Source organism: Pseudophryne corroboree (genome assembly GCF_028390025.1).
Source record: "Pseudophryne corroboree isolate aPseCor3 chromosome 3 unlocalized genomic scaffold, aPseCor3.hap2 SUPER_3_unloc_18, whole genome shotgun sequence".
Taxonomy (NCBI): Eukaryota; Metazoa; Chordata; class Amphibia; order Anura; family Myobatrachidae; genus Pseudophryne; species Pseudophryne corroboree.
The window spans coordinates 960,827-1,086,123 of record NW_026967506.1 but is presented as its reverse complement, the minus strand read 5'-3'; the positions used below and the strand labels follow the sequence as shown (position 1 = coordinate 1,086,123).

At 47.5% G+C, this 125,297-nt stretch overlaps 1 protein-coding gene across 1 annotated transcript; it reads right to left on the bottom strand.

The window, feature by feature from the left end:
• Positions 1–37,701: 37,701 nt before the first annotated feature.
• LOC134983551 (zinc finger protein 345-like) lies at positions 37,702–118,773 on the bottom strand. The gene is made up of 5 exons (XM_063949199.1): positions 118,720–118,773; positions 86,218–86,314; positions 51,408–51,589; positions 44,670–44,748; positions 37,702–40,098 (listed from the first exon to the last, which is right to left on the bottom strand). Exons 1-5 carry the CDS (start codon positions 118,771–118,773, stop codon positions 38,012–38,014), a joined length of 2,499 nt encoding a protein of 832 aa, XP_063805269.1. The 3' UTR covers positions 37,702–38,011.
• Positions 118,774–125,297: the final 6,524 nt, after the last annotated feature.

The following is a 125,297-nucleotide window of genomic DNA, read 5'->3' as shown; positions in this document are numbered from 1 at the left end:
TAGAAAATTAAAACTTCTAGGAAAATGCTTTTGTTTTGTCAGAACCTTTTCAGTTTGCTGGAAAAGCTGGATAAGGGCTCTGAGAGAGAGATAGGCGAATTCCAGACATTGGGCCCAGTTCGGGTTTTTGGCCTCACGGAGGGCTAATCAGAGCTTTCAGCTGTGCAAGAGTCTTATAGGGCTTCTAGCCTGATTATGTGAGCAGACTGCAGGATTTGTGAGAGAGAAACACGCTTCCTGATACAAGTGAGCTACACAGTATTTACTGGAGAACTCTGTGGTTTTGTTTAGTGATAGTTAGGAATATCTTGTGTTTAGTTAGTGCCGGACAGGCAAGGTATTTTCTTTTGGTGTTTGTTTTATTTTCTGTAAATAAAACTGGCTGGGGCCAGTTGTACCAGAAACTGGACTTGTGTTGTTCCTCAGCTGCTGTGTGCTGCCATATACCCCAGGAAACGGCACCTTGCACCCCTACAGTGTTACAACGGTGGAGAATGCGAGCAACTCCGTTCTGCGCATAAGCGAAATCCGCAGCTTTGTGAGGCCTGCAGAAAACGGTGGTTTATGCAGATACAGCCCAGTGTGAAGTTACTGAGACTTGCCCTGAGGATTTGATATATGTCCTGGGTGAAAGCAGCTATAAAGCCGCCTGAAAAATCTGTCGACATGGAGGAACTGCTCAAAGCCTTGCTGCAAGCTACAGCGGCTCAGCAGGAGACCAACAGACAGCAGCAGGTGGCAATGGAGGAAAATTGGAGACTACAGCGAGAGGCCTTAACAGAAGTGATGCAGAGCCTTGCAGCCCGGATTGGAGATATGGCCGTCAGTGCTCCGACCAGCTCTTGTTCTATACGGGCCAGTCACTTCCTGCAGAAAATGACAGAGGCTGATGATGTGGAGGCCTACTTGACCACGTTTGAAAGGACTGCCGAGCATGAGAACTGGCCGAAAGCACAGTGGGCCAGTCTGCTGGCACCTTTTCTGTCAGGTGAGCCCCAAAAAGCGTACTTTGATTTAAGCCCTGCTGAGGCTCGGGACTATGATAAACTAAAGACTGAGATCCTGACCCGCCTGGGAGTCACGCTGTCAGTACGAGCACAACGGGTACACCGTTGGGTGTACGCCATGGAGAAGCCTCCTCGCTCCCAGATGCATGACCTTATTCAGCTAACAAAAAAATGGTTACAGCCAGAGACATTAACTGGTCCCCAGATGATTGAAAGAGTTGTCATGGACCGCTACTTGAGATCTTTGCCCATGGTCCTGCGCAAGTAGGTGAGCCATTGAAACCCGGGTACTGCTGACCAATTAGTGGACATGGTAGAGAGGTATTTGGCAGCAGAGGAACTACTGATGACCACCCAGCAACCCATAGATCCTCGACAGCGCCCTTCAGTAAAGACTGGTAAGACTGTTCCTTGGGAAAATGTTGCTGGGCGGATAAGAGAACGCAAGGCTGGAGAGACTGTAAACACTGGCCCTGGAGACAGGCCAATGGGGCTAGAACAGTCTATGCTGCCCAAACGGGTTGATAATCGTGTGGTTAAATGTTTTAGGTGTGGTGTGCCAGGTCATGTTATTGCCAATTGCCCAGTCACGCAAGAACCCATGCAATGTGATGTTGCCTTTGAATGTCGCAGAATGTCTTTCTTTGCTAGGTTAGCCTGTACTGTGGTACCTTCACCTGAGTTGGAAAAACAAATGTGTGATGTGTTCTTAGAGGGTAACCGGGTAGAGGCCTTGCTAGATTCAGGAAGTTTAGTTACCCTCGTGAAAGCTGGGTTAGTGAACCCCTTAAAGGTCCAGCGAATACCTATTGGGGTAACTTGCATACATGGGGATACCCAACATTATGTCACTGCTGAAGTGAATATAGAAACTTGTTGTGGGTCAGCAATTGTTAAAGTAGGACTGGTCCCCACCTTGGTGCATGAGGCCATAATAGGGAGGGATTTTCCTCATTTTTGGAAACTGGGGGAATCACGGTTATCAACAGATATGAGAAGTAAAGAGCCAGTTGATAATACCGCTGATGTTATGGATGTACGTGTGTCTTCGGAACTTTCTGACCCTTTGCCTTTTGCTAGTTTGGCTGGGGAAGTGACAGATGGGGAGTCCAGTGAGGACCCTCTTGCTGGGAACAGGGACATAGTAGTTAGAACTGAAAGCGTGCCTGACCTGGAGGTAAAGAAGGATCTGTTTGTGTCTGAACAGTTAAAGGATCCTACCTTAATAAAGGCTAGAGAGAATGTTAAGGTTGTTAACGGGGAACCTGTGGTACCAGGTGACAGGGTTACGTATCCCCACATGGCCATCTGTAATGAGCTTTTGTACCACATTGTCAAAAGGGGTGAGGATGTGGTGGAACAGCTGGTAGTTCCCCAGCCTTATCGGAGAACGGTACTAGATTTAGCTCATAGTCATGTTACAGCAGGACATTTAGGGGCAGAAAAAAACACTGAAAGGGTTTTACAAAGGTTCTTTTGGCCAGGGGTTTATAAAGAAGTGGCTGAATATTGTTCTTCCTGTCCTGAATGCCAGTATCATGCCCCTAGACCCCATTTCAAGAGCCCACTAGTTCCCATGCCTATTATAGAGGTCCCGTTTGACAGAATAGCCAGGGATCTCGTGGGGCCCTTGTTAAAGTCTGCTCGGGGCCATCAGTATATCCTGGTAATTATGGACTATGCCACTCGATATCCTGAGGCTGTCCCTTTACGCACTATCACAACCAAAGCGATAGCTAGGGAGCTGGTGCAGGTTTTTAGTTGAGTGGGAATACCAAAAGAAATTTTGACTGACCATAGTGCTCATCCCGAAGCCCGACGGTAGCATACGCTTCTGTAATGACTTTCGTAAGCTAAATGAGGTGTCCAAGTTTGACGCATACCCCATGCCCCGTGTGGATGAGCTGATAGAAAGGCTGGGAACAGCCAGGTTCCTCACCACGTTGGACCTGACCAAAGGTTACTGGCAAATACCTTTATCTGATAGCGCTAAAGAAAAAACAGCCTTTTCGGTTCCGGAGGGGCTGTACCAGTATAAGATGTTACCCTTTGGGTTGCATGGGGCACCAGCAACCTTTCAACGGGCGATGGATAAAATTTTGAGGCCCCATAGAAAATATGCAGCTGCCTATTTGGATAATGTAGTAATTCACAGTACAGACTGGGGGTCCCATTTGGTTAAAGTACAAGCAGTACTGGACTCAATCAGAGAGGCAGGGTTAACTGCTAACCCAAAGAAGTGCTGCCTCGCAATGGAGGAGGTCAAATACTTGGGCTTCACCATAGGCAGAGGTCTGATTAGGCCCCAATTGAATAAAATTGATGCTATTCAAAACTGGCCTCGTCCAGTGAATAAAAAACAGGTAAGGGCTTTTTTGGGAATAACTGGGTACTATAGACGGTTTATTCCCAATTTTGCGACCACAGCGGTGCCGTTGTCAGACCTTACCAAAGGGAAGCAGTCAAATATGGTGAAGTGGAACCCTGATGCAGAAAAAGCGTTCCAAGCGTTAAAAGTGGCTTTGTGTTCACAACCGGTATTGATAACACCAGATTTTTCAAAAGAATTTGTGGTACAGACAGATGCCTCAGAGGTAGGGATAGGCGCTGTGCTGTCCCAAACCAGAGATGGGGACGAACACCCTATCATTTATTTGAGTAGGAAACTCAATGAGCATGAAAAAAGGTATGCCATTGTGGAAAAGGAGGCTTTGGCCATTAAGTGGGCACTAGATACCTTGAGATATTACCTCTTGGGTAGACAATTCAGACTAGTGACAGATCATGCCCCTTTAAAATGGATGTATGTAAATAGAGGCAAGAATGCTCGTGTAACCAGATGGTTTTTAGCATTGTAGGATTTTAAGTTTACTGTCGAACATAGACCGGGTACACAATTGGCCAACGCAGATGCATTGTCCCGCATCTTCTGTTTGGGGGCTACAAGTGTTCCGGCCCCTAGGTCGAAACAGGGGAGAGGGATATGTGACAAGAACACTGGGATAGTGTTTGAGGGCAGGTATGTTTGTCCCAGGTTCTTGTCTTACATGTTTTAGAAAATGAAAACTTCTAGGAAAATGCTTTTGTTTTGTCAGAACCTTTTCAGTTTGCTGGAAAAGCTGGGTAAGGGCTCTGAGAGAGAGAGAGATAAGGCGAGTTCCAGACATTGGGCCCAGTTCGGGTTTTTGGCCTCACAGAGGGCTAATCAGAGCTTTCAGCTGTGCAAGAGTCTTATAGGGCTTCTAGCCTGATTATGTGAGCAGACTGCAGGATTTGTGTGAGAGAAACACGCTTCCTGATACAAGTGAGCTACACAGTATTTACTGGAGAACTCTGTGTTTTTGTTTAGTGACAGTCAGGAATATCTTGTGTTTAGTTAGTGCCGGACAGGCAAGGTATTTTCTTTTGGTGTTTGTTTTATTTTCTGTAAATAAAACTGGCTGTGGCCAGTTGTACCAGAAACTGGACTTGTGTGGTTCCTCAGCTGCTGTGTGCTGCCATATACCCCAGGAAACGGCACCTTGCACCCCTACAGTGTTACAATAGTCATATGTGAGGAAGTTGCTTGGTGTACAAGATTTATACCACTGACATTAACATTTACATGAGAGTTTTTGTAGGTGTCTTGTAAGCGATTCTTTGGCAGAGTGATTTATGTGAAACCTGCGTGCACCCTTCCATTGAATGTATTACAATGTATTACAAATAAAATAAAGTGAATGTCAGAGGGAAAAAGATAGATTGGCATTTTGGGAATCGAACCCGGGGCTCTCAAGGCGGGAGCCTTCACCGTTTGCCCACCCACGTCGTTGCATGGAAGATACACAAGTTCATGTGTAAAAGTAATTCAACCAGCGATTCCTTTCCACTGGTTTGTTTATGCTATTTACTAAGATTTGTGTTTCAGCTGATGTGGTGGGCGGACGTATTTTTCTGCAACTTTTTTTTAATCATTAACTGGAATTTACTAAGCTTCCGAGTTTTTGTTTTTCGTATGTTCCGATGTCGATGCTATTCGTATTGTCGGGCAGTGTTTTACGGTAGTGATGAGAAAAACACTGCCAGACATTACACAATGAAGCCCGACCGGATCAGTGATATCCGTGCAGGGCTTCATTGTGTACAGTATAGAAAGTGTTAAAACAGTTAAAAGTGTGAAAAAAATTGCATGGGGTCCCTTCCTCCTAAGCAGAGCCGGCCCTGGTTGTTTAAATATCGAAGGGAAATTGGAAAGGGGTTCCCCGTATTTAGCCAGCCAGCACTGGGCTCTGCGTCCGGTCCTGGTTTCAAAAATATTGGGGACAAAAGATGTAGGGGTCCCCCGTAATTTTAAAACCAGCACCGTGCTTCACTAGCCAGAGAGATAATGCCACAGCCGGGGGACACTTATATCGGTCCCTGCAGCTGTGGCATTACCCCCCCCCCTCTCCCCCCCCCCCCAACTAGTCACCCCTGGCTGGGGTTCCCTGGAGGAGTGGGGATCCCTTAAATAAAGGGGTCCCCCCTCTAGGCACCCGAAGACCAGTGGTGAAGCCTGAGGCTGTCCCCCCCCCCCCATCTTCCTTGGAAGCTTTCCCCTTGCGTGACTGCTCCCCAACCTCGGAGACTTGCATCCGTGGTCACTAGGATCCAGGCTTGAATCCCGAACCTGCGTCCCTCTAGGAGGTGAGAACTGCATAGCCACCACAGGAGCGAGAGTCTGCCTTTGTTGACAGGAGTATCCTCTGGTGCATGTGTAGATGCGATCCGGACCACTTGTAAAGTAGATCCCACTGGAACACCCTGGCATGGAATCGGCTGAATCGTCACACATGCTGGTTTCAAAATTTGTTTGACCATCTTCTGGATTTTCAGAGCCTTTTCCACCGGTATAAATACTTTGTGTATTGCTTCCATTATATTTCTTCTGTCTTGAACAGAAACTGGTAAGGCTAATTTGAAAAATCAGCATGGGGGAGATCTTGAAACTCTAACTTGTAACCTTGGGATACTATTTGTAGTATCCAAGGATCCAGATCTGATTGTACCCAGATCTGACTGAAGAGTTTTAGATGCGCCCCCACCTGAGCGGACTCCCGCGGGGGAGCCCCAGCGTCATGCTGTGGTTTTAGCAGAGGTAGCGGCTGACTTCTGCTCCTGTGATCCAGATGGTGTTGTAGGTTTCCTACCTCTTCCCTGCCCTCTTCCTGCGATGAAGGGAGTACCTTTGGCTTTTTTGTGTTTGCTGGGCCGAAAGGACTGCATCGTATGTGAATGATATGCTTTCTTAGCGGGTGCCGCTGCAGAGGGGAGAAATGCTGATTTACCTGAGGTAGTTGAAATCATGGCATCCAGCTGGTCTCCAAATAGTGCCTCACCCTTGTAGGGGAGCGCTTCAAGATTCCTTTTTGATTCTGCATCTGTATTCCATTGAGGAATCCACAGTGCTCTGCGAGCGGAAATCGCCATAGCTGAGGATTTTGATCCTAATAAACCAATATCCTTCATGGCTTCCACCAAGTATCCTGCAGAATACTTTATGTGACCGAGAGTTAAGACCATTTCATCCTTATCAACTGTGTCTATATTTGCTAGCAAGTTGTCTGACCATTTTTCAATAGCGTTACCTACCCATGCACAAGCAATGGTGGGCCTGAGTAATGTAAACAGGCAGAGGCCCCAATGACCGCATAATTTAATATGAAATACAGGCACCAGCACCTCCTCTCTCCATCTGCTGTGCCCCCCCCCCTCCTCCCCCCTCCTCCCCCCCCGGACCCTGCACTCATGCTGGTGCCGATTACCGAATAATCTATTATTATTAAACAATCCAAACTCCAAGCAAAAAAAGCGCTAAGCTTCAATGTGTGTCAGCTGTCCCAACTCAAATTGCTAAAATGCTTTATTAGTTCATTAATACTCCTCTCCTTATTAAGGACTGCCGCTCTCACGTTATTGGGTTGTTGGTTCCCAATATATTTATTGTGACAAGAAAGAACAAGATTGAAAGCGCTGTCCACAATAAAGGATAGATAAAATTGTATTTTTTGTATTGATAACTGTTAATATAAACACTTAAAAAGCTAAAACATAATATGTATATCTACAAAGCCTATTTCTTCAGTGATCCTTATCACAGGTACCTTGTGATTGCACTGGTAATGAATACTAGATTGCTGATTAGAACAATGTAGCATGCAATAGGTGCTCTAATTAGCTCCACAGTGAACAATTCTTAGTAGCAAATTATATTATTCAGCCTCCTAAATACTTAAGTACACTTATATGGACACTTATTTTCACAGCCCAAACATATCTAGAGGAAATGCATACAGTTGATAAATGCTTTTTCACCTTCCGCTGGGACAGCGTAGTGATACAATGTGTCCAAAGTGTCTCTGCCTTAGAATCAGGCTGAATATGTAACAAAGAATCAAGTCTCCTATGGAAGCTTTCCAGCTAATTAGCTTCTGACAGGCGTCCCCGTCTAAGCATAAAATAATTATGGATGAGATTCTTATGAAATAAACTGATTGCACAGTAACTTGAATGTCCACTGCAGGTGAAGTGTAGAGATAGATTATCTCACCGGTGTGTGCAGCTACCACATCTACCGCCGGACTCCGTCTCTGCCGCACATTGCGCTCAGCGGCTCTATCACTGACGTCAGCGCTGTATTCCTCCCGTTGGTGTGGGTTGGATGCAAGCGTGCAAACAGCTTGGAGCGCAGAGATCCTCCGGCCAGTGGTTCAGAACTGCATCGGCTGTTATGTGCTTGGCCCGCAATGGCAGGGCGGCACAAGTTCTCAACGGCACCGGCGTTAGGAGAAGTGATGTCGGCTTTGTAGAAGCTCAAGTCCATATACAGGGGTAAAAACTTAACATGTTTCTCAGCCTGTTACCCGTGGCTGTTTCCTCAGAAGTGAATTTCCCCTTGTCCTCATCCACTGCTTTTATCCTCACAAAGTGTAATCATCATTTCCACCTGTGCATTGTAAAAGTCAAAAAATATCGCTATTCACTAATGCCTTATACTAACCCCAATGCACGTGCCCGCTGCTCGTACACCGACTCCCCCGTGCGTACGCATCCCCTCAGGTTGCGTAAGGGACGCTCCGACGTCGCCTTCGCACGGAGATGTGTATCTACGGCGGTGTTTGTGAGCGACTAGCGAGCGACTCGATCGCAGCATATTTAACCTTTATAGCGTGATTTATAGGTAATAGTCCCCTTAATAATGTCTGCGAGTATGTTTAGTGTAAATGGTTCAGGGACTTGGGAATTCCTCTTTTCATGATACAAAGGGTCTGACAAAGGTTGAACAGTGGTGTCTGGTACCTAACTGAAGAGTATTTTATTAGAAACAATCCGGTGTTGGTCAGGAAGAGATAAATCGCTCCTGCGTATAGTTATGTTTGAAAGAAGTTTATGGACATTTACAGTATTTGCAGTTTAATTACACATGCGGCGGGAATCCAGAGGATACCTCCCACCTGAGCAGTTGGAGAGACACATCCCCCCGTACGAACCCACCTATGACCTTTTGTTATAGTGCAGAGAGACATTCCTGTGTCCAATAAACCATGAGATTGTAGGGCCCTTTGTAGTGTACAGTATGTTGTGTATATAAAGACCCCCACAGCCAGACCAGCACTCACTTCTCTCCAAAAAGGTTTTCCCTGTGATGACTGAGAGCTGGTTTCCAGATTGCACCTGCGAGTCATTCCCACGTGTGTAAGTTCTCTGTGGCCATTTCGTTACTCTGTATGTATGCAATTGTTCTCTTTTAGCTAACCTATAAGTGTTTGCCATTTATTCCCTTTCTGTTTATTTGTATTTGCAATCGTTCGCTATTGTGTATATTCCTGTATAGTTATTCTGTTTAGTTATTAATGTTAGGACTGTAGTGTATAAGCTGTTAACTGTACTTTTCCCTTTTACTTACTAAAATCATCTAGTAAAGGTGTTGGAACCTTAGCAAGGAGTGTGTGTTTTATTAGTTATTATATAGGGTTTCTGAGCGTCTTAATCGCTCTAACAGCTTTCATATGATAAGGGTTAATCAGCGTTACATTGTGGTAATATTACAGTAATAAGGTTTACAGCATAAGCATACCCTTACAGTGTGTTGATAACAAGGTTTTCTGTGTGTAATTCAGTGAGCGTCAGCGCCGCTCGTATCCCGCTCTCGCGGTACAGCGTCCACTACGCCAATAGCGTAGCATTACGGTACTCGAGCCGCCTATAGCGTGCTCGATACTAAGCGTAAGCTGTGAGCAAACGTGCCGCTCGTGCGTCTCGACCACGGCCTAGCGTCTGCTACGCTAAGTGCGTACCATTACGGCACCTCGTGCGCCTATTGCGTACATTGTCTTTTAATAAGTATATAGCTTAGGTTCAAGATAAATAATTAGCTTTATCAGCATTAACCCTTTCCCCATCAGGGGTTGTAATTAGCAGTATACATACTCAATTATAGATTATATATAAAAAATTGTGTTAATAAATAAATTATAACATACATTATCATTACTAGCATAGATTCTTATCGTTGGGCTATTTCTTCAAGAGCTGACCGGGGCATTACGATTAAACAAGCTGACAAGGGGGGTGGACTTGTGATCCAGAATACACAGGATTATTTAGAAGAAGCTTGGAGACAGCTTAATAACGAAAAAATTTATAGGAAAATCTCCACTAACCCTACGGTTGAGTTCCAAAAGGAACTAAAAGCTATGTTGGATAGAACATTAGAACAGGATGTCATTTCAAAAGCTTTCTATTCAATCGTTACCCAGTGACACCAATTTACTATCACTTCTTGGGAAATTGGGAAACTCCTCCGCCTGTAGATTCTCATGTGGTATTCATGGTAGTTTCCTCAGCTCTGCCAGTAACTACTGTCAACTCTCTGAAGGAACCGACGGATAGACGTTTGGAGGGTTGTTTGAAAGCGATTTACACCCTAATGGGGGCTGTGCATAGACCAACCATTGCGGCAACATGGGCTGCTGAAGCTGGTGAGGGATGGGCTCAGGAGCTGGAGGCAGAGCTGCCTTCCAGCACTTCTGAGCATGCTCGACAATGTCTCATATATTGCCACGGCTTCTCTGTACCTTAAGGAGGCGGCTTCCGATGCCAAGGCTGCCACTACGTCTATCTTGGCTCGATGTATCCTTTGGTTGAGATCCTGGTTGGTGGATATGGATTCTAAGAAATCCCTGGAGGTGCTTCCTTTCAAGGGAGACATTCTTTTTGGTGAAGACCTAAATAAGATTGTGGCTGTTCTGGCTACTGCTAAAACAGCTTGCCTACCTAGTATGGCTCCTTCCACACAGAAGGCTAAAAGTACTTTCCCTCGGCCCTTTCGTCCCCCAGGTAAAGCAAAAGGTCAGCAAACTCGTGCTTCCAAACCTACCAAGCCCAGACCGAAGCGAGCCTGGGCTGTCCGTCAGCCTGCTTACAAAACTGACAAGCCTGCCACATGACGGGGCGGGCCTCCCTCTGGGGGATCCCAGGGTGGGAGGACGGCTTCTAGGTTTTGCCCAGGAATGGTTAATGACCACTTCCGAGGCCTGGGTAAGGGAAGTCATCACTCGAGATTACGCCGTACCCTTCAAGAACCGGCCCCCTCATTGATTTTGCCTGACAGACGTCCCTTTGGACCTGGTGAAGGCAAGCACTCTTCGGTGGTACATTCCCTCCTGACCACAGGGGTGGTAGTACAGGTGCCTCTGGCTCAGAGAGGCAAGGGGTACTATTCACCGCTGTTTCTAGTCCCGAAACCGAACAGGTCCTCGCGGCCCATTCTCAATCTCAAGTCCTTGAACAAGTATGTGAGGGTCTCCAAGTTTCGTATGGAAACTCTGCGCTCTATTGTTTTGGCCTTGGAGCCTGGGGACTATATGGTCTACCTGGACATACAGGATGCCTACCTGCATATTCCTATTGCAGGATCTCATCAGCAGTACCTGAGGTTTGCAGTGGGCAACCTTCATTACCAATATCGGGCGTTATCTTTTGGTTTGACAATGGCTCCGTGAGTTTTCACCAAAGTCATGGCATTAATGACGGCTGTACTGCGCCGTCAAGGGGTCAGAATCCTACCGTACTTGGACGATTTGTTGATCCTGGCAAATTCCCCAGAACTTCTCCTGTGTCATCTAGATCTGACTGTCCAGTTCATGAAAGCCCATGGGTGGCTAATCAACTGGAAGAAATCTTCCCTGGTCCCTGCTCGGAGCATGGTGCACCTGGGAGCGTTATTGGACACCCACAACCAGTGGTGGTTCTTGATTCAGGAGAAAGTCTTGAAGCTTCAGGACAGGATTTGATGCTTCCTATCTCGTCCGCAAGTGTCGATACATTCGGCACTGCAAGTGCTAGGTCTCATGGTGTCTGCTTTCGACATGGTGGCGTATGCTCAATTCCATTCTCGCCCTCTGCAGAAGTTAATTATGGCCAAGTGGGACGGCCTGCCTCACCGGATCAGATCTCACATGATCTCCTTGTCTCCGGAGGTCCACCTGTCACTGAGCTGGTGACTTCAGGACCATCGATTGAGCAGGAGCCGTCTCTTCTGGATATCCAACTGGGTCCTGCTGACGACGGATGCCAGTCTGAGAGGTTGGGGCGCTGTGTTGGAACACCACTCCCTTCAGGGTCGGTAGACCGAGGAGGAGTCTCTACTCCCGATAAACATTCTGGAAGTGTGGGCAGTGTTCAGTGCACTAACCCTGATTCAAGTACAATCGGACAACACCACCATGGTGTGGTGTACAGCAATCATCAAGGCGGCACTCGGAACCGCATGGCAATGTGGGAAGTATCACGGATTCTTCAATGGGCAGAACGCCATCTGCCGGCCATATCCGCAGTGTTCATTCCGGGGGTCCTAAACTGGGAAGCGGACTTTCTCAGTCGTCAGGAAGTACATGCCGGAGAGTGGAGCCTCCATCCAGAGGTATTTCAACTTCTCGCGGACACGTGGGGCCTTCCAAATGTGGACCTGATGGCGTCTCGAGACAGTCACAAGGTTCCGGTCTTCGTAGCAAGGACAAGGGATCCTCAGGCAGTGTTCGTGAACGCTCTGCTATTCCATGGAATTTTCGGCTGCCGTACATGTTCCCTCCGGTGGCACTCCTGCCAGAGTAATACGGAAGTTCAAGCAAGGAGAAAACCTACTTCTGATCGCTCCAGCATGGCCCAGATGGCACTGGTTCTCCGATCTACAGGGCCTCTCGCTAGATCATCCCCTTCTGCTTCCACAATGACCAGACCTCCTCGTTCTGGGTACTTGTGTTTACCAGGACGTGGCCCATATGACTTTGTCTGCGTGGCTCTTGAAGCTTCCGTATTCAGGGCCAAGGGTTTTTCTGAGGCGGTCGTTTGAACTATGTTGAAGGCCTGTAAGCCGGCTTCTGCGCGGATTTACCATACGGTCTAAAATGCTTACTTTACTTGGTGTGCATCTCACAATCAAACTGTTGGCCTTCCTACAACAGGGCCTGGACTTAGGCCTTCGTCTGGCCTCCCTCAAGGTTCACATTTCTGCCTTGTCGGTTTGGTTTCAGAGAAAGATTGCTGCCCTACCTGATGTTCATACTTTCACTCAGGGTGTGTTGCGGATTCAGCCTCCTTATGTGCTATCTGTGGCCCCTTGGGATCTATCTGTAGTTCTGGAGGCCTTGCAAGAGTCTCAGTTTGAACCTCTTGCATCTGCAGACCTTAATTAGCTTTCCCTTAAGGTTTTGTTTTTGCTGGCTATTGCTTCAGCTAGAAGGGTCTCGGACTTAGGTGCCTTATCCTGTTAGTCCCCCTATCTGATTTTTCACCGTGACCGGGCGGTTCTTAGAACGCATCCGGGTTATTTACCTAAGGTGGTATCTTCCTTCCACCTTAATCAGGAGATTGTGTTTCCGGCCTTTACTTCTCCTGAGGTGTCATCTAAAGAGTGGTCTTTGGATGTGGTACGGGCTCTCCATATATATGTGAAGAGAACCTCCTCCATTTGGAAATCTGATTCTCTCTTTGTACTGTTTGGTTTTCACAAGCAGGGCTGGCCTGCTAACAAGCAGACCTTGGCCAGATGGATTAGAATGGTGATTGCACATGCTTATGTACAGGCTGGTCTTCCAGCTCCTGCTACCATTAAAGCCCATTCTACCTGGTCTGTTGGACCTTCTTGGGCGGCCTGCCATGGTGCAACCCTTGAACAATTGTGCAAGGCGGCTACGTGGTCCTCAGTGAACACGTTCATAAGGTTCTATGCCTTTGATACTTCGCCTCCCAGGATGCTTCCTTTGGACGCCGGTTTCTTGTGCCCGCTACAGTGCATCCCCTCCCATAAGGAACTGTTTTAGGACATCCCCGATGTTAATCCTTGTGGAGGCCAGTGTACCCTGTGAGGAGACCAGGGAAAGGGATGTCTAGGACTTGCTTTCATGTTAAAAAGGAAAGAGTTAATCCTATGGCCCAAGTTCTGAGTTCTTAAATTGAAGCCCTCAGTCTGCAGAAGTCACACACAGGAAGTATCCCAGAAGCATACAGCAGGGGAGTGTTCCTTTTAGAAAAGCCCTACTCCTTCCCCTCTGGAAAGACTGACAGCATGATCCACCAATCAGAAAGGAGGAGAGAGAAGGAACCAGCAAGGGGGAATTGTGGGGGGAGGAAGTGGCTGGGAGAAGGAGACTGTGTGTGTGTGGAGGTGATGGTGCACAGCTAGACTCACTGGAGGTTGGGGTGTTGTCCCCTCTCAGTGTCATCAGTGACCAGCCACTCTGTGTGCCCTGCTACAGCTGTCATTACTGCCCAGGCCTGGAGGAGATATACAGCAGCTGGTAAGGACTTTGCTGAACTCTTGAGTGGACATTATTAGTATAACCCTGCTTGCTGTTCACTGGATTTCTGGGTCTCCCTGAATAAAGATCACCTTGATTTTCATTATAACCGGCTCCACAGTGTGATCCCTGAACCCCAGGATACCCAGGTCACCCGGTATCCTCACATACCCCACAGCAGAAAACGAGATTTATGGTAAGAACTTACCGTTGTTAAAACCACTTAACTGATGATTTTTCCCTTCAATAGCGTTAACAACATTGTTTTTTAAAAGTTATTTTATTTAATAAAGTTGAAAAAGTATTTTTTCAAATATTTAAACATTGTATTATGCACATCTGCAGAACGGATCTCCTTGTCAAAAACGGGGGCGGACAGGGTGGGATGGCGCAGTTGCATGAAATCTGACCATGCCAGTTAAGTCGTTATATCTCTTTCTGCGAGGTACACTGGGCTCCACAAGGCACCCACCATGACGCACTTGGCTTCTTTGGGTTGTATGGCATTAGGCGCTGGTACCCTCTCCTGTGGTGAGTGTGTGATGTATTTGGCTATAAGCGATTGTCGTCTTTAGTACCTGCTACTGCATTGGACTGGTTAACGAAACTGAGCTCCTGTGCACTGAGGTGGGGTTATAGAGGAGGCGGCGCTGTGCATCTTGGGAACAGTCAAAGCTTTGAGCCTGTTGGTGCCTCGGATCAAGATCCTACTCTACACCCTGATGTTAATCCTTGTGGAGCCAAGTGTACCTCGCAGAAAGAGATTTAACAACGGTAAGTTCTTACCATAAATCTTGTTTTTCTTTCTTCGTCCACTAGGGGGAACAGGAGTGCTAAAGCTGTCCCCATTTGGGTGGTATCACTCCTGGACTGCGCCAATGACCCTTCACCCGAAGGCCGCATCGTCCGACACAACGGTGTCAAACGCATAGAATTTGATGAATGTCTGGGCAGAAGACCACGTAGCCGATTTACAAAGCTGCTCTGCCATGGCACCACGATAGGCTGCCCAGGAAGCTCCCACAGCCCATGTGAAATGAACCTTCACCCCGAAGGGATCTGAAGATTTGCCGCCACATAGGCGTGGTGAATTGTGAACCAAAGCCATCTAGCTAAGGTTTGTTTGGACGCTGTCAGGACCCACTGATTTTGTGAATCCGCTAACCTTGGACCAACCAAAGGTGTGGGTGCTGGGGTATGATGAAAACAGGGAGTACAAAGAAAGTTACGTTTCATATATTTATTGAAGGACAACAATTCCAATAAGGAGTTAAATGACAATTATTAGTCATCATATATAAACTGGCATATTGTAATGAATGGCATAATAATAAGCAGGATCTGTATTAAAGATGCATTGAATAAATGTTCATATGAATAAGATAAAACGTGCCAGAAGATCAATGAAGAATTGTCCTAATGAAGCAATGATTGGTGCCAAACTGTAAGAAGTGATAACTGGATATTGCAGACATAGATGAATAGCTGTGAAGGCGTGTTACTGAAGCTTAAAGGCTGAACTGAAGAGCTGTGAAGAATTGTCTTTAAATGATGCAAAACTGTAGATACAATACTGACAGGAGTACTTGCAGGTTGTGAAGATTATACTTGAAACACTGAAGAGCTGCAGCAGACGACAACAGTTAACTGAGAGATGAGTAAACGAGGACCAGGATTAAGTAGAAACTTCCACAGACTGTGTGATTATAGCAGGCAGTCACAGAACAAACAGGGTAACCTCTCACGGGACTCCGGGAATCCAGTTGTTGCCACTTGGAGAGCAGCACAAGCATGGGATTGCCTGACAGTTACCCACAGATGCTCACAGGTGCTGCATTTGGTCTCCAACATGGCCCCCTCCTATACTGCAGACACAAAAGCGCCTCTGGCCATTCGGTCCCCGCACTCCCAACTCCCAGAACCTGCATCACCTCTGCTGACCACGCCACATCCCCACACGGCCGCACAGCACCGCAAGCAACTGCGCCGGCAATGGACGTAACCCAGCGGTGAGTGATCGGTGAGTGACAGTACCCACCCTTTAAGGGTGGACTCCGGACACCTTTGAACTTTGTCAGGATTCTTGGAGTAGAATTTTTGAACCAGTCTTGGAGCATGAACATCTTCAGCACAAACCCAGGACCTCTCCTCCAGACCATAACCTTTCCAATCAACAAGAACTGCAGACATCCATATCGACAACGTGAGTCCACAATCTCCTTAACCTGAAATTCCTCATCCTGTAAAGAGTGAATTTTAGGAGGTTTGGACAGGGCAGCACGAAACTAATTGAGGATCAAAGGTTTCAACAACAATGGATGAACGGCGTTAGGAATTTTAAAAGAAGGTGGCAACTTGACTTTGTATGCTACAGGATTGAGTACCTTTCTATGGGAAATGGACCAATAAACTTGGGAGCAAACTTCTTAGAAGGAACTTTGAATTTAAGGTTGCGAGTAGAAATCCAAACTTGGTCTCCTACCTTGTAGTTAGGTACAGCCTTACGTTTTCTATCTGCAAAAGATTTATAACGAGCAGAAGATTTAATCAACGATTTGCGCACACAACTCCAGATTTTAGATAAACTTTGAAGCACTTGATCTGCTGCTTGACCTCCTGAGCTGGCAACGGACGGAACTCTGGCACACGAGGATGATAACCAAAGTTAGTATAAAATGGCGTAGATTCTGAAGATGAATGAAAGAGATTATTATGAGCGAATTCTGCCAATGGAAGGTAGTCAACCCAATCATCCTGTGAGGACGATATGTATAGCCGGAGAAAGGTTTCAAGATCTTGATTTACTCTCTCAGTTTGTCCATCTGTCTGGGGATAATATGCAGAAGAAAAATTCAGCTTAATGTTTAATGAAGAACAGAGCGACCTCCATAACTTGGCTACAAACTGTGTTCCACAGTCAGAAACGATCTCTTGAGGAAGACCATGCATTTTAAAGATCTCAGAAATTAATAATCTGTCTAGTGAAGGGGCTGATGGTAATCCAGTTAATGGAATGAAATGCGCCATTTTCAAAAATCGATCCACTACCACCCAAATGGTATTCCACCCTTTTGATGGAGGTAAATCGGTCATGAAATCCATTGAGATATGAGTCCACGGTTGTTTGGGTATAGATAACTGATGTAACAAACCCTTTGGACTCTTAGGTTGGGCGCATTTAGGACATGCTGCTATAAACTCTTGAATGTCGGCTTTATGACCTGGACACCAGTAGGACTGTTGAATACATTTTAAGAGTCTTTAGGACCCCAGGATGACCCATTAAAGATGAAGAGTGAGCCCAAGTAAGCAGTCGTTTTCAAAGATTAGAGGCGACAAAAGTTTTGCCAGGTGCAGGGACCGGTAAAGTTAGAGTAGTTAACAAAGATGTAGGACTCACAATGGCTTGATTCATGGTAGCATTGTCTGACTCGGTAGAACTAAAGAACCAAGAAAGGGCATCCGCTTTTTTATTTTGAGACCCTGGACGATAGGTGAGCTTAAAATTAAAATCGGGTGAAGAAAAGAGCCTGTTGAGCTTGTCGTGGATTCAAACACTGAGCAGACTGCAGATAAAGAAGATTCTTATGATCAGTATATACTGCGATGGGATGTTGTGCTCCCCCTAGAAGGTATCTCCACTCCTCAAACGCCAATTTGATAGCAAGTAATTCCTGCTCCCCAATAGCATAATTACGTTCAGCTGGTAGAAACTTACGGCAATCACGATCCCGGTAGCAGATTGCCCTATCTGCCTTCCTGATGATAGAATCCCCTACCACCACCATCTACCTGGGTGCCTCTCTAGCTTTCATCCCATCTGAGCCAGAGGAACCACTCCTCCAGTTGCTAGAGGGAACAGTCTCCTCCAGCTCAGTCATTTCCTCACTATCATCCACCGAATCTTCATCCAATCGGGCAAATGTGTTCGGGTTTGATAGTTCGGAGATGTCAAGCCTCCCCCTCTTTTTCTTCCTTCTAACAGGGACCTAGCTGGCTACCTGATATACCTCATCTACCAGTGACCCTTGCTGCAACTCCTCCACCGTTCTATCTTAACTTCGCTCGAGATTATGAATATCCCTCAGTCGCGTAACGGTCTGCTCTAGATCAGTTACCTGGGCCTCCAGGGCAACCGTTCGCTCACATCTCGCACATATGTATTCGCACTGGGACAGCTGCTCCAGGTGCGCATACATCTTCCACGACACGCACTGAGTGAGATTCTCAATCACGGACCCTCCCATTGTTTGAGAGATCAACTCCCTATTATCTTCCGAAGAGCAATGCATAACAATACAATCTATGCAATATGATATTGACTATGACCTAGCTGTGAAGAGAATCAATATTCACAACACAGCAGAAACAGTCAATTCAATCACATACACAAAGTAAATAATCAATACTTATCCGAGTGGGTCCTCTCCTGCGTCACCGATACTCCTCCGTACAGATGCTCCAGCTCTCCGCACCTCCTTCTCGCTGCCAATCATCATATAGCATAAGGTGGCCTCAAGTGTCAGAGGCACGTTACATACCTCACATCATTGATCATACGAGTACTGTGTCGATAATGCATATATTGGTAATAAATACATGGTATTCAATATAACACAGATACCTACATAATATAACATTGTATTAAGATACATCGCCGCCCCTCGCCACTTACCGCAGCGATGTTGATTGCATATGTACTAACATGTGCGATCAATATCGCAATGCGGTGATGGAGGCCCCCACGATACCTGTGACGTGGTCTGCGGGGGGTCTCCGTCACCTCCCAGGGGTCTCCACACTGCCTGCAGGCTGCCCCCGGCGCCTCCTCCTCCCCCCTGCACCCGGAAGGACCTCCGGCTGCGTTGCTAGGGGGAGGAGGAGACTACCTTCCGGGTCCAGGGATGCCTGAAGGAAGGTAAGCCGGGGGGGGAGGGGGGTTGGCGGAGGCGGTGGGTTGCGGTGGTCGCCGATAAGAAGCCCATAGGCTTCTATAGGGTATCGCCATCACCCTGGATGGTGAAAACGTGGCGGTAGGGTCTTAGTAAATGTGAAAATGCAGTAAAATCCCCATTTTCAGGGGTTTTACCACATTTTTCCATTAGTACATCCCGCCCTCAAGGGGACATCAGTTATAGCATGTATAGTTAAAGATCATATGGTGCCCTATACCTGATGTAATGTGCCATGGATATATACTGATTCTCATTGCGTATATTAACCTTATTAAGATTTATTTCAGTGAGCATCAGTCATGGATGTACGAGAGGGGGTGGTATTCAGTATGCCGGCTGTTGGGATCCTGGCACCGGAATCTCAACACCCGGCATACCTACAACTATTCTCCCTCCTGGAAGGAGAATAAATAGCGTGTAGCACGCCACCGTGCCCGCAGCGAGCCCGCAAGGAGCTCATTTGCACTCGCCCAGCTGTTGGTATGCCAGTATGGTATGGCATACCATACTATACCCGTACAAGGGTTAGGGTTGCAGTATATAATAAAGCATTCACCACATATTGAGCACCCTGCACAGAAAATCGATGAAACATCGGTCATTATGAACGGTACTTTACCAAAGCATTATATGGTCATATGTTGTTAAAGGGCCCCCGATAGTGGTGCATCACACATGTTACGTGTAGCGGTATATGCTAAAGCATTAATCACAAATTAAACCCCACATATAAAAAAATTGATGAAACATCGGTCAGTATGAATGGTACTTTACCAGAGCACTATGTGATCATTCATTGCTCAATGGCGCCCAACAGTGGTGCATTACACATTACATGCAACAATATCTGATACAGAATAAATCACCTATAAATTGGGACCGATCAAACATCGATCATTATGACTGGTACTATAATAAAGCGCTATATGGTCATATGTTATTAAATGCCGCTCAATGGTGGTGAAACGGTATCAAATGTAGCATTAATCACATTTTGAACACCATATAGCAAACATCGATGAATATGGTTTATACTTTACTAGAGCACTACTGTATATGATCATATGTTGTTTGATGGTGGTGCATTACACACGTTTGGAGCAATTTCTAGCAATCAGATGATTAGAAATACACAGCATCTAGATATGTCAAATATTATCATGTGCGTATATCAGTGGTTCTCAAACTTTTTGAATCACGGCACCCTAAAGTGTCAGGATTTTTGTCACGGCACTCCTAGGCCAAAAGTTTCTTTTCGAGAAATTGAGAAATAGATATTCATTTAAGTAAATTGTGTTTATATGTCATCCTTAGGGTCAGTTGTGTCATGGGGGGCAAGATTTCTTCTGTTTGTCCATATATTTTATGATTAGCAGCCACCAGCAGTGATTTTGCCTATTGCAATGACCATAAATAATTTGAATTGGTCCTGGACCACCAATCCAAGGCTCCCTCCTGCAAGTATCCTGAGGGACCCTAGGGTGCCACGGCACACAGTTTGAGAACCACTGTACTAGAAGGAACTCAGACCAAACAGTAGGTTATGGAGATACATAACGATCGGAATATAAACCATACTTGCCTACTCTCCCGGAATGGCTGGGAGGCTCCCGAAAATCTGGTGACTCTCCTGGCCCCCCGGAAGAGCAGGCAAGTCTCCCAGTTTTTCAGTCCCCCCCTTCCCTACCCAGCCGCCCACTTTGAGAGTAAAGTGGGCGGTCCGGACAGTATATAACAAGATTCTTGTTAAATCGCGTCATCACAGTCCCGCCCCCTGCAGTAAAATGCCGGTTATAGCAGCACTACAGAGCGGGGGCGTGGTTTAAACATTGTGATGCTGTAACCCCGCCCTCATTCCGCCTCTGATCCTCCTCCGCCACACACCCATTCCACCTCCTCCCTGCCCCCTCCTCTCGTCATTGTCCTGCCCATCCCCTCCGCTGAGCCGACCTGGCAGCTCTCTCCCGGAGATAACTGCCAGAATGTAGGTAAGTATGATATAAACCAAAAAGGTATCTAGTCAGAATGACAGAATAGAAGCATATTTATACCTGTAAGAACTATAGTAACCAACCCCTAGCGCACGCAGGGGGGGTTTCTGAGTACCCATATGTCCGCTGTTTAGTGCCCGTGTGTTAAGCTAGGCACACACAGTGAATAAACATAAATACCAGCACCAATTTAGCCATTATGGATAGTTAATGCAGAGTATACAGCAGAGTAATAATTATATGTCACTGCATGCTCAAGTGCCCAAAAGCCAGAAAGTACGGCTATTTATCGTGAAAGTAGCGTAATAGCTCATAGATAGCGTTATTCAGTCAGTGGTTCGATGCCGTAACAAGCACGATCATCACAGCACTGTAACGCCGATTTCTAAGTGCAGTATTGTAGGTAAAAATTGGTGTAACAGGAAGTGAGGCTGTGACCGGATGGTCCCGTACGAAAGCTCTCACCGCTTTCACGTCCCATCCCCAGTACTCAGAATGGATGTTTAGGTCACATGGGACCTGGCCACATAGGAGTATCCCGCTTACCGTCAGTATCCGCCTTTTACTGACTCCACCCACTGCGCTGTGGGCGGGTTTACACTGCCACCACCAAACTCCTAACTGCCGTGGCGTTTGGAACCACGGTTCTGTTCTGTATGCATCGACACACCGCCTTACCACACCTTTGTGATGTTGACAAATCCCCACTAGTCGCTTGACTAGGCCTCTATCCGGTAGCTGGCTGGAGGCGGAGTTTGGAGACGCTGGTTCACCCTGGACAGCCGGAAAACGGAGCTAGGTTTAGCCTAGCCCTGCAGGTCACAAGATGAAGCGGTCGTCTTGAAGCAGATTTTTATTTGCCCAAATAGTTCTAAAGAGAACTCTTCCCTATTTCTAGGGGCAACCGCATACAACAAGATGTTACAGCAGAATGAAACTGGTATAATACACTCTGGAGGCTCACAGGCCTCCTCTTTTTATCTCAATTAGTTTATTATTTATTATTAATTTATCTCAATCCTCTCACACATAGACAACGTTCTTATAAGTTAAACATAATCTGCATCACACATAATGCAGCCTAAGAAATCTTACATCAAACTGTTGTTACATGAAACCCACTAGTTTGCATTCATAAAACACAATCTGATTTAGCAGCCCCTTGTGTCTCCATGCAAAACCAGTTCTGAGTTATCACACCACAGGAGATGCTGAAGGCACAGTCTTCTTTCCAAACCTTCATTTGTACCTGAAAGAAAACATTTGCCGACCAAAAGGCCTGCTAATCGACACCCTGCTTTAGCTAGGACAAGTAACATATGCTGGCTATGTACAAGTTGCTGAACAACAATCGTTAAAGCCTTTTAGAAACAAAGGGGGTAATTCCAAGTTGATCGCAGTAGGAAATTTTTTAGCAGTTGGGCAAAACCATGTGCACTGCAGGGGAGGCAGATATAACATGTGCAGAGAAAGTAGATTTGGGTGTGGTGTGTTCAATCTGCAATCTAAATTGCAGTGTAAAAATAAAGCAGCCAGTATTTACCCTGCACAGTAACAAAATAACCCACCCAAATCTAACTCTCTCTGCAAATGTTTTATCTGCCCCCCCTGCAGTGCACATGGTTTTGCCCAACTGCTAAAAAATTTCCTGCTGCGATCAACTTGGAATTACCCCCAAAATAACTTACACATTCCTTTTAAGTGCTGGCACCATGCATTGTAAATGTGCAACCCTGCCCTAGAGCATGACATATGACATGTTAAAAAAAAGTCATAAAACATATTTTAAAGCATTTTACATCTTTAAATACTCGGCGCCTAGCGCCTACAATACATTTAAAGATGGCGCCTAGCGCCAGTGCAGTTTAAAAGGGGCGCCAAGCACCCATTGTCCTCCTAATGGTGCCGGGTACTAGTGGTTAACCCCTTCAGTGCCACGGCCGCTACTGTCCATATGGCCACCAGGGGCTGTCTGCCCACACTCCCGCCCCCCCAATTCAAGTGGGAAAACCAGGGAGCCATGTCCCAATGATTTGGCTCCTGGTCCCGCAGTCTCTTGGGGTGAAGTGGACGCTACCTGATAGGGTTAGGCTCCAGCCTAGACAGTTCATCCATATTATGGTGGGCCGATCCTTGTGGGGACACAATGTTCAAATAGTCCACATGAAGTCCAAGTCTCCACCACAACAGTATGTAAATTTTCTCCAATGAAGGTTGCAGCCACCTAACAGCAGAGTAAAACTGGTCCACTGTACACACTAGTGCCACCCAAGGTGTCCCAATTGTGGCATACCCCACCTCCCACCATAGCAGTGTTCTGCTCAAACAGGCCACAGGGTGTTCCTGCCCATATGGCTCTTTCTGGCTCAGTACTGCTCCCAGTCCGTGCAGTGGCGCAGTAGTTTGTACCACAACTTCCTGTTCAAGAATATGCACCATCAGCACTGGAGTGGGTACCAGAGCCTCCAATGACTGGAATGCCAACTCACAAGCGGGTGCAAAGTCCACTGACTTGGGAATGCCCTTCCTAGCCATCGCTGTACAGGGGTTCACTACAGAACTAAAGTCGGTGACAATGGGTCCGTAGGGCCTTACAGTTTCTAAGGTCAGTACCAGTCTGGGTGATATGGGCCGGGGACAATCTTTGGTCACCTCTGCTTTGGGCCTACCCCTGTCTACTCCCACACGGTGCCCCAGGCACTGCACCTCTGTCATACCTATCTGGCAGCTGTCTGTCCTAACTGTCAGACCTGCCCTCCAATCCTCTGTCGACCTATGACTCGGGAAACCTACCCTGTCACTTAGGCCTACTCTTTCCTCCTCGTCCACTACCTGTGCCACAGTGATGGCAGCCAGACCACCAGCCTCTGGATCCTGTGTGGCATCCACTACAGGAAGGCTGCGTGTCTTCCCCGATCTACTGCGCATAGGCAGGGGACCTGCTATGTCCACAGCAACTTGCTGTAAAGGTTCTCCTATGGGCAGAGGCCCAGAGACAACACAACCGCTGGAGTGCCCCAGCTGTCAATGCATGGCACCAGCCTTACAGTTGGTCTGGGCGTCATCCAACATTCCAGACCAGGGTAAGCTCTGTGACAGGCACTTCTGGGTACGGTCTATCTCCGGGTTACTGTCCAAAGGGGTTTCGCTGGCAACCGACACCGGTTGCACAGGAAAGTTCCCTGGGGGGACCAGTTGGACACATTCCCTATCTGGTCTATCCCCTCCCACTTTCCTGTCTACCCTGTACCTTAACCCTTCCTGCCAGGTCAAACTTCCTGCCCCAACCCTGTCAAGGCCGCTGCCAGAGTGGTGCCTCATGCCTTTCGGGGATGGGTCAGAGAGTTGAGCCTTCCTAAACTCCTGCCTGTGGCCCTCAATCTCTCCTAAATTGGGACACACTACAGGGGGATCTGGGTGGGGACTACTAGGGTCAGTCTGGTAGGGGTCAGTCACGGAAAGGTCAGTGTGGTTTCTCATAGTCACCGCCAGAGTTGGCAAACCACTTGGGTCAGGAGCATCATTGGGCACCCCCACAGGATCACACGAGCTGGAACCAACATCCTCTGCGTTGCTAGGGGACGTAGGCATACCAGAGGCAAAAGGCATGCGGGGACGATGTGCCGATCTAGCCGATGTAATCTTTTCCTCTGGGCTGGTTGATGCTGTGGTTGGGTGTGCGGGATCAGTACTAAATCCCGCTGGACGGGATTCCAGCGGTCGAAATACCGACGCCGGAATCCCGACCACACAATCCCGACAGGGGTGGCAAGCGGAAGGCAGCCCCTTGCGAGCACGGTGCCTCGCTACGCTCGGCACACTATTTTATTCTCCCACTATGGGTGTCGTGGACACCCATGAAGGGAGAATATGTTGGGATTGTGCCGGTCGAAATTCTGGCGTAAGTATTTCGACCAGCGGGATTCCGTCCGGCGGGATCTTGACCGCCTCCCGGCTGTGCTGGCAGTTGTCTAGCAGCTGTAGTTTTTTCCTCTGGGCTGGGCTGTGCTGGAGTAGCTGATGTCATCGGTGGTTGTGTGACTCCGGGAAATGGCGCCAGCAAACGTGGTGACTATCCCACCACCCAGATAATTTCCTAGGACTACATCAGTTGGGAGACCATCCATGACGGCAACTTCTCGCAACTCTGGACCAGCTCCCCAGTCCAGGTAGACTCTTGCCATGGGAACCTCTTTCTCTGTTCCATCTGCCAGGGTGACCTTGGCAGTGCGACCCTGCAATACTGCAGCAGGATCTATAAGGTGGGGGCTCACCACAGTGATTGAGGCCCCAGAGTCTCTTAGGCCTTCCCCCTGCAGGGGTCCCACGTGGACCGGCTGCAGGTGCCTCCACATGTTGTGTAGGGGCTGTTTGGCCATGCAGGTGACTCTATCCGCAGAGTGCCCCTATCTCTTGCCACACTCCATTGGACTGACTGGAGGGGGAAAGTCTCTGTAGGCTCATCTCTCGTCAAACAAGCGAGCCGGGCTCCAGCACTCGGATTTGGGGCACGAGTGTGGGGTGCTTGGGATGCAGGACAGTTCATCCTCAGATGTCCGATTTTCCAGCAGCCGTAGAACTTCTTCTCCAGTCTTGGCACCGATGATCTCTGATCAGTTGCAGGGACGCTGCGGTGCGGTTGCTGGCCGTGAGCACCTGGGTTGGAAGATGCTTGTCTTTGGGGGGCAATGAGCTGAAGAGGGGGTCCCCCTGGTGGTACAGTCTTTTGGAGCTGGCTGCTGGCTGGGCGCTTCTGCCCCTGTGGCCGAATTGCCTCATACTTGTCTGCTAATTGGGCAGCCATCTTTAAGCTGGGTGACTCCCGGTCTAGCACCCAATCCTTCACTTCTGGGGCGCACCTGTGGTAGAACTGCTCCCTGCAGATCAGGTCAATCAGTGCATCCCATGTAGTGGCTTCAGAATCCTTCACCCACTTCTCCACGTACTGCCGCAGCTGGGTGGCGAACTGCCCATGGGTGCTGCTAGGATTCTTGGGCAAGTCTCTGAACTTCTTCCTGTAAGACTCTGGAGTGATGAAGAATCGCTGGAGGAGGGCCTTCAAGACTTCGTCGTAATCCCCGCAGTTCTCCATGGCCACTCATCGATAGGCCTCCATGCAGAGTGGGCACAAGGTGTCTCACCCACTCCGACTTGGGTAAATCGTGTAGTTTACAAGTCCTTTCAAAAACTTGTAAATGCCCATCAATGTCCCCATCACTGTCTGCAAACTTGGCAAACTGTATACGTCCCGATCTGTGTACAGCAGCGGGCAACGGCTCCCAAGTTACCACGGCTTGTGATGCCCACTCCGCATGCCACATCCGAATGACAAGCATGTGTTCTTGCTCCGTTGCCCTTTCCCCCAATTCCGATCTGCTAGGGCAGGCATTCCCAACCACGGTCCTCAAGGCACACTAACAGTCCTGGTTTTAGTGATATCCAGGCTTCAGCAAAGGTGACTTAATTAGTAGCTCTGTTATTTTGATTTAACCATCTGTGCTGCAGCCTGGATATCACTAAAACCTGCACTGTTGGTGTGCCTTGAGGACCGTGGTTGGGAATGCCTGTGCTAGGGTATCCGTGCCACTTCCCCTGGGAAGTTGGGATCCTGGCCCTGCTAGGGATTGCTGGAAAACATGGCTGTTGATAGAGGGGGCAGGGTTTGTCGGTTCCACTGGTTCCGTACGAAGGTCCACTAATGGGCTGTCCTCTCCGATGCCAACGCCAACAGTGCTTTCCACCTCCGCCCGGCAGTAATCCTCCAAGCTCGTGAGTGCCGCCTTCATGACGCTCTTGGATGCATTGGAAGGGATCTGCACACCCTTCTGCTGACACACGACCTCCAAATCATCCTTGGACATTCCGCTGAAGTCTGCCATCTTGTGCGTTCTCCTGCACTGCAGTTACTCCTCTCCTGAGTAACTCGGCTCCTCCAATCGGGTGACCGAAAATCCGCCTGGGAATATCCCACCAATTTCTGTGACTGGACAGTCCCGTACGAAAGCCCTCACCACTTTCACGTTCCTGCCCCAGTACACAGAATGGATGTTTAGGTCACACGGGACCTGGCCTCATAGGGGATTCCCGCTTACCGTCAGTAACCACCTGTTACTGACTCCACACACTGCGCAGTGGGTGGGTTTTATGCTGCCACCACAAAACTCCTAACCTGCCGTGGCATTTGGAACCACAGTTCTGCTCTGTATGCATTGACACGCCGCCTTACCACACCTGCATGGTGTTGACGAATCCCCACTAGTCACTTGACTAGGCCTCTTTCCGGTAGCTGGCTGGAGGCGGAGCTTGGAGACGCTGATTACACCCTGGACAGCCGGAAAACGGAGCTAGGTTTTGCCTAGCCCTGCAGGTCACAAGATGAAGCGGTCTTCTTGAGGCAGATGATGTTTATTTGCCCAAATAGTTCTAAAGAGAACTCTTCCCTATTGCTAGGGGCAACAGCATACAGCAAGATGTTCCAGCAGAATAAAGATGGTACAATACACTGGAGGCTCACAGGCCTCCTCTTTTTATCTCAGTTCTACACACAGTACCACAGGGGGGGTAAGCCCTCCCTGTCTTCTCCAACCAATCAGGTTGTCGCACAAAATATAAATAAATACAAGAACAATAAACAGTGGGACCTGCGTCACTGACTGTTGTGACCCGGCGCTTTAACTATGCTTTGTACCAGACTGTGTCTTTTAGCTGCTGAGTAAAAACCGCTTGCTAAGCTGCAATAGTGATAGAAGATAGATAAAAGGAAAGATTACTCTGCGCTCTAGATACTTAGTATAACTGAAAGTGTGATCGGTCATGAAGAAATTGATTGGATTTAGTGAAAATAAAATACTTTATCAAAAATTGTAAACATCACATATAACATACAACAAGAAAGACAACTGACATATGTTTGGATGATCAATAGACAGAGAGGAGGGGGGTGCAAATCCCCACCCCTAAATTCCCTTCCGCAAGAATTTAGGGGTGGGGATTTGCACCCCCCTCCTCTCTGTCTGTTGTTTGTCTGTGACCCCTCCCCCTTCCAGCACCTGATATATAATTATCTCCAGGTATGATTGAGCAACTGCCAAATTGTTTGTCTGCTTGTGTGCAAGAGGCATTGAATGGGAGCAGCATTTGGAAGGCATGCTGTTCCTTGTAGTGCCAATGGGAGTTCCTGGGGGTGGCTCCTGGGTAAGTTAGCTCTCTGTCTGGAAGTGTTTTAGTAATAGCCTTTATCATGAGGCCTACTGTGACAAATGACATGGCTCTATGTGGGCACTGCTATTATGTAGGTTAGGACTGCTGTATCGGAGAAGCCGTGACGTGGCCAGCAGCTAAACATGTGTTTGCAAACATTTGTGACTAATTCTCTGAATTTTATTACCAGATAGGTTCAGGGATGGTTACAGGTAATTTTCAGTGTGCGGAAGGGAATTTAGGGGTGGGGATTTGCACCCCCCTCCTCTCTGTTGTTTGTGACCCCTCCCCCTTCCAGCACCTGATATATAATTATCTCCAGGTATGATTGAGCAACTGCCAATTGTTTGTCTGCATATGTTTGTATGATCAAGCATGGGATGTTAATATGCAAATGATGCCATAAAACTGATTAGTTTAAAAAACTCTCTCAGATGGTTAGTATAACCATTTCACTGGTGTCCCAGTGTAATGGTGGAAATGATTGTCCCGCAAGAAACCGTTCACAATAACGTTAGAGTGTTAGTGATGGCGTGCAGTCTGTTATAATTACCCACGTGCCACGCATCTTGACCCGCAAGGAGGAAGTGAGCGCCTACCAGCTATACGGATCATGTGACCGGAAATGACGCTCCGTACTGTGGACCGCACTTTGAACCGCAAAGAGGAAGTGAGTGTCCACCATCCAGACGGGAGATTAGGAGAGACGTGACATCACATGACCGGAAGTAACCGGAAGTGATGATCGCGGGAGCGCGGCGTATTTGAAAATTGTTTCCACCTGATATCTATTTGTGGACTTTAGGGGGTATATATAGGGGAGGGCTTTTAGTGATGGACTATCCGCTTTGATAAAGGTAACAACTGAAACGCGTTAAGCGGAGTGGTGTTCTCATATCCTGACGTTTTCCTGTATATCTCCATCATTCCACCTGGGGGAAGCCGTGAGTAACCGGGACTCTGAAATTACCTGCTGCTATCATCATCTCAGCCAGCCAGTGTGGATGTCCTGTTGGGTGATTCGGGACAACGGAATGTGATATGCTTCTTTTCTTTTAACATTATGTGAGTGCATTTATGTAAAAATAAATATCCATGTATCTAGAGGATTTCTGCACTGTTGGTTTTTCTCTTCATATGTGTGTCTGGAGCATCCGGACACACAGTTATAGAGAAGAGGAGAAAGTGAATACTGGTCATTTTGGAGTCTCTCCTGAGAAAAATCGGGTATAAAGAAATTGTGATGTCCCTGCTTTTTCTGGAATCCTTGTGAGTGCGATGTATTGAAGCAGAATATATACATTTCTTATAAAAGGACTTCTACACTATTGTGTTTTTTCTTTTTTTCATGTGTGCACTTTGATGTTTTCACACTATTGGCTAAACATAAAAGACACACTATATAGGTTGTGATTTTGTTATTAACATGTTAAATCCGAAGAGCGCCTAAGTGGAATTTGACATTGCTGTGAAAATTTGCGAAGTAGGTGAAACTTCCTTGTAGTGCTACTGGGCTGATCTTTGGATCTTATTGCGCACCCTACTACCACTTTATTTCTTTCTTGCTTGTTAATTTGACTGGTGTGTCAAGGAGATAGAGCTGTATTACCATCTGATGAAATTTTATTTCTGGGCCCTGCCAGAGAATAAAGATGTCGTCAATGAACCGCTTGTAAAGTACTATGTACTGACCGTATATGGGAAAAATATATTGTTTCTCAAAGCTGACCATGTATAGGTGCCGAATTGGGTCCCATCACTGTCCAAGACCTCTGTATATAGTTATCTTTATATTTGAAATAGTAACATGTTAATCTAAGTTCCGCTAGATCTAAAATTAATTGTGTTGGAAATTCCATGTCTTCAAGCATAATGAGTGCTTGTTTAAGAGTTTCAAGTTCTCCAGTGTGAGGTATTGCGGTATATAATGATGTTACATCCATCGTGGCCAAGAGAGTATTGTCTGCAATCTGTGTTTCACCCAGTTTAGTTAGAAAATCACCAGTGTCCCTTATATAGCTAGCACTTGCTCATACCAAAGGCCACAGGTGGTGATCGACAAAAATTGACAAAGGCTGAAGAATCGAACCTCTTGCAGATATAATGGGTCTTCCTGGTGGTCACTGTAATGTCTTATGTATCTTAGGGAGGGTGTAGATGATCGGGCAGATTGGTTTATCAACTTTGACATAGTGATAGGTTGGTTCCTCAATCCATCTAGATAAAAGAGCCTGCGTCAATACAGAATCCACTCTATTTTTTATTTCCATAGTAGGGTTATGCATTAATTCCCGATACTTACATGTGTCTGAGAACGGTCGTGTTACTTCCATATCATATTCTACCCAATCCTGCACTACTACGACTCCTCCTTAATCCGCAGGGTGGATGACGATATGATCATTGTTCTTGAGGTGTTGTAATACCATTTTCTCTTCACGTGTGAGATTTTCATCTATTTTCTTGTTATTGGATGTATCCTGAGTGCTAGTTGTGTCATGAGCAGTCAGTCGAAGGTAGGTTTTAATACTACAGTTATTGGATGGCAGATGAAATGTAGATGGTGGCATAAATGCTCTCTGTGTATCAACGGAGGGGTTAGGTTAGGAGAATTCCTTTAAATGTAGTCTGCGGCCAAACTTGTACTGATCTATTGTCAAATTAAACTGATTATTTATTTTTATTGGTACAAATGATAGACCTCGTGATGGGATGCAGTCAGTTTAGCTCCAAATCAAAATCCCGACACCAATTGACCGATTGTCAAAATCCCGACATGGACAAAATACCGACATTTAAAATACCGACAAGGTCAAAATACCGACATGAGTTTTTTCATTTTTTTTCATTGAAACCGACTTGTTCATACTTTACCATCCCAGTGGACCTGGAGGAGGAATAGAATATAATAGTGTGCCGAGCGCAGCGAGGCACCGCGCCCGAAGCATGGCGAGCGCAGCGGTACACTTTATATGGTGTCCATGTTGACTTATGTTGACATACACACAAAAAACAACAAAAACCGCATGTCGGTATTTTGACCTGTCGGCATTTTACATGTCAGTATTTTGACCTCGTCGGTATTTTAAATGTCAGTATTTTGTCCATGTTGGGATTTTGACCTTGTCGGGATTTAAACCATCAGTCAATTGGTGTCTGGATTTTGAACGTCTGCATTTTGATTGGAGGTATTTCATACCGATCCCCTCGTGATAATAGTCGTGTCTCAGCAACTGTTAGAGGGTGTTTTAACAGATTGCAGACCAAATTTATGTCCGTTTGTTCCTCCCTCTTCTTCTTTGCATGACCCCCCTCCTTGGATGGGGTCTGGATACTGACTTTGTAGATATGCCCCCCCCCCCCAAAAAAAAGACCCTGTTTTAGACAAGACCACAGACTAACACAGAGACGTCCTTCTAAACCCAAAACCCATCCGAGGAGGGGGAGTCACATAAGGAAGAGGAAGAGGGAGGAACAAATGGACATAAATTTGGTCTTCAATTTCTCAAAACAACCTCTAACAGATGCTGAGACCTGACTATTATTGCATGGTCTATCATTTGTACCAACAAACAGACACGCCATGCCAGCACACTCCTGTGAAACCTGGTAAGACTGTTTTGTGGGAAAAGGGTCCTGGGTGGTTAAAAGAACTCTATAATGAAGAGACTGTGAGCGGTCGGTCTAAAGATGGGCCAGAAATGTCTCAACCACCTAAAGGACACAATGTTTTAGGCATGGTATGCCAGGACTTGTTGTTGCTAATTGTCCAGCTGTTCAAGAACCCATGTAATGTGATAGCTCAGTCAGTAGAGCATGAGACTCTTAATTGAATGTCGCAGAATGTCTTAATGTGCCAAATTAGCCTGCACCTTCATCTGAGCCCGACAAACATGTGTGAAATTTTTATGTAATTTAACCATACATGGCGGGCGACCAAACTAATCATGGGCATGGAGACGCTGGAATACGAGGAATGCAAGGCTAGGCATGTTTACACTGGAAAAAAGGAGACTAAGAGGGGACATGATCAACATCTACAAATATATAAGGGGTCAGTACACAGAGCTTGGGAGGGACCTGTTTTCTATAAGATCAGCACAGAGGACACGTGGTCACTCGCTTAGGTTAGAGGAGATGAATTTCCGCACATTGAGGTGAAAAGGTTTTTTCACAGTAAGGACAATACGTGTTTGGATTTCCATGCCTGAGAGAGTAGTAATGGCGGACTCAGTCAACACCTTTAAGAGTGGGTTAGATACATTCCTATTGGATAAAGATATTCAGGGTTATGGTGCGTAGGCACGCATTAGTTACTATAACTAGTCCTAACATAAAAATAACTAGTCCTACAATAAGACTGCATAGGAGACCACAAATAGGTTGAACTCGATGGGCAATTGTATTTTTTCAACCTTAGTTACTATATTGTTGGACTTGTGAAGCTTAATCACCCTTGTAAAAGATGGGTTAGTAAATAGATTAAAGTTCCAGTGAACAACTGTATGTAACTTGCATACATAGTGACACCCAGCATTATAATATTGCTGAAGTGAATATTGAGACCCCTTGTGGTTCAGCTATTGTTAATGTGGGAGTGGTCCTTTCCTTAGTACATGGTGCTATAATAGGAGAGACTGTCCCCATTTTGGGAATCCCATATGGTCACAGGTGTGAATGGTATGGAGCCAGTAGCCATCCTGGTGATATGCTGTCCACAAGTGTGACCTCAAAACCCTCAGACCCATTGTTACATGTGCTGTCTGCAACTCTGTTCTAATTGCAGCTCTATACTGTCTGCTTAATTGCTGTAGCAGCACACCTGTTGGGGAATGCTTTGTTACCCGACTCCAGCATGTTTCTTGTGAAAGTCAGGAGTCTGGTGGATGTGCAGTAGCACAGCTGCAGAGAGTTGGTAATTAGGGGAGGTTGGCTGTGCTGTGACTCTCATTGGCTCTTGTCTCCTATATACTGTATGTATTGTCTGTCCTTCACTCCTGGCTGGTCATAGAATTGGGTTGCTGCGGAAGCCTTTGTCCCTCTGTGCCAAGTCCCAGTCCTGTTGGAAGACTACTTCCATTCTTTTTTAGTTATAGTTTTGCAGGATCCTACTTTGTTTGTCCCTGCAATCTATCCATTGTTTATGTACCCGTTTCAGGTGTTTTTTGTGTGAGTTCATTGTGTGGTTCCTGCTACTTGTGAGAGACTGTCAGTCCCATTCCACTACCGTCTCTCAGGCCTCTCTTACCATGTACATAGTCACAGCCCTTTTAGTCTGTCCTCAGACCAATTCCTGGTCTGTCTTCTCTGTCTGTCCTTGTCTAATTTTCTCCTACAGTAGTACTACTCCTTTGTGATGGTACTGTGGTTGCCAGGAGTAACATCCACTGGCCTGGAGCAATCTGTGTTGTATGTCTGTTCTGCTTTCCCTCTCTGTATTTTATGGTCATGCACTTCCATTTGTGCCAGTAGCAACTACTGTGGGTTGAGCATTGCTTTCTATTTATGTTCCAGTTGATTTACAATAAGTTCCTTGGCTGTCTCTTTAATCAGATTACCCTGTCTGTTAGTCTGTTGTTGCCATCTCTCCAGACTACTTCCTCATTGCTGTTATCATTGGTGTACCACTCCTTCTGTGTCTCTCAATAACCAGATGTCTCATTAGTACCTTTACGCTTTTACCATACCTTCTTATTAATTCATTATTCCCTTGTCTTGGTCTTGTCTTTGTCTTTCCTACCGGCATTGATTCAGGTCACTCGAGGGTTGAGCTCATACTACCGCCAGTGGCGTAAGTCCTGGTGGGCATCCCAGTACCGGTAGGCGCATAAAGCGTTATGGGAAAAGCGGCTTATAGGCAAGACCTGCTGAGTGCGCTCTATGAGTCTCAACCTCGGGTGTGCAGGGGTCACTGCAAGAAGATCAACTACGTGTCAAGTTCACCATCACTCATTCAGTTCTCCGCATCATTCAGCCCAGGTTTACCCCTTAGTTCATAACACCCATGTCCTTTTGCTAGTATGGCAGGGGGATGTAGTAGACAATGAGAAACAAAATGAGGTACTTCCTCCAGGTGAAGGAGAGGTTCTAGACAGTTACCTCATCTTGAAGTGAGAAGAGATCTGTTTGCATCAGAACAGTTATGGGACCGCACCTTGATAAGATCCAGAGAAAATGTGAAAGTTATCAATGGGGAACCAGTAGATCTTGATAACAAGCTTACATACCCACACAAGACCCTCCGCAATGAGCTCTTGTACCAAGTGAAAAAAATGGGTGTGAGAATGTGACAGACAGCTCGTGGTTACCCAACTGTATAGGAGAACTGTGTTGGACATAGCTCATGGTCACATCACAGCAGAATACTTAGGGGCTAAATAGACCACTTAGAAGATTTTGCAGCAGTTCTTTTGGACTGAGGTGTATAACAATGTGTCTGGGTAATGATCTTCCTGCCCCAAGTGCCAGTATCATGCTCCCAGATCCCATTTTAAAGCCCCCTAATGCCCATGTCTGTTACAGAGGTCCCATTTCACAGGATAGCCATGGATCTGGTAGGGCCCTTGTTAAAGTCTACTTGGGGACATCAGTATATTTTTGTAATATGGATTATGATACTCAATATCCTGAGGCAATACCTCTGCATGTCAACCAAGACAATAGCTAGAGAGCTAGTGCGTGTTTTATGTAGGGTGGGAATACCAAAACAAATTTTGACTGACCAAGTTACCCTTTTATGTCTAGAATTATGAAGGAATTCTGCAAATTGTTTAGAGTTACTCACCTGAGAAACTCAGTTTATGATCCCCAAACGGATGGATTGGTAGAAAGGTTCAACAAAACCTTAAAAAGTATGCTGAAAAAGGTCATTGATGAGGATGTTAAAACCTGTGATTACTCATTGACATATTTGATGTTGGCTATTAGAGAAGTACCTAAGTATTCTACGGGATTCTCTCCTTTTGATCTGTTGTATGGGAGATATCCCAGAGGGTTGCTAGATGTTAGTAAAGAGACATGGGAAGGACAGCCCACATTTCATAAATGTGTAATTGTACATGTGTCGCAGATGCAAGACAGGATTGCGTCTGTGGTGCCCATTGTCAAGGAACATATGGAGCAGGTCCAACAAGCTCTACAGAGTGTGTGTAATCGGAATGCCCATGTATGTACATTTGCCCCTGTGGACAGAGTTCTTGTTTTGATACCCACTGTGTAAATCAGGTTTTTGGCTAAATGGCAAGGTCCATTTGAGATCAGGGAGAAAGTGAAAAAGGACAATTATAAAGTATACCATCAAGGCAAGAGAAAAGCTGAACAAATGTACCATTTTAACCTAATTAAACCCTGGAAGGATAGGGTAGCTATCAGCTGAACCTTGCCCACCAGTAACTTCAATCCACAGTGTTCCCAAAGTAAAGGTATCAGAGACACTGCCAGCTACTCAGAAGAATGAGGCTAAAGAGTTCCACATTAGGAACAGGGATGTGTTCTCAGTGCTGCCTGGCCGAATGGCCATAATAAAACATGACAGTCACAGAACCAGGGGTCAAAATCAATATAAAGCCTTATCAAATTCCTGAAGCACAGCAAGAGGATGTCTCTAAAGAGATTAAGAATATACTACAACTTGGTGTCATCAAAGAATCTAACAGTGAATGGTCCAGCACCCGATAGTTCTAATTCCGAAACCAGATGGCAGCCAGCATTTCTGTAATGATTTTCAGAAGCTAAAGGCCGTGTCCAAGTGTGATGTATACCCCTTACTCTGTTTGGATGAGTTGATAGAAAGGCTAGGAACAGCCAGATATCCCAACACACTGGACCTGACAAAAGGTTTCTGGCAGATCCCATTAACCAACAGGGTGAAATCCCCCCCAACCAGCTTTCTCTGTACCAGAAGGGCTGTTTCAGTATAAGTTGTTGCCTTTTGGATTGTATGGGGCTCCAGCAATCTTCCAACATGCAATGGAGAGCATTTTGAAGCCTCACAGGCTGTATGCAGCTGCCTATCTGGATGATGTGGTAATCCACAGTCCAGACTGGGAGTCTCAATTAGTAAAAGTACAAGCAGTGTTGGACTCCATCATAAAGTAGGGCTAACAGCCAACCCAAAGAAATGCTGCTTAGCAATGGAATAGGTTAAATACTTGGGGTTTACCATTTGTAGGGGTCTGATTAAACCACAATTGAACAACATTGAGGCTATCCAAAACTGGCACTGTCCGGTAAATTTAAAAAAAAACAGCTCAGAGCCTTCTTGGGAATCACCTGGTATTAACAATGGTTTATTCCTACTTTTGCCACCATTGCAGTTCCTTTATCAGACCTTACTAAAGGTACACAATCAAATATGGTGAAATGGAACCCTGAGGCAGAAAAAGCATTTCAGGCATAAAAGTGGCATTATGTACACAACCACTGTTGATAACACCTGACTTTTCTAAACAACTTGTGGTTCAGACATCCATCTGAACCGCAAGTTGTTTAGAAAAGTCTGATGCCTCAGGGGTAGGTGCTGTGTTGTCCCAAAACCAAGATGGGGAGGAGTACCCCATTATTTATGGCTTACGGTCATTCGGTCGACAAGACTTAGGTCGACCACTATTGGTCGACATGCATTAGGGCGACATGGTCATTAGGACGACATGAGTTTTTCAATTTTTTGGGGATGTTTTCATTTTTTACGATCCACATGGACAATTGGTAACGGTAACCTGTGCCAAGCGCAGCGAGACACCTTGCCTGAAGCATGGCGAGTGAAGCGAGCCATGTGAGGTAACACGGTGCACTAATTGGAGTTCCTCGTCACTTTACGAAGAAAACGACACCCAAAAAAGTAAAAAAACTCATGTCAACCTTCTTACATATCATCCTTGTTCGTGTCGACCTAATGAATGTTGACCTAATGCATGTTGACCAATAGTGGTCGACCTAAGTCTTGTCGACATAATGACCCATACCCATTATTTATTTGCATAGAAAATTCAATGAACATGAGAAGAGTACGCTATTGTTGGAAAAGAGGCCTTGGCCATTAGACACCTTGAGGTATGACCTCTTGGGAAGACCGGTTAAATTAGTGACTGTTCATGCTCCGTCAAAATGGATACCTGTAAAAAAAACAGGGTAGAATGCCAGAGTAACAAGGTGGTTTTCAGCCTTGCAAGACTTTACTTTAACTGGGGAACATGGACCCAGGGCCATTCCTCCTTAAATAGAGTGACCAACTATGACACTGAAGATCAAGTCAGATCTAGAATGTACCCGTAGCTTCAATTCATCCAATGGAGTTAAGATCTGGACTCTGAGCTGGCCAGTCCGTCCGGGTTACCAAATTTTCTGTATACCAGTCCAGCGTCGCCCTTGAAACATGACCGCGCAGCCTATGATGATCCCCTTTTCCAACTCTGTTAGCTCCTTATGGCACGCCATTTCATTAACAAATAATCTAATCAGTGCCCCCCCTACCCGTATTATACCTTCACGAACACAGGTCTGCTGCAGGAACACACCATTTTACTTGCACGGGCTGGAGTGGGGTGTCCAATCACTTTTGTCTACATGGTTCATATAATAGAACTTCAAGGCAGCACTCCAAGCATCACCACATATATTGTCCGGTGCACCCGGCCGGGACCCAAAATATGCGATCTTGAAGGCGGCACTTAGAAATCAACATATATATATATATATATATATATATATATAGCAAGGCAAAAGCCAACAATTAGGTTACAAATACACATTTATTATTAGTATACTTTTATTAGGATTTACATGAAAATGCAATTAAAGAAATTTAATGGAATAATATAGTAAAGGACGCACAATGTGAGAATCTATGGTGCTTATATACACTTATTACAATATCCATGGGTGAAGATTTTTCCTGGAAATCCAATGTTATTTCGTCAGTATACCACTGGGGACTCCTCAATCTTTCTGGATCCATATAGACTTCTACATAACGTTTGTAAATGTTTGAGCAGCCTATCATTTTAAGCAACTTCAAGTTCCATAGTAACTATACAAACATTTTAGCTGTGGGATTTTATATGTTTAAATAAACCACTCTTGGTCACAAAACACTTCCCACAATCAGAGCAAGAATACGGCTTCACCCCCATGTGACTTTTCTGATGTCTTACAAGTTCTGCGTTACTTCTACACCCTTTCCCACACACCGAGCAGGAATACGGTCTCTCTCCGGTGTGAATTCTCTCGTGTATGACCAGTTCCGATTTGGTCCTGCACCCTTTCCCACACGCCGAGCAGGAATATGGGTATACTCCTGTGTGACTTATCTTATGTACAACAAGTTGTGAGTTACAGGTAAAACATTTCCCGCACTCCGAGCAGGAATACTGCTTCTCTCCTGTGTGTATTCTCTGATGGGTAACAAGTTCTAATTGAGAAGAAAAACATTCTCCGCACTCGTCGCAGGCATACGGCCGTTCTTCGGCGTGGGTTCTCTGATGTGTAACGAGCTCCGATTGACTACTACACCCTTCCCCACACTCCGAGCAGGAATACAGCCGTTGTCCTACGTGACTCATCTGATGTCTAACAAGTTCCGAGCTGTGTGTAAAGTGTTCCCCACACTCAGAGCACGCATACGGCCTCTCTCTCATATGAATCCTCTGATGTGTATGAAGCTTTGTGTTACTGATGAAACATTTCCCACACTCAGGACAGGAAAACGGTCTTTCTCCCGTATGACGCCTCCGGTGTACAACAAGTTCAGAATTACTTCTACACCCTTTCCCGCACTCGGAGCATGAATAAGGGTATACTCCTGTATGACCTCTCCTATGTACAATAAGTTGTGAATTACATGTAAAACTTTTCCCACACTCCGAGCAGGAATACGGCTTCTCTCCTGTGTGAATTCGCTGGTGTTTATTAAGCTTTGTGTTACTGTTGAAACGTTTCCCACACTCAGAGCAGATGTACGGTCTCTCTCCCGTGTGACTTCTCTGGTGTACTGTTAGACTTGACTTATGGATAAAACATTTCCCACATTCAGAACAAGAATACGGTTTCTCTCCTGTGTGCCGTCTCTCATGTCTAACTCGTCCTGAGTTATGTTTAAACCCTTTCCCACACTCGGAGCAGGAGTACGGTTTCTCTCCTGTGTGACTTCTCAGATGTACAACAAGATGAGAGTTACTTCTAAACCCTTTCCCACATTCAGAGCAAGAGAACGGCTTGTCCACTATGTGAGTTTTCTGATGATTCAGTAGCAGTGATTTTCTAATAAAACATTTGCCGCATTCTGAGCAAGGCCAAGACTTGTTTGCAATGTGATTGCGCTGTTTTACATTGCTTAATCTGTTGTACAAACATTTATCAGCATTCAATGATGATCTTGATTCCTCTTCAATATGAGTAGATGTACACTGTGTATGATCTGTGGGTGTACAGATGTTGGTATCTGTGAGGGTTCCTTCATCACATGAGACTGGTTCCTCCTTAATATAAATAGAGGTATATTCTATATGTTCTGTAGTGTCTGTGAGATTTTCTTCATCACAGGAGACTAGATCCTCCTTAATATGAATAGACGTATACGATATATTTTCTGTGGATGTATAAATGTCACTGTCTGTGCGGCTTCCTCCATCCCATGAGACTGGTTCCTCTTTAATATGAGATGTACACTGGGTATGATCTGTACCTGTATAACTGTCATTGTCTGTGAGGTTTTCACCATCACTAGAGACTGATTCCTCTTTAATATTAAAAGATGTATATTCTATATGATCTGTGGGTGTATACATGTCACTGTCTGTGAGGGTTCCTCCATCACATGAGACTGGTTCCTCCTTACAATGAGTAGATGTATCCTGTGTAAGATCTGTAGGTGTAGAAATGTTGGTGACTGTGAAGGTTCCTCCATCACTTGAAGCTGGTTCCTCCTTCATAGGAGTAGATTTACGTTGTGTATGATTTGTGGGTGTATACATTTTGGGGTCTGTGAGGGTTCCTCCATCACAGGAGCTTGATTCCCCCTTAATACGAGTAGGTGTAGACTGTGTATGATCTGTGGGTGTATAGATGTTGGTGTCTGTGAGGGTTCCTCCATCACATGAGACTGGTTCCTCGTGAACATCTTCAGATTGATCTGTTGGGGAAAATGTATGGTGATTAGATTTATAAAGCGTAATTGTATCCTTAATATAAATCACATTATAAACATCATCAACCTGATCATTAAGGGTTCGTTTTAAGTGCAGATGCCGAATGGACTTTCCCGGCATTTCAATATAATTGGGAAAGTCAGAATTCTGATAGCCAGTTGTAGTGGCTCTACAGCACTCAGTGTCAGTCCACTCTTCATGAATACTGTGGAAAATCTCCATCCCACCACCTTTGGCTTAGATGATCTTCTACAATATAAGAGCAACACATCTGCTTCATGTTTAGACATCAAGACTAATCTGGATGGTATCGGGACCATTGGTGATATCCAGAGGAACCCTCAAGTGCTCCCAAACACTGCATTGTCCCCTAGTGTTTGATACCATTGCAATTAGAGGTGATGATGAAACACTAAGTGAATGCTCCTATAATAGAGATGATGCGAAGCAGCAGAGGGGGATGTAACGGCAGGAGAGAGTATTGGACCTCATACAAAGACACCCACTTGTCCATTACCCTATAAGAGAATAAATCACTGCAAACTAGAAATGTATTACTGAATAAAAACAAGTGTCAGGGCTGCAGAGACCAATTTATTCAGGGTCCACATAACCAACGTTTCAGGGCTACGCAGAGCAATTTATTTAGGGTCCACGTAACCAACATTTCAGGGCTGCACAGAGCCTTTTCTTCAGGGTCCACATAACCATAGTTTCAGGAATGCAGAGCCTTTTATTTAGGATCCATATAAACATAGTTTCAGGGCTACATAGAGCCTTATCTTCAGGGTACACAACTAACATTTCAGGGCTGCACAGAGCCATTTCTTCAAGGATGATGGATGAAGGGGGCGGTGCAATCATATAGATGTGGCCTACTCTATATACAAGCAAATACCTGAATTGACTTCCATACATGCAGTGAGTTCAATTCTGTATCAACTTATTGATTTACTTCTGTAAGATTCTCGATGTGGGGGCAATGAATCGGCACCAGCTGTACTGAAGACATCGAGAAAGTCGCTGAATGGAATAGAAAGAAGATCCTTTATAGAAGATTCGGTGGTGCCTTTGGGTATTACTTGCTGGGGAGAGGAATCCCTGCACATAGCAAGAGGTATTTTGAGATGTAGTCCAAACATTTGAGCATTATGTAGTCAGGGCAGAGGCAGGCTGAGTATCACTAAATGAGAGGCTTTAGGAATGAGAGGGAAGTTTCAAGTGTTCGGGTGTGTGTAAAGGCTCTCATCCACTAGTGTGATATGGCCACTTTTCATCTGATTCCGAGCTTTCAGATTGAGGGATCGGATGAAGAGTATCACATCGCATGTCATTTTCCTTCAACTCCAATCCGGGGGACATTCCCGTGCTCCTCAGATCGGAGTCACAGATCGCCGTGGCTGACTCAAGGATTTGTCTGATCCCACAGCCATGACTGGGACCACATACAATGTATCGTATGCAGTCCAGCCGCCCGGGAGCTGCCGGGAGTGTTGGCGGGGTATGAACCTCACATCCGATACCTTGCACTGGTGGATGGAAGCCTTAATACCCTAACTTTGATTTTCAGAAATCGGGTTTAATGTGTAATAACGCTGTTGGAAAGAGGACTTTCTTCCACTTCTGTAATATAGATACAGTAGGTTGACACAGTGGTTCATTGGGTAGTTGAAGCCCTTGAACTGTAGCACAGGTGATAAAACTTCCTCTAGTACCAGAATCAAAACGTTCTTAGGTTGCCGAGTATGCTCAATGGTGATGGTGAGTACACAATCAGATATTTGATGAGAAGACTTGGCTTCCCCTTCACAGGTTAGGAGTAGGTATTTCCCAGCCGCTTAGGAAAGAAATCAGCTGAATGTCCCAGAGCTGTGCAGTACAGACAAAGGTTTGCCAAACAACGTCTATGACATTCCTCTTGACTTAAGCAAAAATGATTAATTTGCATTAGTTCGTCTCTTGGTGGTGAGGGTTGACCCGATCACCCTCTCTCTTCTCCAGAGCACGATCACATACTGTATAAGCAAGTCAACCTTAGTATGTACTGAAAACAATTCATTGGGCGGTATTCAATTCTTTTCACCCCCTTCCACACGCGTTTTTGCTGACGGGAGTGGTATAATCATTTCAGCCCATTACCCCTGGGGTAGCGAGGGCCCCCAACCCTTTACGCAGTTAAACCTGATTACTATGGGTGCAACATGCACCACAGGGATCACTTAAGAAAGGAGATTGGGTGTGATATCATTTGAATACCGCCCAATCAATGTTGCCGGCAAATTACAAGTGATCAATTCATCCTTCATTATATCAGACAAGCCACTCCAGATGGCGGTGAACAGGGCATCTTCATTCCACCTTAGTTCTGAATATTTGGAACTGGACCAGGTGCTGACCCACTGATCATGATCCTTGCTGGAGACAAAGGTGATCAGAAGATACTGAATAGGTTGTCAGGTTCGTTGAAGACTCAGCGAAAGGCTGCGAGGAACTATGAATAGGAGGTTAATAGAGGATCAGATCTTTCTCATAAGGGAGATGCCCTGGCTAAGGTGTAACCCGATGAAAGGAAAATTATATATGCCACTTTCCACTTTTCCATAGGTAAATTATTAGGCAACAACTCAAAATGAATGTCACACTGGTTTAGAAACTGCAGAATTTTGAGTCCCCATCAAACGTGGCAGGTAACGCAGATGAAGGTGGGATGCAGAGTTTAAAACTTTTGCAGAGGTGAGTGGTGCAGAAGCTCGGAGGAAGACTTGGATATTGTTAATGCGTGTGGATAGTTTCTTGATTCTCCAGTCTGCTCCCTGGGACTGATCACCAGCAGGATCCATTAGGCCAGAGCAAACTGTCAGTCTGTACTCAGACAGGGGTAGGGGCCAGGAGTTGGACTAGGGGCTACATGGTGGAAGCTGGGTGGCTTCATAAGATTCCTTCTCAAGGAGGAGACAGAACTGGTAAGGACAGCTGAGAACTGGAGACTGTGGATGGCACAGAAATAACCCAAGAACTACAGTAATTAATATATGACTGAAGATCGAGCAATTGGGCTAGACCAGAAATGTTGACCAACATGAAACCGGTAATATGAACTGGGCTGGAACCAGAAATAAAATGTGGATTGGAACCAGTAAATCGGATCGGGCTAGAATTGTTAATGCTGGACCGGACTAGACCCAGAATGATTGTCAGGACTGAAACCAAAATGCTTGGCTGGACGGGAACCGGAATGCTTGGCCGGACTGGAACCGGAATGCTGCTGACTGCAAGCAGGAGTGACTGAGTAGTCTGCAGACTGTAAGCGATCAGGTAGGCGTCCGGAAGAAACAGGTTGCACTGGCAACTAGCTGGTGCTCCATGGAGTCCTTTTATAGGGCTGGCTGTTCACAATTGGTTAGCTGAACAAGAGCAGTGCTCTGACTTGCTGAATTCAAACAGGTGACTGTAGCCAACATGGCGACACCCATATGCCAGTTTTGGAGGGAACACCGGCACGGAGACAGACTGGGCAGCACTCTGTGGCAAGACACAACACTGGCAGCAACTGCAGCTCTGTTAGACATGTGGGAGAGACAGCGACGAGTCAGGTAACTGGCATTAGCAGTCCGGAGTGTGACAGATGTGACAGAAGTAGGAGAAAGGGTCAAGTGTAATAATCTGATTGTGCTGGCTAGACACTGGGTCAGAGCATCTCCACAACGGCAGGTCTAGTGGGGTGATCCCAGTAAGCAGTGGTTAGTACCTACCAAAAGCGGTCTAAGAAAGGACAACAAGTGAATCGGTGACATTGGTCATGGGCGCCCGAGGCTTATAGGGAGGGAAGGTCAGACCGTCTGGTCCAATAACACAGAAGAGCTACTGTAGGGCAAACTGTAGTAAAAAGTTAATGCTGGCGACTACAGAAAGGTGTCAGAACACACAGAGCATCGCAACGTGCTGCATATGGGAATCGTAGCTGTAGATGGAGCACAGTGCCCATGCAGACTCCTGCCCACTGCTGATAAGAGCCTACAATGGACATGTGAGCTGGATCATAGAGCAATGGAAGGTAGCTTGGTCTGATGGACCACATTCTCTTTTACATCATGTGGAGACCAAGTGGCACGTGTGCCATTTATCTGGAGGACATAGCATCAGGCTGCACTATGGAAGAAGGAAAGCCGATGGGAAACCTTGGGTCCTGGGATTCATGTCAATGCTATATTCACATGTACCACCAACCTAAGCATTGTTACAGGCCACATACACCCCTTCATGGCAATGGTATTCTAAGTGCAAGCTTCCAAATTCCCCAGATCTCAATCCCATCGAGCATCTGTGGGATATAATAGCTGCTGAATCTGATGTCTTGGTGACAGACACCACAAGACACATTAAGAGGTCTTGTGGCGTTAACGCCTCAGTGGGCTACATCTGCTTGGCAGCACAAGGTGGCCCTACACAGTATTAGGAAGAAGGTTTTGACGTTATGGCTAATATGTGGACATATACATATAGTGGTGACATCTCCTATATACACAGACAGTCATGTGATATAACCTTCTCTTACCCAGTGATGTGAGGGGCCGGTGTTTCGCCATCATCACGTCCTTGTACAGACCCCTGTGTTCCTCTATATACTCCCCCTCCTGCATGGAGACATAGACAGTGACATCCTGACACCTTATAGGAACCTGACACACACAGTGATACAGTCATCACCCAGACACATTCACTGGTGTTACTGTATAATGCCCCATTCCCAGCAGTCACCTCTCCAGTCATCACCCAGACACATCCCCTGGTGTTATTGTATAATGTCCCATTCCCAGCAGTCACCTCTCCAGTCATCACCCAGACACGTCCCCCGATGTTACTGTATAATATCCCATTCCCAGCAGTCACCTCTCCAGTCATCACCCAGACACATCCCCTGGTGTTACTGTATAATGTCCCATTCCCAGCAGTCACCTCTCCAGTCATCACCCAGACACATCCCCTGGTGTTACTGTATAATGTCCCATTCCCAGCAGTCACCTCTCCAGTCATCACCCAGACACATCCCCTGGTGTTACTGTATAATGTCCCATTCCCAGCAGTCACCTCTCCAGTCATCACCCAGACACCCCCCCGGTGTTACTGTATAATGTACCATTCCCAGCAGTCACCTCTCCAGTCATCACCCAGACACCCCCCCGGTGTTACAGTATAATGTCCCATTCCCAGCAGTCACCTCTCCAGTCATCACCCAGACACATCCCCTGGTGTTATTGTATAATGTCCCATTCCCAGCAGTCACCTCTCCAGTCATCACCCAGACACGTCCCCCGGTGTTACTGTATAATGTCCCATTCCCAGCAGTCACCTCTCCAGTCATCACCCAGACACATCCCCCGGTGTTACTGTATAATGTCCCATTCCCAGCAGTCACCTCCCCAGTCATCACCCAGACACCCCCCCGGTGTTACTGTATAATGTACCATTCCCAGCAGTCACCTCTCCAGTCATCACCCAGACACCCCCCCGGTGTTACTGTATAAAGCCCCATTCCCAGCAGTCACCTCTCCAATCATCACCCAGACACGTCCCCTGGTGTTACTGTATAATGCCTCATTCCCAGCAGTCACCTCTCCAGTCATCACCCAGACACGTCCCCTGGTGTTATTGTATAATGTCCCATTCCCAGCAGTCACCTCTCCAGTCATCACCCAGACACATCCCCTGGTGTTATTGTATAATGTCCCATTCCCAGCAGTCACCTCTCCAGTCATCACCCAGACACGTCCCCCGGTGTTACTGTATAATGTCCCATTCCCAGCAGTCACCTCTCCAGTCATCACCCAGACACATCCCCTGGTGTTACTGTATAATGTCCCATTCCCAGCAGTCACCTCTCCAGTCATCACCCAGACACATCCCCTGGTGTTACTGTATAATGTCCCATTCCCAGCAATCACCTCTCCAGTCATCACCCAGACACATTCCCTGGTGTTACTGTATAATGCCCTATTCCCAGCAGTCACCTATCCAGTCATCACCCAGACACATCCCCTGGTGTTACTGTATAATGCCCCATTCCCAGCAGTCACCTCTCCAGTCATCACCCAGACACGTCCCCTGGTGTTACTATATAATGTCCCATTCCCAGCAGTCACCTCTCCAGTCATCACCCAGACACATCCCCCGGTGTTACTGTATAATGTCCCATTCCCAGCAGTCACCTCTCCAGTCATCACCCAGACACCTCCCCTGGTGTTACTGTATAATGCCCCATTCCCAGCAGTCACCTCTCCAGTCATCACCCAGACACGTCCCCTGGTGTTACTGTATAATGTCCCATTCCCAGCAGTCACCTCTCCAGTCATCACCCAGACACGTCCCCTGGTGTTACTGTATAATGTCCCATTCCCAGCAGTCACCTCTCCAGTCATCACCCAGACACGTCCCCTGGTGTTACTGTATAATGTCCCATTCCCAGCAGTCACCTCTCCGGTCATCACCCAGACACATCCCCTGGTGTTACTGTATAATGCCCCATTCCCAGCAGTCACCTCTCCAGTCATCACCCAGACACGTCCCCTAGTGTTACTGTATACTGCCCCATTCCCAGCAGTCACCTCTCCAGTCATCACCCAGACACGTAACATAGTATCTGAGGTTGAAAAAAGACAATTGTCCATCGAGTTCAACCTATTTCTGGTCTCCTATACATGATGATTTGACTAAAATTTCTGACTGATGCTGCTGTCAGCCGTTGCGTTTTATCCCTATTTATAGTAACTATGATGCATGACTATGCACCATACCCCTGGATATCCTTATCCAATAGGAATTTATCTAACCCATTCTTAAAGGTGTTGACAGATTCCGCCATTACAACTCCCTCGGGCAGGGAATTCCAAACACGTATTGTCCTTACCGTGAAAAAGCCTTTACGCCGTATTGTGCGGAATCTCCTCTAACCTGAGCGAGTGTCCACGAGTCCACTGTGTTGATCTAACCAAAAACAGGTCCCGCGCAAGCTGTGTATTGACCCCTTATATATTTGTAGATGTTGATCATATCCCCTCTTAGTCTCCGCTTTTCCAATGTAAACATGCCTAGTCTTTCAAGCCTTTCCTTGTATTCCATTGTCTCCATGCCCTTAATTAGTTTGGTCGCCCTCCTCTGTACCTTTTCAAGTTCCAGGATATCCTTTTTGTAGTACGGTGCCCAGAATTGTACACAGTATTCAAGGTGTGGCCTCACTAGTGATTTATAGAACGGGAGTATAATACTCTCGTCCCTAGCATCAATACCCCGTTTTATGCATGCTAATATCTTATTAGCCTTCTTTGCTGCAGTCCTACTTTGGGTACTACTGCTTAGCTTGCTATCTATGAGGACACCTAAGTCCTTTTCCAGTACAGAATCCCCTAATTTTACCCCATTTAGTAGGTAGGTGTAATTTTTGTTCTTGTTACCACAGTGCGTTACCTTACACTTGTCTGTGTTGAAGCGTATTCTCCATTTGGCTGCCCATGCTTCTAATTTAACTAAGTCATTCTGAAGAGACTCTGCATCCTCCTCTGTATTTATAGCCTTACACAATTTGGTATCATCTGCAAAAATTGACACCATGCTCTCTAGACCTTCTGTTGGGTCTTTAATGAAAATATTGAACAATAGCGGTCCTAATACTGAGCCTTGCGGCACACCACTTAGCACTTCAGTCCAAGTTGAAAAAGATCCATTAACCACAACGCGCTGCTCCCTATTATCTAACCAGTTTTTGACCCAAGTGCATATTGTGCTTCCTAGCCCTGATTCTTGTAGCTTGTAGATAAGTGTCATGTGTGGTACAGTATCGAACGCTTTGGCAAAGTCTAAAAAGATTACATCCACGTCTTTACCCTGATCTAGGTTTGCGCTTACTGTTTCATAAAAGCCAAGTAAGTTGGTTTGACAGGATCTGTCCTTCATAAAGCCATGTTGATTCCTTTTAATGACCTTATTGGTTTCAAGGAACTTCTGAATACTATCTCTTAGAATACCTTCAAATACTTTCCCCACTATAGATGTAAGACTAACTGGTCTATAATTACCTGTCTCAGCTTTACTTCCCTTTTTGAATATAGGCACTACTTCCGCTATACGCCAGTCTTTGGGAACCATACCTGATATAACGGAATCCTCAAAGATCAAAGATAGCGGTTTTGCCAGTTCAGAATGAAGCTCCATTAGAACCCTTGGATGAATACCATCGGGCCCTGGTGATTTATTAATCTTTAAATGTTTTAATCGGTGACAGACTACTTCCTCGCTTAAATAAGTACCTATCAGTGGGATATTCTCATTATTGAGATTGTGTGTCAGTCCCTGAATTGGGTCCTCTCTAGTGAATACTGTTGAAAATAACTCATTTAGTGTCCGCTATGTCATTATCATTTTTGCTTAAGACTCCCAACTTGTCTTTTAAAGGGCCTATACTCTCCTTCTTTAATCTCTTGCTATTAATGTATTTAAATAATTTTTTGGGATTCGCTTTGCTTTCCTACTAGTTTTTCAGTTTCTACTTTAGCCGCTCTTATTTCCTTTTTGCATATTTTGTTACATTCCTTATAGTGCTGAAATGACTCTGCTTCCCCGTCAGATTTGTATTTTTTAAATGCTCGCCTTTTCTTGCCCATAAGTTCCTTAATCTTTTTGTTAAGCCACATCGGTTCATGATTTTTATTCCTATTTTTGCTGCTCGTAGGAATAAATTTGAGAGTATTTTCAACTAGCAGGAATTTTAGTACCTCCCATTTCTCCGTAGTATTTTTTCCTAAAAACAAACCTTCCCATTCAATATCCCTGAAAAATACCCTCATCATTTCAAAATTTTCTTTGCTAAAGTTTAGAGTCCTAGTTGAGCCAGTATAGGGTTGTTTATGGAAACTGATATTGAATGTGACCATATTGTGGTTGCGGTTTCCTATGTGTTCCCCTACTATAATACCTGATACCAAATCCCCATTGTTTGTTAATACCAGGTCTAAGATTGCATTGTACCTAGTTGGTTCCTCAATTAGTTGGACTAAGTAGTTATCATTAAGTGTGTTTAAAAACGTATTGCCCCTAGCAGTATCACATGAATCGTTTTTCCAGTTTATCTCTGGCTAGTTAAAATCTCCCATCACTACTATGTCTCCTACTCCTGCTGCTCTTTCAATTTGCTTTAGTAACAATTCCTCATCAGATGCGTTGATACCAGGCGGCCTATAGCATACACCCAATAATAACTTTTTTATTCCTTTTCCCCCGCATGCAATTTCTACCCATAATGTCTCGACAGTGTCTACAGTCCCCTCCTGAATATCTTCCCATATATTAGGTTTTAAAAACGGCTTTACGTAAAGACACCCCCTCAGTGTTACCGTATAATGTCCCATTCCCAGCAGTCACCTCTCCAGTCATCACCCAGACACATCCCATGGTGTTACTGTATAATGTCCCATTCCCAGCAGTCACCTCTCCAGTCATCACCCAGACACATCCCATGGTGTTACTGTATAATGCCCCATTCCCAGCAGTCACCTCTCCAGTCATCACCCAGACACATCCCCTGGTGTTACTGTATAATGTCCCATTCCCAGCAGTCACCTCTCCAGTCATCACCCAGACACGTCCCCTAGTGTTACTGTATACTGCCCCATTCCCAGCAGTCACCTCTCCAGTCATCACCCAGACACGTCCCCTGGTGTTACTGTATAATGTCCCATTCCCAGCAGTCACCTCTCCAGTCATCACCCAGACACGTCCCCTGGTGTTACTGTATAATGTCCCATTCCCAGCAGTCACCTCTCCAGTCATCACCCAGACACATTCCCTGGTGTTACTGTATAATGCCCTATTCCCGGCAGTCACCTCTCCAGTCATCACCCAGACACATCCCCTGGTGTTACTGTATAATGTCCCATTCCCAGCAGTCACCTCTCCAGTTATCACCCAGACACATCCCCTGGTGTTATGTCCCATTCCCAGCAGTCACCTCTCCAGTCATCACCCAGACACATCCCCTGGTGTTACTGTATAATGCCCCATTCCCAGCAGTCACCTCTCCAGTCATCACCCAGACACATTCCCTGGTGTTACTGTATAATGCCACATTCCCAGCAGTCACCTCTCCAGTCATCTCCCAGACACATCCCCTGGTGTTACTGTATAATGCCCCATTCCCAGCAGTCACCTCTCCAGTCATCACCCAGACACATCCCCTGGAGTTACTGTATAATGCCCCATTCCCAGCAGTCACCTCTCCAGTCGGGTTCACTACGGCTGGCCGGCGGTCGGGCTCCCGGCGCCCAGCATACCGGCGCCGGGAGCCCGACCGCCGGCTGACCGACAGTGTGGCGAGCGCAAATGAGCCCCTTGCGGGCTCGCTGCGCTCGCCACGCTACGGGCACGGTGGCGCGCTACGCGCGCCACACTATTTTATTCTCCCTCTATGGGGGTCGTGGACCCCCACGAGGGAAAATAAGTGTCGGTATGCCGGCGGTCGGGCTCCCGGCGCCGGTATACTGAGCGCCGGGAGCCCGACCGCCGGTATACAGAAGACCACCCCTCCAGTCATCTCCCAGACACATCCCCTGGTGTTACTGTATAATGCCCCATTCCCAGCAGTCACCTCTCCAGTCATCACCCAGACACGTCCCCTGGTGTTACTGTATAATGCCCCATTCCCAGCAGTCACCTCTCCAGTCATCACCCAGACACATCCCCTGGTGTTACTGTATAATGTCCCATTCCCAGCAGTCACCTCTCCAGTCATCACCGGGACACGTCCCCAGGTGTTACTGAATAATGTCCCATTCCCAGCAGTCCCCTCTCCAGTCATCACCCAGACACATCCCCCGGTGTTACTGTATAATGCCCCATTCCCAGCAGTCACCTCTCCAGTCATCACCCAGACACGTCCCCTGGTGTTACTGTATAATGTCCCATTCCCAGCAGTCACCTCTCCAGTCATCACCCAGACACATCCCCTGGTGTTACTGTATAATGCCCCATACCCAGCAGTCACCTCTCCAGTCATCACCCAGACACGTCCCCTGGTGTTACTGTATAATGTCCCATTCCCAGCAGTCACCTCTCCAGTCATCACCCAGACACGTCCCCTGGTGTTACTGTATAATGTCCCATTCCCAGCAGTCACCTCTCCAGTCATCACCCAGACACGTCCCCTGGTGTTACTGTACAATGTCCCCTTCCCAGCAGTCACCTCTCCAGTCATCTCCCAGACACGTCCCCTGGTGTTACTGTATAATGCCCCATTCCCAGCAGTCACCTCTCCAGTCAGCAGCTGAATGATCTTGTTGTTGAGTTCCAGGATCTTCTGGTCATTATGTCTCTCATGTATCAGTGAGTGAGGTGGAGGCACAGTGATGAGGGTCTGGGTCCTTCTCAGTCCTCGTGACACATGGGGATGGTTACTGGGTGTCTCAGACTCGCCGGATGTCTTCCTCACTACTGTGTAATGACAGATATAATTATCTCTAATTATTAACTGGACAAGGAACAAGGACAGGGGATATATAAACACACTATAGATCACTGGTAACACCTCAACCCGAGTACTGTATATAGGAAGAGGTATCAGTAGTTGCATGAGAATGATGGTGCGTCATTGAACGCAAGCTGCGCATTAGAGACGTAGCGCGTATCTTTGTACACATCCGAGCGGCTGCAGCATTAACACATTTTCTCAGTACCGCTGCACATGAAGTCATGATAGGATTTGCGTTCACCTCTAAATCAGAGCCCCACCCTATGACTGATCCCAGTAGATCCCCTGAGAGAGTGTAACAACCTTTATTGGAGACATACAGTTTGGAGTTCAGACGTCAGCTGACTGAGACAACACTGGGGGCAACTAAAGAACCTGTCATGGAACAAGTTCAACTGATAGTCCTGCAGAGATTAAGCACGCAGTATATGCGAGTAGTCCATGTGAAATGGTCTTTAGGTGCAGCCTTCCATGCACCGTCCCCGCTCTAGGTGCAGCCTTCCATGCACCGTCCCCGCTCTAGGTGCAGCCTTCCATGCCCCGTCCCCGCTCTAGGTGCAGCCTTCAATGCACCGTCCCCGCTCTAGGTGCAGCCTTCCATGACCCGATCCCCACTCTAGGTGCAGCCTTCAATGCCCCGTCCCCACTCTAGGTGCAGCCTTCCATGCACCGTCCCCGCTCTAGGTGCAGCCTTCCATGACCCGATCCCCACTCTAGGTGCAGCCTTCCATGCCCCGTCCACGCTCTAGGTGCAGCCTTCCATGCCCCGTCCACGCTCTAGGTGCAGCCTTCCATGCCCCGTCCCCGCTCTAGGTGCAGCCTTCCATGCCCCGTCCCCGCTCTAGGTGCAGCCTTCCATGCCCCGTCCCCGCTCTAGGTGCAGCCTTCCATGCCCCGTCCCCGCTCTAGGTGCAGCCTTCCATGCCCCGTCCCCGCTCTAGGTGCAGCCTTCCATGCCCCGTCCCCGCTCTAGGTGCAGCCTTCCATGCCCCGTCCCCACTCTAGGTGCAGCCTTCCATGCCCCGTCCCCACTCTAGGTGCAGCCTTCCATGCCCCGTCCCCACTCTAGGTGCAGCCTTCCATGCCCCCTCCCCTCTCTAGGTGCAGCCTTCCATGCCCCCTCCCCGCTCTAGGTGCAGCCTTCCATGCCCCCTCCCCGTTCTAGGTGCAGCCTTCCATGCCCCCTCCCCGTTCTAGGTGCAGCCTTCCATGCCCCCTCCCCGTTCTAGGTGCAGCCTTCCATGCCCCCTCCCCGTTCTAGGTGCAGCCTTCCATGCCCCCTCCCCGTTCTAGGTGCAGCCTTCCATGCCCCCTCCCCGCTCTAGGTGCAGCCTTCCATGCCCCGTCCCCGCTCTAGGTGCAGCCTTCCATGCCCCGTCCCCGCTCTAGGTGCAGCCTTCCATGCCCCGTCCCCGCTCTAGGTGCAGCCTTCCATGCCCCGTCCCCGCTCTAGGTGCAGCCTTCCATGCCCCGTCCCCGCTCTAGGTGCAGCCTTCCATGCCCCGATCCCCGCTCTAGGTGCAGCCTTCCATGCCCCGTCCCCGCTCTAGGTGCAGCCTTCCATGCACCGTCCCCGCTCTAGGTGCAGCCTTCCATGCACCGTCCCCGCTCTAGGTGCAGCCTTCCATGCACCGTCCCCGCTCTAGGTGCAGCCTTCCATGCACCGTCCCCGCTCTAGGTGCAGCCTTCCATGCACCGTCCCCGCTCTAGGTGCAGCCTTCCATGCACCGTCCCCGCTCTAGGTGCAGCCTTCCATGCACCGTCCCCGCTCTAGGTGCAGCCTTCCATGCACCGTCCCCGCTCTAGGTGCAGCCTTCCATGCACCGTCCCCGCTCTAGGTGCAGCCTTCCATGCACCGTCCCCGCTCTAGGTGCAGCCTTCCATGCACCGTCCCCGCTCTAGGTGCAGCCTTCCATGCACCGTCCCCGCTCTAGGTGCAGCCTTCCATGCACCGTCCCCGCTCTAGGTGCAGCCTTCCATGCACCGTCCCCGCTCTAGGTGCAGCCTTCCATGCACCGTCCCCGCTCTAGGTGCAGCCTTCCATGACCCGTCCCCGCTCTAGGTGCAGCCTTCCATGCCCCGTCCCCGCTCTAGGTGCAGCCTTCCATGACCCGATCCCCACTCTAGGTGCAGCCTTCCATGACCCGTCCCCACTCTAGGTGCAGCCTTCCATGACCCGATCCCCACTCTAGGTGCAGCCTTCCATGACCCGTCCCCACTCTAGGTGCAGCCTTGCATGACCCGTCCCCACTCTAGGTGCAGCCTTGCATGACCCGTCCCCACTCTAGGTGCAGCCTTCCATGCACCGTCCCCGCTCTAGGTATAGCCTTCCATGCCCCGTCCCCACTCTAGGTGCAGCCTTCCATGCACCGTCCCCGCTCTAGGTGCAGCCTTCCATGCCCCCTCCCCGCTCTAGGTGCAGCCTTCCATGCCCCCTCCCCGTTCTAGGTGCAGCCTTCCATGCCCCGTCCCCGCTCTAGGTGCAGCCTTCCATGCACCGTCCCCGCTCTAGGTGCAGCCTTCCATGCCCCGTCCCCACTCTAGGTGCAGCCTTCCATGCCCCGTCCCCGCTCTAGGTGCAGCCTTCCATGCCCCGTCCCCATTCTAGGTGCAGCCTTCCATGCCCCGTCCCCGCTCTAGGTGCAGCCTTCCATGCCCCGTCCCCGCTCTAGGTGCAGCCTTCCATGCACCGTCCCCACTCTAGGTGCAGCCTTCCATGCCCCGTCCCCACTCTAGGTGCAGCCTTCAATGCCCCGTCCCCACTCTAGGTGCAGCCTTCCATGACCCGATCCCCACTCTAGGTGCAGCCTTCCATGCCCCGTCCCCGATCTAGGTGCAGCCTTCAATTTACAGTTATAAAGCATCTGAGTTATCAACTATTGCACCCGAATCAGGTCCTAACTCTTCCTGAGGGTGTAATATAGAAACATAGAATGTGACGGCAGATAATAAGAATTTACTTACCGATAATTCTATTTCTCGTAGTCCGTAGTGGATGCTGGGAACTCCGTAAGGACCATGGGGAATAGCGGCTCCGCAGGAGACTGGGCACAAAAGTAAAGCTTTAGGACTACCTGGTGTGCACTGGCTCCTCCCCCTATGACCCTCCTCCAAGCCTCAGTTAGGATACTGTGCCCGGACGAGCGTACACAATAAGGAAGGATTTTGAATCCCGGGTAAGACTCATACCAGCCACACCAATCACACTGTACAACTTGTGATCTGAACCCAGTTAACAGCATGATAATAGAGAAGCCTCTAAAAAAAGATGGCTCACAACAATAACAACCCGATTTTTGTAACAATAACTATGTACAAGTATTGCAGACAATCCGCACTTGGGATGGGCGCCCAGCATCCACTACGGACTACGAGAAATAGAATTACCGGTGAGTAAAATCTTATTTTCTCTGACGTCCTAGTGGATGCTGGGAACTCTGTAAGGACCATGGGGATTATACCAAAGCTCCCAAACGGGCGGGAGAGTGCGGATGACTCTGCAGCACCGAATGAGCAAACTCAAGGTCCTCCTTAGCCAGAGTATCAAATTTGTAGAATTTTACAAACGTGTTTGCCCCTGACCAAGTAGCTGCTCGGCAAAGTTGTAAAGCCGAGACCCCTCAGGCAGCCGCCCAAGATGAGCCCACCTTCCTTGTGGAGTGGGCATTGACAGATTTAGGCTGTGGCAGGCCTGCCACAGAATGTGCAAGTTGAATTGCGCTACAAATCCAACGAGCAATCGTCTGCTTAGAAGCAGGAGCACCCAGTTTGTTGGGTGCATACAGGATAAATAGCGAGTCAGATTTTCTGACTCCAGCCGTCCTGGAAACATATATTTTCAGGGCCCTGACAACGTCTAGCAACTTGGAGTCCTCCAAGTCCCTAGTAGCCGCAGGCACCACAATAGGCTGGTTCAGGTGAAACGCTGACACCACCTTAGGGAGAAACTGGGGACGAGTCCGCAGTTCCGCCCTGTCCGAATGGAAAATCAGATAAGGGCTTTTGTGAGACAAAGCCGCCAATTCTGACACTCTCCTGGCCGAGGCCAGGGCCAGCAGCATGGTCACTTTCCATGTGAGATATTTCAAATCCACCGATTTGAGCGGTTCAAACCAATGGGATTTGAGGAATCCCAGAACTACATTGAGATCCCAAGGTGCCACTGGAGGCTGTATATGTAGTACTCCCTTAACAAAAGTCTGAACTTCAGGCAGTGAAGCCAGTTCTTTCTGGAAGAAAATCGACAGGGCCAAAATCTGAACCTTAATGGACCCTAATTTTAGGCCCATAGACAGTCCTGTTTGCAGGAAATGCAGGAATCGACCCAGTTGAAATTCCTCCGTGGGGGCCTTCCTGGCCTCGCACCACGCAACATATTTTCGCCAAATGGGTGTTTCCCAACGCGCCCTAACTTCTGGCGGGAAAGGGTATAATGCCAATAATTTATTAGAAATTAGCAATTTTTTATCGGGGGAAACCCTCGCATCATCACACACTTCATTTAATTCGTCTGATTCAGGAAAAACTACGGGTAGTTTTTTCACACCCCACATAATACCCTTTTTTGTGGTACTTGTAGTATCAGAAATATGCAAAGCCTCCTTCATTGCCGTGATCATGTAACGTGTGGCCCTACTGGAAAATACGTTTGTTTCTTCACCGTCGACACTGGAGTCAGTGTCCGTGTCTGTGTCGACCGACTGAGGTAACGGGCGCTTTAGAGCCCCTGACGGTGTTTGAGACGCCTGGACAGGCACTAACTGATTTGACGGCTGTCTCATGTCGTCAACAGTTTTCTGTAAAGTGCTGACGCCATCACGTAATTCCTTCCATAAGACCATCCAGTCAGGTGTCGACTCCCTAGGGGGTGACATCACTATTACCGGCAATTGCTCCGCCTCCAGACCATTTTCCTCCTCATACATGTCGACACAAACGTACCGACACACAACACACACACAGGGAATGCTCCGATAGAGAACAGGACCCCACTAGCCCTTTGGGGAGACAGAGGGAGAGTTTGCCAGCACACACCAGAGCGCTATATATATATATATATATATACACACAGGGATAACCTTATAGAAGTGTTTTTCCCTAATATAGCTGCTATATATGTTTATCTGCCAATTTAGTGCCCCCCATCTCTTGTTTTACCCTGTTTCTGTAGTGCAGGTCTGCAGGGGAGAGTCAGGGAGACGTCCTTCCAGCGGAGCTGTGTGGAAAAATGGCGCTTGTGTGCTGAGGAGATAGGCTCCGCCCCTTCACGGCTGCCTTTTCTCCCGCTTTTTCTAGGAAAACTGGCAGGGGTTAAATACATCCATATAGCCCAGGAGCTATATGTGATGTATTTTTTGCCATTTTTAGCGTTTTCATTGCGTCTCAGGGCGCCCCCCCCAGCTCCCTGCACCCTCAGTGACCGGAGTGTGAAGTGTGCTGAGAGCAATGGCGCACAGCTGCAGTGCTGTGCGCTACCTTGGTGAAGACAGGACGTCTTCTGCCGCCGATTTTTCCGGACCTCTTCGCTCTTCTGGCTCTGTAAGGGGGCCGGCGGCGCGGCTCCGGGACCCATCCATGGCTGGGCCTGTGATTGTCCCTCTGGAGCTAATGTCCAGTAGCCAAGAAGCCCAATCCACTCTGCACGCAGGTGAGTTCTCTTCTTCTCCCCTTAGTCCCTCGATGCAGTGAGCCTGTTGCCAGCAGGTCTCACTGAAAATAACAAACCTAATCTAAAACTTTCACCAAGAAGCTCAGGAGAGCCCCTAGTGTGCACCCTTCTCGTTCGGGCACAAAAATCTAACTGAGGCTTGGAGGAGGGTCATAGGGGGAGGAGCCAGTGCACACCAGCTAGTCATAAGCTTTTACTTTTGTGCCCAGTCTCCTGCGGAGCCGCTAATCCCCATGGTCCTTACTGAAGTCCCAGCATCCACTAGGACGTCAGAGAAATATAATAGTACAGGGAGATATATATAATAGTATAGCAGTACAGGGAGATATATATAATAGTACAGGGAGATATATATAATAGTATAGCAGTACAGGGAGATATATAGAATAGTACAGGGAGATATATATAATAGTATAGCAGTACAGGGTGATATATATAATAGTACAGGGAGATATATAGAATAGTATAGCAGTACAGGGTGATATATATAATAGTACAGGGAGATATATAGAATAGTATAGCAGTACAGGGAGATATATATAATAGTATAGCAGTACAGGGTGATATATATAATAGTACAGGGAGATATATATATCACCCTGTACTGCTATACTATTATATATATCTCCCTGTACTATTATATATATCACCCTGTACTGCTATACTATTATATATAAAATAGTACAGGGAGATATATATAATAGTATAGCAGTACAGGGTGATATATATATCTCCCTGTACTATTATATATATCTCCCTGTACTGCTATACTATTATATATATCACCCTGTACTGCTATACTATTATATATAATAGTACAGGGAGATATATATAATAGTATAGCAGTACAGGGTGATATATATAATAGTACAGGGAGATATATATAATAGTATAGCAGTACAGGGTGATATATATATCTCCCTGTACTATTATATATATATCACCCTGTACTGCTATACTATTATATATATCTCCCTGTACTATTATATATATCTCCCTGTACTGCTATACTATTATATATATCTCCCTGTACTATTATGTATATCACCCTGTACTGCTATACTATTATATATATCTCCCTGTACTATTATATATAATAGTATAGCAGTACAGGGTGATATATATTAGTACAGGGAGATATATATAATAGTATAGCAGTACAGGGTGATATATATAATAGTACAGGGAGATAATAAGATTTTACTTACCGATAAATCTATTTCTCGTAGTCCGTAGTGGATGCTGGGACTCCGTAAGGACCATGGGGAATAGCGGCTCCGCAGGAGACAGGGCACAAGAATAAAAGCTTTAGGATCAGGTGGTGTGCACTGGCTCCTCCCCCTATGACCCTCCTCCAAGCCTCAGTTAGGACACTGTGCCCGGACGAGCGTACATAATAAGGAAGGATATTGAATCCCGGGTAAGACTCATACCAGCCACACCAATCACACCGTACAACTCTTGATCTGAACCGAAGTTAACAGTATGATAAACGAAAGGAGCCTCTGAAAAGATGGCTCACAACAATAATAACCCGATTTTTGTAACTATAACTATGTACAAGTATTGCAGACAATCCGCACTTGGGATGGGCGCCCAGCATCCACTACGGACTACGAGAAATAGATTTATCGGTAAGTAAAATCTTATTTTCTCTGACGTCCTAGTGGATGCTGGGAACTCCGTAAGGACCATGGGGATTATACCAAAGCTCCCAAACGGGCGGGAGAGTGCGGATGACTCTGCAGCACCGAATGAGAGAACTCCAGGTCCTCCTCAGCCAGGGTATCAAATTTGTAGAATTTAGCAAACGTGTTTGCCCCTGACCAAGTAGCTGCTCGGCAAAGTTGTAATGCCGAGACCCCTCGGGCAGCCGCCCAAGATGATCCCACCTTCCTTGTGGAGTGGGCATTTACAGATTTTGGCTGTGGCAGGCCTGCCACAGAATGTGCAAGCTGAATTGTACTACAAATCCAACGAGCAATCGTCTGCTTAGAAGCAGGAGCACCCAGCTTGTTCGGTGCATACAGGATAAACAGCGAGTCAGATTTCCTGACTCCAGCCGTCCTGGAAACATATATTTTCAGGGCCCTGACTATGTCCAACAACTTGGAGTCCTCCAAGTCCCTAGTAGCCGCAGGCACCACAATGGGTTGGTTCATGTGAAACGCAGAAACCACCTTAGGGAGAAATTGAGGACGAGTCCTCAATTCCGCCCTGTCCGAATGGAAAATCAGGTAAGGGCTTTTATACGATAAAGCCGCCAATTCTGACACGCGCCTGGCCGAAGCCAGGGCCAACAGCATGACCACTTTCCATGTGAGATATTTTAAGTCCACAGTGGTAAGTGGTTCAAACCAATGTGACTTTAGAAAACTCAACACAACATTGAGATCCCAAGGTGCCATTGGAGGCACAAAAGGAGGCTGTATATGCAGTACCCCTTTTACAAATGTCTGAACTTCAGGAACTGAAGCCAGTTCTTTCTGGAAGAAAATCGACAGGGCCGAAATTTGAACCTTAATGGATCCTAATTTTAGGCCCATAGACAGTCCTGTTTGCAGGAAATGAAGGAAACGACCAAGTTGAAATTCCTCTGTAGGGGCCTTCTTGGCCTCACACCACGCAACATATTTACGCCAAATGCGGTGATAATGTTTTGCGGTTACGTCCTTCCTGGCTTTGACCAGGGTAGGGATGACTTCTTCTGAATGCCTTTTTCCTTCAGGATCCGGCGTTCAACCGCCATGCCGTCAAATGCAGCCGCGGTAAGTCTTGGAACAGACAAGGCCCCTGCTGTAGCAGGTCCTTTCTTAGAGGTAGAGGCCACGGTTCGTCCGTGAGCATCTCTTGAAGTTCCGGGTACCAAGTCCTTCTTGGCCAATCCGGAACCACGAGTATAGTTCTTACTCCTCTCCTTCTTATGATTCTCAGTACTTTTGGTATGAGAGGCAGAGGAGGGAACACATACACTGACTGGTACACCCACGGCGTTACCAGAGCGTCCACCGCTATTGCCTGAGGGTCCCTTGACCTGGCGCAATATCTGTCCAGTTTTTTGTTTAGACGGGACGCCATCATGTCCACCTTTGGTTTTTCCCAACGGTTTACAATCAGGTGGAAGACTTCTGGGTGAAGTCCCCACTCTCCCGGGTGAAGGTCATGTCTGCTGAGGAAGTCTGCTTCCCAGTTGTCCACTCCCGGAATGAACACTGCTGACAGTGCTATCACATGATTTTCCGCCCAGCGAAGAATCCTTGCAGCTTCTGCCATTGCCCTCCTGCTTCTCGTGCCGCCCTGTCTGTTTACGTGGGCGACTGACGTGATGTTGTCCGATTGGATCAACACCGCCTGACCCTGAAGCAGAGGTTTTGCTTGACTTCGGGCATTGTAAATGGCCCTTAGTTCCAGAATGTTTATATGAAGACACGTTTCCATGCTTGACCACAAGCCCTGGAAATTCCTTCCCTGTGTGACTGCTCCCCAGCCTCTCAGGCTGGCATCCGTGGTCACCAGGATCCAATCCTGAATGCCAAATCTGCGGCCCTCTAGTAGATGAGCACTCTGCAGCCACCACAGAAGAGACACCCTTGTCCTTGGCGACAGGGTTATCCGCTGATGCATCTGAAGATGCGATCCGGACCATTTGTCCAGTAGATCCCACTGAAATGTTCTTGCATGGAATCTTCCGAATGGAATCGCTTCGTAAGAAGCCACCATTTTTCCCAGGACCCTCGTGCACTGATGCACTGACACCTGGCCTGGTTTTAGGAGGTTCCTGACTAGCTCGGATAACTCCCTGGCCTTCTCCTCCGGGAGAAACACCTTCTTCTGGACTGTGTCCAGAATTATTCCTAGGAACAGTAGACGTGTCGTTGGAATCAGCTGCGATTTTGGAATATTTAAAATCCACCCGTGCTGACGTAACACTACCTGAGATAGTGCCACTCCGACTTCTAACTGTTCCCTGGACCTTGCCCTTATCAGGAGATCGTCCAAGTAAGGGATAATTAAGATGCCTTTTCTTCGCAGAAGAATCATCATTTCGGCCATTACCTTGGTAAAGACCCGAGGTGCCGTGGACAATCCAAACGGCAGCGTCTGAAACTGATAATGACAGTTTTGTACTACAAACCTGAGGTACCCTTGGTGAGAAGGGTAGATTGGGACGTGGAGATAAGCATCTTTGATGTCCAGAGACACCATATAGTCCCCTTCTTCCAGGTTCGCTATCACCGCTCTGAGTGACTCCATCTTGAATTTGAACCTTTTTATGTAAGTGTTCAAGGATTTCAGATTTAAAATTGGTCTCACCGAGCCGTCCGGCTTCGGTACCACAAACAGCGTGGAATAATACCCCTTTCCCTGTTGTAGGAGGGGTACCTTGATTATCACCTGCTGAGAATACAGCTTGTGAATAGCTTCCAAAACCGCCTCCCTGTCGGAGGGAGACGTCGGTAAAGCAGACTTCAGGAACCGGCGAGGGGGAGACGTCTCGAATTCCAATTTGTACCCCTGAGATACTACCTGCAGGATCCAGGGGTCCACTTGCGAGTGAGCCCACTGCGTGCTGAAACTCTTGAGACGACCCCCCACCGCACCTGAGTCCGCTTGTAAGGCCCCAGCGTCATGCGGGGGAGGGCTTCTGCTCCTGGGAAGAGGCTGCCTGCTGCAGTCTTTTTCCTCTTCCTCTGCCCCGGGGCAGATATGAGTGGCCTTTTGCCCGCTTGCCCTTATGGGGACGAAAGGACTGAGGCTGAAAAGACGGAGTCTTTTTCTGCTGAGAGGTGACCTGGGGTAAAAAGGTGGATTTCCCAGCCGTTGCCGTGGCCACCAGGTCCGATAGACCGACCCCAAATAACTCCTCCCCTCTATACGGCAATACTTCCATGTGTCGTTTGGAATCCGCATCCCCTGACCACTGTCGCGTCCATAAACGCTCTTCTGGCAGATATGGACAGCGCACTTACTCTTGATGCCAGAGTGCAAATATCCCTCTGTGCATCACGCATATATAGAAATGCATCCTTTAAATGCTCTATAGTCAATAAAATACTGTCCCTATCCAGGGTATCAATATTTTCAGTCAGGGAATCCGACCAAGCGACTCCAGCGCTGCACATCCAGGCTGAGGCGATCGCTGGTCGCAGTATAACACCGGTATGTGTGTATATACCTTTTAGGATATTTTCCAGCCTTCTATCAGCTGGTTCTTTGAGGGTGGCCGTATCTGGAGACGGTAACGCCACTTGTTTTGATAAGCGTGTGAGCGCCTTATCTACCCTAGGGGGTGTTTCCCAACGTGCCCTAACCTCTGGCGGGAAAGGGTATAATGCCAATAATTTATTAGAAATTAGCTGTTTTTTATCGGGGGAAACCCACGCTTTATCACACACCTCATTTATTTCCTCTGACTCAGGAAAAACTACAGGTAGTTTTTTCACACCCCACATAATACCCTTCTTTGTGGTACTTGTAGTGTCAGAAAGGTTCAATGCCTCCTTCATTGCCGTGATCATGTAACGTGTGGCCCTACTGGACATTACGTTTGTCTCGTCACCGTCGACACTAGACTCAGTATCTGTGTCTGGGTCTGTGTCGACCATCTGAGGTAACGGGCGTTTTAGAGCCCCTGACGGTGTCTGAGACGCCTGGACAGGCACTAATTGATTTGCCGGCTGTCTCATGTCGTCAACAGTTTTTTGCAAAGTGCTGACATTGTCACTTAATTGTTTAAATACAATAATCCAGTCAGGTGTCGACTCCCTAGGGGGTGACATCACTAACACAGGCAACTGCTCCGCCTCATTTTCCTCCTCATACATGTCGACACACGCGTACCGACACACAGCACACACACCGGGAATGCTCTGATAGAGGACAGGACCCCACTTAGCCCTTTGGAGAGACAGAGGGAGAGTCTGCCAGCACACACCAGAGCGCTATATATATATACAGGGATAACCTTATATAAGTGTTTTTCCCTTATAGCTGCTGTTTATATTATTATTAGCTGCCAATAGTGCCCCCCTTCTCTTTTTTACCCTGATTCTGTAGCATGTCTGCAGGGGAGAGTCAGGGAGCCGTCCTTCCAGCGGAGCTGTGAGGGAAAATGGCGCTTGTGTGCTGAGGAGATAGGCTCCGCCCCTTCACGACGTCCTTATCTCCCGCTCTTTTGTGTAAAAATGGCAGGGGTTAAATACATCCATATAGCCCAGGAGCTATATGTGATGTATTCTTTTGCCACCTAAGGTAATATCTCTTATATTGCGTCTCAGGGCACCCCCCCCCAGCGCCCTGCACCCTCAGTGACCGGAGTGTGAAGTGTGCTGAGAGCAATGGCGCACAGCTGCGGTGCTGTGCGCTACCTTAGTCTGAAGACAGGATCGTCTTCTGCCGCCGATTTTCCGGACCTCTTCTGCACTTCTGGCTCTGTACGGGGGAAGGCGGCGCGGCTCCGGGACCCATCCATGGCTGAACCTGTGATCGTCCCTCTGGAGCTAATGTCCAGTAGCCTAAGAAGCCCAATCCACTCTGCAGTCAGGTGAGTTCGCTTCTTCTCCCCTTAGTCCCTCGATGCAGTGAGCCTGTTGCCAGCAGGACTCACTGAAAATAAAAAACCTATTTAAAACTTTTACTCTAAGCAGCTCAGGAGAGCCCCTAGTGTGCACCCTTCTCATTCGGGCACAAAAATCTAACTGAGGCTTGGAGGAGGGTCATAGGGGGAGGAGCCAGTGCACACCACCTGATCCTAAAGCTTTTACTTTGTGCCCTGTCTCCTGCGGAGCCGCTATTCCCCATGGTCCTTACGGAGTCCCAGCATCCACAAGGACGTCAGAGAAATATATAATAGTATAGCAGTACAGGGAGATATATATAATAGTATAGCAGTACAGGGAGATATATATAATAGTACAGGGAGATATATATAATAGTATAGCAGTACAGGGAGATATATATAATAGTACAGGGAGATATATATAATAGTATAGCAGTACAGGGAGATATATATAATAGTATAGCAGTACAGGGAGATATATATAATAGTACAGGGAGATATATATAATAGTACAGGGTGATATATATAATAGTATAGCAGTACAGGGAGATATATATAATAGTATAACAGTACAGGGTGATATATATATAATAGTACAGGGAGATATATATAATAGTACAGGGAGATATATATAATAGTACAGGGTGATATATATATAATAGTATAGCAGTACAGGGAGATATATATAATAGTACAGGGAGATATATATAATAGTACAGGGTGATATATATAATAGTATAGCAGTACAGGGAGATATATATAATAGTACAGGGAGATATATATATAATAGTACAGGGTGATATATATATCTCCCTGTACTGCTATACTATTATATATAATAGTACAGGGAGATATATATAATAGTATAGCAGTACAGGGAGATATATATATAATAGTACAGGGAGATATATATAATAGTACAGGGAGATATATATAATAGTACAGGGAGATATATATATCTCCCTGTACTATTATATATATCTCCCTGTACTATTATATATATATCTCCCTGTACTGCTATACTATTATATATATCTCCCTGTACTATTATATATATATCTCCCTGTACTGCTATACTATTATATATATCTCCCTGTACTATTATATATATCTCCCTGTACTGCTATACTATTATATATATCTCTCTGTACTGCTATACTATTATATATATCTCCCTGTACTATTATATATATCTCCCTGTACTATTATATATATCTCCCTGTACTGCTATACTATTATATATAATAGTATAGCAGTACAGAGAGATATATATAATAGTATAGCAGTACAGGGAGATATATAGAATAGTACAGGGAGATATATATAATAGTACAGGGAGATATATATAATAGTATAGCAGTACAGGGAGATATATATATATATAATAGTACAGGGAGATATATATAATAGTATAGCAGTACAGGGAGATATATATATAATAGTACAGGGAGATATATATAATAGTACAGGGAGATATATATAATAGTACAGGGAGATATATATAATAGTATAGCAGTACAGGGAGATATATATAATAGTATAGCAGTACAGGGAGATATATATAATAGTACAGGGAGATATATATAATAGTACAGGGAGATATATATAATAGTATAGCAGTACAGGGAGATATATATAATAGTACAGGGAGATATATATAATAGTATAGCAGTACAGGGAGATATATATATATATAATAGTACAGGGAGATATATATAATAGTATAGCAGTACAGGGAGATATATATATAATAGTACAGGGAGATATATATAATAGTACAGGGAGATATATATATCTCCCTGTACTATTATATATATCTCCCTGTACTATTATATATATATCTCCCTGTACTGCTATACTATTATATATATCTCCCTGTACTATTATATATATATCTCCCTGTACTGCTATACTATTATATATATCTCCCTGTACTATTATATATATCTCCCTGTACTATTATATATATCTCCCTGTACTGCTATACTATTATATATATCTCTCTGTACTGCTATACTATTATATATAATAGTATAGCAGTACAGGGAGATATATATAATAGTACAGGGAGATATATATAATAGTACAGGGAGATATATATAATAGTATAGCAGTACAGGGTGATATATATAATAGTACAGGGAGATATATATAATAGTACAGGGTGATATATATATCACCCTGTACTGCTATACTATTATATATATCTCCCTGTACTATTATATATAATAGTACAGGGAGATATATATAATAGTACAGGGAGATATATATATCTCCCTGTACTGCTATACTATTATATATAATAGTATAGCAGTACAGAGAGATATATATAATAGTATAGCAGTACAGGGAGATATATATAATAGTACAGGGTGATATATATATCTCCCTGTACTGCTATACTATTATATATATCACCCTGTACTATTATATATATCTCCCTGTACTGCTATACTATTATATATAATCACCCTGTACTATTATATATATCTCCCTGTACTGCTATACTATTATATATATCTCCCTGTACTGCTATACTATTATATATATCTCCCTGTACTATTATATATATCTCCCTGTACTGCTATACTATTATATATATCTCCCTGTACTATTATATATATCTCCCTGTACTATTATATATATCTCCCTGTACTGCTATACTATTATATATATCTCCCTGTACTGCTATACTATTATATATATCTCCCTGTACTATTATATATATCTCCCTGTACTGCTATACTATTATATATATCTCCCTGTACTATTATATATATCTCCCTGTACTGCTATACTATTATATATATCACCCTGTACTATTATATATAATAGTATAGCAGTACAGGGAGATATATATAATAGTACAGGGAGATATATATAATAGTATAGCAGTACAGGGTGATATATATAATAGTACAGGGAGATATATATATATAATAGTACAGGGTGATATATATAATAGTATAGCAGTACAGGGAGATATATATAATAGTACAGGGTGATATATATAATAGTATAGCAGTACAGGGAGATATATATAATAGTACAGGGAGATATATATATAATAGTATAGCAGTACAGGGAGATATATATATAATAGTATAGCAGTACAGGGAGATATATATATAATAGTATAGCAGTACAGGGAGATATATATATAATAGTATAGCAGTACAGGGAGATATATATATAATAGTATAGCAGTACAGGGAGATATATATAATAGTATAGCAGTACAGGGAGATATATATAATAGTACAGGGAGATATATATAATAGTATAGCAGTACAGGGAGATATATATATATATAATAGTACAGGGAGATATATATAATAGTACAGGGAGATATATATAATAGTATAGCAGTACAGTGAGATATATATAATAGTACAGGGTGATATATATAATAGTATAGCAGTACAGGGAGATATATATAATAGTATAGCAGTACAGGGAGATATATATATAATAGTATAGCAGCACAGGGAGATATATATATAATAGTATAGCAGCACAGGGAGATATATATAATAGTATAGCAGTACAGGGAGATAATAAGATTTTACTTACCGATAAATCTATTTCTCGTAGTCCGTAGTGGATGCTGGGGACTCCGTCAGGACCATGGGGAATAGCGGCTCCGCAGGAGACAGGGCACAAAAGTAAAAGCTTTAGGATCAGGTGGTGTGCACTGGCTCCTCCCCCTATGACCCTCCTCCAAGCCTCAGTTAGGTACTGTGCCCGGACGAGCGTACACAATAAGGAAGGATTTTGAATCCCGGGTAAGACTCATACCAGCCACACCAATCACACCGTACAACTTGTGATCTGAACCCAGTTAACAGCATGATAACAGCGGAGCCTCTGAAAAGATGGCTCACAACAATAATAACCCGATTTTTGTAACAATAACTATGTACAAGTATTGCAGACAATCCACACTTGGGATGGGCGCCCAGCATCCACTACGGACTACGAGAAATAGAATTATCGGTAAGTAAATTCTTATTTTCTCTGACGTCCTAAGTGGATGCTGGGACTCCGTCAGGACCATGGGGATTATACCAAAGCTCCCAAACGGGCGGGAGAGTGCGGATGACTCTGCAGCACCGAATGAGAGAACTCCAGGTCCTCCTCAGCCAGGGTATCAAATTTGTAGAATTTTACAAACGTGTTCTCCCCTGACCACGTAGCTGCTCGGCAAAGTTTTAAAGCCGAGACCCCCTCGGGCATCCGCCCAAGATGAGCCCACCTTCCTTGTGGAATGGGCATTTACAAATTTTGGCTGTGGCAGGCCTGCCACGGAATGTGCAAGCTGAATTGTACTACAAATCCAACGAGCAATAGTCTGCTTAGAAGCAGGAGCACCCAGCTTTTTGGGTGCATACAATATAAACAGCAAGTCAGACTTTCTGACTCCAGCCGTCCTGGATATATATATATATATATATATATATATATATATATATATATATATGTATATATGTATGTATGTATGTATGTATATATATATATATGTATATATGTATGTATGTATGTGTATGTGTATGTGTATATATTATAATATATATATATATATATATATTATAATATATATATATATATATATATATATATATATATATCTTTTTAGGGCCCCGACAACGTCTAGCAACTTGGAGTCCTCCAAGTCCCTAGTAGCCGCAGGCACCACAATATGTTGTTTCAGGTGAAACGCTGACACCACCTTAGGAAGAAACTGGGGACGAGTCCGCAGTTCTGCCCTGTCCGAATGGAAAATCAAATATGGGCTTTTTTAAGACAAAGCCACCAATTCTGACAATCGCCTGGCCGAGGCCAGGGCCACATCATGGTCACTTTCCATGTGAGATATTTCAAATTCACAGATTTGAGCGGTTCAAACCAATATGATTTGAGGAATCCCAACACTACGTTGAGATCCCACGGTGCCACTGGAGGCACACAAGGGGCTGTATATGCAATACTCCCTTGACAAACGTCTGGACTTCAGGAACTGAAGCCAATTTTTTCTGGAAGAAAATCTACAGGGCCGAAACTTGAACCTTAATGGACCCCAATTTGAGGCTCATAGACACTCCTGTTTGCAGGAAGTGCAGAAATCGACCTAGTTGAAATTTTTTCGTGGGGCCTTCCTGGCCTCACACCACGCAACATATTTTTACCACATGTGGTGATAACGTTGTGCGGTCACCTCCTTCCTGGCTTTGACCAGGGTAGGTATGACCTCTTCCGGAATGCCTTTTCCCTTAGGATCCGTCGTTCAACCGCCATGCCGTCAAACGCAGTCGCGGTAAGTCTTGGAACAGACAAGGTCCCTGCTGGAGCAGGTCCTTTCTTAGAGGCAGATGCCACGGTTCCTCTTGGAACAGACATGGTTCTTGCTGAAAGCAAATCCCATCTTAGCTCCCGAGGCCATTAGTCCTCTGTGAGCATCTCTTGAAGTTCCGGGTACCAAGTCCCTCTTGGCCAATCCGGAGCCACGAGTATAGTTCTTACTCCTCTACGTCTTATAATTCTCAATACCTTGGTTATGAGAAGCAGAGGAGGGAACACATACACCGACTGTTACACCCACGGTGTTACCAGGACGTCCACAGCTATCGCCTGAAGGTCTCGTGACCTGGCGCAATACCTGTCCCGTTTTTTGTTCGGGCGGGACGCCATCATGTCCACCTTTGGTCTTTCCCAACGGTTCACAATCATGCGGAAAACTTCCCGATGAAGTTCCCACTCTCCCGGGTGGAGGTCGTGCCTGCTGAGGCAATCTGCTTCCCAGTTTCCATTCCCGGAATGAAACCCTGCTGACAGTGCTATCACATGATTTTCCGCCCAGCGAAAAGTCCTTGCAGTTTTTGCCATTGCCCTCCTGCTTCTTGTGCCGCCCTGTCTATTTACGTGGGCGACTGCCGTGATGTTTTTCCCACTGGATCAATACCGGCTGACCTTGAAGCAGAGGTCTTGCTAAGCTTAGAGTATTATAAATTTACCCTTAGCTCCAGTATATTTATGTGGAGAAAAGTCTCCAGACTTGATCACACTCCCTGGAAATTTTTTTCCTTGTGTGACTGCTCCCCAGCCTCTCGGGCTGGCCTCCGTGGTCACCAACATCCAAAACTGAATGCCGAATCTGCGGCCCTCTAGAAGTACTTACTTACTTACCGATAATTCTATTTCTCGGAGTCCGTAGTGGATGCTGGGGTTCCTGAAAGGACCATGGGGATAGCGGCTCCGCAGGAGACAGGGCACAAAAGTAAAGCTTTTACAGGTCAGGTGGTGTGTACTGGCTCCTCCCCCTATGACCCTCCTCCAGACTCCAGTTAGGTACTGTGCCCGGACGAGCGTACACAATAAGGGAGGATTTTGAATCCCGGGTAAGACTCATACCAGCCACACCAATCACACCGTACAACTTGTGATCTAAACCCAGTTAACAGTATGATAACAGAGGAGCCTCTGAAAGATGGCTTCCTAAACAATAACCCGAATTAGTTAACAATAACTATGTACAAGTATTGCAGATAATCCGCACTTGGGATGGGCGCCCAGCATCCACTACGGACTCCGAGAAATAGAATTATCGGTAAGTAAATTCTTATTTTCTCTATCGTCCTAAGTGGATGCTGGGGTTCCTGAAAGGACCATGGGGATTATACCAAAGCTCCCAAACGGGCGGGAGAGTGCGGATGACTCTGCAGCACCGAATGAGAGAACTCCAGGTCCTCCTTTGCCAGGGTATCAAATTTGTAAAAATGTACAAACGTGTTCTCCCCTGACCACGTAGCTGCTCGGCAGAGTTGTAATGCCGAGACCCCTCGGGCAGCCGCCCAAGATGAGCCCACCTTCCTTGCGGAATGGGCCTTAACAGATTTAGGCTGTGGCAGGCCTGCCACAGAATGTACAAGTTGAATTTTGTTACAAAACCAACGAGCAATCGACTGCTTAGAAGCAGGTGCACCCAACTTGTTGGGTGCATACAGTATAAACAGCGAGTCAGATTTTCTGACTCCAGCCGTCCTTTAAATGTATATTTTTAAGGCTCTGACAACGTCCAACAACTTGGAGTCCTTCAAGTCGTCTGTAGCCGCAGGCACTACAATAGGCTGGTTCAGGTGAAACGCTGATACCACCTTAGGGAGAAAATGCGGACGCGTCCGCAGCTCTGCCCTATGTCGAATGGAAAATTAAATAAGGGCTTTTATAAAACAAAGCCGCCAGTTCAGATACTCTCCCGGCCGAAGCCAGGGCCAGTAACATAGTCACTTTCCATGTGAGATATTTCAAATCCACATTCTTTAGTGGTTCAAACCAATTGGATTTGAGGAAATCTAAAACTACATTTAGATCCCACGGTGCCACCTTAGGCACCACAGGAGGCTGTATATGCAGTACTCCTTTGATAAAAATCTGGACCTCAGGGACTGAGGCCAATTCTTTGTGGAAGAATATTGATAGGGCCGAAATTTGAACCTTAATAGATCCCAATTTGAGACCCATAGACAATCCTGATTGCAGGAAATGTAGGAAAACGACCCAGTTGAAATTCCTCCATCGGAGCACTCCGCTGCTCGCACCACGCAACATATTTTCGCCAAATACGGCGATAATGCTTCGCGGTGACTTCCTTCCTTGCCTTTATCAAGGTAGGAATGACTTCTTCTGGAATGCCTTTTCCTTTTAGGATCTGGCATTCAACGCCATGCCGTCAAACGCAGCCGCGGTAAGTCTTGAAAAAGACAAGGACCCTGCTGAAGCAGGTCCCTTCTCAGAAGTAGAGGCCACGGATCGTCCGTGACCATCTCTTGAAGTTCCGGGTACCAAGTCCTTCTTGGCCAATCCGGAGCCACTAGTCTTACTCCTCTTTGCCGTATAATCCTCAATACCTTTGGTATGAGAGGCAGAGGAGGAAACACATATACCGACTGGTACACCCAAGGTGTTACCAGCGCGTCCACAGCTATTGCCTGCGGATCTCTTGACCTGGCGCAATACCTGTCCAGTGTTTTGTTGAGGCGAGACGCCATCATGTCCACCATTGGTTTTACCCAACGGTTTAATAGCATGTGGAAAACTTCTGGATGAAGTCCCCACTCTCCCGGGTGAAGGTCGTGTCTGCTGAGGAAGTCTGCTTCCCAGTTGTCCACGCCCGGGATGAATACTGCTGACAGTGCTATCACGTGATTCTCCGCCCAGCGAAGGATCCTGGCAGCTTCTGCCATTGCCCTCCTGCTTCTTGTGCCGCCCTGTCTGTTTACATGGGCGACTGCCGTGATGTTGTCCGACTGGATCAACACCGGTCTTCCTTGAAGCAGAGGTTCCGCCAGGCTTAGAGCATTGTAGATTGCTCTTAGTTCCAGAATGCTTATGTGAAGAGACTTTTTCAGGCTCGACCACACTCCCTGGAAATTTCTTCCCTGTGTGACTGCTCCCCAGCCTCTCAGGCTGGCATCCGTGGTCACCAGGATCCAATCCTGCATGCCGAATCTGCGGCCCTCCAATAGATGAGCCTCCTGCAACCACCACAGAAGGGATACCCTTGTCCTCGGCGACAGGGTTATCCGCAGGTGCATCTGAAGATGCGACCCTGACCATTTGTCCAACAGATCCCTTTGCATGGAATCTGCCGAAAGGGATTGCTTCGTAAGAAGCTACCATTTTTTCCCAGGACTCTTGTGCATTGATGTACAGACACCTTTCCTGGTTTTAGGAGGTTCCTGACCAGGTCAGATAACTCCTTGGCTTTTTCTTCGGGAAGAAAAACCTTTTTCTGAACTGTGTCCAGAATCATCCCCAGGAACAGCAGACGAGTTGTCGGCATTAATTGGGATTTTGGAATATTCAGAATCCATCCGTGCTGCTTTAGCACCTCTTGAGATAGTGCTAAACCCATCTCTAGCTGTTCTCTGGACCTTGCCCTTATTAGGAGATCGTCCAAGTATGGGATAATTAATACGCCTTTTCTTCGAAGAAGAAATATTATCTCGGCCATTACCTTTGTAAAGACCCGAGGTGCCGTGGACAAACCAAACGGCAGCGTCTGAAACTGATAGTGACAGTTTTGTACAACGAACCTGAGGTACCCCTGGTGTGAGGGGTAATTGGAACGTGGAGATACGCATCCTTGATGTCCAAGGATACCATAAAGTCCCCTTCTTCCAGGTTCGCTATCACTGCTCTGAGTGACTCCATCTTGAACTTGAACTTCTTTATGTATAGGTTCAAGGACTTCAGATTTAGAATAGGCCTTACCGAGCCATCCGGCTTCGGTACCACAAATAGAGTGGAATAATACCCCTTCCCTTGTTGTAGAAGAGGTACCTTGACTATCACCTGCTGAGAATACAGCTTGTGAATGGCTTCCAAAACCGTCTCCCTTTCTGAGGGGGACGTTGGTAAAGCAGACTTCAGGAAACGGCGAGGTGGCTCTGTCTCTAATTTCAACCTGTACCCCTGAGATATTATCTGCAGGATCCAGGGATTTACCTGCGAGTGAGCCCACTGCGCGCTGTAATTTTTGAGACGACCGCCTACCGCCCCCGAGTCCGCTTGCGAAGCCCCAGCGTCATGCTGAGGCTTTTGTAGAAGCCGGGGAGGGCTTCTGTTCCTGGGAAGGAGCTGCCTGTTGCTGTCTCTTCCCTCGTCCTCTGCCTCGTGGCAGATATGAATAGCCCTTTGCTCTCTTATTTTTAAAGGAACGAAAGGGCTGCGGTTGAAAGGTCGGTGCCTTTTTCTGTTGGGGAGTGACTTGAGGTAGAAAGGTGGATTTCCCGGCCGTAGCCGTGGCCACCAAATCCGATAGACCGACCTCAAATAACTCCTCTACGCATCGCCTGTCCACTGTCGTGTCCATAAAGCTCTTCTGGCCGAAATGGACATAGCACTTACCCGTGATGCCAGTGTGCAGATATCTCTCTGTGCATCACGCATATAAAGAAATGCATCCTTTATTTGTTCTAACGACAGTAAAATATTGTCCCTGTCCAGGGTATCAATATTTTCGATCAGGGACTCTGACCAAACTACCCCAGCACTGCACATCCAGGCAGTCGCAATAGCTGGTCGTAGTATAACACCTGCATGTGTGTATATACCTTTTTGGATATTTTCCATCCTCCTATCTGATGGATCTTTAAGTGCGTCCGTCTCAGGAGAGGGTAACGCCACTTGTTTTGATAAGCGTGTTAGCGCTTTGTCCACCCTAGGAGGTGTTTCCCAGCGCTCCCTAACCTCTGGCGGGAAAGGGTATAAAGCCAATAACTTCTTTGAAATTAGCAGTTTTTTATCGGGGCACCCCACGCTTCATCACACACGTCATTTAATTCTTCTGATTCGGTAAAAACTACTGGTAGTTTTTTCACACCCCACATAATACCCTGTTTAGTGGTACCTGTAGTATCAGCTAAATGTAACATCTCCTTTATTGCCAAAATCATATAACGTGTGGCCCTACTGGAAAATACGGTTGATTCGTCACCTTCACCACCGGAATCAGTGCCTGTGTCTGGGTCTGTGTCGACCGACTGAGGCAAGGGACGTTTTACAGCCCCTGACGGTGTTTGAGGCGCCTGGACAGACACTAATTGAGTGTCCGGCCGCCTCATGTCGGCAAACGACTGCTTAAGCGAGTTGACGCTATCCCGTAATTCCACAAATAAAGGCATCCATTCTGGTGTCGACCCCCTAGGAGGTGACATCCTCATATTTGGCAATTGCTCCGCCTCCACACCAATAACGTCCTCATACATGTCGACACACACGTACCGACACACAGCAGACACACAGGGAATGCTCTATACGAAGACAGGACCCACTAGCCCTTTGGGGAGACAGAGGGAGAGTCTGCCAGCACACACCAAAAAGCGCTATATATGACAGGGATAGCCTTATGATTAAGTGCTCCCTTATAGCTGCTTTTATATTAATATATTGCCATTTATTCTGCCCCCCCTCTCTGTTATACCCTGTTTCTGTAGTGCAGTGCAGGGGAGAGACCTGGGAGCCTTCCTGACCAGCGGAGCTGTGACAGAAAATGGCGCCGTGTGCTGAGGAGATAGGCCCCGCCCCTTTTTCGGCGGGCTCGTCTCCCGCTATTTAGTACATTTAGGCAGGGGTAAATATCTCCATATAGCCTCTGGGGCTATATGTGAGGTATTTTTAGCCTTTTTAAAGGTTTTCATTTGCCTCCCAGGGCGCCCCCCCCCCCCAGCGCCCTGCACCCTCAGTGACTGCCGTGTGAAGTGTGCTGAGAGGAAAATGGCGCACAGCTGCAGTGCTGTGCGCTACCTTAAGAAGACTGCAGGAGTCTTCAGCCGCCGATTCTGGACCTCTTCTTACTTCAGCATCTGCAAGGGGGCCGGCGGCGCGGCTCCGGTGACCATCCAGGCTGTACCCGTGATCGTCCCTCTGGAGCTTGATGTCCAGTAGCCAAGAAGCCAATCCATCCTGCACGCAGGTGAGTTCACTTCTTCTCCCCTCAGTCCCTCGTTGCAGTGATCCTGTTGCCAGCAGGAATCACTGTAAAATAAAAAACCTAAGCTAAACTCTCTAAGCAGCTCTTTATGAGAGCCACCTAGAATTGCACCCTTCTCGGCCGGGCACAAAAATCTAACTGGAGTCTGGAGGAGGGTCATAGGGGGAGGAGCCAGTACACACCACCTGACCTGTAAAAGCTTTACTTTTGTGCCCTGTCTCCTGCGGAGCCGCTATTCCCCATGGTCCTTTCAGGAACCCCAGCATTCACTTAGGACGATAGAGAAATATATATAATAGTACAGGGAGATATATATAATAGTACAGGGTGATATATATAATAGTATAGCAGTACAGGGAGATATATATAATAGTATAGCAGTACAGGGAGATATATATAATAGTATAGCAGTACAGGGAGATATATATAATAGTACAGCGAGATATATATAATAGTACAGGGAGATATATATAATAGTACAGGGAGATATATATAATAGTACAGTGACTAGTATGCCTTTAAAAGCCACTAGATATGTGGCAGGCATACATTAAACCTAGTGGGCATATTTGCAGTTATATTATATGTGATACAGTTGCCAGGTTTTAATTCTTTAGGCTTTGTGATAGTGTAGGACCTGCATGAAGGTGGGGTACCTTGAAAATCGGTATGCAGGCTTCCGTGCATTGGCCAATCCACCAACTAAACCCCCATCATTTATTTATTGATGTTGTGAGGACAAGTGAGCTTGCTATGGTGAGTGCTGAATTCTCTATTTTGTATGTATTTGGGTAGGTGGCCATGGGCTGCATGCACCCCAGCCTATGAGTGGTGAGTGCAGACACTGCACCCCGCTTCTGGGGTGGCGAGTGCTGTGGTTTTCTATATTTGTTTGTATATTTTGGGGTTAATCTTTGGTTAACTCTTATTAACCATGGTCACAGGCCTTTTCATGCACCCCTGTGTAATCTTAATTGTTCTAAACCTGTGTCAGCTGCTGTTTAGTAATTTATCGGCTGTGTCAGGTGACTAGTATGCCTTTAAAAGCCACTAGATATGTGGCAGGCATACATTAAACCTAGTGGGCATATTTGCAGTTATATTATATGTGATACAGTTGCCAGGTTTTAATTCTTTAGGCTTTGTGATAGTGTAGGACCTGCATGAAGGTGGGGTACCTTGAAAATCGGTATGCAGGCTTCCGTGCATTGGCCAATCCACCAACTAAACCCCCATCATTTATTTATTGATGTTGTGAGGACAAGTGAGCTTGCTATGGTGAGTGCTGAATTCTCTATTTTGTATGTATTTGGGTAGGTGGCCATGGGCTGCATGCACCCCAGCCTATGAGTGGTGAGTGCAGACACTGCACCCCGCTTCTGGGGTGGCGAGTGCTGTGGTTTTCTATATTTGTTTGTATATTTTGGGGTTAATCTTTGGTTAACTCTTATTAACCATGGTCACAGGCCTTTTCATGCACCCCTGTGTAATCTTAATTGTTCTAAACCTGTGTCAGCTGCTGTTTAGTAATTTATCGGCTGTGTCAGGTGACTAGTATGCCTTTAAAAGCCACTAGATATGTGGCAGGCATACATTAAACCTAGTGGGCATATTTGCAGTTATATTATATGTGATACAGTTGCCAGGTTTTAATTCTTTAGGCTTTGTGATAGTGTAGGACCTGCATGAAGGTGGGGTACCTTGAAAATCGGTATGCAGGCTTCCGTGCATTGGCCAATCCACCAACTAAACCCCCATCATTTATTTATTGATGTTGTGAGGACAAGTGAGCTTGCTATGGTGAGTGCTGAATTCTCTATTTTGTATGTATTTGGGTAGGTGGCCATGGGCTGCATGCACCCCAGCCTATGAGTGGTGAGTGCAGACACTGCACCCCGCTTCTGGGGTGGCGAGTGCTGTGGTTTTCTATATTTGTTTGTATATTTTGGGGTTAATCTTTGGTTAACTCTTATTAACCATGGTCACAGGCCTTTTCATGCACCCCTGTGTAATCTTAATTGTTCTAAACCTGTGTCAGCTGCTGTTTAGTAATTTATCGGCTGTGTCAGGTGACTAGTATGCCTTTAAAAGCCACTAGATATGTGGCAGGCATACATTAAACCTAGTGGGCATATTTGCAGTTATATTATATGTGATACAGTTGCCAGGTTTTAATTCTTTAGGCTTTGTGATAGTGTAGGACCTGCATGAAGGTGGGGTACCTTGAAAATCGGTATGCAGGCTTCCGTGCATTGGCCAATCCACCAACTAAACCCCCATCATTTATTTATTGATGTTGTGAGGACAAGTGAGCTTGCTATGGTGAGTGCTGAATTCTCTATTTTGTATGTATTTGGGTAGGTGGCCATGGGCTGCATGCACCCCAGCCTATGAGTGGTGAGTGCAGACACTGCACCCCGCTTCTGGGGTGGCGAGTGCTGTGGTTTTCTATATTTGTTTGTATATTTTGGGGTTAATCTTTGGTTAACTCTTATTAACCATGGTCACAGGCCTTTTCATGCACCCCTGTGTAATCTTAATTGTTCTAAACCTGTGTCAGCTGCTGTTTAGTAATTTATCGGCTGTGTCAGGTGACTAGTATGCCTTTATAAGCCACTAGATATGTGGCAGGCATACATTAAACCTAGTGGGCATATTTGCAGTTATATTATATGTGATACAGTTGCCAGGTTTTAATTCTTTAGGCTTTGTGATAGTGTAGGACCTGCATGAAGGTGGGGTACCTTGAAAATCGGTATGCAGGCTTCCGTGCATTGGCCAATCCACCAACTAAACCCCCATCATTTATTTATTGATGTTGTGAGGACAAGTGAGCTTGCTATGGTGAGTGCTGAATTCTCTATTTTGTATGTATTTGGGTAGGTGGCCATGGGCTGCATGCACCCCAGCCTATGAGTGGTGAGTGCAGACACTGCACCCCGCTTCTGGGGTGGCGAGTGCTGTGGTTTTCTATATTTGTTTGTATATTTTGGGGTTAATCTTTGGTTAACTCTTATTAACCATGGTCACAGGCCTTTTCATGCACCCCTGTGTAATCTTAATTGTTCTAAACCTGTGTCAGCTGCTGTTTAGTAATTTATCGGCTGTGTCAGGTGACTAGTATGCCTTTAAAAGCCACTAGATATGTGGCAGGCATACATTAAACCTAGTGGGCATATTTGCAGTTATATTATATGTGATACAGTTGCCAGGTTTTAATTCTTTAGGCTTTGTGATAGTGTAGGACCTGCATGAAGGTGGGGTACCTTGAAAATCGGTATGCAGGCTTCCGTGCATTGGCCAATCCACCAACTAAACCCCCATCATTTATTTATTGATGTTGTGAGGACAAGTGAGCTTGCTATGGTGAGTGCTGAATTCTCTATTTTGTATGTATTTGGGTAGGTGGCCATGGGCTGCATGCACCCCAGCCTATGAGTGGTGAGTGCAGACACTGCACCCCGCTTCTGGGGTGGCGAGTGCTGTGGTTTTCTATATTTGTTTGTATATTTTGGGGTTAATCTTTGGTTAACTCTTATTAACCATGGTCACAGGCCTTTTCATGCACCCCTGTGTAATCTTAATTGTTCTAAACCTGTGTCAGCTGCTGTTTAGTAATTTATCGGCTGTGTCAGGTGACTAGTATGCCTTTAAAAGCCACTAGATATGTGGCAGGCATACATTAAACCTAGTGGGCATATTTGCAGTTATATTATATGTGATACAGTTGCCAGGTTTTAATTCTTTAGGCTTTGTGATAGTGTAGGACCTGCATGAAGGTGGGGTACCTTGAAAATCGGTATGCAGGCTTCCGTGCATTGGCCAATCCACCAACTAAACCCCCATCATTTATTTATTGATGTTGTGAGGACAAGTGAGCTTGCTATGGTGAGTGCTGAATTCTCTATTTTGTATGTATTTGGGTAGGTGGCCATGGGCTGCATGCACCCCAGCCTATGAGTGGTGAGTGCAGACACTGCACCCCGCTTCTGGGGTGGCGAGTGCTGTGGTTTTCTATATTTGTTTGTATATTTTGGGGTTAATCTTTGGTTAACTCTTATTAACCATGGTCACAGGCCTTTTCATGCACCCCTGTGTAATCTTAATTGTTCTAAACCTGTGTCAGCTGCTGTTTAGTAATTTATCGGCTGTGTCAGGTGACTAGTATGCCTTTAAAAGCCACTAGATATGTGGCAGGCATACATTAAACCTAGTGGGCATATTTGCAGTTATATTATATGTGATACAGTTGCCAGGTTTTAATTCTTTAGGCTTTGTGATAGTGTAGGACCTGCATGAAGGTGGGGTACCTTGAAAATCGGTATGCAGGCTTCCGTGCATTGGCCAATCCACCAACTAAACCCCCATCATTTATTTATTGATGTTGTGAGGACAAGTGAGCTTGCTATGGTGAGTGCTGAATTCTCTATTTTGTATGTATTTGGGTAGGTGGCCATGGGCTGCATGCACCCCAGCCTATGAGTGGTGAGTGCAGACACTGCACCCCGCTTCTGGGGTGGCGAGTGCTGTGGTTTTCTATATTTGTTTGTATATTTTGGGGTTAATCTTTGGTTAACTCTTATTAACCATGGTCACAGGCCTTTTCATGCACCCCTGTGTAATCTTAATTGTTCTAAACCTGTGTCAGCTGCTGTTTAGTAATTTATCGGCTGTGTCAGGTGACTAGTATGCCTTTAAAAGCCACTAGATATGTGGCAGGCATACATTAAACCTAGTGGGCATATTTGCAGTTATATTATATGTGATACAGTTGCCAGGTTTTAATTCTTTAGGCTTTGTGATAGTGTAGGACCTGCATGAAGGTGGGGTACCTTGAAAATCGGTATGCAGGCTTCCGTGCATTGGCCAATCCACCAACTAAACCCCCATCATTTATTTATTGATGTTGTGAGGACAAGTGAGCTTGCTATGGTGAGTGCTGAATTCTCTATTTTGTATGTATTTGGGTAGGTGGCCATGGGCTGCATGCACCCCAGCCTATGAGTGGTGAGTGCAGACACTGCACCCCGCTTCTGGGGTGGCGAGTGCTGTGGTTTTCTATATTTGTTTGTATATTTTGGGGTTAATCTTTGGTTAACTCTTATTAACCATGGTCACAGGCCTTTTCATGCACCCCTGTGTAATCTTAATTGTTCTAAACCTGTGTCAGCTGCTGTTTAGTAATTTATCGGCTGTGTCAGGTGACTAGTATGCCTTTAAAAGCCACTAGATATGTGGCAGGCATACATTAAACCTAGTGGGCATATTTGCAGTTATATTATATGTGATACAGTTGCCAGGTTTTAATTCTTTAGGCTTTGTGATAGTGTAGGACCTGCATGAAGGTGGGGTACCTTGAAAATCGGTATGCAGGCTTCCGTGCATTGGCCAATCCACCAACTAAACCCCCATCATTTATTTATTGATGTTGTGAGGACAAGTGAGCTTGCTATGGTGAGTGCTGAATTCTCTATTTTGTATGTATTTGGGTAGGTGGCCATGGGCTGCATGCACCCCAGCCTATGAGTGGTGAGTGCAGACACTGCACCCCGCTTCTGGGGTGGCGAGTGCTGTGGTTTTCTATATTTGTTTGTATATTTTGGGGTTAATCTTTGGTTAACTCTTATTAACCATGGTCACAGGCCTTTTCATGCACCCCTGTGTAATCTTAATTGTTCTAAACCTGTGTCAGCTGCTGTTTAGTAATTTATCGGCTGTGTCAGGTGACTAGTATGCCTTTAAAAGCCACTAGATATGTGGCAGGCATACATTAAACCTAGTGGGCATATTTGCAGTTATATTATATGTGATACAGTTGCCAGGTTTTAATTCTTTAGGCTTTGTGATAGTGTAGGACCTGCATGAAGGTGGGGTACCTTGAAAATCGGTATGCAGGCTTCCGTGCATTGGCCAATCCACCAACTAAACCCCCATCATTTATTTATTGATGTTGTGAGGACAAGTGAGCTTGCTATGGTGAGTGCTGAATTCTCTATTTTGTATGTATTTGGGTAGGTGGCCATGGGCTGCATGCACCCCAGCCTATGAGTGGTGAGTGCAGACACTGCACCCCGCTTCTGGGGTGGCGAGTGCTGTGGTTTTCTATATTTGTTTGTATATTTTGGGGTTAATCTTTGGTTAACTCTTATTAACCATGGTCACAGGCCTTTTCATGCACCCCTGTGTAATCTTAATTGTTCTAAACCTGTGTCAGCTGCTGTTTAGTAATTTATCGGCTGTGTCAGGTGACTAGTATGCCTTTAAAAGCCACTAGATATGTGGCAGGCATACATTAAACCTAGTGGGCATATTTGCAGTTATATTATATGTGATACAGTTGCCAGGTTTTAATTCTTTAGGCTTTGTGATAGTGTAGGACCTGCATGAAGGTGGGGTACCTTGAAAATCGGTATGCAGGCTTCCGTGCATTGGCCAATCCACCAACTAAACCCCCATCATTTATTTATTGATGTTGTGAGGACAAGTGAGCTTGCTATGGTGAGTGCTGAATTCTCTATTTTGTATGTATTTGGGTAGGTGGCCATGGGCTGCATGCACCCCAGCCTATGAGTGGTGAGTGCAGACACTGCACCCCGCTTCTGGGGTGGCGAGTGCTGTGGTTTTCTATATTTGTTTGTATATTTTGGGGTTAATCTTTGGTTAACTCTTATTAACCATGGTCACAGGCCTTTTCATGCACCCCTGTGTAATCTTAATTGTTCTAAACCTGTGTCAGCTGCTGTTTAGTAATTTATCGGCTGTGTCAGGTGACTAGTATGCCTTTAAAAGCCACTAGATATGTGGCAGGCATACATTAAACCTAGTGGGCATATTTGCAGTTATATTATATGTGATACAGTTGCCAGGTTTTAATTCTTTAGGCTTTGTGATAGTGTAGGACCTGCATGAAGGTGGGGTACCTTGAAAATCGGTATGCAGGCTTCCGTGCATTGGCCAATCCACCAACTAAACCCCCATCATTTATTTATTGATGTTGTGAGGACAAGTGAGCTTGCTATGGTGAGTGCTGAATTCTCTATTTTGTATGTATTTGGGTAGGTGGCCATGGGCTGCATGCACCCCAGCCTATGAGTGGTGAGTGCAGACACTGCACCCCGCTTCTGGGGTGGCGAGTGCTGTGGTTTTCTATATTTGTTTGTATATTTTGGGGTTAATCTTTGGTTAACTCTTATTAACCATGGTCACAGGCCTTTTCATGCACCCCTGTGTAATCTTAATTGTTCTAAACCTGTGTCAGCTGCTGTTTAGTAATTTATCGGCTGTGTCAGGTGACTAGTATGCCTTTAAAAGCCACTAGATATGTGGCAGGCATACATTAAACCTAGTGGGCATATTTGCAGTTATATTATATGTGATACAGTTGCCAGGTTTTAATTCTTTAGGCTTTGTGATAGTGTAGGACCTGCATGAAGGTGGGGTACCTTGAAAATCGGTATGCAGGCTTCCGTGCATTGGCCAATCCACCAACTAAACCCCCATCATTTATTTATTGATGTTGTGAGGACAAGTGAGCTTGCTATGGTGAGTGCTGAATTCTCTATTTTGTATGTATTTGGGTAGGTGGCCATGGGCTGCATGCACCCCAGCCTATGAGTGGTGAGTGCAGACACTGCACCCCGCTTCTGGGGTGGCGAGTGCTGTGGTTTTCTATATTTGTTTGTATATTTTGGGGTTAATCTTTGGTTAACTCTTATTAACCATGGTCACAGGCCTTTTCATGCACCCCTGTGTAATCTTAATTGTTCTAAACCTGTGTCAGCTGCTGTTTAGTAATTTATCGGCTGTGTCAGGTGACTAGTATGCCTTTAAAAGCCACTAGATATGTGGCAGGCATACATTAAACCTAGTGGGCATATTTGCAGTTATATTATATGTGATACAGTTGCCAGGTTTTAATTCTTTAGGCTTTGTGATAGTGTAGGACCTGCATGAAGGTGGGGTACCTTGAAAATCGGTATGCAGGCTTCCGTGCATTGGCCAATCCACCAACTAAACCCCCATCATTTATTTATTGATGTTGTGAGGACAAGTGAGCTTGCTATGGTGAGTGCTGAATTCTCTATTTTGTATGTATTTGGGTAGGTGGCCATGGGCTGCATGCACCCCAGCCTATGAGTGGTGAGTGCAGACACTGCACCCCGCTTCTGGGGTGGCGAGTGCTGTGGTTTTCTATATTTGTTTGTATAATAGTACAGGGAGATATATATAACAGTACAGGGAGATATATATAATAGTACAGGGAGATATATATATAATAGTATAGCAGTACAGGGTGATATATATAATAGTACAGGGAGATATATATAATAGTACAGGGTGATATATATAATAGTATAGCAGTACAGGGAGATATATATAATAGTACAGGGAGATATATATAATAGTATAGCAGTACAGGGAGATATATATAATAGTACAGGGAGATATATATAATAGTATAGCAGTACAGGGAGATATATATATAATAGTACAGGGAGATATATATAATAGTACAGGGTGATATATATAATAGTATAGCAGTACAGGGAGATATATATAATAGTACAGGGAGATATATATAATAGTATAGCAGTACAGGGAGATATATATAATAGTATAGCAGTACAGGGAGATATATATAATAGTATAGCAGTACAGGGAGATATATATAATAGTATAGCAGTACAGGGAGATATATATAATAGTACAGGGAGATATATATAATAGTACAGGGAGATATATATAACAGTACAGGGAGATATATATAATAGTACAGGGAGATATATATAATAGTATAGCAGTACAGGGAGATATATATATAATAGTACAGGGAGATATATATAATAGTACAGGGTGATATATATAATAGTATAGCAGTACAGGGAGATATATATAATAGTATAGCAGTACAGGGAGATATATATAATAGTATAGCAGTACAGGGAGATATATATAATAGTACAGCGAGATATATATAATAGTACAGGGAGATATATATAATAGTACAGGGAGATATATATAATAGTACAGGGAGATATATATAACAGTACAGGGAGATATATATAATAGTACAGGGAGATATATATATAATAGTATAGCAGTACAGGGTGATATATATAATAGTACAGGGAGATATATATAATAGTACAGGGTGATATATATAATAGTATAGCAGTACAGGGAGATATATATAATAGTACAGGGAGATATATATAATAGTATAGCAGTACAGGGAGATATATATATAATAGTACAGGGAGATATATATAATAGTACAGGGTGATATATATAATAGTATAGCAGTACAGGGAGATATATATAATAGTATAGCAGTACAGGGAGATATATATAATAGTATAGCAGTACAGGGAGATATATATAATAGTACAGCGAGATATATATAATAGTACAGGGAGATATATATAATAGTACAGGGAGATATATATAACAGTACAGGGAGATATATATAATAGTACAGGGAGATATATATATAATAGTATAGCAGTACAGGGTGATATATATAATAGTATAGCAGTACAGTGAGATATATAATAGTACAGGGTGATATATATAATAGTATAGCAGTACAGGGAGATATATATAATAGTATAGCAGTACAGGGAGATATATATAATAGTACAGGGAGATATATATAATAGTACAGGGAGATATATATAATAGTACAGGGAGATATATATAACAGTACAGGGAGATATATATAATAGTATAGCAGTACAGGGAGATATATATAGCAGTACAGGGAGATATATATAACAGTACAGGGAGATATATATAACAGTACAGGGAGATATATATAATAGTACAGGGAGATATATATAATAGTATAGCAGTACAGGGAGATATATATATAATAGTACAGGGAGATATATATAATAGTACAGGGAGATATATATAATAGTATAGCAGTACAGGGAGATATATATAATAGTACAGGGAGATATATATAATAGTACAGGGAGATATATATAATAGTACAGGGAGATATATATAACAGTACAGGGAGATATATATAATAGTATAGCAGTACAGGGAGATATATATAACAGTACAGGGAGATATATATAATAGTACAGGGAGATATATATAATAGTATAGCAGTACAGGGAGATATATATATAATAGTACAGGGAGATATATATAATAGTACAGGGTGATATATATAATAGTACAGGGAGATATATATAATAGTATAGCAGTACAGGGAGATATATATAGCAGTACAGGGAGATATATATAACAGTACAGGGAGATATATATAATAGTACAGGGAGATATATATAATAGTATAGCAGTACAGGGAGATATATATATAATAGTACAGGGAGATATATATAATAGTACAGGGAGATATATATAATAGTATAGCAGTACAGGGAGATATATATAGCAGTACAGGGAGATATATATAACAGTACAGGGAGATATATATAATAGTACAGGGAGATATATATAATAGTATAGCAGTACAGGGAGATATATATATAATAGTACAGGGAGATATATATAATAGTACAGGGTGATATATATAATAGTACAGGGAGATATATATAATAGTATAGCAGTACAGGGAGATATATATAGCAGTACAGGGAGATATATATAACAGTACAGGGAGATATATATAATAGTACAGGGAGATATATATAATAGTATAGCAGTACAGGGAGATATATATATAATAGTACAGGGAGATATATATAATAGTACAGGGTGATATATATAATAGTATAGCAGTACAGGGAGATATATATAATAGTACAGGGTGATATATATAATAGTATAGCAGTACAGGGAGATATATATAATAGTACAGGGAGATATATATAATATAATAGCGGAATATAATACGCACCATATAATACAGGGACAGGCCTGATCCGTCGCGTCTGCTGCTGTGAGAAAGAAGAGAGAATGTACAGTACTACGGCAAAATGGCCGCCGCTCACAAGCTAAGGAAACATGGCCGCCTTATACATTCTTTTCCTCGTTTTTACAGACTCTGAGCATGCGCGTTACTACAGCAACCAGTGTGACGCCTCGGCGGCCATGTTAGCTTGGGGCAGGTGCAGTTTCGGGGCGAGCAGAGCATAGTACCCGCAGCCTCCTCACCACACATACATCTTACACTCTGACCAATCAACAATAAACTACACATCCCATGATACATTGCACTCTACAGAGACAGTCTGGTTATATTATAGGGAGGAGAGAGAGCCCTTCACACAGAGAGACGGAGGGGGTCATTCACACAGAGGGACTGAGGGGGTCATTCACACAGAGGGACTGAGGGGGTCATTCAAACAGAGGGACGGACGGGGTCTGTCACACAGAGGGACGGACGGGGTCATTCACACAGAGAGACGTAGGAGGTCATTCACACAGAGGGACGTAGGAGGTCATTCACACAGAGGGACGTAGGACGTCATTCACACAGAGGGACTTAGGGGGTCAGTCACACAGAGGGACGGAGGGGGTCAGTCACACAGAGGGACGGAGGGGGTCATTCACACAGAGGGACGGAGGAGGTCATTCACACAGAGGGACTTATGGGTCATTCACACAGAGGGACTGAGGGGGTCATTCACACAGAGGGACTGAGGGGGTCATTCACACAGAGGGACTTACGGGGTCATTCACACAGAGGGACGGAGCAGGTCAGTCACACAGAGGGACTTACGGGGTCATTCACACAGAGGGACTGAGGGGGTCATTCACACAGAGGGACTTAGGGGGTCATTCACACAGAGGGACCGAGAAGGTCAGTCACACAGAGGGACTTAGGGGGTCAGTCACACAGAGGGACGGAGCAGGTCATTCACACAGAGGGACGGAGGATGTAATTCACACAGAGGGACGGAGGGGGTCATTCACACAGAGGGACTGAGGGGGTCATTCACACAGAGGGACTGAGGGGGTCATTCACACAGAGGGACTGAGGGGGTCATTCACACAGAGGGACGGAGGGGGTCATTCACACAGAGGGACGGAGGGGGTCATTCACACAGAGGGACTGAGGGGGTCATTCACACAGAGGGACTTAGGGGGTCATTCACACAGAGGTACCGAGAAGGTCATTCACACAGAGGGACTGAGGGGGTCATTCACACAGAGGGACGGAGGGGGTCATTCACACAGAGGGACGGAGGGGGTCATTCACACGGAGGGACTGAGGGGGTCATTCACACAGAGGGACTTAGGGGGTCATTCACACAGAGGGACCGAGAAGGTCATTCACACAGAGGGACTGAGGGGGTCATTCACACAGAGGGACGGAGGAGGTCATTCACACAGAGGGACGGAGGGGGTCATTCACACAGAGGGACTGAGGGGGTCATTCACACAGAGGGACTTAGGGGGTCATTCACACAGAGGGACCGAGAAGGTCATTCACACAGAGGGACTGAGGGGGTCATTCACACAGAGGGATGGAGTAGGTCATTCACACAGAGGGACGGAGGGGGTCATTCACACAGAGGGACGGAGGGGGTCAGTCACACAGAGGGACGGAGGGGGTCAGTCACACAGAGGGACTTAGGGCGTCAGTCACACAGAGGGACGGAGGATGTCATTCACACAGAGGGACTGAGGGGGTCATTCACACAGAGGGACGGGCGGGGTCAGTCACACAGAGGGACGGACGGGGTCAGTCACACAGAGGGACGGAGGGGGTCATTCACACAGAGGGACGTAGGAGGTCATTCACACAGAGGGATGTAGGAGGTCATTCACACAGAGGGACGTAGGACGTCCTTCACACAGAGGGACTTAGGGGGTCAGTCACACAGAGGGACGGAGGGGGTCAGTCACACAGAGGGACGGAGGGGGTCATTCACACAGAGGGACGGAGGAGGTCATTCACACAGAGGGACTTATGGGTCATTCACACATAGGGACTGAGGGGGTCATTCACACAGATGGACTAAGGGGGTCATTCACACAGAGGGACGAAGCAGGTCAGTCACACAGAGGGACTTACGGGGTCATTCACACAGAGGGACTGAGGGGGTCATTCACACAGAGGGACCGAGAAGGTCAGTCACACAGAGGGACTTAGGGGGTCATTCACACAGAGGGACGGAGCAGGTCATTCACACAGAGGGACGGAGGATGTCATTCACACAGAGGGACGGAGGGGGTCATTCACACAGAGATACTGAGGGGGTCATTCACACAGAGGGACGGAGGGGGTCATTCACACAGAGGGACTGAGGGGGTCATTCACACAGAGGGACTGAGGGGGTCATTCACACAGAGGGACGGAGGGGGTCATTCACACAGAGGGACTGAGGGGGTCATTCACACAGAGGGACTTAGGGGGTCATTCACACAGAGGGACCGAGAAGGTCATTCACACAGAGGGACTGAGGGGGTCATTCACACAGAGGGACGGAAGGGGTCATTCACACAGAGGGACGGAGGGGGTCATTCACACAGAGGGATGGAGGGGGTCAGTCACACAGAGGGACGGAGGAGGTCATTCACACAGAGGGACGGAGGAGGTCATTCACACAGAGGGACTGAGGGGGTCATTCACACAGAGGGACTGAGGGGGTCATTCACACAGAGGGACTGAGGGGGTCATTCACACAGAGGGACTGAGGGGGTCATTCACACAGAGGGACTTACGGGTCATTCACACAGAGGGACGGAGCAGGTCAGTCACACAGAGGGACTTACGGGGTCATTCACACAGAGGGACTGAGGGGGTCATTCACACAGAGGGACTTAGGGGTAATTCACACAGAGGGACTTAGGGGGTCATTCACACAGAGGGACGGAGGGGGTCATTTACACAGAGGGACTGAGGGGGTCATTCACACAGAGGAACGGAGGGGGTCATTCACACAGAGGGACTGAGGGGGTCATTCACACAGAGGGACTGAGGGGGTCATTCACACAGAGGGACGGAGGGGGTCATTCACACAGAGGGACTGAGGGGGTCATTCACACAGAGGGACTTAGGGGGTCATTCACACAGAGGGACCGAGAAGGTCATTCACACAGAGGGACTGAGGGGGTCATTCACACAGAGGGACGGAGGGGGTCATTCACACAGAGGGACGGAGGGGGTCATTCACACAGAGGGACTGAGGGGGTCATTCACACAGAGGGATGGAGGGGGTCAGTCACACAGAGGGACGGAGGAGGTCATTCACACAGAGGGACTGAGGGGGTCATTCACACAGAGGGACTGAGGGGATCATTCACACAGAGGGACTGAGGGGGTTATTCACACAGAGGGACTTACGGGTCATTCACACAGAGGGATGGAGCAGGTCAGTCACACAGAGGGACTTACGGGGTCATTCACACAGAGGGACTGAGGGGGTCATTCACACAGAGGGACTTAGGGGGTCATTCACACAGAGGGACCGAGAAGGTCAGTCCCACAGAGGGACTTAGGGGATCAGTCACACAGAGGGACGGAGCAGGTAATTCACACAGAGGGACTGAGGGGGTCATTCACACAGAGGGACTGAGGGGGTCATTCACACAGAGGGACTGAGGGGTCATTCACACAGAGGGACTGAGGGTGTCACTCACACAGAGGGACTGAGGGGGTCATTCACACAGAGGGACTGAGGGGGTCATTCACACAGAGGGACTGAGAGGGTCATTCACACAGAGGGACGGAGCAGGTCAGTCACACAGAGGGACTTACGGGGTCATTCACACAGAGGGACTGAGGGGGTCATTCACACAGAGGGACTTAGGGGGTCATTCACACAGAGGGACCGAGAAGGTCAGTCCCACAGAGGGACTTAGGGGGTCAGTCACACAGAGGGACGGAGCAGGTAATTCACACAGAGGGACGGAGGATGTCATTCACACAGAGGGACTTAGGGAGTCAGTCACACAGAGGGACAGAGGGGGTCATTCACACAGAGGGACTGAGGGGGTCATTCACACAGAGGGACTGAGGGGGTCATTCACACAGAGGGACTGAGAGGGTCATTCACACAGAGGGACGGAGGAGGTCATTCACACAGAGGGACGGAGGGGGTCATTCACACAGAGGGACGGAGGGGGTCAGTCACACAGAGGGACGGAGGGGGTCAGTCACACAGAGGGACAGAGGGGGTCATTCACACAGAGGGATTTAGGGGGTCATTCACACAGAGGGACTGAGGGGGTCAGTCACACAGAGGGACTGAGGGGGTCATTCAAACAGAGTGACTGAGGGGGTCATTCACACAGAGGGACTGAGGGGGTCATTCACACAGAGGGACTTAGGGGGTTAGTCACACAGAGGGACGGAGTAGGTCATTCACACAGAGGGACGGAGGAGGTCAGTCACACAGAGGGACTTACGGGGTCATTCACACAGAGGGACTGAGGGGGTCATTCACACAGAGGGACTTAGGGGGTCATTCACACAGAGGGACCGAGAAGGTCAGTCCCACAGAGGGACTTAGGGGGTCAGTCACACAGAGGGACGGAGCAGGTAATTCACACAGAGGGACGGAGGATGTCATTCACACAGAGGGACTTAGGGGGTCAGTCACACAGAGGGACAGAGGGGGTCATTCACACAGAGGGACTGAGGGGGTCATTCACACAGAGGGACTGAGGGGGTCATTCACACAGAGGGACTGAGAGGGTCATTCACACAGAGGGACTGAGAGGGTCATTCACACAGAGGGACGGAGGAGGTCATTCACACAGAGGGACGGAGGGGGTCATTCACACAGAGGGACGGAGGGGGTCAGTCACACAGAGGGACGGAGGGGGTCAGTCACACAGAGGGACAGAGGGGGTCATTCACACAGAGGGATTTAGGGGGTCATTCACACAGAGGGACTGAGGGGGTCAGTCACACAGAGGGACTGAGGGGGTCATTCACACAGAGGGACTGAGGGGGTCATTCACACAGAGGGACTGAGGGGGTCATTCACACAGAGGGACTTAGAGGGTTAGTCACACAGAGGGACGGAATAGGTCATTCACACAGAGGGACGGAGGAGGTCATTCACACAGAGGGACTTAGGGGGTCAGTCACACAGAGGGACGGAAAAGGTCATTCACACGGAGGGACATAAGGGGTCATTCACACAGAGGGACTGAGGGGGTCAGTCACACAGAGGGACTGAGGGGGTCATTCACACAGAGGGACTGAGGGGGTCAGTCACACAGAGGGACTGAGGGGGTCATTCACACAGAGGGACGGAGGGGGTCATTCACACAGAGGGACGGAGGAGGTCATTCACACAGAGGGACTGAGGGGGTCATTCACACAGAGGGACTGAGGGGGTCATTCACACAGAGGGACTGAGGGGGTCATTCACACAGAGGGACTGAGGTGGTCATTCACACAGAGGGACTTACGGGGTCATTCACACAGAGCGACGGAGCAGGTCAGTCACACAGAGGGACTGAGGGGGTCAGTCACACAGAGGGACTGAGGGGGTCAGTCACACAGAGGGACGGAGGATGTCATTCACACAGAGGGACGTAGGAGGTCATTCACACAGAGGGACGTAGGGGGTCATTCACACAGAGGGAGACTGAGGGGGTCATTCACACAGAGGGAGACTGAGGGGGTCATTCACACAGAGGGAGACTGAGGGGGTCATTCATACAGAGGGAGACTGAGGGGGTCATTCACACAGAGGGAGACTGAGGGGGTCATTAACACAGAGGGAGACTGAGGGGATCATTAACACAGAGGGAGACTGAGGGGGTCATTCACACAGAGGGACTTAGGGGTAATTCACACAGAGGGACTTAGGGGGTCATTCACACAGAGGGACCGAGAAGGTCAGTCACACAGAGGGACTTAGGGGGTCAGTCACACAGAGGGACGGAGCAGGTCATTCACACAGATGGACGGAGGATGTCATTCACACAGAGGGACGGAGGGGGTCATTCACACAGAGGGACGGAGGGGGTCATTCACACAGAGGGAGACTGAGGGGGTCATTCACACAGAGGGAGACTGAGGGGGTCATTCACACAGAGGGAGACTGAGGGGGTCATTCACACAGAGGGAGACTGAGGGGGTCATTCACACAGAGGGAGACTGAGGGGGTCATTCACACAGAGGGAGACTGAGGGGGTCATTCACACAGAGGGAGACTGAGGGGGTCATTCACACAGAGGGACGGAGGGGGTCAGTCACACAGAGGGACGGAGGGGGTCAGTCACACAGAGGGACGGAGGGGGTCATTCACACAGAGGGACGGAGGGGGTCATTCACACAGAGGGACGGAGGGGGTCATTCACACAGAGGGACTGAGGGGGTCATTCACACAGAGGGACTGAGGGGGTCATTCACACAGAGGGACGGAGGGGTCAGTCACACAGAGGGATGGAGGGGGTCAGTCACACAGAGGGACGGAGGAGTTCATTCACACAAAGGGACGGAGGGGGTCATTCACACAGAGGGACGGAGGAGGTAATTCACACAGAGGGACTGTGGGGGTCAGTCACACAGAGGGACTGAGGGGGTCATTCACACAGAGGGACGGACGGGGTCAGTCACACAGAGGGACGGAGGTGGTCAGTCACACAGAGGGACTTATGGGTCATTCACACAGAGGGACTTATGGGGTAATTCACACAGAGGGACTGAGGGGGTCATTCACACAGAGGGACTGAGGGGGTCATTCACACAGAGGGACTTACGGGGTCATTCACACAGAGGGACGGAGCAGGTCAGTCACACAGAGGGACTTACGGGGTCATTCACACAGAGGGACTGAGGGGGTCATTCACACAGAGGGACTTAGGGGTAATTCACACAGAGGGACTTAGGGGGTCATTCACACAGAGGGACCGAGAAGGTCAGTCACACAGAGGGACTTAGGGGGTCAGTCACACAGAGGGACGGAGCAGGTCATTCACACAGATGGACGGAGGATGTCATTCACACAGAGGGACGGAGGGGGTCATTCACACAGAGGGACGGAGGGGGTCATTCACACAGAGGGACGGAGGGGGTCATTCACACAGAGGGACTAAGGGGGTCATTCACACAGAGGGACTTAGGGGGTCATTCACACAGAGGGACTTAGGGGGTCATTCACACAGAGGGACTTAGGGGGTCATTCACACAGAGGGACCGAGAAGGTCATTCACACAGAGGGACTGAGGGGGTCATTTCCACAGAGGGACGGAGGGGGTCATTCACACAGAGGGACGGAGGGGGTCATTCACACAGAGGGACGGAGGGGGTCATTCACACAGAGGGACTGAGGGGGTCATTCACACAGAGGGACGGAGGGGGTCATTCACACAGAGGGACTTAGGGGGTCATTCACACAGAGGGACTTACGGGGTCAGTCACACAGAGGGAGTTAGGGGTAATTCACACAGAAGGACTTAGGGGGTCATTCACACAGGGACGGAGAAGGTCATTCACACAGAGAGACGGAGGAGGTCATTCACACAGAGGGACTGAGGGGGTCAGTCACACAGAGGGACTGAGGGGGTCATTCACACAGAGGGACTGAGAGGGTCATTCACACAGAGGGACTGAGAGGGTCATTCACACAGAGGGACGGAGGAGGTCATTCACACAGAGGGACGGAGGGGGTCATTCACACAGAGGGACGGAGGGGGTCAGTCACACAGAGGGACGGAGGGGGTCAGTCACACAGAGGGACGGAGGGGGTCATTCACACAGAGGGATTTAGGGGGTCATTCACACAGAGGGACTGAGGGGTCATTCACACAGAGGGACTGAGGGGGTCATTCACACAGAGGGACTGAGGGGGTCATTCACACAGAGGGACTTAGGGGGTTAGTCACACAGAGGGACGGAGTAGGTCATTCACACAGAGGGACGGAGGAGGTCATTCACACAGAGGGACTGAGGGGGTCATTCACACAGAGGGACTTACGGGGTCATTCACACAGAGGGACGGAGCAGGTCAGTCACACAGAGGGACTTACGGGGTCATTCACACAGAGGGACTGAGGGGGTCATTCACACAGAGGGACTTAGGGGTAATTCACACAGAGGGACTTAGGGGGTCATTCACACAGAGGGACCGAGAAGGTCAGTCACACAGAGGGACTTAGGGGGTCAGTCACACAGAGGGACGGAGCAGGTCATTCACACAGATGGACGGAGGATGTCATTCACACAGAGGGACGGAGGGGTCATTCACACAGAGGGACTGAGGGGGTCATTCACACAGAGGGACTTAGGGGTAATTCACACAGAGGGACTTAGGGGGTCATTCACACAGAGGGACCGAGAAGGTCAGTCACACAGAGGGACTTAGGGGGTCAGTCACACAGAGGGACGGAGCAGGTCATTCACACAGATGGACGGAGGATGTCATTCACACAGAGGGACGGAGGGGGTCATTCACACAGAGGGACTGAGGGGGTCATTCACACAGAGGGACTGAGGGGGTCATTCACACAGAGGGACTTAGGGGGTCATTCACACAGAGGGACTTAGGGGGTCATTCACACAGAGGGACTTAGGGGGTCATTCAAACAGAGGGACCGAGAAGGTCATTCACACAGAGGGACTGAGGGGGTCATTTCCACAGAGGGACGGAGGGGGTCATTCACACAGAGGGACGGAGGGGGTCATTCACACAGAGGGACGGAGGGGGTCATTCACACAGAGGAACTGAGGGGGTCATTCACACAGAGGGACGGAGGGGGTCATTCACACAGAGGGACTTAGGGGGTCATTCACACAGAGGGACTTAGGGGGTCAGTCACACAGAGGGACTTACGGGGTCAGTCACACAGAGGGAGTTAGGGGTAATTCACACAGAAGGACTTAGGGGGTCATTCACACAGGGACGGAGAAGGTCATTCACACAGAGAGACGGAGGAGGTCATTCACACAGAGGGACTGAGGGGGTCAGTCACACAGAGGGACTGAGGGGGTCATTCACACAGAGGGACTGAGAGGGTCATTCACACAGAGGGACGGAGGAGGTCATTCACACAGAGGGACGGAGGTGGTCATTCACACAGAGAGACGGAGGAGGTCATTCACACAGAGGGACTGAGGGGGTCAGTCACACAGAGGGACTGAGGGGGTCATTCACACAGAGGGACCGAGAGGGTCATTCACACAGAGGGACGGAGGAGGTCATTCACACAGAGGGACGGAGGGGGTCATTCACACAGAGGGACGGAGGGGGTCAGTCACACAGAGGGACGGAGGGGGTCAGTCACACAGAGGGACGGAGGGGGTCATTCACACAGAGGGATTTAGGGGGTCATTCACACAGAGGGACTGAGGGGTCATTCACACAGAGGGACTGAGGGGGTCATTCACACAGAGGGACTGAGGGGGTCATTCACACAGAGGGACTTAGGGGGTTAGTCACACAGAGGGACGGAGTAGGTCATTCACACAGAGGGACGGAGGAGGTCATTCACACAGAGGGACTGAGGGGGTCATTCACACAGAGGGACTTACGGGGTCATTCACACAGAGGGACGGAGCAGGTCAGTCACACAGAGGGACTTACGGGGTCATTCACACAGAGGGACTGAGGGGGTCATTCACACAGAGGGACTTAGGGGTAATTCACACAGAGGGACTTAGGGGGTCATTCACACAGAGGGACCGAGAAGGTCAGTCACACAGAGGGACCGAGAAGGTCAGTCACACAGAGGGACTTAGGGGGTCAGTCACACAGAGGGACGGAGCAGGTCATTCACACAGATGGACGGAGGATGTCATTCACACAGAGGGACGGAGGGGGTCATTCACACAGAGGGACGGAGGGGGTCATTCACACAGAGGGACTGAGGGGGTCATTCACACAGAGGGACTGAGGGGGTCATTCACACAGAGGGACTTAGGGGGTCATTCACACAGAGGGACTTATGGGGTCATTCACACAGAGGGACCGAGAAGGTCATTCACACAGAGGGACTGAGGGGGTCATTTCCACAGAGGGACGGAGGGGGTCATTCACACAGATGGACGGAGGGGGTCATTCACACAGAGGGACGGAGGGGGTCATTCACACAGAGGGACTGAGGGGGTCATTCACACAGAGGGACGGAGGGGGTCATTCACACAGAGGGACTTAGGGGGTCATTCACACAGAGGGACTTAGGGGGTCAGTCACACAGAGGGACTTACGGGGTCAGTCACACAGAGGGAGTTAGGGGTAATTCACACAGAAGGACTTAGGGGGTCATTCACACAGGGACGGAGAAGGTCATTCACACAGAGAGACGGAGGAGGTCATTCACACAGAGGGACTGAGGGGGTCAGTCACACAGAGGGACTGAGGGGGTCATGCACACAGAGGGACTGAGAGGGTCATTCACACAGAGGGACTGAGAGGGTCATTCACACAGAGGGACGGAGGAGGTCATTCACACAGAGGGACGGAGGGGGTCATTCACACAGAGGGACGGAGGGGGTCAGTCACACAGAGGGACGGAGGGGGTCAGTCACACAGAGGGACGGAGGGGGTCATTCACACAGAGGGTTTTAGGGGGTCATTCACACAGAGGGACTGAGGGGTCATTCACACAGAGGGACTGAGGGGGTCATTCACACAGAGGGACTGAGGGGGTCATTCACACAGAGGGACTTAGGGGGTTAGTCACACAGAGGGACGGAGTAGGTCATTCACACAGAGGGACGGAGGAGGTCATTCACACAGAGGGACTTAGGGGGTCAGTCACGCGGAGGGACTTAGGGGGTCATTCACACGGAGGGACTTAGGGGGTCATTCACACAGAGGGACTGAGGGGGTCAGTCACACAGAGGGACAGAGGGGGTCATTCACACAGGGGGACTGAGGGGGTCAGTCACACAGAGGGACTGAGGGGGTCAGTCACACAGAGGGACTGAGGGGGTCATTCACACAGAGGGACTGAGGAGGTCATTCACACAGAGGGACTGAGGGGGTCATTCACACAGAGGGACTGAGGGGGTCATTCACACAGAGGGACTGAGGGGGTCATTCAAACAGAGGGACGGAGCGGGTCATTCACACAGAGGGACGGAGGGGGTCATTCACACAGAGAAACGGAGGAGGTCATTCACACAGAGGGACTTAGGGGTCATTTACACAGAGGGACTTAGGGGTCATTTACACAGAGGGACTGAGGGGGTCATTCACACAGAGGGACTGAGGGGGTCATTCACACAGGGGGACTGAGGTGGTCATTCACACAGAGGGACTTACGGGGTCATTCACACAGGGACGGAGCAGGTCAGTCACACAGAGGGACTGAGGGGGTCAGTCACACAAAGGGACTTAGGGGGTCAGTCACACAGAGGGACGGAGGATGTCATTCACACAGAGGGACTGAGGGGGTCATTCACACAGAGGGACGGACGGGGTCAGTCACACAGAGGGACGGACGGGGTCAGTCACACAGAGGGACGGAGGGGGTCATTCACACAGAGAGACGTAGGAGGTCATTCACACAGAGGGACGTAGGAGGTCATTCACACAGAGGGACGTAGGACGTCATTCACACAGAGGGACTTAGGGGGTCAGTCACACAGAGGGACGGAGGGGGTCATTCACACAGAGGGACGGAGGAGGTCATTCACACAGAGGGACTTATGGGTCATTCACACAGAGGGACTGAGGGGGTCATTCACACAGAGGGACTGAGGGGGTCATTCACACAGAGGGACTTACGGGGTCATTCACACAGAGGGACGGAGCAGGTCAGTCACACAGAGGGACTTACGGGGTCATTCACACAGAGGGACTGAGGGGGTCATTCACACAGAGGGACTTAGGGGGTCATTCACACAGAGGGACCGAGAAGGTCAGTCACACAAAGGGACTTAGGGGGTCAGTCACACGGAGGGACTTAGGGGGTCATTCACACGGAGGGACTTAGGGGGTCATTCACACAGAGGGACTGAGGGGGTCAGTCACACAGAGGGACAGAGGGGGTCATTCACACAGGGGGACTGAGGGGGTCAGTCACACAGAGGGACTGAGGGGGTCAGTCACACAGAGGGACTGAGGGGGTCAGTCACACAGAGGGACTGAGGGGGTCATTCACACAGAGGGACTGAGGAGGTCATTCACACAGAGGGACTGAGGGGGTCATTCACACAGAGGGACTGAGGGGGTCATTCACACAGAGGGACTGAGGGGGTCATTCAAACAGAGGGACGGAGCGGGTCATTCACACAGAGGGACGGAGGGGGTCATTCACACAGAGAAACGGAGGAGGTCATTCACACAGAGGGACTTAGGGGTCATTTACACAGAGGGACTGAGGGGGTCATTCACACAGAGGGACTGAGGGGGTCATTCACACAGGGGGACTGAGGTGGTCATTCACACAGAGGGACTTACGGGGTCATTCACACAGGGACGGAGCAGGTCAGTCACACAGAGGGACTGAGGGGGTCAGTCACACAAAGGGACTTAGGGGGTCAGTCACACAGAGGGACGGAGGATGTCATTCACACAGAGGGACTGAGGGGGTCATTCACACAGAGGGACGGACGGGGTCAGTCACACAGAGGGACGGACGGGGTCAGTCACACAGAGGGACGGAGGGGGTCATTCACACAGAGAGACGTAGGAGGTCATTCACACAGAGGGACGTAGGAGGTCATTCACACAGAGGGACGTATGACGTCATTCACACAGAGGGACTTAGGGGGTCAGTCACACAGAGGGACGGAGGGGGTCATTCACACAGAGGGACGGAGGAGGTCATTCACACAGAGGGACTTATGGGTCATTCACACAGAGGGACTGAGGGGGTCATTCACACAGAGGGACTGAGGGGGTCATTCACACAGAGGGACTTACGGGGTCATTCACACAGAGGGACGGAGCAGGTCAGTCACACAGAGGGACTTACGGGGTCATTCACACAGAGGGACTGAGGGGGTCATTCACACAGAGGGACTTAGGGGGTCATTCACACAGAGGGACCGAGAAGGTCAGTCACACAGAGGGACTTAGGGGGTCAATCACACAAAGGGACGGAGCAGGTCATTCACACAGAGGGACGGAGGATGTAATTCACACAGAGGGACGGAGGGGGTCATTCACACAGAGGGACTGAGGGGGTCATTCACACAGAGGGACGGAGGGGGTCATTCACACAGAGGGACTGAGGGGGTCATTCACACAGAGGGACGGAGGGGGTCATTCACACAGAGGGACTGAGGGGGTCATTCACACAGAGGGACTGAGGGGGTCATTCACACAGAGGGACTTAGGGGGTCATTCACACAGAGGGACCGAGAAGGTCATTCACACAGAGGGACTGAGGGGGTCATTCACACAGAGGGACGGAGGAGGTCATTCACACAGAGGGACGGAGGGGGTCATTCACACAGAGGGACGGAGGGGGTCAGTCACACAGAGGGACGGAGGGGGTCAGTCACACAGAGGGACGGAGGGGGTCATTCACACAGAGGGATTTAGGGGGTCATTCACACAGAGGGACTGAGGGGTCATTCACACAGAGGGACTGAGGGGTTCATTCACACAGAGGGACTGAGGGGGTCATTCACACAGAGGGACTTAGGGGGTCAGTCACACAGAGGGACTTAGGGGGTCAGTCACACAGAGGGACTTAGGGGGTTAGTCACACAGAGGGACGGAGTAGGTCATTCACACAGGGGGACGGAGGAGGTCATTTACACAGAGGGACTTAGGGGGTCAGTCACACGGAGGGACTTAGGGGGTCATTCACACAGAGGGACTGAGGGGGTCAGTCACACAGAGGGACTGAGGGGGTCATTCACACAGGGGGACTGAGGGGGTCAGTCACACAGAGGGACTGAGGGGGTCAGTCACACAGAGGGACTGAGGGGGTAATTCACACAGAGGGACTGAGGGGGTCATTCACACAGAGGGACTGAGGGGGTCATTCACACAGAGGGACTGAGGGGGTCATTCACACAGAGGGACTGAGGGGGTCATTCAAACAGAGGGACTGAGGGGGTCATTCACACAGAGGGACTGAGGGGGTAATTCACACAGAGGGACTGAGGGGTTCATTCACACAGAGGGACTGAGGGGGTCATTCACACAGAGGGACGGAGGGGGTCATTCACACAGAGGGACTGAGGGGGTCATTCACACAGAGGGACGGAGGGGGTCATTCACACAGAGGGACTGAGGGGGTCATTCACACAGAGGGACTTAGGGGGTCATTCACACAGAGGGACCGAGAAGGTCATTCACACAGAGGGACGGAAGGTGTCATTCACACAGAGGGACGGAAGGGGTCATTCACACAGAGGGACGGAGGGGGTCATTCACACAGAGGGATGGAGGGGGTCAGTCACACAGAGGGACGGAGGAGGTCATTCACACAGAGGGACGGAGGGGGTCATTCACACAGAGGGACTGAGGGGGTCATTCACACAGAGGGACTGAGGGGGTCATTCACACAGAGGGACTGAGGGGGTCATTCACACAGAGGGACTTACGGGTCATTCACACAGAGGGACGGAGCAGGTCAGTCACACAGAGGGACTTACGGGTTCATTCACACAGAGGGACTGAGGGGGTCATTCACACAGAGGGACTTAGGGGTAATTCACACAGAGGGACTTAGGGGGTCATTCACACAGAGGGACGGAGGGGGTCATTTACACAGAGGGACTGAGGGGGTCATTCACACAGAGGGACGGAGGGGGTCATTCACACAGAGGGACTGAGGGGGTCATTCACACAGAGGGACTGAGGGGGTCATTCACACAGAGGGACTGAGGGGGTCATTCACACAGAGGGACTTAGGGGGTCATTCACACAGAGGGACCGAGAAGGTCATTCACACAGAGGGACTGAGGGGGTCATTCACACAGAGGGACGGAGGAGGTCATTCACACAGAGGGACGGAGGGGGTCATTCACACAGAGGGACGGAGGGGGTCAGTCACACAGAGGGACGGAGGGGGTCAGTCACACAGAGGGACGGAGGGGGTCATTCACACAGAGGGATTTAGGGGGTCATTCACACAGAGGGACTGAGGGGTCATTCACACAGAGGGACTGAGGGGTTCATTCACACAGAGGGACTGAGGGGGTCATTCACACAGAGGGACTTAGGGGGTCAGTCACACAGAGGGACTTAGGGGGTCAGTCACACAGAGGGACTTAGGGGGTTAGTCACACAGAGGGACGGAGTAGGTCATTCACACAGGGGGACGGAGGAGGTCATTTACACAGAGGGACTTAGGGGGTCAGTCACACGGAGGGACTTAGGGGGTCATTCACACAGAGGGACTGAGGGGGTCAGTCACACAGAGGGACTGAGGGGGTCATTCACACAGGGGGACTGAGGGGGTCAGTCACACAGAGGGACTGAGGGGGTCAGTCACACAGAGGGACTGAGGGGGTAATTCACACAGAGGGACTGAGGGGGTCATTCACACAGAGGGACTGAGGGGGTCATTCACACAGAGGGACTGAGGGGGTCATTCACACAGAGGGACTGAGGGGGTCATTCAAACAGAGGGACTGAGGGGGTCATTCACACAGAGGGACTGAGGGGGTAATTCACACAGAGGGACTGAGGGGTTCATTCACACAGAGGGACTGAGGGGGTCATTCACACAGAGGGACGGAGGGGGTCATTCACACAGAGGGACTGAGGGGGTCATTCACACAGAGGGACGGAAGGGGTCATTCACACAGAGGGACTGAGGGGGTCATTCACACAGAGGGACTTAGGGGGTCATTCACACAGAGGGACCGAGAAGGTCATTCACACAGAGGGACGGAAGGGGTCATTCACACAGAGGGACGGAAGGGGTCATTCACACAGAGGGACGGAGGGGGTCATTCACACAGAGGGATGGAGGGGGTCAGTCACACAGAGGGACGGAGGAGGTCATTCACACAGAGGGACGGAGGGGGTCATTCACACAGAGGGACTGAGGGGGTCATTCACACAGAGGGACTGAGGGGGTCATTCACACAGAGGGACTGAGGGGGTCATTCACACAGAGGGACTTACGGGTCATTCACACAGAGGGACGGAGCAGGTCAGTCACACAGAGGGACTTACGGGTTCATTCACACAGAGGGACTGAGGGGGTCATTCACACAGAGGGACTTAGGGGTAATTCACACAGAGGGACTTAGGGGGTCATTCACACAGAGGGACGGAGGGGGTCATTTACACAAAGGGACTGAGGAGGTCATTCACACAGAGGGACGGAGGGGGTCATTCACACAGAGGGACTGAGGGGGTCATTCACACAGAGGGACTGAGGGGGTCATTCACACAGAGGGACTGAGGGGATCATTCACACAGAGGGACTGAGGGGATCATTCACACAGAGGGACTTAGGGGGTCATTCACACAGAGGGACCGAGAAGGTCATTCACACAGAGGGACTGAGGGGGTCATTCACACAGAGGGACGGAGGGGGTCATTCACACAGAGGGACGGAGGGGGTCATTCACACAGAGGGACGGAGGGGGTCATTAACACAGAGGGACTGAGGGGGTCATTCACACAGAGGGACTGAGGGGGTCATTCACACAGAGGGATGGTGGGGGTCATTCACACAGAGGGACTGAGGGGGTCATTCACACAGAGGGACTGAGGGGGTCATTCACACAGAGGAACTTACGGGTCATTCACACAGAGGGACGGAGCAGGTCAGTCACACAGAGGGACTTACGGGGTCATTCACACAGAGGGACTGAGGGGGTCATTCACACAGAGGTACTTAGGGGGTCATTCACACAGAGGGACCGAGAAGGTCAGTCCCACAGAGGGACTTAGGGGGTCAGTCACACAGAGGGACTGAGCAGGTAATTCACACAGAGGGACTGAGGGGGTCATTCACACAGAGGGACTGAGGGGGTCATTCACACAGAGGGACTGAGGGGGTCATTCACACAGAGGGACTGAGGGGGTCATTCACACAGAGGGACTGAGGGGGTCATTCACACAGAGGGACTTACGGGTCATTCACACAGAGGGACGGAGCAGGTCAGTCACACAGAGGGACTTACGGGGTCATTCACACAGAGGGACTGAGGGGGTCATTCACACAGAGGGACTTAGGGGGTCATTCACACAGAGGGACCGAGAAGGTCAGTCCCACAGAGGGACTTAGGGGGTCAGTCACACAGAGGGACGGAGCAGGTAATTCACACAGAGGGACGGAGGATGTCATTCACACAGAGGGACTGAGGGGGTCAGTCACACAGAGGGACTGAGGGGGTCATTCACACAGGGGGACTGAGGGGGTCAGTCACACAGAGGGACTGAGGGGGTCAGTCACACAGAGGGACTTAGGGGGTCATTCACACAGAGGGACTGAGGGGGTCATTCACACAGAGGGACTGAGGGGGTCATTCACACAGAGGGACTGAGGGGGTCATTCACACAGAGGGACTGAGGGGGTCATTCACACAGAGGGACTTACGGGGTCATTCACACAGAGCGACGGAGCAGGTCAGTCACACAGAGGGACTGAGGGGGTCAGTCACACAGAGGGACTGAGGGGGTCAGTCACACAGAGGGACGGAGGATGTCATTCACACAGAGGGACGTAGGAGGTCATTCACACAGAGGGACGTAGGAGGTCATTCACACAGAGGGAGACTGAGGGGGTCATTCACACAGAGGGAGACTGAGGGGGTCATTCACACAGAGGGAGACTGAGGGGGTCATTCACACAGAGGGAGACTGAGGGGGTCATTCACACAGAGGGAGACTGAGGGGGTCATTCACACAGAGGGAGACTGAGGGGGTCATTCACACAGAGGGAGACTGAGGGGGTCATTCACACAGAGGGAGACTGAGGGGGTCATTCACACAGAGGGAGACTGAGGGGGTCATTCACACAGAGGGAGACTGAGGGGTTCATTCACACAGAGGGAGACTGAGGGGGTCATTCACACAGAGGGAGACGGAGGGGGTCAGTCACACAGAGGGACGGAGGGGGTCAGTCACACAGAGGGACGGAGGGGGTCATTCACACAGAGGGACGGAGGGGGTCATTCACACAGAGGGACTGAGGGGGTCATTCACACAGAGGGACTGAGGGGGTCATTCACACAGAGGGACTTACGGGGTCATTCACACAGAGGGACTTACGGGGTCATTCACACAGAGCGACGGAGCAGGTCAGTCACACAGAGGGACTGAGGGGGTCAGTCACACAGAGGGACTTAGGGGGTCAGTCACACAGAGGGACGGAGGATGTCATTCACACAGAGGGACTGAGGGGGTCATTCACACAGAGGGACGGACGGGGTCAGTCACACAGAGGGACGGAAGGGGTCATTCACACAGAGGGACGTAGGAGGTCATTCACACAGAGGGACGTAGGAGGTCACTCACACAGAGGGACTTAGGGGGTCAGTCACACAGAGGGAGACTGAGGGGGTCATTCACACAGAGGGAGACTGAGAGGGTCATTCACACAGAGGGAGACTGAGGGGGTCATTCACACAGAGGGAGACTGAGGGGGTCATTCACACAGAGGGAGACTGAGGTGGTCATTCACACAGAGGGAGACTGAGGGGGTCATTCACACAGAGGGAGACTGAGGGGGTCATTCACACAGAGGGACGGAGGGGGTCAGTCACACAGAGGGACTTAGGGGGTCAGTCACACAGAGGGAGACTGAGGGGGTCATTCACACAGAGGGAGACTGAGGGGGTCATTCACACAGAGGGAGACTGAGGGGGTCATTCACACAGAGGCAGACTGAGGGGGTCATTCACACAGAGGGAGACTGAGGGGGTCATTCACACAGAGGGAGACTGAGGGGGTCATTCACACAGAGGGAGACTGAGGGGGTCATTCACACAGAGGGAGACTGAGGGGGTCATTCACACAGAGGGAGACTGAGGGGGTCATTCACACAGAGGGAGACTGAGGGGGTCATTCACACAGAGGGACTGAGGGGGTAATTCACACAGAGGGACTTAGGGGTAATTCACACAGAGGGACTTAGGGGGTCATTCACACAGAGGGACCGAGAAGGTCAGTCACACAGAGGGACTTAGGGGGTCAGTCACACAGAGGGACGGAGCAGGTCATTCACACAGATGGACGGAGGATGTCATTCACACAGAGGGACGGAGGGGGTCATTCACACAGAGGGACGGAGGGGGTCATTCACACAGAGGGACTGAGGGGGTCATTCACACAGAGGGACTGAGGGGGTCATTCACACAGAGGGACTTAGGGGGTCATTCACACAGAGGGACTTAGGGGGTCATTCACACAGAGGGACCGAGAAGGTCATTCACACAGAGGGACTGAGGGGGTCATTTCCACAGAGGGACGGAGGGGGTCATTCACACAGAGGGACGGAGGGGGTCATTCACACAGAGGGACGGAGGGGGTCATTCACACAGAGGGACTTAGGGGGTCATTCACACAGAGGGACTTAGGGGGTCAGTCACACAGAGGGACTTAGGGGTAATTCACACAGAGGGAGTTAGGGGTAATTCACACAGAAGGACTTAGGGGGTCATTCACACAGGGACGGAGAAGGTCATTCACACAGAGAGACGGAGGAGGTCATTCACACAGAGGGACTTAGGGGGTCATTCACACAGAGGGACTTAGGGGGTCAGTCACACAGAGGGACTTAGGGGTAATTCACACAGAGGGAGTTAGGGGTAATTCACACAGAAGGACTTAGGGGGTCATTCACACAGGGACGGAGAAGGTCATTCACACAGAGAGACGGAGGAGGTCATTCACACAGAGGGACTGAGGGGGTCAGTCACACAGAGGGACTGAGGGGGTCATTCACACAGAGGGAATGAGAGGGTCATTCACACAGAGGGACTGAGAGGGTCATTCACACAGAGGGACGGAGGAGGTCATTCACACAGAGGGACGGAGGGGGTCATTCACACAGAGGGACGGAGGGGGTCAGTCACACAGAGGGACGGAGGGGGTCATTCACACAGAGGGACGGAGGGGGTCATTCACACAGAGGGACTGAGGGGGTCATTCACACAGAGGGACTGAGGTGGTCATTCACACAGAGGGACTTACGGGGTCATTCACACAGAGCGACGGAGCAGGTCAGTCACACAGAGGGACTGAGGGGGTCAGTCACACAGAGGGACTGAGGGGGTCAGTCACACAGAGGGACGGAGGATGTCATTCACACAGAGGGACGTAGGAGGTCATTCACAGAGGGACGTAGGAGGTCATTCACACAGAGGGAGACTGAGGGGGTCATTCACACAGAGGGAGACTGAGGGGGTCATTCACACAGAGGGAGACTGAGGGGGTCATTCACACAGAGGGAGACTGAGGGGGTCATTCACACAGAGGGAGACTGAGGGGGTCATTCACACAGAGGGAGACTGAGGGGGTCATTCACACAGAGGGAGACTGAGGGGGTCATTCACACAGAGGGAGACTGAGGGGGTCATTCACACAGAGGGAGACTGAGGGGGTCATTCACACAGAGGGAGACTGAGGGGGTCATTCACACAGAGGGAGACTGAGGGGTTCATTCACACAGAGGGAGACTGAGGGGGTCATTCACACAGAGGGAGACGGAGGGGGTCAGTCACACAGAGGGACGGAGGGGGTCAGTCACACAGAGGGACGGAGGGGGTCATTCACACAGAGGGACGGAGGGGGTCATTCACACAGAGGGACTGAGGGGGTCATTCACACAGAGGGACTGAGGGGGTCATTCACACAGAGGGACTTACGGGGTCATTCACACAGAGGGACTTACGGGGTCATTCACACAGAGCGACGGAGCAGGTCAGTCACACAGAGGGACTGAGGGGGTCAGTCACACAGAGGGACTTAGGGGGTCAGTCACACAGAGGGACGGAGGATGTCATTCACACAGAGGGACTGAGGGGGTCATTCACACAGAGGGACGGACGGGGTCAGTCACACAGAGGGACGGAAGGGGTCATTCACACAGAGGGACGTAGGAGGTCATTCACACAGAGGGACGTAGGAGGTCACTCACACAGAGGGACTTAGGGGGTCAGTCACACAGAGGGAGACTGAGGGGGTCATTCACACAGAGGGAGACTGAGAGGGTCATTCACACAGAGGGAGACTGAGGGGGTCATTCACACAGAGGGAGACTGAGGGGGTCATTCACACAGAGGGAGACTGAGGTGGTCATTCACACAGAGGGAGACTGAGGGGGTCATTCACACAGAGGGAGACTGAGGGGGTCATTCACACAGAGGGACGGAGGGGGTCAGTCACACAGAGGGACTTAGGGGGTCAGTCACACAGAGGGAGACTGAGGGGGTCATTCACACAGAGGGAGACTGAGGGGGTCATTCACACAGAGGGAGACTGAGGGGGTCATTCACACAGAGGCAGACTGAGGGGGTCATTCACACAGAGGGAGACTGAGGGGGTCATTCACACAGAGGGAGACTGAGGGGGTCATTCACACAGAGGGAGACTGAGGGGGTCATTCACACAGAGGGAGACTGAGGGGGTCATTCACACAGAGGGAGACTGAGGGGGTCATTCACACCGAGGGAGACTGAGGGGGTCATTCACACAGAGGGACTGAGGGGGTAATTCACACAGAGGGACTTAGGGGTAATTCACACAGAGGGACTTAGGGGGTCATTCACACAGAGGGACCGAGAAGGTCAGTCACACAGAGGGACTTAGGGGGTCAGTCACACAGAGGGACGGAGCAGGTCATTCACACAGATGGACGGAGGATGTCATTCACACAGAGGGACGGAGGGGGTCATTCACACAGAGGGACGGAGGGGGTCATTCACACAGAGGGACTGAGGGGGTCATTCACACAGAGGGACTGAGGGGGTCATTCACACAGAGGGACTTAGGGGGTCATTCACACAGAGGGACTTAGGGGGTCATTCACACAGAGGGACCGAGAAGGTCATTCACACAGAGGGACTGAGGGGGTCATTTCCACAGAGGGACGGAGGGGGTCATTCACACAGAGGGACGGAGGGGGTCATTCACACAGAGGGACGGAGGGGGTCATTCACACAGAGGGACTTAGGGGGTCATTCACACAGAGGGACTTAGGGGGTCAGTCACACAGAGGGACTTAGGGGTAATTCACACAGAGGGAGTTAGGGGTAATTCACACAGAAGGACTTAGGGGGTCATTCACACAGGGACGGAGAAGGTCATTCACACAGAGAGACGGAGGAGGTCATTCACACAGAGGGACTTAGGGGGTCATTCACACAGAGGGACTTAGGGGGTCAGTCACACAGAGGGACTTAGGGGTAATTCACACAGAGGGAGTTAGGGGTAATTCACACAGAAGGACTTAGGGGGTCATTCACACAGGGACGGAGAAGGTCATTCACACAGAGAGACGGAGGAGGTCATTCACACAGAGGGACTGAGGGGGTCAGTCACACAGAGGGACTGAGGGGGTCAGTCACACAGAGGGACTGAGGGGGTCATTCACACAGAGGGAATGAGAGGGTCATTCACACAGAGGGACGGAGGAGGTCATTCACACAGAGGGACGGAGGGGGTCATTCACACAGAGGGACGGAGGGGGTCAGTCACACAGAGGGACGGAGGGGGTCAGTCACACAGAGGGACGGAGGGGGTCATTCACACAGAGGGATTTAGGGGGTCATTCACACAGAGGGACTGAGGGGTCATTCACACAGAGGGACTGAGGGGTCATTCACACAGAGGGACTGAGGGGGTCATTCACACAGAGGGACTGAGGGGGTCATTCACACAGAGGGACTTAGGGGGTCAGTCACACAGAGGGACTTAGGGGGTTAGTCACACAGAGGGACGGAGTAGGTCATTCACACAGAGGGACGGAGGAGGTCATTCACACAGAGGGACTTAGGGGGTCAGTCACACAGAGGGACGGAGGAGGTCATTCACACAGAGGGACTTAGGGGGTCAGTCACACAGAGGGACGGAGGGGGAGAGAGTCACCTGCATGGCCACACAGCCCCTACACAATATGTGGAGGCACCTGCAGCCAGTCCACGTGGGACCCCTGCAGGGAGAAGGCCTAAGAGACTCTGGGACCTCAATCACTGTGGTGAGCCCCCACCTTATAGATCCTGCTGCAGTATTGCAGGGTCGCCATGCCAAGGCCACCCTGGCAGATGGAACGGAGAATGCGGCTCCCATGGCGAGAGTCTACCTGGACTGGGGAGCTGGACCAGAGTTGCGAGAAGTTGCCGTCATGGATGGTCTCCCAACTGATGTGGTCCTAGGAAATGATCTGGGTGGTGGGATCGTCACTACGTTTGTTGGCGCCATTCCCCGGAGTCAAGTTCCACAACCAACATTGACATCAGCTGCTCCAGCACAGCCCAGCCCAGAGGAAAAGACTACAGCTGCTAGACAACTGCCAGCACAGCCAACCACAGCATCAACCAGCCCAGAGGAAAAAATGACAGCGGCTAGATCAGCACATCGACCCCGCATGCCTTTTGCCTCTGGTATGCCTACGTCCACTAGCACCGCAGAGGATGTCGGGTCCAGCTCGTTTGATCCTGTGGGGGTGCCCAATGATGCTCCTGACCCAAGTGGTTTGCCAACTCCGGCGGTGAGTATGAAAAACCACACTGACTTTTCCATGACTGACTCCTACCAGACTGACCCTAGTAGTCCCCACCTAGATCCCCCTGTAGAGTGTCCCAATTTAGGAGAGATTGAGGGCCGCAGGCAGGAGTTTAGGGAGGCTCAACTCTCTGACCCATCCCCGAAAGGCATGTGGCGCCACTCTGGCAGCAGCCTTGACAGGGTTGGGGCAGGAAGTGTGACCTGGCGGGAAGGGTTAAGGTACAGGGTAGGCAGGAAAGCGGGAGGGGTAGACCAGATAGGGAATGTGTCCAACTGGTCCCCCCAGGGAACTTTACTCCACAACCGGTGTCAGTTCCCAGTAGAACCCCTTTGGACATTAACCCTGAGATAGACCGTACCCTGAAGTGCCTGACACAGAGCTTACCCTGGTCTGGAATGTCGGATGATGCCCAGACCAACTGTAAGGCTGGTGCCATGCGTTGGCAGCCGGGGCACTCCAGCGGTTGTGTTGTCTCTGGGCCTCTACCTATAGGAGAAACCTTGCAGCAAGTTTCTGTGGACATGGCAGGTCCCCTGCCTGTGCGCAATAGATCGGGGAAGACACGCAGCCTCCCTGTAGTGGATGCCACACAGGATCCAGAGGCTGGTGGTCTGGCCGCCATCACTGTGGCACAGGTAGCGGACGAGGAGAAAGGAGCAGACCTAGGTGACGTAGAGGAGGATTGGAGGGCAGGTCTGACAGTTAGGGCAGACAGTTGCCATATGAAAATGACAGAGGTGCAGTGCCTGGGGCACCATGTGGGAGGAGACAGGGGTGGGCTCAAAGCAGAGGCAACCAGAGGCTGTCCCCGACCCACATCACCCAGACCGGTACTGACCTTAGAACCTGTAAGGCCCTACGGACATGTTGTCATTGACTTTAGTCCTGTAGTGAACCCCTTTACAGAGATGTAGGAAGGGCATTCCCAAGTCAGTGGACTTTGCACCCGCTTGCGAGTTGGCATTCCAGTCATTGAAGGAGGCTCGGGTACCCGCTCCAGTGCTGATGGCGCACATTCTAGCAGGATGCACTTGAGCAGAGAATGCAGGGTTGCAGGATTGCACTGTAGAAGATTTGCACCGCAGCAGGATGCACTTGAGCAGAGAATGCAGGGTTGCAGGATTGCACTGTAGAAGGTTAGCACCGTAGCATGATCCACTTGAGCAGGGAATGCATGATTGCAGGATAGCACTGTAGCAGAGTAGCTACACGGGATAGCTGTTGCAACCTGGCAGTACTATGGATGATGTTAGCAGTAGAGACCAGCATAACCAGGACCAGGAACTGAGACAACCTTGACACGATGAACTGGCAACTGGGAGCCTGTGTGGCTGGCCTAGTGGCCTAAGTAGTGAGTTCAGGTCCTGCTCACAGCTGTGGTAACAGCTAATTACCAAGCTGCAGATACAGAGCAGAGAGCGCCACCCAAGGCATGGAGGAGAAACTGCATGGATGGTGACACTGATAATACATGCAAATATACTAGTGTGCCACAGGCTATTACCAGGAGGGTTCAGGAATGTTCACACAGTACACTAACAGTATGAACTTAAGTAAGGAAGTCTTTACGCACAACCCTAAGAAGTCCAGGTATCGGTTTAGTGGAATCACAAAGGTCACCTTGTATATAGGGATCGTTGGCATATGGCTGGAGTTGTAATTGGCGTGGGTCAGTGTAATGACGATGCAGAAACAAATGTTAGTTTATCACGGGCTTCCTCTCCCAAGGTATACCATTAATTACAAAGCTTCGCTATAATAGGCAGGACAAGTTTTGCAAGAGAGCCTGTCCTATGTAAGGTGATATCCAACCGGTGGGGTTCTCAGGGGCGTGGGGACATAGACCACATCCTACGCCGGAGGGAATAGGAGCAACGTATCGTTAACACACTAGCAGCGCCTGGCTGCCGGGGACACTAACGTCGGGGATAACACAGACAAGCCCTTCAGTATTTATTACTTTGGCGCAGCACTGCGGACTGATTATATTTATTTATTGAAGCAACGCGTCTACGAACAAACAGGATACATCTGATATTAAAGAGTTTGTACACGTCATCAACATATCACAATAAACTTTGAAATTTGACACATTCCAATTGTCCTTGTTTGTGGTTTGCGAGTCCAATAAAAGAAAAATATAAATACAGGTTGAGTATCCCATATCCAAATATTCTGAAATACGGACTTTTCTGAGTGAGAGTGAGATAGTGAAACCTTTGTTTTTTGATGGCTCAATGTACACAAACTTTGTTTAATACACAGAATTATTAAAAATATTGTATTAAATGACATTCAGACTGTGTGTATAAGGTGTATATGAAACATAAATGAATTGTGTGAATGTAGACACACTTTGTTTAATGCACAAAGTTATAAAAAATATTGGCTACAACTACCTTCAGGCTGTGTGTATAAGGTGTATATGTAACATAAATGCATTCTGTGCTTAGATTTAGGTAACATCACCATGATATCTCATTATGGTATGCAATTATTCCAAAATACGGAAAAATCCAATATCCAAAATACCTCTGGTCCCAAGCATTTTGGATAAGGGATACTCAACCTGTATATACATTATATCACTGCCTCTATTATATATATACATTATATCACTGCCTTAGGAGCAGCAAAAGGCCATTCAAGCCTATACATCTGGCCACGATATAGGCAAAGGAGGGGGAATGCACCTGACTCAAGCGCAGTGGAGAATGATTTCAACGTTGTGCAAGGTTCTGCAACCCTTTGAACTTGCCACACGTGAAGTCAGTTCAGACACTGCCAGCCTGAGTCAGGTCATTCCCCTCATCAGGCTTTTGCAGAAGAAGCTGGAGACATTGAAGGAGGAGCTAAAACAGAGCGATTCCGCTAGGCATGTGGGACTTGTGTATGGAGCCCTTAATTCGCTTAACCAGGATTCACGGGTGGTCAATCTGTTGAAATCAGAGCACTACATTTTGGCCTCCGTGCTCGATCCTAGATTTAAAGCCTACCTTGTATCTCTCTTTCCGGCAGACACAAGTCTGCAGAGGTTCAAAGACCTGCTGGTGAGACACTTGTCAAGTCAAGCGGAACGTGACCTGTCAACAGCTCCTCCTTCACATTCTCCCGCAACTGGGGGTGCGAGGAAAAGGCTCAGAATTCCGAGCCCACCCGCTGGCGGTGATGCAGGGCAGTCTGGAGCGACTGCTGATGCTGACATCTGGTCCGGACTGAAGGACCTGCCAACGATTACGGACATGTCAATACAATTAAAATAATAGAGACACTTCAGTGCGCAGTTGACAGCAGCTGAAAGCCAGAAATTCTCTCCTTTGAGGTATCCTCCACCCCTCACCATAAAGTGCATATAAAGGAATCAAATTGGGGAGAACACTTAGCCAGCGCTGTATTCGTTTTCCTTTCCTTAAGGTTCCCCTTCCAATCTCACAGATAAGGTCGCATGTAAGATAATAGAAAGGTTTGTATATAGTGAAGTACTGTTTAATACAAAACATATATACATAAATAGTATACACATTAAACATAGGATCAGATAAGACAAAATCCTCTAGGAGGCGTGTAGGATGGGTAATTACCAAGGTCAGTGGGGACTGTGATCAAACAGTCCCAACAGCGTTTGTGTCCCAAATATGGGTGCTCCGGATCAGCCCACACTTCACACAGATGATAACTGCTGGATCTCGCCAACGACACACCACTTGCTCAGCGCCTCCACAGGAAAAAAACCAACGCGTTTCCTCCCCTGGCTGGGGACTTTTTCAAGGTGCAGTCAAGATACTGATCCTCTCCTTCCAGCCCTCTATTTAAATGTCCCTGCTCCAATGAAACTGTTCTTTCACAGCCGTACATTGTTATACTAATTAGATCTCTCTGTCTTTTTGTTGCTACTGACTCTCCGTCTAATGTCAGGAGCAACTTCTGTGTACATTGGTGTAACCAGGGTCCCCCCCGTTCTGAAGTCCCTGTGTAGCCGTCCGGCGGTAGCTTCCGCAAATACGGGTATCCATGGTAACCGGGACTTCCTCACTTCTGCGTCGCGTCACTTCCGGTCTTCGTCGGGATGAATTACAGTCAGTATTTAAACAGTGAAATCCTCAACGGATATGAAAACCCTCTTAATAGTCCACTCGAACATTGATTCATTATCATGTTTATGTTTTTAAAACACAGTCAGCCGGAAACGCCACTTCCGGTGACGTCATGGGCTTTACATAAAGTTCTCTCTCTAGAATGCAAGACAAAAAATCAACACAGGTAATGTCAATCGCAAATTAAGAGGGAAGTCCAGGAACGGAGCATTCCTCCTGGAGAGGGTCATGTTGGGAGAGGTGTGCAGTGACGTGGAGTCGCCACCAGAGGTGGGAATGCTGTACGGCGCAATGCGGTGCTACAAAGAGTTGTGGTTGGGTGTTGAGGGAATGGCTTTTTTGTGTGTGTGTTTTTTGGTTTTCCTATGTTTTACTTATGTGTTTTAGATTCTGTAGACTACTGTTAGCTAAAGCTGATGTTTGCCCATGATCAGTCCCGCATTGGTAGAGGTGGCTCCGTTAAAACGGGTATACATTTCTTTCGTTTTTTTACATTTGACCATAAGGGTCATATATATCAAGATTATTTTTACTAAAATAATGTGTAAAAATGTTTTCACGCCCTTTACACTTTATTTTAGCATCGCCTGAAGGTTTTAAAGGGCTCTGGTGATCAGCTGTGTGGACACACAAGCTGATCACTGTTACAAAAAGTATGTATATGTGTGTGTGTATATATATATATATATATATATACACACACACACACCACAAAGTTCCCATCATAGGCTAGAATGTTAGAGTGCAATCCCCCATTCTAGCCGGTGTGCTACTCCTGATAAACATGGAACCCCTTTAGTGGCGTGGATCGTGCTTTTTTTTCCCACAAGGCCGTGGATTACTTCAGGACAGAAAAGGACCGATCATCACTGGATAATAGGTGAGTATATTGGAATTTTGGATTAACAGGTAAACGTTTGGATCCTACATGGAGAAGGGGACGTGATTGGTCGGCGTGGGATGTAGGTAAGTATATATACCTAAAGGCTAAAAAAAAATGGGCAGACTAGATGGGACCAGTGGTTCTTATCTGCCGTCACATTCCATGTGTCTATATATGAGTGTGTAAGTGTATTTTAATATATTTGTACTATCACGGTGTGTGTATTGTTTTTATTTGGGTATTTCTTTTGTTGTAGAACTACAGGTACCAGCGGGCTGTTATTTCCCTGCATGCTGGTACTTGTGAGAGGGGGAGGCTTTCTGGGACTTGTAGTTCTACAACAAAAGACAATATTCTTTTTTTACACACAGAAAAGCTATCAGCCCCCCATCCACAGCCTAGGGATGGGTAGGTGGGGGGGGGGGGGGGGGGGCAGCCTTGGACTTCACCCCTGGCCTTTGGATGCCTGAAGGGGGGGACCACTCCTCCAGGGTATCCTGGCCAGGTATGACTAGTTGTGGTGGTAATGCCACGGCTGCAAGGACCAAAGTAAAAGTGTCCCATGGCTGTGGCATTATCTTCTCGGCTAGTAGAGCCCGGTGCTGGTTCTCAAAATACGGGGGACCCCTACGTCTTTTGTCACCTGTATTTATTAAACCAGGGCTTGCCCAAGAGCCCGGTGCTGGTTGTCTAAATACGGGGGACCCCAGGCAATTTTCCCCTGGTATTTAAACAACCAGGGCCGGCTTAAGGAGCCCGAGGCTGGTTATGCTTAGGAGGGGGACCCCGCGCAATTTTTATTTGTTTGTTTTTAACATTCAGAGAGAAGCATGCTCGTATCTCACTGACCGGCGCATGACTATCTGAACACGCCGGCAAAAAGCGGGTCTATTTGAAAGCTCCTTTTTCCCCGAATTCTATGCTTTCCCGGCAGTGTTTGGCTATTGTCAGCAGTGATTGAGAATATGAATTCTTAGTAAATTACCGAGTTGTATCAAATAACAGCCGTGTTTGACCGATGATCTATTCATTCGTATTAGTGGACTCTGCCGAGATTTGTGTTTTGTAAATTTCCGCGATCACACTTAGAAGAAAAATACAAACTCAAATTACATTGAGACCTTAGTAAATATACCCCTGGGTGCGTTTTGTTTTATTTCACCACAGATATAGGGCCTTATTCAGCATCATGTGGTTGTGAGATGGATCACATCTGGCTGCTCTAAGGCCCAGTGCACACGCACAGGAACCATTCTGCACCGGCATGCCAATGCGATTGCATCGCATTGACGCAAACGCCTCTGTCTAATTGACAGGCAAAGGCATTTGCAGGGTGGCGTTGCGTGGGTGTCAGCGCCATTTTTGGGACAGCCGCCTGACGTCACACATGGCTGCTGGGACTGAGGCCGTCTTGACGTCTGAGTTGCTGAGTAATCGGATAGACCTGGTGCTCTCCAATGCTGGCAGTGCTCATCGTTTCAGAGGTAATGATCTCCGTCTCCTCTTGACATAACTTGGTGGAGCTCTATTTCAACTTCCAGGTGATTCAAATGATTTTTTTTGTCATCCATCAGAGACATTAATTTGTTGCTCTGATTGGGTGCCCATTACTTTTATTTATTTTTTACGCACCAAAATAGATAGGGTTTAGCCGCAAATAGCGGCTAATCCCATGTGTAAAGTCCTGGTTAGGATACCCCAACTCCTATTTGGGTGCCTAAAACATTATTTTTTTATTTTTTATGCATTACTTCTCAACACCTTAGGAGGCAGTGATAAGAAATGTCTTTTCTGTGGCTGTGTGTCCAAACATAGAATCAACTGAATTGTTCCATTTTATGCTGCCCTAGTGGCAGCTGCCGGGGAAAACAATTGAATCACTTGGTTTTTATTTCAGTGTGTTGGGTGATTTTTGGGGTCATTCCGAGTCGTTCGCTCGGTAAATTTCTTCGCATCGCAGCGATTTTCCGCTTAGTACGCATGCGCAATGTCCGCACTGCGACTGCGCCAAGTAAATTTGCTATGCAGTTAGGAATTTTACTCACGGCTTTTTCTTCGCTCCGGCGATCGTAGTGTGATTGACAGGAAATGGGTGTTTCTAGGCGGAAACTGGATGTTTTATGGGCGTGTGGGAAAAAACGTTACCATTTCCGGAAAAAACGCAGGAGTGGCCGGAGAAACGGGGGAGTGTCTCGGCGAACGCTGGGTGTGTTTATGATGTCAAACCAGGAACGACAAGCACTGAACTGATCACAGATGCCGAGTAAGTCTGGAGCTACTCAGAAACTGCTACGAGGTGTGTAATCGCAATATTGCAAATTCATCGTTCGCAATTTTAAGAAGCTAAGATACACTCCCAGTAGGCGGCGGCTTAGCGTGATCAACTCTGCTAAAATCGCCTTGCGAGCGAATAACTCGGAATGAGGGCCTTTGTGTTTACATGTGGGCAACTCTACATCGTGCCCATTATGGCAATTAGGTGTACTTTCCGGTCAACATTATAAGTCAGATTGGAACAAAGTAATAGAGTTGTTTTAGTCTTAAATTGTCTCTTCTGTATGATTTGTGTTTTTTTTTTTTGGTTTCAACACAGCCATTTTATGGGATCTGGCCAACAATCCCTACAGAAGGCGTGATTTAATTTACTTACTATGTCTTTAAGTAGACTTTCTTTTCTTTTTGTCCTTTGTCAAAGTCGCTCAAGTCCTTACAGTTGATTAATTATTTTTTTTTTTCTGCTTCAAACGCATCAAGAAGAAGAACTGAATATTCACTGGCTGCCTAATGTAGCCCATCCCTTGGCAGATGCCATTTTAACGAGAGAATCACTGGTTTATTTATAAACACTTTCTTATATAGCAAAGCAAATTCAGTTGTGCTTTACAATTGAAAACAGTGAAAAATCAAAACTAGGTAATAGTCCAATATAGAGGTTGGAGGCCATGCTTGGCTGCTTAGTCTATAGGGTAGTAGGCATTGATACGCAAGGATAGGTGGATCTATTGCATAATGGTCCAGATTGCAAAGGTTCTTGGTGGGCTGTATGATATGGTCAGGCAGTGATGTTGCACTAGTCTGGAGGATGGGGAAGCAAAGAAGGAGAACATTTGAGGATATGAGTGGACTCTACAAGAAGTAATTGGATAGGAAAGCTTATGAAGGTTATGTGGGTGGTTATGGAATTTGATAAGCTTGTCTGTATACTATAGGTGAGTTTTCTGGGAATTCTTGAAGTTTCAGAGACTAGATGAGTGTTATTGTGCATGCAATGGCATTCCACAGAGTAGGTCCAGCCCAAAGAAGTCCTGCAATCGTGAATGGGAGCGAATAATTGCGGATGAGACATAGATCATCTTCATATTCAAGTGGTTTTACAGTTATGTCAGATTGTATGTATGTCCCCAAATCTCAGGATAGAATAAATTCACCTTAGTAATACTGGCTTGCTTTTAGTGCACCACCATCTCTGTCTGTTCCTTTGCAGATATTTGTACTGCTTCTTGGTACAAGGAATGATGCATATTCAGGCTATTGACATGACGTTGCCTGGATCAAGGCATCAGGTAGTCTTTAAGTATTTGTATAAAAGCTGGGATATTTTCACATTTCCACTACTGTATGTTACTGACATAGTAACTATCATAACACTAGCATGCTTGTCTTTTGCACGGTAGGGTAAGTGCAGATATGCATTTTTTTGCATGTACCTATTTATGTGAAATTGCATCCGTTCATATGGGTGAGCGCACAGGGTACTTCTATACTGTTTCTTTTGTTAAGAGGTTTCGGGAAGAGAATAGGGATATTCACAATGGAAGTATGGTGGTGTTGAGTTATTGATTCTGCCAAAATGCAAAGCCGGTGCTCCAACTCATCCTGTGAGTTGTGATCAAAGAATCCTTATGTCTTGTCCTACAGTCCAGCCCCACTCAAACTCCAGGAAACACAACTTTAATTGCACCGTCTCCATGACTTTAATTCAAATGTAGTCATACCCTTGTGGTGCCATATAGATAAAGGAGGATGATGATGATGATGATGATAATAAACAGTAATCTCGTGTTAGAATGTTATCACAAAAGGAGACTAGCTGACACACTTGTATTCATCAAGGAATTTCTCAATCCACCCAACTGGGGAAGCTGTAAACTGCTTGAGGAGCAAAGAGGAGGACTCTGCCACCAACTGCTAGACACCAGTGAATATGCCTGTCGGGATACACAGCGAAGCAATGAAAGGAGGCATAGGACTGAAAGTTGGGCAAAAATAGAAGAGCACCTAACAGAATTAGTGGCCTTTACTCCTTATTCAGGTGACATATATCATAATAATGTATAAATGTACAAAATGTTTTGGTTAATATAACTTGGATAATGAACCCCAAAATATCTCCCTTTAAAAGGTGTTTATACTGTGTTTGAAGAAAATATGGACTCCAAACAAAGGTGGAGAGCGAAAAAATCAGGGAGAAGAAAAAAAAAGATTCTTGAAGCTGATGCCGAAAAATGTGTTAAAATAACTGATATGTTCAGTCGCCATCAACAAGGTCATAATATTCCTGGGAAAACAACCGGTGAAGAAGATGTTTATGAAATACAAATTGATCAAGGAAGTGAGACACAATTTTGTATTCTGGATTCTGGAAGCCCCAGTCAACAGGAACAGACCCTTAAATTTGTGTGTGAGCCTCAAATTGCTGCATTAACAGATGATCTAATACCCATACAAGACGTCAGTGCCATGAACGAATTCTTGCCAGAAAAGGAGCGTGAAGAAAGGCAGGATTTAATGAAACCAGTATTCTCTCCATGTACACCAAGTTTAGAGGACCAGTTTCAATTCAACTGTTTTGATCGGCCCAAAACAAGTCAACTAGGCTTATTTTTTAATTGCCACCCCAAACCAAACATCAGTGATCCAGTCTTAAAGAAAGCTTGCTTTAGGAAAGATGGATCAAACCGCAAGTGGCTGACCTACTGTGAAGAACAAAACGCTGTATTTTGCTCTGTCTGTCTGTCCTTTTCAAAGAGCTCTACAACAAATCCATTCTTTGAAGGAATGACAGACAGGAGACATATTCATCAAAGAATTGAAGAACATGAAAAAAGTGTAATGCACCGAGCCTGGGCTGAAGCTTACTTTTTGAATGCCATCAGTGCAGATATCAATAACTTACTGCATCGTAATCAAATGTCTGTACACAGAGAACAAGTCCGAAAAAGACGTCAGATATTGGAGCGTGTCATAGACATTGTGAAAGTGGTTGGTAAACGTGGACTTAGCTATCGAGGAAACAAATTTGAGGCTGCATACACTTTAGAAGACGCTTCTCTTGATCATGGCAATTTTTTGGAATTTGTTTTACTTCTTAGCAAGTATGATGTTTGCCTTCAAGAACACGTTAACGCTTGCATAGCAAAAAGCAAAAAGTCGCATTCAAGAGGGAAGGGCAGGGGATCATTATTAACTTTGCTCTCCAAAACAATAAAGCAGCGTATCCAGGAGGCAGTGCCAAGTGATGTTAGAGAAGCTGGGATGTTCTCAGTACAAATTGACACAACTCAGGATATCACATCAAAAGATCAGTGCTCTCTTATTGTTCGATATGTGACTGACTGTATTCATGAGAAGCTCCTTGCAGTGGTCGAGGGTGAGTCTTCATCTGGAGAACACTTTCTAAAGTTGCTAATGCAAGTTCTACAGTCGTGCAAAATAAATATAAAAAATTGCGCTGGCAGCTCTGCTGATGGGAGCAGCAAACATGCAGGGACAATATAGAGGCTTTCCTACGTGGTTGTCAATAGAATCTCCAGGCCAAGTTGATGTCTGGTGTTATGCGCATGTACTGAATTCAGTACTGGCAGATACCACAAAGGTTGTCATTGCGAGTGCATCGCTATTTACTTTCATGAATGACATTGCAGGTTTTATTCGTGAATCTTATCAGCGCATGAATGTATGGCTAGATGTCAGTCAGGACCCTCACCATCGAAGACTCTCTGCGATCGGTGAAACTCGCTGGTGGTCTAAAGATGCAGCACTTAGAAAAGTATTTGGCTCATTTTCCCAACCTGATTCTGCTTTGTACTTTGACCTTGTTGTCACATTGGCAAAGATTGAAGAGAACCCAAGATCCAAACCTGAAGTGCGCATAAAAGCAAAAACATATGTAGAATCCCTAAAAAAACAATGATGGACGAACTCCAAGCGCTGCTATAAACCGGGACTCCTTGTGTCTGAGAACCCTCAAAGGAAACAGAATACACAATATTCTTATGGAGATCTCCGTATACGATTATTCACTTGAGATATCTTCAATAACTGACCTTTATTATAGGCCCTATGTTCACATAAGGGTTTCTTTATCTTCTATTTAATGCACCGCAATCACATCGTCTATGACATATCGCTTATTGAAATAAAGCTCACCTTTATGATAAGCCCTATGTGCATCCAAAGGTATCTTTAACGAATCCGCCCTCACTGGGATATATTTACACAGCCTCACGATAGATTAAAACTCCATCAGTCCGTTTCAGATAAAAAAGACTTTGATTTTCTTTAATTTTTTCGATCACATAAAAATCTTAAAATTCCATACAAAAAAATGGAGGCACCCAATTTGCAAACCGGTAGAACCACTTCCACTCACGCCCCTAAGATGGAACTAGGGGAATAGGTACAAAACACCGAAGATCAAGATGTTAAACCAATCCGGAGGATGTCCTAGTAAGTGGTCAGATAAAGCCGGGGGTCCTCTATATGTAGAATCTCTGCTTAAATACGAGAACGTTCTCACAGCGCAAATATTTCTTCGTATTTTTGAGCTGACATCACCGTTGTCAAAGTATCTACAAACTAGTGGATTGGATATATTAAAAGCTCATCACATGGTCACTGGGACACAGGAACATCTCACAAAGCTTGCTAGAGATGTTGAAGTGGATAAGAACACTGCAGATAATTTCATAATGTGGGCAAATGACAAACTGCAAGAACTTGAAGATTGTGAACTTGAAGTACAGGCCGCCCTGCCTCCTAAAAGGTTAAGAAAGAAGAAACCCATGGCTGGTGAGCTTGCTGAAGATGAAGTAATATCAGATGCCTTCACAGCTTACAAGATACAAGTACACAATGTCATCTTTGATGTAATCACCGAGAGCATAACTCAACGTTTTCTTGCTAGTGGAACACTGTATGCAGACTATGCTTGCCTGGACCCTAGGAACTTCTCCAACATGAGAGAACAAGGGCTTCATGTACCAGCAATGGAAGATTTAAGTAAAATCTTGATAAAATTTGATGACAATGCCACATCTGAAAATTAAATAGTCTAGCTTTGCACTGGGACAAATTAAAGACATCAGCGCTAGATGAATACCCTGTGAGGGTGTCACGAGAAATGCCTGTGGAAGACCTAAGTCAACAATTTCATGAAATGGAGTTGGTGAATAAGGCATGTGCGACATGTAAGAACTGTGCGATTTGTTGCTAGCAAATTCTACGGTGATACAATTTATTGTCAGATGCCTATAATGTGATTGGCCTGGCCTACAAATTCATACTGACTCTATCGTTAACACAAGTTGCTTGCGAGAGAAGCTTCTCCACCTTGAAGTTCATCAAGAATCGACCCAGGAATACTGTATCCCAGGACCATTTGGATTCCTTCATGATGAGGGCTACAGAAAAAGAAATTCTCATGAGTCTTGATGTGGATTTCATAATCAACAGAGTTACAGAGAAAAGTGAACTCCTACAAAGTCATCTCATTCTTTGAAGTCTCACCATGCCCAGAGTTTTTGTAGGTCGACAGGGTTCAAAGCAAAAAGGAACTGCCCTGACAAGAACAGGTTGATTGGTTAACCTATAGAAAAATGTTCCAATGCACTTATCAATACTACATTTAATTAAAATATAAATTCTAACCAATTACAGTACATTGATGAATTTCCACTTGTGGGACATATTACGTAAATACTATAAAAACTAAATTATAAAAACAAACTCTATATATTAAAGTAACAGACACTGGGGGTCATTCCGAGTCGTTCGCTCCGTAAAAATCTTCGCATCGCAGCGATTTTCCGCTTAGTGCGCATGCGCAATGTCCGCACTGCGACTGCGCCAAGTAAATTTGCTATGCAGTTAGGAATTTTACTCACGGCTTTTTCATCGTTCTGGTGATCGTAATGGGATTGACAGGAAGTGGGTGTTACTGGGCGGAAACAGGCCGTTTTAGGGGCGTGTGGGAAAAAACGCTACCGTTTCTGGGAAAAACGCGGGAGTGGCTGGAGAAAAGGGGGAGTGTCTGGGCGATCGCTGGGTGTGTTTGTGACGTCAAACCAGGAACGACAAGCACTGAACTGATCGCAGATGCCGAGTAAGTGTGGAGCTACTCAGAAACTGCTAAGAGGTGTGTAATCGCAATATTGCGAATACATCGTTCGCAATTTTGAGATGCTAAGATTCACTCCCAGTAGGCGGCGGCTTAGCGTGAGCAACTCTGCTAAATTCGCCTTGCGAGCGAACAACTCGGAATGACCACCGATATACACAACTTATGTTCTTTGTGCATATTAATTACCAATGCTTATATATATGTTTATGACGTAGGCTTAGCGTGAGCAACTCTGCTAAAATCGCCTTGCGAGCGAACAACTCGGAATGAGGGCCATTATTTGTAAAGATACTTGTATAGAAAATCTAGTAGTAGTAAGATGCATATGTGTCCGCTTCAAACTATTCTTATAGTTACACAAAAATTCACATATGGTACAAGCAGAATATGATGAATTCTTGTTTGGGAAGTGCAGCATGCGCAGATACTTAGTAATTAGCAAAGTAGTCAAAAGTAATCCAGTTAGTTAATTAGTCCAGTATCCATACTGTAACACAAAGACTAGTATGTGTCAGCTCGGGAAACTTTGGTGAAGTACAGTTCAGACATGGTAGTTGACAGTGAGTTGGTTAATTAGGGGCAGATGTATTAACCTGGAGACGGCATAAGGAAGTGATGAATCAGTGATAAGTGCAAGGTGCTAAACGCACCAGCCAATCAGCTCCAATATGTAAATTAACAGGAGCTGATTGGTTTATGCGTTTATCACCTTGCACTTATCACTGGGTTATCACTTCTCCATGCTTAATACATCTGCCCCAGAGTTACAAGCAGACACATTTACATCTAGATAGATACTAGATTTTTCATTAAGTCTTTGAACCTTTTTCACTTTATGGTTAGTGTTTATTTTAATTTAGTGTCGATTGTATTTATGTAACATGTACCCCATGTGGACATTCATCAATGTATTGTGGTTTATATTCATACTTTAATCGACATTGTGATGACGGCAGGTGTTTGCTGTCAGGGTCACCCCTATATTTCTGTAGCTGATTTCTGCCCAGTTCTTCCAAGCGGTATAAATATTCCATTTAGTTACTGACGCATAGCCGCCAACATGAATATAAAATGTGACGGACTACCGGCCAGTTCTTCCATAGCTTATAAATAAACCCAGGAATAGGGTTTTACCTCTTTCAGTTTGTAGTCCTAGAGGGGAACCCGGGGCCAACTTGCACCCCATTAGTTACTGGCTCATAGCCTTCAACGTGACCCCTCCCACCAGGTACACAATGCGCTGGTCCATTAATGATTGCAGTCACCACTGATAAATGCACCTTTCTTATCAATATAGTTGTGGAACTGTAGGCGGCTGCAATCATAAACTATATGGGAATTCCAGGAGCAGAGCCTCTGGTTGGAGGGTCTGCGGACATTGCACTAAATGAGTTGCTCTATTGCCGATGTCTAATGTTTGGTTACATGTTAACTTAAGTATTTTATATAATTACAATTTTGGATTTATGATGTAGTTTGTTACATACAGTGATTTATATTTCAATAAATTACTATGGCAATTCAATCTCAAATTGTCCTGTATTTCATTGAGTGGGAACTAGCATGGACATTATATACTATTTCTGTGTCGTCAGATGTCTTGGAGTTTATATGTACTTTCATTTACTTGTGCTCTGCATAACAAGGGAAATGATCAGGGTGGGCAGAAGATCTCATAAGCGTGGGCCAATGCTTCATATTGCACTGTATCCGCAATGCCCCATCAGCGTGCTACAATGTCATGAATTGGAGGTCACATATAAAAATAATATAAGACGGGGGAATAATATCGGGTATATATTCTTTAAGGGAGTATAGGTAATATTGAAGAGTATGAGAGAGCGGTAAATACATACCCAAAAGAACTTGGGAAAGATAAAACGAATATATGGTATGTGTATAATAGATGAAAATGACAAAGAACGTATACTATGAATATCTAAGGGATATATCAACCCTATATAGCTATAATATGATATGATAAGCCTGATCTTGGCCCTCATTCCGAGTTGTTCGCTCGCAAGGCGAATGTAGCAGAGTTACACACGCTAAGCCTACGCCTACTGGGAGTGTATCTTAGCTTCTTAAAAGTG

What these genes read in the sequence shown, in the direction of transcription:
- LOC134983551 (XM_063949199.1), bottom strand. Translation starts at nt 118,773, where the DNA reads ATGGAGACGGTGCAATTAAAGTTGTGTTTCCTGGAGTTTGAGTGGGGC. An exon ending in GCCTGTCCCTGTATTATATG is followed by an intron (nt 51,590 to 86,217) that starts GTGCGTATTATA and finishes GTCATTACACAG; the next exon opens with TAGTGAGGAAGACATCCGGC. An exon ending in CCGGCCCCTCACATCACTGG is followed by an intron (nt 40,099 to 44,669) that starts GTAAGAGAAGGT and finishes TTTCCCCAACAG; the next exon opens with ATCAATCTGAAGATGTTCAC.